This window comes from Canis lupus, chromosome 5 (assembly GCF_011100685.1).
Source record: "Canis lupus familiaris isolate Mischka breed German Shepherd chromosome 5, alternate assembly UU_Cfam_GSD_1.0, whole genome shotgun sequence".
Classification (NCBI taxonomy): Eukaryota; Metazoa; Chordata; class Mammalia; order Carnivora; family Canidae; genus Canis; species Canis lupus.
In genome coordinates, this window is record NC_049226.1 from 50,173,317 (window position 1) to 50,297,193 (window position 123,877).

The following is a 123,877-nucleotide window of genomic DNA, read 5'->3' on the forward strand; positions in this document are numbered from 1 at the left end:
GGCTGAAAAATAAAAGACAGATTCAGGTCAGTTAGTATACTGGGTTGGATGGAGTATAGCAAGCCTGGGAGAAGTAGTGGGAGATCCACCTAGAGATCTAGCCTGAGGATAGGGCACAGAAGACTTTGAAACCACAGACAACCTCTATGGCTGATCAGAATCCTTTGAGACATTGGACTAGACGGGGCTTATCTAGTGTAGCTTAAGAGGACTGATCTAGTGACAATGTGAAGCTGGGCTGGAAGAATAAATAGGGAGCTGTCCCCTTTCCTCTACACCAAGGTACTTTGCATATCACAGAATGTGCCAGTGTGTCTTGCCCACGGGAGAGCAAGCCCTAGAGGGGAGCTGAGTGTATCACATCACATATGCAAGTAGGTGATATAGTAAACCACAAAACACAGTGCAGCCAGAGGGCAGGAGGCAGGCCGTATGGATGCTGGGGTTGCTGCTGCTGGAAATAGTTAACACCATTTTGGAGTCAATTTGAAGTCTTTACCCATGCTTGCTGAAGTCTTCTAACATAATAAAATTGCTGTTAATTCGGGAGGTGTAGGAGTATATTCAAATCGGGGATCTGTCAATTGCCTTGGTGGGGCCTTGGGTAATTACTCAACACCCCCAAGCCTTACTTTTTAAATCTTTATTAAATAAGTAAAATTATGCTATTGGTCATTTTTAACTTACAGTAATAGTTGTCTGGCTCAAATGAGTGATCTGGCATAAAATTATTTTTTTATACTCTCATTTCATTTCATCCCCGACTTATCTTTACGTCTGTGTTATTACTCTTCCTCATTGTACAGATAAGGAAATTGAACCTCAGGGAAAAGAAGAGATTTATCCAAACCCATACAGTGGAAGGGGCTGGATTTAAACCTACAGGGGCAAGATTCCAACCACGTGCCAATCTCACCAAGGGAAATGAAGCTTAAGGGAAAGAGCAGGACATGCGTGGCAACACAGGTGAGCGAGATGAGCTAAAAAATAAAAAATAAATTAAAAATAAATTTAAAAAAGCTCAGAGATCTTGGAGAACCTCCAAAACACAGATTTGAGCACACTGCTACTCTTCTCCCGGCGCCCGCGGAGGAGGCCCCAGCCACCTGGACAGGGATGGAAACTTGGTCCCCCGCCCAGCAACAGCCTCTGCGTCCTTAGCAACCCGGGGGAACAGCCCCGCCCACGAGCCGGGCCCTGTGATTGGCCCGACTCCTGGGCTCCAATCGCCCGCCCTGCTCCCCGCAGGCCGCCGCGGGGCTCGATCCAGGGGAGAGCACTGACCGAGTACTCCTGAGCTGCCCGGGTGGGAAACGCTGCCTCGGCGGTAAGGCCAACCCTTCTGTTCTATCCCAAGAAAGGGCTCAGTACAGACACGCACCTGCTGGGAAGAGAAGGGACCCCACCATCACGAACTGTGGCCCTTGAAGTTTCCAGACTGCTTCCAAGAGGTTGCAGGTCCCGCTGGGTAGGGCTATCCTCTCCTAGCAGGTCTTTCTTTAGTGCGGACCACACGCTAAGTGAAGCTGGGGTACTGGGAAGAGCTGGTCTACTTCAGACCAGAATACTAGAAAAGGGGCTGGTTCCACTCGCTGTGTGAGCTTGGTCAAATGATACACCCTTTCTGGGCCTCGGTGTACCAATCTGTAAAGCCAGCATTTGGATTAGAATGATCTCTGAAGAGCTTTCAATCTGTGAGAGGCTCTGAAAGAAAGTGATCAGCCTGGGGCCAGGTTTATAGAACTTCTAAGTTGCCCTTGGCATCAAACCTGTGTAAACACCCAGTATTTATCTAGTACAGGATCTCAATTTCAGATTCGCTGGATTATTACAGAAACACGCATCAGCAAAAACAACAAAATTCCCTCTTTCCTATGTACAGCACTCTTTCAGATGCATTATCTTACTGGATTCCCTAAATCCCAGGAAGTAGAACTGGAATTATCCCGGTTTTGTAAAAAGGGAAACTGAGCATGAGAGCTGAATATAAGATCTTCATATACTAAAGCCCTGGTTTCCTCTCTGACCTCCAAAGAATCCAATCTGGTATCAGGAAGGTAGAGTTTCCAAATGGCTCAGTAGACCTGTTTTGCAAACCTCTTGAGTGGGATTCCCAGTTCTGCTAAATACTGATTCTATGCTACTGAGTAAATTACAGAACTACATATTGCCTGTTCTCTCAAAGTTAAAACAAGAATGATAATAGTAATTAAAAATATCTTACTCATGTCTTTATTAAGAATGTCAAGTGAGGTAAGACCAAATAGCATTTGGTCCTGCTATTGTTTTTGTTAATATAGACGAGGATGCTAAATTGACTAATGGGAAATCAAGAGGAAAAAAGAGTTACTTATTTTCCAACCCAAGTATTTTAAAGGACTTTGAGAAAAAGCATGTCTTCTGTTGGGAAGACTCCCCGTGGATCAGAAGCAATGTCTGAGACAGTGGTGAAAATCATTGGAAGCAAACACTTCCGGTACCTCTCGGAGAAGCCAAAGATGTAAGTTTACTGTTTGAAAAATATCTGCTTTGCTGGGAAGATAATGAAGTCTGGGGCTTTTTTTTTTTTTTAATCTAGAAATTAACATTTTTAAACTGTTGTCCATGGAAAATAAAGTCATTAAAAAGTAATAGTAGAAGTAAAATAGTGTTGATAACTTCCATGCGCACTGTTTTCCTGATATTTTTCATCTTTTTAATTCCTCTTACTCTTTAATTACTTAGGCAGATTTTCCAAATAGATGAGGAATATAAGCATTGAGACATTTATAACTATTAATGGGGTATTGCTGCTGCTTCTCATCACGTTTGTAATCTACTACATGTAGTGATTTTGGGGAGGGAGGAGGAATAGTGTTAGTCAATTTGTTATGAATTAGAGGAGTGGGATTAATAATAAATCATAAATTATAAGATTTTTACTTACTCTTGTTTATAGTCTATACTCCTCCAAACAAAGACTTCTCAGAGAATAGCTAAGAGGTCTTTCTTTCTTCAAGCTCATCACAGTCACATTTGAGGGAGGACACTCAAGTATCTCTAAAATTCACCAGATACTTGGCACAGAAGGGTATGACTAGGTCTTCTTTCCAGTGTTCAGAAAAGAAAAAAGAGGCACTAGACCCGCCTTTCTTTTTTTTTTCTTGAAAGATTTTATTTATGTATTCATGAGAGACACAGACAGAGAAAGGCAGAGACATAAGCAGAGGTAGAAGTAGGTTCCCTGCAAGGAGCCCAATGAGAGATTCGATCCCAGGACCCCAGGATCATGACCTGAGCCAAAGGCAGACGCTTAATCACTGAGCCACCCAGGTGTCCCTAGACCCACTTTTATTTATTTTTTATTTTTTTAAAATATTTTATTTATTCATGAGAGACACCCACACAGAGAGAGAGAGAGAGAGACGGGCAGAAGGAGAAGCAGGCTCCATGCAGGGAGCCTGACATGGAACTCGATCCTGGGACTCCAGGATCACTCCCTGGGCTGAAGGCAGGCGCTAAACCGCTGAGCCACCCGGGGATCCCAACCCACTTTTCATCTAGTAGTCATTCCATAAACAGCAGCAGTCAATAGTTGCCTTCCCCTCCTAAGAGCTTTTGCTTTTATTTCAGAAACCCACAGATCAAACAAATAGACAAACAGAAAAGACCTGGCCTCACAGAACATAGGTGCAGAAAGTAGTGGTTATAAAACCTGTCATCAGAAACAACTGGAAAATCCTTAAGAATAAAGATTTGGGGTCCAACCCAAGACCTACTGAATTAGAATCTCTGAAGATGAGGTTATCAGGATTAGGGAGCACAGGCCTTAGGAGGGCAAATTGGTTAAACTTCCCACCATCAGTACTGTCAGCCCAGAGAAATACCAAAGTGAGTGCTGTAATCAAGTAGTAATGTCTGTTCTGGCACAGGGGTCCTGCATCTGGGATCCCTACAGAGCTGAGAGATGTGAATTTGAATCCTGCCTCTGTGCCTTCCTGGCCTTTTGACATTAAGAAAGTTAATATCTCTGGCCTCAGATTCTCCTATCTCTCAAGTAAGGCTAAAACACATGGACCTAGGAGGGTTGTTGTGAAAACCAGATGAGAAAAAGTAGGCAAAACACCTTTCCAGTGCCTAGTAGTATATTCAACATGTTCAATCAGTGGTTCTGCTATTAGGACTAAACCATATCTTTCCAGGGATACAAGACATTTAATAAAAAAATCAAATCCCATTCTATGCAATGCTTGCAATCCCTTTTATATTCTATGTCTGAGAGGCAGTTTGCCTCTGTTTTGTAGATGAGAAAACTAAGATACTGTGATATAATCTTATAATAATCATAATTATAAGATCTCCTACCAAATGCTCATGGTTGGCAAGGAAAGTACTAGGATCAGTTTGGATGCCCTGCTCAGTTCTCCTCCCACCCAGAAGACGGTATTACTACTCTACTAATTCCATTCCCCTCTGGGGTTCTTTGTTTAGCCCCTTTCATTCCAAATCCCTTCTTTTTTCCAGGGGAATCATTGTCTAACATGTTCCTAAAGGGGATGCTAGGGGCGTGTCCTTGTCCTTTTATATAGGGAAAAATTCCTTTGTCTTATAAAAAGGTGCCTTTTATTTTTTCTCTTTATTCTTTTAACTTCACAGTCCAGGAAATACAAAAATACATTAGATTAGGTACATAAACTGTGAAATAAAAGACACAGTTGTTACTTCTATGACAACTGTGGGGAAAAAATGTTTAAAAAAATTAAGGTAGGTTGTTTTATTTCTGTTTTCTATGGGTTTGATATTACTGTTGCTGGAATGACATAGGACTACTAACATGCTTTGCTAAAATATTGCTATATTGTTCAAAAATAAGTGATTCTCAGAAGGATCACCATTATCAAGTCATATATGTCCCATAATCTGCCTCTGAAGCATTGTAGTTGGACTACATCTATAGCTTTCAGCCTGGGTCTCAAGAGGGCTTTTTCTTGGGGTGGAATCTGTTGAGTCCATTAGTAAAATATCTATGTAAGAAACGAGTTGAACGCCAAAAAGGGGAAGAAATCTCTAAAAAGAAAAATCACAAACTAATAATGGATGGAAAACAGAAATCTTCCTGTGTAAGCACATTTAGTTCAGATTTACTGTAGGATATGTGGAGAGGATGGAATGGTATGTCAGACCTGAATGTGATCTTCAAGGTGTAAAATCAGTGTATTAATTTTCTAGGGCTGCTGTATCAAAGTTCCACAAACTGAGTACCCTAGACAATACAGAAATGTATTGTCTCACAGTTCTGGAGGCTAGAAGTCTGAAATCAAGGTGTTGGTACAACTGTGCTCTGTCTGAGTCTGAAGCTACCCAGGAAGGAGAGCTTCTAGGTCTATCTCCCTGATTCTGGTAGTTCTGTGGCTCATGGTGCATAACCCATAAGATTCACATGGCAGTTTTCCTGTATATACGTCTGTGTACAAATTTCCCCTTTCTATAAGAACACCAGTCAATTGGATTAGGGGCCCTCCTATTCTAATATGACTTCAGTTTAACTAATTACATCTACAATCACCCTATTTCCAAATAGCTCTGAAGTCCTGGAGGTTAGGACTTTACCCTGTGGGCTCCTGTAACACCATTAAGGGACTGTTACGCTCTATGACCATTTCCTGTGCATTTTTGTCTCCTCCATTTAGCTGTAAATCCTGTGTGTACCACTGTACCCTCACCACTGAGTACAAAGTCTTATACACATTGAAAGCCTAATAAATGGCCTAGAGCACAATAGATGCCAAGAAAAATAAAGATCTAGAAAGACAATACTTGGTTGCTTTAAATCCATGTCTAAAGCCTATGTTGCTAAAGTAGCATTATATGTTACCATGGAACCCTGAGGGGTACTGTTTGATAGCTCATGGAGAGGAAGACAAGGCCAATGGACAGGAGACAAGTATTCCCATTTTTCTATAAGGAGATAAAAGTGTGTAATAAAACCACAAAACCTGAGGCCTGTGGGCAATCCCTGGTAAAACTGTAGGCCAAAGAATTAAATATATTAGTTGTGAAAACAAAACACGAAAGTGATGGTCACTAGGAGTTGGTTCATGTTGACTAAAACCAGATGATGCTAACATGGTGGTGACTGAACAATTAATGTCAACATGGCATATTGGAGGTGGGGAGGTTGAGAGGATCTATGTGACCCTGTTTTTAGTCAACAATATTTTTAAAGATTTTATTTACTTATTCATGAGAGACACAGAGAGAGAGAGAGGCAGGGACACAGAGGGAAGAGCAGGCTCCCTCCATAGAGCCCGATGTGGGACTCAATCCCAGGACCCTGGGATCATGATCTGAGTCAAAGGCAGTTGCTCAACCACTGAGCCACCCAAGTGCCCCAGTCAGCATTTTTTAATCCATAACTGAAGGAAGACAGATCACTTCAGGAAACATGTAGGTAGAAGAATGCTGGAATGCCTTGGCAGGGACGGTTTGAGCTAAAACTGACAAAATTAATCCAATGGAGATGGATGCAAAGTCTGTCTTTAGAGAGTACATGTAAATGCTTATATGGAATAAATGTTTGTGTTTTACTTGTGAAATAATAGAAAATATATCTATTGGTTTCTGCTCCCAATTCCTGGCACAGAATCCCTAAAACCCTTGCAGTTTCCTAACAGGTAAGAGCACCAGGTACATCTCTTGACCTAATATTTGGTCTTTGATCCTGGTTCCTGATACAAAGCTCCTAAATCCCTTGGGATTTCCTGGGTGATGAGATGTCTCTGTTCCCATGAGTATATTCTCAATGGGCTCTGGGCTGCTTCAGGATGGAGGCTGGTCACCAGAAGGACCAAGCCATGATTAAAAACTTTGAACTTAAAAAACAAAACAAAACAAACAAACAAAAAAACCTTTGAACTTTCAACCCTACCCTCCATCCTCTGAAAAAGGGGGAGGGGCTGGAGATTGAGTTTATGATTGAGCATAACTATATGATGAAGCCTCCCTAAAAATCTCAAAAGTATGGGGTTCAGATAATTTCCGGGTTGCTGCACATGTCTATGTGCTGGGAGGGTGGTGTGCCTGGAGAGGGCACAGATGTTCCACGCCCTTTCCCACCTACCTAGTCCTATGCATCCTTTCTATTTGGCCACTCCTAACATATTTTTTTATAATAAATTAGCAATCTGGTAAGTAAACTGTTTTCCTGAGTTCTATGAGCTGCTCTAGCAAATCAAACCTGAGAAGGGGGTTGTGAGAATCCAGATTTATACTGGGTCTATCAGAAATACAGGTTATAATAACCTGGACTTGGGATTGATGTCTGAAGGGGAGGGGACAGTCTTGTGGGACTGAGCCCTTAACCTGTAGGGTCTGTGCTCTAGGTAGGTAGCTTCAGAATTGAACTGAATTATAGGGATACCCAGCTGGTGTTGAAGAATTGCTTGGTATGGGGAAACCCACACACATTTGGTGTGGTAGTAGTAGAGAGTAGAGGATAAAATGGAGTGTTTTCCTCTTTACATTTCTGTTTGTGCTCAGCATGAGCTGAAAGTATCCACAGAGAGGGATGTGGGAGGCCCAATGTATTCAGAACTAACTGTGTATGCCACCTATGCAGTACTGTACTTTCTTCTGCACGCCACATTTTAGGAGGGACCCTGGCACACTAAAAGTGTGGGTGCTAAAGGTGTAGTATAATGGAAGATCTGGGGTGTGAAATGTGGCATAGGGGAACATTTCTAGAATCTGAAGATTGAGTTTTAAATAAAAGAGGACTTGAGTCCATTTCAAGAAATGCCTGTGAGTAGAGATGCTTCCAGTGAATAAAGTTGGCCTCTATAGTTCCTTCCAATGCCAAGAATCAATGACCCAAAGCAATTCATTCTACTGTTGGTAGAGTATTGTTAAGTACAGGGGAAGCTGGCTGCAAACTTTTATGGGAAAGGGTAGCGAATATCTGTAATAATGTGTGTTGATATTTATAGCTTAGAAGTACAAAGTTTTGGTATTTTCCCACATGATTATCTTGGAGTGCATCTTCTGTCATTTTTGATACCCCAAACCCCTTCTTCTTAATACATTATTTTTTTCCTTTCTTGAACTTTTAAAAAGTGCTAATTTTAACAGTTTTAGAAATTAATGCATATATGAAATTCCATCGACATCCTTTCCACAACATTAATTGAGTACTTAGTGAGTGTCAAGCCTTGAGAATACAGCAGTATACCTAAATTTCTAACGATGGGAGACACATGGCAAGCATCTGAGTAATGACTGTTCAAGTGAGCATAATGCCATGAGGAAAAATAGAGGAAGTCCTGAGGGTGTAATGGGTCACAGAGGGTGTTCCCAGAAGGCCTGTTTGAGCAAGCGGCATTTGAACTGAGACATGAGCCAGAATTCTCCAGTGAGAATTATCCATGGTTAGTTAGCAGTGAGCTGGCTGGGGTTGGCCCAACTTCATCCTGGTGGCCGTGGCTCGCCAGACTCCAACTTTCCATAAAACTAGTAGTTCTAGTTTCTTCTTCCTGCTCCTGTCTCAAAAGAAGAGGCTGCAACTTCCCACAGCTCTCCAAATATTAGACATCTGGCTCTCCCGGCAACTGCTAGACACAGCACCTGCTACAAACAGCACCTAAATTGACCACCTGGAGCCCAAGCAGATTTTTTGTGTTAGGCTGCCTTATGCACACTTCATAAGGAGTGACAGAACATGGCTTTCCAGTATAGTACCCAGAGATCAGGGCACCCACGTCACTACTGCTATCCTGCCCAGGAGGTTCAGGGTGTACCAATGACACTACAGGTGTTCACCATGATCCTGGCGCTTCCGCAGATGCCCAGAGCATAAACCATGCAAATCCCTGAGGAAAGAGCATTATGGGCAGAGGGAACAGCAAATAGAAAGCCTCCTGGCATATTTAGGGTGGAGCAAGGAAGCCAATGATGGTGTAGTAGAGTGAACAAGGGGAAGAGGGATAGGAAATGAGGTCAGAGAGGCCACCAGAGGCCATCACTGGCCCTGTGGGCCATGGTAGGAATTTAGGATTTGTTCTACGTAAAATGGAAAGGGATTGGAAAGTTGCAAGCACCAGAAGTCACAATCAAAAATTCTTTCTAAAGAATGGTTCTGACTACTCTGTGGAGAATAAATTGGGAGAGACATGGGTAAAAAAAGAGAACACCATTTAGGGAGTCATTATGGTAATCCATGCAGGAGATTGTAGCAATGACCAGTTATAGTCTCTATGTAAAACCTGGATAAAACTTTGTGATTTAAGAATTCAAGTACCTACTTACTCTTCATAAAAAAGAAATAACTGATCAGAATACCTCATCTTTGTCTTTTGCTTTGCTTGCTATGTAATCTACATACCTTAATATCCATGAACTCAGTCTTTCCTTAAAGCAGAGCAACATCAGAGCACACACTATTATGTCTACTTTCACAAGTTCAAAGCGATGGCGTATTATGTTAAAATCATACTTCTCTCATGTCTTTTTTACTACAGGAAGCTGTTTATTAATCTCCTACAATGGGTTGTTTATTATTTGGGTTGTTAATAATATTTGTTATTATTATTATTATTATTATTATTATTGGCACTGTGAGGAGTATAAAGAAGCATGAGATACTACTTTAGACCTATGCCTCTAGCACAAAGCATAAGCATAAAACTTTCAGTAAGAGTATATGGCATTATGTGAAAGCAGTGTTATAAAAAAGAATAGGTGCCTATCAATTCTAAATATTGTGGCTATTAGTTAAAAGTTGTTACTTTACCATTTGAAATTCTATATTAAAAAATAGAATAAAAAGTAAACGGGAAAAGCAAAACACTATTTACAACATACATAACAGGAGAAAAATTAATCCTCTTACTGTATAAAGAGCTCCTGCAAATCGATAAGAAAAGGACGAACAGCCCACTTTCATAAAACAGTAGAAGATGTAGATGGGAAAGTCAAAAAAGAAGAAATAAAAATAAACACTAAATATGTGTCTGATGAGGGTGGGGGAGATTCAGTCTGAATGGTACTAAAAAAATTAATCAGCAACGAAGCATTATTTTTACCAATAAAAATTAGAAATATTTTTTATAATGGAAATATCCAGGGTTGACAAGGATTTAGAAAAAAGAGTACTCATATGGTATTGGTTTTTAAGTATACTTATCATAAGCCTTAAAAGTGCACGTACTTTATGGTGATATAACTGGGTGTTATATGTAAGTGATGAATCCCTAAATTCTACTCCTGAAGCCAATATGTTAACTAGCTAGAATTTAAATAAAACCTTTAAAAAAGTGTATGTACTTTGCATAAGCTCTGTATCTATGAATCAATTCTGTAGAAACAACTGAAATCAATATTTTAATTAACTAAAATTTAAATAAAAACTTTTAAAAAGTGTGTATACTCTTGGCATAAGATCTCTATCTATGAATCAATCAATTCTGTAGAAACAATTATAGATGGATATATGGTTTGATTTCAGAAATTTACATAATAATGTACAAGCCCGGGTCCAGTAGAAAACAGCTTACATAATTCAGATTAGGATGATTCGAGAAGGGTTTGTTTAGAAGAGTAAGAGAAATCCAAGGTGTGGTGCACGAACCACTAGCAGAGGCAAAGTGTGACCAGCCCTCAGTCTGCGGAAATGGGAAGAGGGGAATGTCACTGAGGAGGGAAAACTCTGCCGCTCAGGGCACCTTGGGACATGTAGTGACCTCTGAGCAAGAAACTCAAGGAGCTTAGGGCAATGTTGTAGGGACAGAGCCATCTCCTGCCAGGGCTATGCTTTGGCCCAAACCAGCCACAATCAGAAGGCTTGAGAGCAGATCATTACTCCACACAGAGCAGCTTCCTGGGGTGAGGAAGAAGGCAAGGAGCTAGCAGCAAAGGAACACATCCAGTAGGGCAGCAATATTTAATTTAGTAGAAATTGTGGAACAGTAAATGTTCCACAATATAGGACTAGTTAAATAAACCCTTATAGGGATCCCTGGGTGGCGCAGCGGTTTAGCGCCTGCCTTTGGCCCAGGGCGCGATCCTGGAGACCAGGGATCGAATCCCACATCCGGCTCCCGGTGCATGGAGCCTGCTTCTCCCTCTGCCTGTGTCTCTGCCTCTCCCTCTGCCTGTGTCTCTGCCTCTCTCTCTCTCTGTGTGACTATCATAAATAAATAAAAATTAAAAAAATAAAAATAAATAAACTTTTGTACATGCATGCAGTGAAATACTCTTTAGACATTTCAGATGTCCTCACGGAGATAGAAGTATCGATGTGTAACAATATCTGCATTATACCGTGGACTGGAAATTCTTTTAAGAGATTATAAAATAATATAATCCTAGTTTGGTTTAAAAGCAAAACAAAACAAGTTCTGGTGTGCCTATCTGGAAATTTTCTATAAAGAGGTCATGTAATACCTTGCCACTTTGAGTTTAACCACTTATAATTTTGAGAAAGCACGGATTTATATTTGTATAGTACACTTTTTTTTAGAACTTAAATTTTTTAGAGTAGTTTGAGATTCACAGCAAAATCGAGAGGAAGGTACAGAGGTGCCACATCCACCCCTGCCCCGCACTTATTCAGGGTCTCCCCCGTTATCTACATCCTCCACCAGAACAATACATTTATTACAGTTGATGAACTCACATTGACACAGCATAATCATCTCAAGTCTATAGTTTACATTAGGGTTCACCCTTGGTGTCTTATAGTCTAAGAGTTTGGACAAATGTATAATGATATGTATCTGTTATCATAATATCATACAGAGTATTTTCTGTATGATATTGCCCTAAAAATCCCGTGCTCCATCTATTCATCCCTCTCTTCCTTCCCTATGGTACACTTTTTAAATCTACGACCTCCTGATACCCTGATTTAGTTCAACCTAATTAAACAAAATAACATAGCAAGAATTATTACTCCTCATTCCTATAGACCATGTGGATGTACCCAGAGGATGGTCCAGAGAGAGAACTGTTTGTGATGCATCCTCTCACAATATGGACAGAAGTCCTGGCTCAGAAACTGTGCCTTAAAGTGCTGAGATAATTGGGGGAAAGGTGAGCCAGTTGCACAATCACTTTGCTTAGACTTGCAAAAGCAAAACAGGCTAGAAGGCAGTGCAAAGGACATTAAATTTCAAGCTGATAAAGGCTGGCTCAAAGATTTAAAAGCAGCATAGTCTGCAAAACTCCTGGGTAAAATCCACTTGAGGACATCATGATGAGACAATGCTTTGGGTTTTTTTTTTTTCTGTAAAATTTTAAAAAGTAATTCTGAAGAATTCTGCTTAATCAGAGCAGATTTTGATACTAATTAATCTGCTTTATTTTTTTAAGTGGGTGATTTCTAGAACTTGTATTCACTGCTACTAGTAAATTGCAAGGTAGTCAGTTAGATTACATGATTTCTCTTTTTACCTATTTAAAGAAATTTTTCTCAGTTCTTGTGTACTACAAAACTGTGATCTTTTGAACTTTAGTTTTGCCTATAAAGAAAGTTCTGAGGTTCCAAATGAATGCATCCCTTCTGTACTCGGGTGATGAGGGAGGTGTTTAAAAAGGATGATAGTACTCTACTTTATGGCTAACACAAAATTACCATTTGTCAAGGGTTGACTGAAAACCAGGTTCAGTGGTAAATATTTTATACATCTTATTTTGATAAGGATTATTTTTCTAACCCCACAGATAAGAAACTGAAAATTAGAGATGTGAAATAACGTGCCAAAGTCAAATCACATCTGCAGCTAGGGTTCAAAATCAGGTCCATGGAACAGATAGCTCATGTCCTCAACCACTATACTATACTGCTTATAACTATGCACAGATTTGGCACAATTATGAAAAAGACTTTCTTTTTCACTCTCTATGCTGCTGTTTCTCAAACTTTAGTGTACCTAGGAATCATCTGACGTTTGCTAAGGATACAAATTTTCTCGTCCTGTTTTCAGAAATTCCAATTCAATGAGCTCAGTGTTCTCCAAGTTTGTGTTTTATTATCCAGCACCCTGCATGATTATCACCCACCTTAGGTGGTCTGAAGTTCAAAGGTTAGAAATCACTGTCATTTTCTCCCAACACAAGCACTTCATCCAATCTGGAGTATTCTTCATTTTATAGGTAGTTCCTTTGTGAAAGAACATTCCAAAATGAAGTAAGCATTTCTAAGAGAATCACTCAAAACAGGAAGGAGAGGATATTGAGGAAGCAAGGCCTGTACACTGTCTCCTGTTTCAATATTTGAAACACCATGGACTTCTGACTTTTGTCAGTTGCAACTAAACAGTGCACCTCCGCCACCTCCTGGGACACATCCTCCTGCTTTGGACTGAAACAGATAACATATATTATCTACCAACTAAAGAGCCACTGTGTCTTACTTTAACTCTCTCAGCACCAGTCATAATTCCTTCACAACAAGTTATGTAATCTTGTGGGTTTTGCCTCTGGAAACCTGCACTCTCTGCTTATAATTTGGAGCACAGTTTCCATTTTGGTCAACTCTGAGGCACCTGCGTGGTTTAGTGGTTGAGCGTCTGCCTTTGGCCCAGGTCATGATCCCAGGGTTCTAGGATTGAGTCCTGCATGTCCCCCCACAGGGAGCATTGCTTCTCACTCTGCCTGTGTCTCTGCCTCTCTCTGTGTCTCTCATGAATAAATAAAATCTTAAAAAAAAAAAAAATTTTTTTGTCAACTTTGTGTCTCCAAGATTGCAATCCCTCAAGACCTCAAACAAATGCTTTTGGTTGCTTTCTAGCCTCTTTCTCTCAGCCAACACCTTCATGGAATCATTTCCACCTTTTCCTTAAGCAAATTTGGTTTGAAATTCCTCTATGATATTCTTTACGCATACTCTATTTTTTCAGTTATCACACTATTTTTCATAAATTTAAAGACAAAACAGTCCATTGGATGCCCAATATAACACTGACCAATGAGGTAGTAATGCATAGCTGAAAGACAAGTCAGATAGAAGAAAACATCCACCATGGTATAAATATGTTTCTCATGCTGTAGAAATGCATATAAGTGGAGAAAGAAGGATGCAGAAGAGTAGGTGTGTTGGGATATCATTTTCTAAAAGCTAAAAGTACATCATACAAAGAACAATTGTTGATTGGGTGGGTTACTAATTTTGTATATTAAATAACCCAGACAAGATGCCTTTATATATGTTCTTTTTTATTAACACTTTAAAAGAGAATAAAAATACTATTGTTTTAAACATTTTGTACATATGGGCATAAAAGTGAGGAGTAATGTGGAAAATGGGGTATATGCTTTAGAGCCACGTAGATCTGGCCATGAGTCTAAGATCTCTGTTTGCAAGATGGCCTGAGTAATGTACTTAACCTTCCTGATCATCATTTTTTCATCTGCACAATAGTGATAATCATACCTATTTTTCAGGATTATTAGGATAACATGAAAGAATTTATGTAAATGTGTATGTGGTGTCTGAGACATATAAGCATTTAAAATGTTAGCTCATAATTCCAATGACAAAGATATGATTCGGGCATAGGTTTGGGAGTTCAGCACTTTAAAAATCTTTCTGAAGACTAACTTTCTATGATAATAATACGAGGCACGGCTCTCTGGCATTTAAAAAAAAAAAAAGAGAGAGAAAGAAAAAGGAAAAAAAAAAAAACCCCTCACACTTCGTCACAATAACATTTGCTACATTAGCACAGACTTCACATTTCAGCTTCCCCATGGAGTTTAGTGAGAGTTTCAGCTGCACCATCCTCCCCAGTCCCATTTTATATTTTTATTTTGTTGTTGTCTTTTTAAAAAAGGAAAGTCTGGTTGTGTTGATGATTATCTGCTATGACTTCCAAATAAGAACATGCTTTCATTTACTGAAATTAGATCCCCATTCACTGAGTTGGCACACTCAGGACTGTCTTCTCCAGAGGGTTGGAGCCCTGTTAGATGGCGCACAGTTGGAAATTGGTGGCACTGAGTCTCTGCCAAGGCTGGCAGACCTTTAAGATGGCATCTGGTGACCTTTCTGCTGAGCCCCCCTGGGTCCTCCATTTGAGATTTGATGTTCTCGGCAGGGGTGTAATCCAAATCAAATGTGAGATCTGGTGAGCTGGAGTTACATGGGAGGTGGGCCGATGGGAGGTCTCCGCACTGCTTTAGGCAGAGGATGCTATCAGACGCCCTTGCAATGTTTCCCTCTAACCCCGAGACTCAGCTCTAGTAGAGGGTGGCACTGTCGGGCTGGTTTGCAGGAAGAGCCCAGTGTGACAGTGAACAACTGAACAGTTTTCACCTCATTTATTTATCATCCAGCAATACCGTAATCCTCCCTAATTGCTGTAGTTCCAGGATGACACTAAACTCCTCACAGCGTCCCTGAGAGCAGCAGCTGAGGTTGGAAGTACGTATGAAGAAGCTGGTTGTGCCTTGCTTCCAAGACAGTGTTGGTGGCATCTTTCTTTCTTCTTTCGAAATGGCAAACTTCTATTTTCAGTGCTTCAGGTAGATAGTACACAAGTCTAGAAGAAAGAGCTGTGAGTTTGTGAACAGCATAACAACCAGTGTGTGTTGACAAATTGTTTGCGCTAACAGGCACATGCCGTTTCTCAGCTGGGGAGTCATTTTCATGGTAATTTTAAAGTGCTATGTATGTTTTTTTTTTTTTTTTTTAAACAGCTTTCACTTTGAACAGATTTAACAGGTTATTTTTGGTTTTACATCTACTTGTGACTGTTTTAACAGGCAGGCAGATACATTCCACGTTTCTCAGGCAATTCTGTCCTGAGACTGCCCACAAAAGGATTTTGAAGGTGATTAAAGCAAAGCTGATTGTGTTCAGCCAGAGGAGTTAACTCTCTGTCCCGAACCCATTTTTGCCTTTAAATCTGCACTTCCTCCTCCTCTTTCTGCTCCTCACCTAGTGTAAACGTCCATGGATTCTCTCCTGACCCTGCTGGAAGTAAGTAGGCTTCTAAGTGCAAGCAGGCCTACTTATGTTGAAATTCCGGTTCTACTACTGGAAAACCATGTACAAGTGGACATATCACATAAACTCTTTGAATCTTAATTCCTTCGTCCTAATGAAAATAATACAAGCACTGACCTATAGGGTTGATCTGAAGATTGATGTATGTGAATGGCTATAATATGACTGTCATGTAGTTAAATGCTCAGTAATGTTATTTTTGCAACCATCACAAATCATAGTTCTTTTCTCTTATGAACTTCAACAGCACTGATTCTTTGTAACATTCACGTGACATTGATTTATATACTAATTGCGTATGTTTCATAAATTAAACCCATTTCTTTGAACATGTTATAGAAACATAATGTATCTATCTATCATACATACACACATAAAAGCCCACATGATATATATATGGTCTCACTCAATTTTCACAAACGTGATACACCCTTGTAACAAACTCCAAGATAAAACAAAACAAAACAAAACAATAGTATGGATACCATGGAAGGCCCTAGTGTTCCCTTCTGGGCTCTACACCTCTCTAAAAAGGTAACCACTACGTAGAAGCTATCAATCTGACTCCTAGAAGCAAGTTTATACCAGTTGTTAACTTTATTATTTGTGTTATTTTTGGACAGCCAAATTAAGTTAAATTTCTTTAGGTCGGGGATCGTATGTCCTATGTCTCCTCTCATTGGAAGAATTATTTGTTAAATATACACTATTGTTCTCACATTCCCATTCTGTTGTGTTATCATTCAACCGTACTATCTGGAAAATCCCAGCCCTGAATGAGCCCCACTCTCTCCTCTCCATCTCCACAAGGACTCCTAGGAAATCTCAGAAAAGAATATACATCCTCTCAGATTGAAGCCATAAAACTGTTGTCTCCAATCTTCATGGCTACCTGGTTGTACCCAGCCCATCCTTCTTGTTCTGATCAGCTCTTTTCCACTCTTCATAGCGGTTATCTCAAGCCATCTGCCCTTAGCTCAGACTTCCTTCCCTAGCCCTTCCCGCTTGAGAGCCAACAGGTAAGCATACCTTATATATCAAAGAGAAAAGTCAAACCATCACCAAATGTACAAATAAATGTGCCTACATCCTCACTATCTCCCTACTGTACTACCCTGAGGTTTCATTTCTATCTCTGTTCTCCCAATGATACCCCATCTCACTTTGTCAGGGTTCATCATATTTCATCAATAATATCCTCTTTTTCCCCCTGGCTCAATGGGCTCTTCACCACTGGCATTTAATGCGTTAAAGTCCCCACATGATAATCATAAAGCCCCATCTGAAACCTACATTGCACTCCAGTCACCAACTCCTCTCTCTCCTATCTTGCAGCCAAACCTCTTCACAGAGGTCTTTATACTTCTGTATTCGGTTTCTTGGCCGCCTCTTTCCCCAACCCACTTCAGTCTGGCATCCACTGGAACACCTACATGTACAGAGGGAAGAAGAGCCCTAAAAGGAGATTTAGAAGAACTTCTCATAAGGTAGAAGGGAAACCAGGAGTGTAGGGTCTTGGAAGCAAAGTGAAGTGTCTCCCAGAGACGCTGCTTATTTCTAGCATATTTCTTTTTAGATAAACTCTGTACTTTCCCATACAAGCACATATATTATGCACATGCATTTCACATATGTAAGATAATTATTTTTCACTTATTTGTATAACTGGATATGTTCTTGTATCATTAAAATCATTCCTATTTTCATGGCTTTATAAATCCTATCATATGAACATAGAATGAAATACTCAGCATATTCACCTATTACTCAATACTGAGAGTTTAACATTTTTCTTCTTCTCCATTTTTCCCCATAATACACAATCTTAAATATTGACTTAGTAGGTTAAACCATTGCAACTTCCTGACTGACTCTTCATATGTTTTATCAGTTCACCCTATATGAATTATATCTATTTATACGGCCATTAGCATTTGACTTTCTTACTTTTAAAGGAGTTTCCTAAATTTAAAGTGATGTCTTATATAATTGTTTTGATTTGTGAGTCTTTAGTTTTTAAACAAGGTTGAGTCTTTTTAAATTTTTATTATTTCCATTTTCTGAATCATTCCTACAGTTTCTTTTTTTCTTTTCTTTTCTCTGTTTAAGATTAAACTTAAATGGAGAACTACCAAGATTAAAAAGAAGCCACAAGAGGAAGCAGCTAAGGAGAGACACAGAGCAGGACTGCAGCTAGCAAACCCCCTGGACTGGAATTCTTCTTCTTCTAGTTGCAAACACTGAAAATACCCATTAGATTTGTCAGTAAGATATGTGATAAACTGTGGGGTTCATTTTTGACACTCCCATTTTTTACATTAAGGGTATAGGAGCAGATGGATAGATTCTCTTTATGAACATGAGGAAGAGGGTAGGAGAAGTTAAACTCTGAGAAGATAGTAACACAGTCTCTCTATGGTAAATGATCCACACACAGTTAATGTTTACTCCTTCATTCCACCATGCTGAGTTACCACTGTTCACACCACCAGACTAACACCTTCTGCTTCTTATACCAGCCTCGTGTATGCAGAGTCTGCCCTATGAGTAACAAAGTGCAAAACTGTTTCTTCACAGCAAGGAAAATGAGAATTTGAAGGCAGAAACTCAAACAGTACTCCAGAAATCCATGATTGGTGGTGCAAGGCAGATAAGCAGAGACTCCCCAACTCCTACTAATCCTACTGATCATCAAATCAATCATGACCTGGATGATAAGGAAGAAAGCAAGCACCCAGAGAACAACCAGAAACCAGAGAACAACCAAAAATTTCTAGCAGGAGCACGCAGTAACAGATTTCTGGATGGCAAAGTGAGTGACAAATATCCAAGCTTTTCTTGGTAATTGACTAAGAAAAATCAGAATTAGTTTGAAACAGATTCACACCCACACACACTTGTACTAATGGTAATTAATATATTTTGCATAAGGTAGGCTTGGAATTCATTTTTTTAATTTGAAACTACATTTTTAGGTCATTTTGTATATTGCATCCTGGTTGATCACCAGTTGAGTTGGCCAACTGACTCTATTGGTGGCTAACTCAGTGATACTCATATAGTGATACATGCAAATTTGGGTTATGGTGCAAGAGAAAGGTCTGTCTGCTGTAACATTACAGGAATCATTTATTTTCAAAATCTGGTGCAACCGTGTCTACATATCAAAAAATTATCAGCCAAAAATCTTGGTAGAAATATACATCAATGTACTCTTAAGAATCAACCAAACAATTCACAACAAACTAACTTGATAATGATGAATCTATGTGATTAGTAATTTGTAATTAAAACACAAGAATAGCAGTAATTGAAAACTGGATCCAAATCAAGACAAAACTAAGGATTCATTGATAACAAAGTATCATTTCCAAAAATTGCTGAAATTGCAATTAGATGGATACATAGAGTAGGAGTTTTGCAGTGCTGCCAAGCATTAAGTGACAGCCAAATATTTTAGTAGAATACTGAATTAGAGTCTGCAATAAACTCTAACATAACTATTTTTAGTTTATAATTTTAATAGCCCTTACTAAATCACTCAGATACCAGCTAGTCTTTAGTCATCTGAGAAAATAAAAGCCTATGGGTTTGTGATCTTTTGCTCATAAGAACCCTGCAAAGCTTATAATTTAAAGTGGCTAATGGTTTACCAGGGGACTTCAGACCATACTCTGCAAGGTCTAATTGAACATGGGTCCAGAAACAAAAGTGACTTGCCCAAAATGTCAATGACACAGCCTACACTGCAACTTGAGCCTTCTAATCCTCAGTTAATGTGTTCTTTTGACTTTTTGTTGTTGTTAAGATTTTACTTATTTATTTGAGAGGGAGAGAGAGTGCCCAAGTGGGGGAAGGGATAGAGGTAGAGGAAGAAGCTGACTTCCCTCTTGAGCAGGGAGCCTGACACTGGGCTTCATCCCAGGATCCTGGAATCATGACCTGAACCAAAGAGAGATGCTTAACTGACTGAGCCACCCAGGTGCCCCTCTTTTGACTGTCGTATAAGTAGTTCTTGAATTTAAGTTTGGGGCAGGACATAGCACATCTGAAGAGGTGAAATGATTCATTTTGAACTTCTAAAGACCTCTGAGATTTTATGTAATTTTGACTCTGTCATTGATGTATTTGTTATTACTTTGCAAGATGACTTTGGTAATAATATTATAGTTATAAGACCCTTTATTATTGACTGATTACTTTCTGGTAATTTTTATCATTTGCTCCTTGGAATTAACACTCTACGGTAGGTATCAGTGTTTTTTTGATCACTATGGTATGGATGATAAAGCTGAGGCTCAGAAAATTGAAGTCACTCTTAAGTGTAGAGATAAGATGTTTATCCAGTTTTTCTCCTCTAGTCTTTTCTTCCTTTTTTTTTTTCTTAAAATCCTCTTTTTCATTATAAGGTATTGCATACTCATGTACAATTTTGGCAGATGGAGAATATAAGAAAATCACACTCAGGACAAACTCTTAAATAGCATTTACTATGTGCTGGGCACTGTTCTAAGTTCTTTATATATATTAACTAGCTTACTACTCCCAAGCACCCGATGAGGTAGGAACTCTTGTTGTCTCAGTTCATAGATGAAGGAACTAAATAGCAAGATCAAGTGCTTTGCCCTTGTCATAAGGCTGAGCAGTGGCAGAGCCATCATTAAAGCCCAAGTCCTAGGTCTTCCATCACCAATACTATTCATTCCTTTGGATGGATATAACATGGCTCATTTAACTAATCCCTGACTGATGGGCATTGAAGTCATTTCTAGTTTTTCTCTTATAAATGGACATTTGTTTCTTGATACTTCCTCTACCACATCAAGCTGTCCATTTCTGGTATAGATTTTGCATTTCCATTATCATAGGCAGAATGTTCCTTGAGTAAGCTGTTCTTGGACCTCCAAGATCTGGATTCTTTGCTAGCCCTATAGTGCCAGAAGGAGATGATTTGCCCTACCCCTCCCAGAACTCAATGAGGTTTCTTGTAGGAGACTCAGCAGACCTGACACCCAGCCACCAAATACAGCAAGGCCTCCTGGGAGGTGTGGGGCCTGACTAATTGGTTCTGTCTGCCGAGTGTATGGTGCTGGCCTGCCAGATGGCAGCCACAGTTGCCTGATACAGAGACCCTCATTACCACCTTGACTAAGTGGTAAATGGAATTTTGCTGCAGTGAAAGAAGCAAACCAATCAGAACTCCTTCTAGATCCTTCTTCCTCACACATAGATGAAAATAAGCTTTCCTGCCTGGGATGTAACAGGCAATCTGGGCTGCCTGAATTTGCTCCAAAAGAAAAGTTGCTGATAAAGACTGAGCTAACGTGGGTGAGGACAGGCAAGTGTGAAATTCTTTTCTAAATTACAAATCAAATTTGAAGAGTATCATTAGTTAGTAGGAGGTAAGTAGAGCTGAAAATGCTATGAAAACCTATGGTTTCATATATCTGAGAATAGCAAGATATCTTAAAAATCAACAAGTACAAAACTTCACTTCAGAAACGAAGAATGGGAGGCCCAGAGAACTTAAGTGATTAGTTTGAGGTCTCACAAGTCAAGAGTCTGACTCTTCTCAACAGTAACCCAAGAATCTTTTTTCTCCAAATTCTGTTCCTTATGTGTCTTTGAAAATACAAATATCATTTGTATTATTTCTCAGAGGCATCAGCTCTGCCTTCTCTCAGAAAATAAAAAAGAATGTGTGACTAGCTACAAACTCAGTAGCACGGTTTCAAAAATAAAATTAGAGCGAGTTTTTTGCATCTGGCAGCATGAAAATGAAAGTGTTAGTGCTTTAATTTTAATAATTATCATAGTTGATTGGTAATGTGTTCTTTTCAAAGTGCTTTTGTGTGTTTTATCTTAGGTGTTCCACACAGTAGTCTTGTGAGGTAAGTAGAAGCACATGATGTCGTCCTCATTTTGTAGGTGAATAGATAGACGTCAAGGACATTTCCACTTGGCTGTGCATTGGTAGATTCACCAGGTTCAAAACAGAACCTTTTATCCTGTTCTTTTTCTGTGGTCTGTGTCTCACTGAACAATCCCACAATTCTCACAATTATACCAGCAAGAAACCTGGGCACGCTTTCCCCCTTTCTCTCTCTAAGTCTAATATCACTGAGCCCTTTAAACTCTACCCTCTATATTTCTCAAAAATGCCTTCTGCTTCCTCTGCCATCATCCTAGTTAGACCACCATGTACTTCAGCACAGTGATTTTTAATTATCCTCAAACTGGCTATCCTTTTCTATGTCTCCCTCTCTGTATTGGTCAGCTATTATTATAATACTGCTGTGCAACAAATCACCCCAGCACTCAGCAGATTATAACAATAATCATTTATGCTCACATCTGTGGATATGAGTTAAGATATCTTTTGCTTTTTTTTTTTTTTAAATTAAACTTTTCTAGGCTTGGCTCCAGTTGGTAGATTTGGTTCAGGTCTGCTCTGTGTTTTTCTTATTGTTCTGAATCCAGCGGGATCCTCAAAGCAAGTTCTTCTTATGGCAATGAAACATTTCAAGAGGACAGACTCAACCATAAGTACATTTTAAGTCTTTGCATGTGTCATATTCACTAACATCCATCCCATTGGCCAAGGCAAGCCACAAGCCAAAGCACAATACCACTGGGGCAAGGATATATATTCTGCCTCTTTTAGGAAGAACTTCAAAAGTACTCAAGTGTAGCCACTGCTTAAAATACTTAAAACCATTGTTTAATCCCCCCTTACCCCAGTATAAAAGGCAAACTCCTTGATTGCCATTCTAACTCACTACTATCCACTCTCTACTTCTTTCCCATGCCCACCTTTCCCTAAACAACTTACACTTCCCAAATAGAATTCTGTTTCATTGTATCTTCTATGCTTTGCCCATGCTATTCCCTTAGTATGAAAATTTCCCTCTATCTTCATTTAACTCCTAATTACACTAGGGTCTCAACTTAGATAGGTCAAGTCTACTAAGAAGCATCATTGTCTGATTACCAAAATTGAGGTAAGTGTAAATCAATCTGTACATATCCCTATAGCAGATGTTGTTACACTATTAAAAACAGTTGTTTCCTCTACTTTAACATTGTGTGTCAATTACACTCAAATAAAAAAATTAATTAAAAAATTAAGAAGCAATGGTGTGAAGTAGGTGCTAATATCTCCATTTTATAGGTGAGAAAACTGAGACACAGTGACATGAAGTAAGTTGCCAAAGCTCATAGAACCAGTCGAGTATTGGTGGGTCTAGAATGTGAACCTAAGTAGTCTGGATCCACCATACCAGTGTTTCTCAATCTCTTTTTCATTATTGGACTCCATCCTTAGGAGAAAAATTAAAACTTTCCCTAAAGAGAGAGGAATTAAACACCAAGAAACACTGTTTTGTTGAGTAGAGTTGAGCTTTGGAGTGCTGGCAATCACTGAAATATTTTAGAAATTTTTGCTTCCTTAAGGGCAACATTCAGAAAAATGCATACATTATGGTGCCTGGGTGGCTCAGTCATTTAAGCAATAGATTCTTGGTTTCAGCTCAGGTCTTGATCTCAGGGTCCTGGGATCTAGCCCTGCATCAGGCTCTGCACTCAGCAGGAAGTCTCTGTGAAGATTCTCTCTCTTTCTCCCTCTTGCTTTTCACCCCCCCCGCTCACATTCTCTCTCTCTGTCTCAAATAAGTAAATAAATCTTTTTTAAAAAGCATGCACTATATAATGCCTCTCATAAACATAATTTATAGTGAAATTTCTTGCAAATAAATCTTATAAATAAGTGAATATATCTTCTATAAATAAAAAATAGACTTCCTTTTCTCCTTACACAAGTCTGTAAATTTTCCTGAGAATAAGAATTTCCTTGTTCACTTTTTTTTTCCAAAATGCTTCTCTCTATATATTAACCCAAAGCCAACATCCTATTTAATGGATAAACACTAGAGACTTTCACACTAGAGTCTGGAAGAATTCAAGGATATCTATCATTTCCACTGGTTTTTAATATTATGTCGGAGGCATTGGCCAATGTAATTAAACAAAAGAAAGCAATTATAGGCATAATAATTAGAAATGAAGAGGAAAAATTATTTTCAGATGGAAGATTATACATATAAAATTTCAAAACAGCTTATGAAGAAACTACTAAACCACTAGGAGAATTTGGCCAAACATGGTTATATCAATATACATAAATCAGTGGCCTTCACATCTATAAACAAAGACTAGTAAAATGGAAGGCAGCATTTATAATACCAAATAAAATCATAACTAAATTAGCTAAATAAGTAAATAAATCAAATGCAGTCCAATTTAACTAGAAATGTTCAAATCTTTATGAGGAAAAAATATTACAAACTCTCCTAAAAGACACAAGAGTAGATTTGAACAATGGAGGTATAGTACGTTCCTATACATAAAAAAAAGTTAATGTCATCAATCTCTATCAAAATCCCAATAATATTTTTTTGCAGAAATATAAAAATCCATCCCAAAATTCATATGGAATCTCAAGGAATCCTGAAATCCAAAGTAAATCTGAAAAAGAAGGTAGTACAAAGGTAAAATAATAAAAAGAATAGGGTACTGGCCTAATGACATAGAGACCAATAGGATAGAATAGGGATCCACAGTAAATCCTCACATATATGGTCAAATGATTTTTTTTAAACAAGGGTACCAAGATGATTCAATGGGGAAAAGGTGGTCTTTTCAAGAAATGGCACTGGAAAAATTGGATATCCACATGCCAAAGTATGCAGTTGGACCCTTACCTAATACCATATACAAAAATTAACTGAAAATGGATCCATGACTTAAATATAAGATCTAAAACTATAAAACTAAAACAACAACAACAACAACAACAACAACAAAAAACTAAAACTAAAAAAATAAGGCAAAGTCTTCAGATTGGATCTGACAATGACTTCTTGGATATGACCCCAAAAGCATAGGCACCAAAATAAATAATTGACTAATTGGGCTTAATGCAACTTTAAAAAAAATGTTGTGTGCCACAATACACAACTGATTATAAAAAGGTAATCTATGTAATGGGACAAAATATTGAAAAATCACATATCTGATAAGAGATTAATATCCAGAATACATAAAGAACTCAAAAACTCAACAACAAAAAAACAAGCAATCTCATTCAAAAATGGGCAAGGACCTGAATAGACATTTCTTTAAAGAAGATTTTTAGATGGACGATAAGCACCTGAAAAGATATTTAACATCACTAGGACAATGCAAATAAAAGCTATAATGAGATACCACTTCACATCCATGAGGATAGCTACAAACAAAGACAAAAAACAGAAAGCAACAACTATTAGAAAGGATATGGAATAATTGGAAACTCTATGCACTGTTGGTATGTAAAGTGGTACAGCCACTGTGGAAAACAGTGTGGCGGTTTCTCAAAAATATTTAAAAATTAGAAACAGAATAACCATATTCTCCACCTATTCCATTTGTGGATATATGCTCAAAAGAATTGAAAGGAGGGACTCAAGGAGACATTTGTACACCCATGCTCATAGCAGCATGATTCACAGTTGCCCAAATGGGGAAGCAACCTAAATGTCCAACAAAAGGTAAGTGGACAAGCAAAATCTGGGGCATATGCATATGATAGAATATTATTCCAGACTTAAAAAGGAAGGTAATTCTGACATATGATATAAAATGGATGAACCTTGAGGACATTTACTAAGTAAAACAGGGCTGCCATGAAAAGACAAATAGTGTATGATCATAACAACAGAAAGAGGGATAGTGGCCCCAAGGACTTGGGGGAAGAGGGAATAGATGGATAACATTTAGTTATAGAGTTTAGTTTGGTGTGATGAAAAGAGCCATGGGGATGAATGAGCAAATGGCTGCATAAAATATGAATGTACTTAGTATCACTGAACTATGCTCTCAGAAATGGTTACGATAATAAATTTTGTAATATGTGTTTTACCACAATAAAAAACGTCATGAAAGAAAGTTAACATCATGATATCAATCCTCCCTGAGCATAACATGATTCCAACAAGAATGGTATTAGATTTTTGGAACTAGTCAAATTGATGTGTTAATTTAAAATAACAAACTAGAAAGAATAGTCATGGATAGAAGAGCAGTGGGTGTAGCATTAGCAAATATAGAATCTCTATATCTAAAATAATGTGATTTTGGCACATTGATAGGAGACTAATGGAATTGAAAAGAAATATCAAGAAACAGACCTAATGGCATATTGCAGTTTTGTATTTAATAAAGATGACATTGCAGATTAGTAGGAAAAAGATGGACTTTTTAATTAGTAATGCTGAGATTATTGGATAGCCACAGAGAACATTTTAAATTGGGCCTCTCGTATATTGTACACACATACAATGTACACTGAAATACATTCCAAATGGATATCAGAGGTTGAAATGTAAAAAAATAAACCTACACAATAGTGCAAGAAAATGGTGCAAGAAAATCTTCTGTAATCTGAGATGAGGAAATTTTCTCAACTGTGACTCAAAATCCAGATACCATAAGAAAAAAAGTGATGATTTTGACTATATATATGTAGCCAGAACCATTGTGTGCAAAGTGTACATATATACCCAACAAATTGAGGGGAAAAAATCTGCAATTTATATCATAGATAAATATATCCCTAACATATAGAATCTTCTATCAGAAAGAAGAAAGAAAAAAAGGCATTAAACTATTAGAAAAAATGGGCAAATCATAGGGATGGTTCATAGAAAGACAAATGTAAATGGTCCTTAAGCATACCAAAAAATATAGCATTGCTCTTAATAAAAGGAATATAAATTAATACCACCCTGAGATATAATTTCTCACAATTACATTGGCAAAAGTCCAGAAAATTGACAACATACTCTGTTGGAAGGTAGAGGACATTTAAAGTAGAACTGTTTTGGCAGGAAATTGACAATAATTAGCAAAACTACATATGCACTTATTTGTTGACATGAAAAAAAAATCTCACTTTCAGAAAACTATCACAAAGGTACACTGGAAAAAAATGTTAGATTTATGCAGGAAGTGCTCATTGCAGCATTACTTGTTATTAAAAAAATAAAACAAAACTATAAACAACCTAAATTCCCATCCATAAGGGACAGGTTGAATAAATTACAGTACATCCATACAGAATATTATAAAAGCTTTGTTTTTTTAAAAATATTTTATTTATTTATTCATGAGAGACACAGAGAGAGAGAGACAGAGACAGAGACAGACACAGGCAGAGGGAGAAGCAACCTCCATGCAGGGAGCCCGACTTGGGACTCCATCCCGGGTCTCCAGGATCACACCCTTGACTGAAGGTGGCGCTAAACCGCTTAGCCACCTGGGGCTGCCCTATAAAAACTTTAAAACTGTAAAAGGGTACGAAGACTATCACAATATATACAGAATGTTAATTTCACTATCATTGTATGAAGTAATCTAACTAAATCTAACATTAATTAAATGAAAGAAAGTGAAGAAAATATATAGGTTCTGCTTTGAGGTATCTATCTACCTATCATCTCTCTATTGCTTATGTTTTTTAAAATGAAGGAATTAATAAAAAAGATTTTAAAACATGGTTATCTATTGGGATAAAGGGAAAATGTTGGAAGGATCAAGAATGGAAACAACTCATCTCCAAATAAATCTTTTTTGTAGATTTGGCCTTGGAACTGCATAACTATTTTACAGAAATATAAAACAAATTTAAAAATCAAAAAAAATCAATTCCTAAACTCAAAAACAAAATAAGTCTGCTTTAGTTATCTATTGCTGAATAACAATATTTGAAATATTTGATGATGTTAAGGAATCACATTTTTAAAAGTATTAAAATGTTATCATAGTTATATTTTCAAAGAGTTGTTATCCTTAAGGTAGTTATCAAATTTTAGCATGCACTACGAGTACTGGAGGGCTTACTAAAACAGATTTCTGGGGGCACCTGGGTGGCTCAGTGGTTGAGTGTCTGCCTTTGGCTCAGGGCGTGATCCCGGGGGTAGAGTCCCATATCAGGCTCCTGCCAGGGAGCCTGCTTCTCCCTCTGCCTGTGTCTCTGCCTGTGTCTCTGCCTCTCTGTGTGTCTCTCAATAAATAAAACCTTTAAAAAATAATAAAACAAAACAGATTTCTGGACCCCACACACAGAAATTCTCATTCAGTGGGTTTAGGCTGGGTCTCAAGAATTCACATTCCTAATATATTTCTAGGTGATGCTGAGGCTTCTGGTCCAAGGACCACACTTTGAAAACCACTGCTTTATAGATGCATACTGAAAAAATATGGATGAAATAATACACCATCTGTGGTTCACTTCATTTCTGGTGGCGGGTGGTGTGGATATAAATAAAACAAGAATGTCAGTTGAGTTGATAATTACAGCTTGGTGATGAGTATATGGAGTTCCATTATACTATCCTGGGTACATGTGCCTATGCTTTAAGTTTTCCATAATCACAAGTGAAAATGTAAAGAAAATATAGATTTTTACAAATATAACTAAAATACTCAAATGATTAATTCTAATACTTTACTCTTTTATTTAAAGTATATATTAACATCACATGTTAAATCTATTAATTTGGAAATACTGTTTTTTCTCAATTCTACATTTCTTGAGAAATCCTATCAAGCTTTTTATATGCATCTTTCTCATCGTATTTATTATCACTAGCATCCCTTTTTGAGCCATTTAACAGCTTTCTAGAACACATCAACACCTTGGTCTAAAATGTTGAAGAAACAGAACTTTTCAAATTTGCATTTGATGCCATCTCTGCAGATTTTCTCCCAAGCCCCAGCTATGCATTGCACAATATTAAGACAATTTGTTGTGTTCACTTGTCTTGGAGGGAAGTGTTCATGGATTCCACAATATCACCACTTTAAAATAATTTATAAGCTATCTTTTAAAAAAAGACTTGTTTATACTCCCAACACTTGCAAGTTTCCAACACCTCAAGGATTACTAAATCTGTGTTACATTTCTGTGCATCATTTGTAACAATTCCTCTAGGTAAATATCACAAAACTAGTCTTCTGCCCCAAACTCATTTCAGCCTATTGTGTCATCCACAAGCACTATTTTGTGATTCAAAGTAAAGCAAATGACAGGAACTTTTATAGATACTCTGGCAACTCCTGAAGTCAGAAACATGATGATTCCATTTTATCTTCTTTGACACTTTGTGGATATACTGTTTTGAAAAACAACAGCCCAGGGTGATTGATGTCAGTGAAGAGAGAAATCCGGAAGCCCCGCATAGGCTGGGCCTGCACAAGCCATCATCACCATTCTGACATTGTGTTTCTCTATTTGTTCTTCCAATCTGGCACCCTTCTTAGGTGCTGGGAGTAAGCAGGATACAAAACAATTCTGGCCCACACAGAGTTCACACTCTATTGGAGATATACAGCAAGGAACAAACTTTTGGAATTTACAAAATGTTTAAATACATTATAATAGTCATTGCTCCAGCAGTCCTGGGAGTAAAGGCTATAAAATTTATTCTGTGATGCTTAGGCTGAAAGATCTATGAGGGCAAGAATCATACCTGCCTTGTTCACCTGTATCTGTAGTGCTAAAAATAAAGGTGCTCAATAAACTTTGGTATTTAAATGAGGAAAGGGACACCCCTCCTTGACTCCATTGGGATGATGAAGTATTGATAAATGCAGCTTCAGAAAACTATAATATAGACATGTAGCAATTCTCAGAGGCAGAAAAATATGTATGTGTGGCTGCCAATGGAAATGTTTAAATTGTAAGTAATTTCCAAAGAAATATATTGTTCTAAGAAAATGTTCTAGGAAACACCTGAAATGCCTAGCCAAATATTTCATAGGATGAATCTGCTCTGTGGACTGAATGAATGTGGAATCTGTCTCCTCCTGGGGTAGTGGTAAAAAGCAGGGTTCAAGTCTTACCTGCACAATTTACTTGGGGGTAAATTTTGGACACTTCTGACCTAGTCCTGGCTCTGCTGAAAACATTTCCCCATGGCCCTCAGGAGAAAGCACAGAGGCTAATACGACTTGAGGGTTCACCCCCTTTCTCCTATCTCTCTCTACTGCCTTATCTTTTGCTTTTCTCAAAACTTAAACTATGCTCTGGAAGCATCCATCTCTCTCTTCAGAGCCTGTGTGTACCTTTGAGGTTTTCAATACCCAGCTTTCTTTCCTGGGCCCTTCCTTCTTCTCTTCTCCCTCTACTCATTAGCCTCTCCATATCCAAATCGAACTCATCTTTCAAGCCTAGACTTCAAGGTCATTGCTTCTGTATCTGGCCCACCAAGTCCAGGTTGAGTGGACCTATGGACAGTTCTGACAGTGACCCTCACTACTCCATATCGTTCTGTCACAAGTGCTTGCTGTGACCCTCACCATCTGCAAACCCTATGAGAGCAGGAGCCAAATCTGTTTTGTTCACTGTAGGGCCCATCACCCTGCCTGGCCCAGGTTAAGCAAGCCATAAGTATTTCTTAATTTATATTACTTCTAGGTAATATAAGCTTACTAAGCTTCTGAAAGCCTTGGCTTTCAAAATATAGAAGGGTGCTAACACTACCTGCTTTATAGGGTCATTGTAAAGATTAAACCGAATGTTATAAACAAAGCATCCATATGGTGCCTTGTACAGAGTATGTGCCCAATAAACATCTTGCTGTCTTTATGCTTATTCTAGAACTCTCTCCTGCTCACTCTTCCCACTCTAGAGAGCCTCTTGATTTTTCTTTGAAATACTTCATAACTATAAAGCACCTGTAGGTTGCTATTCACACTGACAGGTTATTTCACAGAACCATCAATTGAGGGCAGACATTCCATTTTCAATTAATCATTTTGTTAATTGTCTCCTTTCCATGATCTGATATTAAAAATACCCATGTATCTCGATTTGTACCCCAAATGTTATTTTTATCTGGTATGACAAGGAAACAGAGTGACAACTGCTTTTGAAAGAATAGTTTCTTAAAATATCCATGAAAAGGGGTTAAAATTTCCATGAAAAGGGGGCAAGCCACACCACATAGGAACACATGGGGATGTTCTATGCTCAGTCAGGAGGTAGAAGTGAGCAGAAAGCACAGTCTACAAGCATTACTGGGGTCTCCACAGGAAAGGCAAGGCAGAGTAGGGTAAACAGTTTAGGACTGGCAATTTTGAATAAATGGCTCAGGGGCTGTCCCTAGTTGTCCAGTATCTGGACTGTGTTGATTTTGGGCAGGGGATATATTTGCTTTGAGAGAAATTAGTTAACCCTGGGAAGGGCAGTCTCTTTCAGCCAGCAATGCTATCCAAGATGTCAAAACATCATAAAATATGGAAAATTAAAAAAAAAAACATCAGTAATATACCATACTCCATTGCAAGAGGCAATGGTACTTCATCATTGACCTTTGTTCCATCATTTAGTCTATGGTAACCTTTAATAACATTGCTCTTAGGATATAACATCCTGGGCTTTTTAATCTATTTTACTCCGTTCTTGACAAAACTCAGTTACCTTTGTTGCCCTTCCTCAATTGGCTAATTAAAACAGCCTAAGGGGGTGCCTGGCTGGCTCAGTCAGTACAACATGTAACTCTTAATCTCAAGGTTGTAAATTCAAGCCCCATATTGGGCATGGAGCCTACTTAAAAAAATAAAAATAAAACAGCCTAAAGATACCCTTATCTCTAATAGGTTTCCACATTTGCCTATAAATACCTTATGTTATACCTATTCTTCCTTTGTCTGTCACAGACACCTTCTTTCTCACATAAATGACGCAGCATTGTTTTATTGTTAATATATTTGTCAGACATGTTAATTGAATAATGCTGAGATTGATGTTGAGGCAGGCTTTCTTCTTTGGGGACTGAATGATTCAATGACTATATGGGCTGAAGTCACTTGGAACTGGGAATGTGTTTTAAGAGATTGGTTCCTTATTCATATTCCCTCTTCTTTCCTCATTCGTTTCCCTCTCCTCTTCTGATCCTTACTACCATTTGTCTTTGTTTCTTTAAGATTCCCAGCCAGGCAAATGTCTATTGCAGCTCGGTACCAACTGGAGACCAGTCTCTGTCCTATATCCATGGTCTCCCCAGGAGAAACATAAGAGACTGGTCCTTGGAACGGATGGCAAGGGGCAGCTCTGACCAACCTGAGGTACCTGTACTAAGACTGGACTTATTTTCTATTGTGGATGATGGGTATTATTTGATGCCTGTAGATTTTAATGTGGAGCAGATAATGAGACAGTTCGAGGATGGATTGGAGGACATCAGAAGCCATACATCCAATCAGCCTCCAAGAAGCTCCCTGGTAACTCACAGGCATACTGCTAATGTCTCAACCGAACTTCTCATCTTCCTCCTACCTTCTTCCAGCTCCAATGGGTCTCTAAGAGATCCAATGAGTCTCTAAGAGTTGGCATTCTAAATTCCTTTATAATTAAAAAAATATTTACAGAAGACCTATGATATAACTTATATAACCCAGGGAGCCTCCTCACAGAGTATACGCTCTGAAATGATTTGCTTCTTTTCTTCTCCTGAAGGCAATGGTTCCAAGCCATTGCAAACTAATAAATACACCCAGATTGAACACTTGCCCTGGGTGTTATCAACTTATCCTGCTCTAGGGTAGACCTGAAAGTGGATACCACTAGGCTTCTGTTTTCTTGCATTGGCCTTCAGCCTTTTTATTTTAGAACCATGTTAATTTATTGTTGCTATTGCTCTTTTGTCAGGATTTTGGCCAGAAGCCAAGTGGAACAAGAGAAGATGCTTTTCTTCTTGCCCTGGTCAGAAGAGAACTCAGATCATGCCCCTTGAATGCTGGCTTACTAGAAAAACTTCAGAAAGAGCTGATGACCCTGGATCCTATCTCTTCAGGATTTCTTCTCCAATCTCAACTTAACTGCCTTTTCTTGAGGCATGAAGTCCCTCTACAGTTACCAACAGTCAAGATCCTTTGCCAGAGATTTTCTAGGCGGGACACTCCAGAAATGGTACAGCCATGTTGCTATTTTAAGTGTGGGTTCCTTTTATTTATTTAACTTGAATCTACCAGAGTCATGTAATTAATATCTTTCTTAAAAATAATGTTTACTAAAATAATAATAATAATAATGATAATAATAATAATGTTTACTATTGAACCCTACGATATAAAGCTTATTTTTATCTATATATGTAAATTTCTAGTCAGAATACATGAAAATAGAAAATAGATGTTGGTCTATTAGCCCTATTTGATTTCTTTTTAAAAGACTTTCCTGTCCTGACTTTCCTAGTCTGCTCTTAGCACTTTGGGGTAGTTACAGATTTAGAATAATGGGCTCACTTGAGTCTCATTTATAAGTTGATCAGTCTGTAGGCTCTGAGGTAAGACTGGAGAATTTGGCTAGGATATATCAGCACAGTTCCTAGAGAGTTAAGGTGGGAGGTATTTTTGGAATATGACTCACCACCATTTTACTAATTAGAAAACTGAGACCCAGAGTGGAGTAAGGAAATTGCTCAGTGTACCCAGAGAATTAATGCCAAACCCAGGGCAGATATAAAGGCTCCCCAGTGATAAGTCCAGGGTTCTGCACTTTCCAAGCTTACATTTGTGGGTGGATACAAAGCACAGTCCAAATGTAACCAAATTCGAAAGCTAGAGAAGAATATATCCTACAACAAGGAGAGGTAATAGCAATGGGTAAATCAGGAGTGGGCATGAGTTGATAGAAAACCAGGCCAAACTCAACCTTATAGAGGTAATCTGAGAATTTAATAATATAATAAATGTAATTGGGCAGCCCCGGTGGCGCAGTGGTTTAGCCCCACCTTCAGTCCAGGGTGTGATCCTGGAGACTCGGGATCGAGTCCCATGTTGGGCTCCCTGCATGGAGCCTGCTTCTCCCTCTGTCTGTGTCTCTGCCTCTCTCTCTGTGTGTCTATGAATAAATAAATAAAATATTTAAAAAAATAATAATAATAAATGCAATTTACCTGGTCATGTGCTTAGCATTTAGTAGGTTCTCAAATAAATGTTAGTTCTCTCCCCTGCCCATCTCTAACTATAAGTAGTTATATGTTGATGATAATATTTAACAATACAATATCAACTTAGTACAACCACTATGAATCTTCAGTTTGATCAAATTCTCTGGTCTGAGGCCAAGTTTATATCAGAACTTTATATAGCTTCCTTCCCCACCTGTTGCCCCCTCCACTACCCTGGAGTTGTCTACCCACCAGAATCCCTAGGATGTCACCCAGACCAAGAGTGCAAATGGACAACATTCCTTCAGTCCTTTCCCTTGTAAGAAAAAGGCGAGGGGTCCTTGGGAGTTTTCACTTAGCTTAATAAGGCCTTGCCCTCAAATAATCTGAATATATCTGCTAGATATATCTAAATAAAAGCCTATTCTATATATTATAAATATATAAGAGATGTGAGAGAGAGAGAGAGAGAAGCTAGAGACAAGATTAGGCTGCAGTAACAAATAGCCCTAAAGTTCCAGTGGCCCAAAACAACAAAAGTTTGTTTCTCACTTATATTTCCATAAGAAATCAGCCATAGTATTGTCATTATCTTAGCTCCAAAACCAGACTGATGAAGTAGTAACTCTGGTATATTTTTGGACTTGCTGGCAGAGGGGGAAAAAAAGAAATCTCTGGAGGGTCTTGTGTGAACAGTTTAATCCTCAACCAGAAGGAGCACATGTCACTTCTGCTCATAATTCATTGGCCAGAACTGTTCTCATGGCCCTACCCAACCCCAAGGCAAACAGGAAGAGAGAATAACAGGAATATTTGGTAAAAAGCACTGATAATCATTATACTCTATTTTTAAGGCCAGTTCAAAAACTTTTAATAAGTTTTTTTTTTTAAACTTGATGTATTTATTCAAGAGAGAGGGAGCACAAGTGGGAGGGGCAGAAGGAGAGGGAAAGAAAATCTGAAGCTGACTCCACGCTGAGCTTAGAGCCCATAGTTGTGAGATCATGATCTGACCTGAAACCAAGAGTCAGATGCTTAACTGACTGAGACCCCCAAGTGCCCCTTAATAAAATTTTTTTAATTAAAATATTCCCAAATACTCTACCTCAACAGGTATCTCCCTATGGGCATTTCTTTCTCTTGCATGTACACTAAATGAGGACGTTCTGTTTCATATCGGATTTTCAGGTGAATTATGGAAAGGTCCTCCGGTTTTTAAAAGCTGCCACTTCAGATGATCCGAAGCAAAGCACAAGAGCTGTGGGCAGCAACCCAATGAAAACTCAAAGTTGTCATCATCATAGCCAAAGGTACTTTCTTTCTTTTCTTGGGTATAGCCTTCCTAAACTTCTAGAACTACCAGTGATTTTGGAGACCCTTCACCCAAAAAGCTCACCCAATGTAGAATCACTTTGTAGAATCACTTCACCAACACTTGGCTTATGCTTATCATTTCCTTTCCTCTCTCTTGTATGCAGACCAGCACAGAAAGTTATTTGCAACAATTGCATGGGTTTCTTGAGATTAAGCATGTGTCTTTTTTTGTGAGGTTGCCATGTGAAAGTGTAAACCTTCGTTATGGAATAAAAAATGACTGTATACTGGTGCAGAGCTCCAGTCTATACAGTGTGATTCTGGAAATACATTCCGTCAATGAATTCCTGGCTTACATGTACTAGCAAAGAAAGGTTTCAGGTACAAGAATCAATAATCCTTTCATGTAATCTCGAGGGAAAGAAATGACACAAAGTAAAAATAGAACATGAGGAATATCTTAAAAGATGAGGCACAATAAAGCATGATAGTGTCTGTGTTCTCCAAGAAAGTTGACAAAGTGCAGTGGCTAGGAGCATAGCCTCCATTACCAGCAGCCTAGGCTCAATTCCTGTTTCTGCCATTAAGGGCTCTGTAACCTTGGGCGTCACTTACGCTCTCTGTGCTTCCGTTATAAAATGGAATCCATAAGAGATTTCCCTTCACTTCGTAGATGTTAAGAGTAACTTAATCAATTCATAGTTCTTAAAAACAGTATCGGATACATAGTAAATGCCATATAAGAATTTTTTTTGTACTATTTTAAACTATTCCTACCAGAAGACACTCTTTTCAGTTAGAAACAATGGGACATAGTGGTTAAGAGCCACGGTATTGTAATTTATCACTTCACTCTCGGAAAGAAGTTTCCTGTAAAAATGTCCCCGGGCCAAGCATTAGACTTGATTCCTTTCTACAGTGTGCCCTTTATGTGCCTTTTTATATTCATTGAATACCAGCTGCTTGCCAGACACACCTTGCTGGGCACAGTGAATCCAGAGGTTGGCAAGGCCCAGTCTTTCCCTCAAGGCTCAAAGTGCAAAGAAAGATATGTGTACACCAGTCAAATATCTGGGAACAACTGTCCTACAGAGGGCCATAAAACCCCAGAAATTTTAATAATCAGCAACCACACTTCATAAAACACTAACCATGAGATTTGGGCCCTGAAAGGTAGACTATACACTAACATACATGGCTACCCATTGACAGATAGGGGTCTTATGAGTCCTGGGCAGCCCTATACTAAGTTGTATCTCTCTGTGGTATGGCCCACAGTCCTTTCCTTGCCTGAAAGCCATTGTACTGGTAACTAGCCACTTGACATCTGAGGTCAGTAATAGTGTCTGCCCTGGCCAACTCGGTGTCCAGCATGGTTCCTGGCACATGGGAAATGCTTGATGAATACTTTTACTTTTTTAATGTAATTGGCACCTCCAATTATCCACTTGCAGGGACATCTGGATGCCTACTCTATAAAAAAAGGTGCACAGAGAGATCACTTTGAACTCATCAGAGAAGGTGCAGCTTTATACAAACCAAACAGTATGTTTGTGGAAGTGCAGAACTGATGGCCTGTAATGACCCCAGGCTCTTTGTTAATTAATGTGCTGCTCAGGAAAAGGCCCTCCCATGTTCTGCAGGTAGAGCCGTTAATAGGGCAGCTCTGTGATGTTTAAAAAGCCTCCAGCGTCACCAGTGGCAACAAGCGTGGCAACAGCTCTCATTACCTAAGTTGGACCAGATGAAACAAACTCCTAAAGCAGGTTTCCTGAGAAACCCTACCAGCTGAAGCAAATGGGTTCCATACAACCCCTGCCCATTTAGGACTTGCTGTTCAGAGACAGGGGCCAAAGCCTCACGAATTCCTACCCCCAGGAACTGGCATTGCAAGAAAAGGAAAGAGGAAGGAAAACTTGTGTGATTCAGATCTGGGACAGATCCATCTATCTGATTGGCAAGGCCTGGGTCATGTGCTCTCTCAGCAAAGAGAGACCAGTAAAGCACAGGGCTTGCATTTTCCTCTGCAAGGGTGAGAGGCAGACTCCTAAGCTGGAGAACTGTCTGGACCAGGAAGGAGGATGTAGAAACTATGTGACCGAAACAAAGACAAACAGCCACTCCTTTCCTGGACCAAGCTTTCAGAAAATATGAGCTGTTAGGCCAAAACTTGAGTTAAGAATCATGAGTAAAAGGAAGGTAACAGGGGCACCTGGGTAGTTTGGTGGGTTAAGCAGCCACCTCTTGATTTCGGCTCAGGTTGTTATCTCAGGGTCCTGCGATGGAACCCCTTGTCAGACTCTGTGCTCAGCAGGGAGTCTGCTTGAGATTCTCTCCCATTCCCTCTGCCTCCCCCTAGGCTCTACCCCACCTCAGATACTCCCTCCCCACCCCCTCAAATAAAATCTTTAAGAAAAAAAGAAGATACAAAAAAAAAAGAAAGAAAAAAGAAGATACAAATGGCCTTTAGTAAAAGTTAAATACATATAAAAATAGTCAATTCCAAGTACTGTACTAGATCCCCAGAATATAGTAAGAAACAAAACAAACCAGACCCACATCTGATGGAGCAGTCTAGTAAGGAAGTCAGACATGAAGCAATAGCTAAAGAAATAAACATATGATTGCAACCTGAGACTTATTAAGAAAAAGACAAGGAACAATGAAAGAGGTGATCAAGCAGCCGGTGCTGAAGCATCGTTGAGGGCCAATTAGGAGCACCCTTCCCAGGTTCTCATTCAGTGACATCCTATTGGTAGCTTGAAGTCAGCCATGGTGGGAGTTCTTACACCGTGAAAATTAGTGATGTTACAAATTAGGACGTTATCTTGGAGAGCAGATTGTTAAAGTTTACTGATTTAATGTTTCCTGAAAGGAAGCTGATTTACAGAAGTGAAGGTTGGGGGATGTCACAGAATGTCCCTGTAGGAAAGTGGCGCTTTATATTGAGACAGTGGAAATTAGGGGAAATGTCACTGCCAAGAAGATCGCACATCATTTGGATGCTAAATGAGTAAACATCTCAAACTAGTTTCATAAAATAAATGACTATAACACTTTGTCACCCTGTGGGTTTTCACCTATTTTTTAAAGTAACAAGAGTCCGTAAGATAAACCATTTTAATAGTTCCAAACATTTGAAAAATCATTATTCCCAAAACTTTTCTGGGTTTTCCAGATACAAATTGCTGAGTCAAGGATAACATGGGATGTTCACTTGATCCAAGATTTCCTTCTATAGATGTTCCATGGTTATAGGAATCTGGCAGGATCTGCTCTGCTTTGCCTGTGCCAATGAACAGTTTGGAGATGTGATTTGCTGTTCATAATTATCTGGGCTCAGATCAAGCAGTGAAAGTAAACTATTGTGGCCACTTGTAATTTTTTCTCTCAAGCTGTAAAAAGGGGTGAGAGAGTAGATGACAGATTTGGCGTTATATTCTACTTGAATTGGTTGGAGCCTCCTGGAGCAGAGACTCTGGTGTCAGTAGAATGGAATAGATTGGAAACAATCTATGAAATCTCCATGCACAGACCCCATGACCAGGTTCCTGAGATTTAGAAGACCTTACTAGGTGGGTTCTCTGGTTTCACAATATATGTCAGTGGTGAGAGATGTGGTATGAAAACGCATAGCAGCTTTGGGCGGGTCATGCTTTCACAGTCTATCTTTCCCCTGCCCTTCCAAGCAGGACCACTCTTCACGATGCCAGCCCTCAGTCAGAAGTGAGCCAGAACCTGTTGGAGATCTTGAGGGCACTAAGGACAACCAGTGGCAAACTCGACATAGAGGGCCTCCGCCTGAGTTTCCGGAAAGAAGACCGCTCTTTCTCTGGCTCCCTGCCCCCACCCAAGGTAACCAAAACTAGAGTTCAGGTGTGTTTGTCTTCAAAGGCTACCTCAGGGTCTATCAGGAAGCACAGTTATGATCTGTGTTCTGCCTGTGGATCACATTATATTTGTTTTCTATGCCTGAGAGGAGAAAAACAAAAGGAATTGTAAAATGTGTGGAATTAGTGGAATTAGTCCAAGAATTACTTACACTAGGATATATTCTATGTTAATAATAGCGAAGATGACAACACCCAAATAATATTTCACAATGGACAACAAATATTTTTTTCCAAGGCCAGATGTTCATTTCTTATACCCTCTACCAGCTTCCAGTGACATGAACATGGGGTATCCCATTCCTTAGGAGCATCCAATTTTAGGAACTAATGTGATTTATTGCTGATAGAGATTAGCATGCTGTTTTGGAGCGTTAACAGTGCAGATGTGTTTTATGGAACAGGATCCAGAACCATACTAATTCAATTGTTGTCTTTAGCTAAACAAGCCCTAGTCATGAGGCTACCTCAGACAAAGAAGAAATAATAATTATGTCTATTACTACAATTCCGTTAATGACAACTTGTCACCACCACGCTTTATTGAGTTCCTACTAAATGCCAACCCCTGCACTAAATGCTTTATTTACATTATCTTATTTAACATTTGCAGAGAACTGCAAAATCCAGATAGATGTTATAATACCCATTTAATGAAAAATACTGCGTGTCAGGTCAATTGAATCACCCAAGGGCCACAGCTAGCTAGCAAGCACCAGAGTCAAGGTTTAAAGTATAGAAGAATACTGGAGATTGAGAGCCAGAATTGGAACTCTATGAGGCCAAAAATATCTGAAAGCATCCATTGAGTCAGGATATAAGACTTAAGATTCCAGAGGAGTAGAAGGGATTTAAAATTACAGGGGGGAGGGGGCGGAGAAAGTGCTATAGAAAAGATTAGAAAATCTTTCACTTAGGTAAGTGGGTTAGATTGAGAGAGAATTAAAAGGAACATATGATGTTTACTAAGGAAGCAAGGACATAATATGCTGAAAGTAGATTCTCATTCCAGGACAGAAGCAGCTTTCTCTATGCTTTCATTACACAGTCAGCTAACTATTCAAAGGCAAAGGTCATGACAGTGTGTACGTGTGTATGTGTATGTGAATATTACACGTGCAAGCATGTTTCACTAGAGAGACAGAGAGAGTATGCTACAGGAGATTCCACACAACATAAATGGCTTTTATTAAGTTCATAAGATCAGGGGAAATTGAATAAAAAGCAACAATTCTTTGTTAGATTGGAAATTACAAACACCATCAATGAAATTTGAAAGTTCTCAGGTGATACTTGTAGAATAAAACATAAATAACTTGTGAATCAAAATAAATTTGCTTTAATTCTTTGAGTCTTCAGATTTTTCCAAATGAAAAAATACTTGGTTTCAAATACCTATCTCCTGCATCTATTGTGAGGATTAAACAAGATAAGTATGTAAAGGCATGCTAATATGTGAGGCACTCAGTAAATGTTAGTTTCTCTTTCTTCTAATAAAAATAAATAAATAAATAAATAAATAAATAAATAAATAAATAAACAAACAAACAAACGGATTTGGTTGAATTATTACAACAGCCCAAGGAAGGAGGATATTTCCAGGGTCAAGTGATGGCCACATTGAGCACTGGCTATCAGAGCTGGCCCTGAAAGCTTAAATTTGTGATTCATATCTAAGGAAATGGGGCACATTTTCCTTGAAGCTGGTCTCTCTTGAGCCATCTGGCATCTCTTAAGACATCTGGAACTCGCTCAAAGTATATTGCAGTCTGGGAGGCATGTAAAATAGAATTCTGTTTCCCCAGAACGTGAGACAAATTGAGGCCCAAGGGACATTGGATACAAAAGCAGCAGCAGCTGCACCCCACCATTCATGTTCCTGGACACAGGACTTCAGGGTAGGCTGGGAAAGGCTATGAGTTGGGAGGGCTTCTCTTTTTGAACAGCAATTCTTAATCTCTTTGGAATGTAAGGGAAAGAATCACAGACCTCCTTAAGTTTCTCATGAAATCTATGCACCCTGTGCCCCTTTGTGTGGGGCTTGGGGAAAGGGGCCGTCCTTACAGCCATTTCAGAGGGCTCACAGATCATCTGTAGTTTCTCAGATAAATAAATGCAGTCTTGAAGGATACTCTGTGGATCTTGCCACTCAAATGAATAAAATTTTGCCATTCTCATAGTCAAAAACACATCAAATACCTACCATCCTCATTCTGTAACTCACTCCTCCTGTTCCTCTAGCACATCTTTGATGCAACAATGGCTTCTGGATATAGCAATGTAGATCCATATCCAGTGTTCCGAGCACTATGATAAGACACTAAGGACAAGAGGCTCTTATGATTTCAGTTCCTGAGTTCTCCAGGAACTCAGGGGAAAGATGGCATTCTAAACATGTCACAGTTCTGTATGACAGATGCAGTACCTTGGAGCACAGAGACAGAATAACTACCTAGCCTGGCTCAAAACCCCTCCAGGGTAGATGGTGCAGATACTAAATCCTAGAGGACAAGTGAATTGGACAAAGAATTAAGAGGAGGGGCAGGAGAAGGGATGGGAAAGGTATTCTAGGTAAAAAGAACAAGAGCAGGACTCATTCAGGGACACATTAAGTCATTCATATAGACAGAACATAGTGGGTGTGTGGCAGCTGGGGATGGTGGGAGATGCTGCCCACGTTGATGTTAGAATGGAAGGTAGGAGCCAGTTCATGAAGGGTCTTTCTAAGGGGCTGAACTTTATCTTGAAGGCCCAAAGGGATCATCAAAGTATATTAAACAGTGAATGATATGATTAAACTTGAAATTTAAAAAAATACTCTAGTGGAATATGAAGAATTAGAGGCAAAGAGACCCTTTAGAAGGCTAGCCAGCAATTCAAGCAAGAAATTAGGAGGTTTTAAGCCAGAGCAGTAAAAGGAGAGACATAGATGTTAAGGAGGTAGGAAAGGAGGTCTTGACAACTAACTTAGAAGTGGGCCCTGATTTAGGAGGAATAAAAAAATGACTCCCAAGGTTCTGGCTTTGTCAGCTTGGTAGGTAGTGATACCATTCTCTGTGATAGGAAACAGACAAGGAGTAGCTTTGGAGGGGTGGAGGATGAGAAGTTCAGTTTTAAACACATTGTACTCGCTCAGTTGAGAGATAAAAATCTAAATAATGATTTAAAGTTCTTCAATATACAGTTGAAGCCGCAGGAATAGTTAGGGTTACCCAAGGACATAATGGAAAGTGAGAAGGGAAGGTAGAGGAGGACACTTATTGTCAAGAAGTAGGTAGAAGAAGAGAAGCTGGCAAAGGAGACTAAAATCCTCAAAAGAGGCATGGGAGGTAGTCAAGAAAGCCAAAAAAGAGATTTATAGAAGGATGGCATGATCAGTCATGTTACATGCTATGAAGAGACCATCTAATTAGGACTGTAAAGTACTCATGCAATTTCAAACCATGGAAGTTACCAGTGACTTGGCAAATACAGCTGAAGTACAGTGATGGGGTAAAATGCAAATAGAGCCTTAAGTGGGAAGAGAGGAAGTTGATAGAGCATCTGTGTGCCATTCTTTCAAGGAGCATTTTGGGAAAATGAATATTTATTTCACATGTCATTTTCTAAATAACATAGACATTTTATTTACATTTGATTAAAAAACATTTCCTTACCAAACAGAAGAAACTACACTTAATGAAATGTTTTCTTATTGAACAAGGGTCACCATTATGAATATTCATGCTTTAAACAATTTTAGTAATAATCCTGAATAACACTAAGTTGCCAGGATTTTCTGCTTGATGTTTTTTTGCTCCTTTGTAACTGTCAGCTCTTAGCAGCCATCAATCAATCTGCTTCTAGGAACCCTGATGTACTATTTCTAATCTGCTGTTCATTTTAGCCTACAGCAAAACTCAATGTTGCCAGAAGTAAATTAACTGTTTTTAGAATAACCTCTTACTTACACTGATGTTTAAAAATACATTAATATGCTATAATCATGAGGACAATCCAGTTCTTATTTAAGGAGTAAAATGGCACAATGTGACTAATTTCTACCTCTCTAAATTTATTTTTGCCAATCTCTGCCCATACACACTCTACTCCTTACTGCTTTCAACTCATTCATTCACTTCCTTGCTTATCTACATATTTGTTTGTTCAATAGTTATTGATACTTATTTTTCAACATGGTGCTAGACAAATGGTGATTGAAGAATGAATGAAACACAGCTGTAGCCCTCAGTAAGCCAGTGTTTAGTAGAGAAGCTCTCATGACCAGATCATTACTGCCCAGCCTAGAAAAGGGTATAAAACTATAGTAGAGTGGATAATGGCAAAATATATGCAGCTTCTAAGAAGCATGATTTTTTTCGGCCTAAAATGTTCCCTGACCCCTTACTTACTTCTGGTAAACTTTTATTCAGTTTTTTATGTTTTAAATTGATCTTTTTTCCCTCTGTTATGCATTCCTGATGTGACTCCTATATACCTAGTAAGTAACATGTGTGAGTTTTGAACCTAGATTTGTTTGTTTCCTTCCATAAAGATTAGCTTTTTCTCACCATTTTAAAATATAGGTTTTATTATTATTCAGCTATGTTCAGACCAATAGATCAGGAGATGACTGCCACTGAAGAGATAGTTACAGTTTCCAAGGGAAGGGAGCATGGCACACCCACACAGGCTCCACCAGAAGTGGCAGGGTTGGTCAGGAGGCAAAGGGGATGAGGGGATAATGTGGGCAAGAGCCCTAATTGTGGAATGGGCAAGGCAAGATAAGGTTTAGGATTGGCTAGTTTGAATAATTTCAGTGAGCTCTGGGGCCTAGGGGCTGTCCCTACTTGCCTAGTACTTGACCGTGGGGTGATAAGGGTAGCAAAACAGGCCCCACGGTGAGAACCGCACCCCCACTCCCTACCGCCTGTAAAGGAAGAGGTTGGTTTGCACATGAGAGAAAAGCACACTTCCAAGCCAGTCCTTCACCATCTTTAGGAATAGCTAGCCCTGGAAGGGGCAATCACTACAGGGTCAGCACAGCCCAAGATGTCAAATCATAAGAGTACAAAAACATACATAATACAGTCACTATACTGAACTTCCTCAAAGTAATAATAGTAGCTACTGTTTAGTCCAAACACTAAATAAGGCATCTCTTTTTCTTTGCCCTTTCCTTCCTCCCTGCCTCCCTCCCTCCCTTCCTTCCTCCTTCCTTCCTTCTTTCCTTCCTTCCATTCTTTCTTCCCTTCCCTCACCTTTCTTTGTTTTCTCTCTCCTTTCCTATGCTCTCCTCTCACCTCTCTTTCCTCTTTCTTCTCTTCATTTCAACAAATATTAATCAAGTGCGTAGTAAAAGTGAGACACTATTCTAACTGCTAATTTCTGATGTAATCCTCACAGAACCCTAGGGAAAATAAATATTAGCCTTTGAAAAAGATTTTGTTTATTTGTCAAAGAGAGAGAGCACGTGCACGCACAAGTAGGGGGAGTGGCAGGCAGGGTGAAAGGGAGAAGCAGACTCCCTGCTGAGCAGGGAGCCCAATGCAGGGCTTGATCCCAGGATGACCTGAGCTGATGGCAGATGCTTAACTGACTGAGCCTCCCAGGTGCCTCTAAAATATTAGTCTTATTTAGTAGATGGAATATTGAGCACAGAAAGGTTGCACAAATCATAGGCAGCAGATCTGGTGTCCCAAGTAAGTCCTGTTTTATTCTAAAATTTATGTTTGAACATTATGCTAGGGGTACCTAGGTGGCTCAGTTAGTTAAGTGTCCAACCCTTGATTTTGGCTCAGGTCATGATCTCAGGGTCTTAAGAATAAGCCCTATATTGGGCTCAATGCTGAGCATAGAGCCTGCTTAAGATTCTCCTTCTCCCTCACCCTGCCTCTCTTCCTTTCTCCCTCTGCTTCTCCAACCCCTTGTGCCATGCTGTCTCTTACTCTGTCTCAAAACAGGACAAAACAAAACAAAACAAAACAAAAACAAAATGCTGAACACATAATACATGCTATCATACCTGTAAAAGTCTGACAACTTTGAATCTAAATGTTAGCTACCCACCAACCTGAGAACTGAACTGATTTGTCAGCTAGACTCAGAATATATTAAGAACCTAGGACTGGAGTGCCTGGATGGCTCAGTCAGTTGAGTATCTGCCTTTGGCATGGGTCATGATCCCAGAGTCCTGGGATCCAGCCCTGTGTCAGGCTCTCTGCTCAGCAGGGAGTCTGCTTCTCCCTTTCCCTCTGCTCCTCCCCCTGCTCATGCTTGCTCTCTCAAATACATAAATAAAATCTTAAAAAAGAAAAAAATAGTACTTGGGAAATTACAATGACACTTTACTTATTAATCCAACAAAAATTTATTGGGCATCTGGTTTTTAGACTAAGTTTCATCATTTATGAACTGTGTAACATCAAGGAAGTGACTTAATCTCTCTAAGTCTTGGTTTTGTCACATATGAAATGCAGATAGCAATATTGACCATGCTAATGCATCAAGCTTGTTTTATAAATCAAAGGAGATACACAAAAATATTTTGCAATTTACCTGTATAAGCGTATGTAACTTCTAGTCCTTGTCCACCCATCCCATTGCTGACAAAAATTTAAGATCAACATTTCAAAGTGCAACAGCTTCTGAGTAATGAACAATACCTCTGCATCAATCAAATAAAAATTTGCTATTTTTATTTTAATTGTTTATATTCTAATTCCAATATAGTTAACATACAGTGTTTATTAGCTTCAGGTGATCAATATTCAGCAATTCTATACATCACCCAGTGCTCATTCAGTTGGACATTCTTGTCCTGAATGATATTATGATGAGATAATGCACTCCTGGGTATTAATTCTTTGTCAAAATCATGTGGGTTCTAATTATGGGAGAGTAATTCAAATCTTAATCTTATTCTAATGAAACTCCAAATCCTTTCTTATTTTGCAGGTTAGGGCTATATGTGGAAAGCATGGATTATATCTAACTTTGAGTTTCCTGGAAACATTGCTAAATCATCAAGATTTGGGTTACCATGGTGAAATAAAGTAAGTTGATATTTTCTTCACAGAGTTATCTACTAAGATAGCAAATACTGAGGTCTGTCTTTAGAAGTTTTAGGTGTGAAGCAATCAATTTCTTTTTTTTTAAAGATTTATTTATTTTAGAGAGAGAATGTACACGTGAGTGGGGGAAGGGCAGAGGGAGAGGAAGAGAGAGAATCTCAAGCAGACTCCCCAGGAAGCATGGAGCCCAATGCAGTGTTTGATCTCACAATCATGAGATCAAGACCTGAACTGAAATCAAGAGTCAGACACTCAACCAACTAAGCCACCCAGACATCTGTGAAACAATGTTTCATCACTTGAAGATAGTTAAAGAATGTTTGCTTATATTAAGAACAGAATCCTCTTAGTCATAGACAAAGGAGGAAGCTTCAAACTCCCACCATTATAGACTAGCAAGAATCAGATTTACCATTCCACCTTAAACAACTTAAAAATGACACTAGGCAGCACAAAACAGTGATTCCTAAAGGAGAAAAAATAAATGAGGTAAGCTAAGCTTACTAAACATGAAGAGGAAATCCAGAGCCCAGAATTCCTCTTCAGTTAAAGAGATGGAGTTTGGAGTTCAAGGAGACCAAAGAAGCTAGAATGCACAGTACAGAGTGGTAGAAAAGAGATATCCCCAGAGAGTTCTCTCCGGAGATTTCTAAATAGTTGCTCTTGGGTACTGGCTAATATATTCACTTGAGGAAAATACCCAAGGCCACAGTGGGGGGAATATAAATATAAAGTTAAATATGTATTTATTAAATATTTTAATATTTATTAAATATATTTAATATAATTTAAATATTTACATATAAAACTTAAAAATATAAATATAAATTGTTATATGTAAGCCCCATGGTAACCATAAAGCAAAAACCTATAGCAGGTACACAAAAGATAATGAGAAAGGACTCTAAACATATCACTAAAGTCATTAAACGACAAAGGAAGAGAACAGGAGATAAAGAAAGGAATAGAGGATCTACAAAACAACCAAAAGGCAATGAACAAAATGGCAATAAGTACATACCTATCCATAATTACTTTAAATGTAAATGGACCAAATTCTCCAATCAAAAGATAGAGAGTGACTGAATAAATAGCAAGTTGCATCTATATACTGCCTGTAAGAGACTCACTTCAGATGTAAGAATAACAAGCAGACTGAAAGTGAAAGAATAGAAAAAGATATTCTATGCAAATGGAAACCAAAAGAAACCTGGAGGAACTATAATTACATCAGGCAAAATAGACTTTAAAACAAAGATAAGATGGAGATGAGAGAATTCAAAACCATCAGAGTAATACTCCAAATATTAAAAGAAGTCCTCTGGCAGAGAAAAATGACCATTTTGGATCTACACACACACAACAAAAAGAAAAGTACTGGAAATAATGAATGTATGGATAAATTAAAAAATACATTTTTATTAAAAATAGCTCTTTAAAAGAAAATTTACTGTTTAAAACAAAAATAAAAACAATGCACTATGCAGTTCATAATATGAGTGCCACATTTTGCAATAGCATACATGGCTGCAAGGGGGAAATGGAAATGTACTTGATAAGGTTCTTATACTATAAATTAAGTATTATATTTTGTTTGAAGGAAGAGTGTAATAAGTTAAAATGTTAATTAAAAAGATAAAAGGGAAGCATAAGCATATTTAAATAATAACAGATTCAAAAGAAGAAAAGGAAACAAGAAACAAATAAGATAAATAGAAAATATATATCAATGTCTTAGATTTAAACCCAACCATATCAAGATTACATTAAATATTAATGATCCAAATGCACCAATTCAAAGGCAGTGATTTTCTGATTTCATTAAAAAAGCAAGACTCGGGATGCCTGGGTGGCTCAGCAGTTAAGTGCCTGCCTTTGGTCCAGGGCGTGATCCTGCTATCCCAGGATTGAGTCCCATATCAGGCTCCCTGCATGGAGCCTGCTTCTCTCTCTGCTTGTGTCTCTGCCTCTCTTTCTGTGTCTTTCATGAATAAATAAATAAAATCTTAAAAAAAAAAAAGCAAGACTCAACTAAATGCTATCTACAATGAACCCTTTTAAAATATAAAGACATAAGACATACTAAAAGTAAAAGGATGGAAATGATAAATCATGCTAGCTCTAATTAAATGAAAGCTGGCTTAGTTACATTAATGTCAGAGAAAGTGGATTCCAAAGCAGGGGATGCCAAAAACTTAATTCATCAAGAGGACATAACAAACCTAAATGTTCATGTCCTTAAAAATGTAGCTCTAATTTACATGAAACAAAAACACAAAACTTAAAGGAGAAATAGACAAATTCACAATTACAGTTGGAGAATATAATACCTCTTTGTAATTAATAGAACAAGCAGATAGAAAAGCATTATAAATATAAAAAATTGGACTAAATGATCAGACAACTTGATATAATTAGCAATTACAGAACACTCCATACAATAACAGAATACAGATCCTTTTTAAGCATACATTAAATATTTAAAAGATGAACCATATTTTGAGACATAAAACAAGTCTCAATAAGTTTAAAATGATGAAATCATGCAAAATAGTTCTCTGATCACAACAGAGTTAAATTAGAAATTAAAAACAAACAAATGAAAATCCTGGAAATCTCCAAACATCATAAAGCTAAACAGCACACTTTTAAATAACCTATGGTAAGAGGGAAAAGGGAAATTAGAAAATATTATGAACTGAATTAAAATGAAAACAAAACATACCTGTAATTCTTAGCTGTTCTCTTTTTCTCACATTTCCTATCCAATCCAACAAAAATTCATTAGTGAATCAATTCTATCTTCAGAGTATGCCCAGAATCTGGCCACTTTTTGCTACCTCTATTGTTACTTAATTACACCTCATTCAAGCTACCACTGTCTTTCTCCTGGAATACTAAAATAGCTTCCTAATTGAAGTAGGCTTATCTCTTGTCCCTAGTTTTTCCTCCATTCAGCAGCTACAGTGTCTATCAAAACCTTAAACAGTTTATGTCATTATTTTGCTCATGAAACTGCAAGAGAATCTTATTTCACAGGAGGGGGGGTGCGAGAAAAAAACATTAAAATACTTATAAAGAGTCCTAAATGCTCTGCTCCCCCATTACTTCTCTGGCTCCATCTACAACTTCCTTTGTTCATTCTGTTTCAGTTACACTGTGTTCCTTGTCTTTCTTACACCAGGTACATATTCACCTCAGCAACTAACTTCTGAATGTTTCCTCTACTTAAAATGTTCTTTCCCCAGATATCTTCATGTTAACTCTCTCATCTTATTTTTTGCTCCAATGTCACCTTGTCCATGAGGCCTACACTAGCCATCTAGTTAAAGTTGTAGTCTCTCAGCCCTTCTTCCTTTTAACTTGCTCCCTTCTGCTCTCTTCTACATACTTGTCAACTTCTAATGTATCAGGTGATTTGCTGATGAATGATGTTTATTGTTGTCATCTGTGGGTTTCTGACAGATGGTAAACTATAGTGCCAGGGATAGGCAGAATTTTTGTTATACTCATTGATGTATCCTAAGTGTCTAGAGCACTGCCTGGTACATATTAGAATTCAACAAATATCTATGAAATTGAATTGAACTAAGGAAAGGATAGACTCTCAGAATACTCTCAGGGATGCGTGCAGATACACAGATTCTGAAAAGTCCCTCTGACGGTCAAATTGAAGAAGGCCATTCCTAAAGACCTCATCAACATCAGGTTTCTTTCTGATGACTGAGTAATATTCCATTGTATACATGGACCACATCTTTATCCATTCATCTGTCGATGGACATCTTGGCTCTTCCCACAGTTTGGCTATTGGGGATATTGCTGCTATAAATATTGGGGTGCAGGTGCCCCTTCAGATCACAACACTTATATCTTTAGGGTAAATCCCCAGTAGTGCAATTGCTGGGTCATAGGGTAGCTCTATTTTTAACTTCTTGAGGAACCTCCACACTGTTTCTGGAGTGACTATGCCATTTGCATTCCCACCAACACTGCAAGAGGGTTCCCCTTTCTCCACATCCTCACCAATATTTGTTGTTTTCCATCTTGTTAATTTTAGCCATTCTGACTGGTGTGAGGTGGTATCTCATTGTGGTTTTGATTTGTATTTCCCTGATGGCAAGTGATGCAGAGCATTTTTTAATGTGTCTGTTGGCCGTTTGTATGTCTTCTTTGGAGAAGTTTCTGTTCATGTCTTTTGCCCATTTCATGATTGGATTGTTTGTTTCTTTGCTGTTGAGTTTAATAAGTTCTTTATAGATCTTGGATACTAGCCCTTTATCTGATATGTCATTTGTGAATATTTTCTCCCGTTCCTGTAGGTTGTCCGTTAGTTTTGTTGACTGTTTCTTTTGCCGTGCAGAAGTTTTTTATCTTGATGAAGTCCCAATAAATAGTTCATTTTCGCTTTTGTTTCCCTTGCCTTGGGAGATACGTCTAGCAAGAAGTTGCTGTTGCCAAGGTTGAAGAGGTTGCTGCCTGTTTTCTACTTTACGATTTTGATGGATTCCTGTCTCACATTTAGGGTCTTTCATCCATTTTGAGCTTATCTTTGGTATGGTGTAAGAAAATGGTCCCATTTCATTCTTCTACATGTGGCTGTCCAGTTTTCCCAGCACCATTTATTGAGGAGACTGTCTTTTTTCCATTGAATATTCTTTCCTGCTTTGTCAAAGATTATGTGACCATAGAATTGAGGGCCCATTTCTGGGTTCTCTATCCTGTTCTATTGATCTGTGTCTCTGTTTTTGTACCACACTGTCTGGATGATCACAGCTTTGTAGTACAGCTTGAAGTCTGACATTGTGATGCCACCAGCTTTGGTTTTCTTTTTCAACATTCCTTTGGCTATTTGGGGTCTTTTCTGGTTCCATACAAATTTTAGGATTATTTATTCCAGCTCTGTGAAAAATGACGAATACTTACCATTTACATGGATATGGATAGAACTGGAGGGTGTTATGCTGAGCGAAATAAGTCAATCAGAGAAAGGCAATTATACAGCTTCATTCATATGTGGAATATAAAAAACAGGACAGAGGATCATAGGAGAAGGGAGGAAAAACTGAATGGGAAGTCATCAGAGAGAGAGAAAAACCATGAAAGATTCTTAACTATAGGAAACAAACTGAGGGATACTGGAGGGGAGTTGGGTGGGGGATGGGGTAACTGGGTGATGGGCATTAAGGAGGACTCATAATGTGATAAGCACTGGGTGTTATACACAACTGATAAATTATTGAACACTTCATCTGAAACAAAGTATATACTATATGTTAGCTAATCTAAATTTTAAAAAATCAGGTTCCTTGTGCTATAGTCTCTCTTAGCACTCAATTATTTTCTCTCCTAAAACTTATCATTATGTGTAATTATGCATGTATTTGTGTGGCTTGTTACTTTAATGTCTAGATAGTAATCTCCATGCTGATAGGGAACATGACTATTTCCCTCACATTATATCCCCAACATCTTGTAGGCCAATACTTTGGCACATGATAGGCACACAATAAATATTTTATTAATTCAGGGCAGCCTGGGTAGCTCAGCAGTTTAGCGCCACCTGCAGCCCAGGGTATGATCCTGGAGACCTGGGATCAAGTCCCACGTCAGGCTCCCTGCATGGAGCCTACTTCTCCCTCTGCCTGTCTCTACCTCTCTCTCTCTCTCTGTATCTCTTGTAAATAAATAAAATCTTTAAATATATATATTTTTATTAATTCATTTATTAATTTATTTAACAAATATTTATTGAGTTCCTACTGTATACCAAGCACTACTCTAATCATTGGGGATTTAAATATGAGTGGAACAATCTCCTCCCTTGTGAAGCTTATATTCTAATGGGGAAGAGAAACAATAAATAAGCTGGAATGTGTGACATATATCACATGATGATAAGAGCAATACAGAAAAACAAAGAAGGGTAAAGGTTATGGGGAACATCAATTGATAAATGAATGATGGAAGGAGGTTGAGTCTAACCAATGAATTTCCAGTAGACCAGCTTTGGCATGTGGGGGTTTCCCTTCTCTAAAACCTTGGGGATGGTTGAGTAAGTGGGGGAGGTGGTTAAGCAGCAGAAGCAGAAAAGTGGGCTAAGAGCCAAGTAGAAAACCAATAAGCTAAAATTGGGAGCTCCAAAAAGGCTCCAATATACATGGAGAAAATGCAAGTATCAAAGCTCACAGTATACGTGGTACATAATATACTTGATTAAAAGGGGGGGATCCAGAACTAAGATTCCAGGAAACAGAGATTTGAGAACAAGAGTGATTGTCCCTAATGAGGACAAGAGCAAATGAGGTTAGGCTGTGTATAGCAATATTTTCAATTTCCCACTGTTTTATGTGCATATCAGAGAAGCACACCAGTTTCTTTATTCCCCTGTGTTTGACCTTTGAATGTTCAAGGACATTGAACCACAAGAACCAGTGAAGAATTGCATTTATAAGTGATAAACCTGTTTCATCCTTAAACAGTCATTGGCTAAAGCTTCTTCTGTTGAATTAAATCCATTCTGCTAAAGGCTTTGTATGCAAACCTATATCCTTAAGAGATTAAAGATGCAATTTAGACACACATTTTAGGAGCTGAATGCACGAATCATTATTTTAGTGCATATTGTCCATTAATCTGCTGTTCAATTGGGAACCCATTTGGAATGTGGCTGCTTGCTAATTAGCAGGATTCTAGTGCTGAGCTGCTTCCTGATTAAATGTCCTTTAGAATCAATAAAACATCAGGAGGGATTATGGTGATGTGGGATTAGCCCCATCTAACCAAATAAAATGAGTTGTGTTCCCTTCTTAAACTGTCACGTTGCAAGAGCTGATGAGAGGAGTAATTTCATGAATGCTGTTACAAAGTTGTTGTTTTTTGCTTTTTTTTTTTTTTTTTAACACTGAGATTTTGTTTTTTGCCATTTGCCTACCAATTAGCAGACACATTAGTGAATGTCTGCTAGGGTAAGGCGATTTTGAGAAAGACTTGATTATGATTTCAAATCTCGAATCTGAATCACCCTTATGTAAAATGAGTTCAGGTTGTGTTGGATGGAAATTATTATCCTCGTTGTTGGCCAGGAACATGTAAGTCAGAATTAGCATTTGATGTTTCTATGTGACTTTGCAATAAATGGTAATTAAGGAGGGCACAGAGAGAACAGGAGGCAAACTAATACCCTAAAATTGTATTGGCAAAATTAAATGCTTCAAACCCAGTTTAAAACACAGGCACACAAGCCAAATTGTGTTGGGGGAGGGGATAAATAATGAAGCTGCTCTGGAAGCTGCGTAAATAGAATGGAGCAATTGACACAGCCACAAGTAGGACTTATCATACACATCTGGCCCATTATGAAGAGTGCAATTAGGTTGAAAAGGACTGGTTTGATAATCCCAGGAACAACCAGAGGATTTTAGGAGATAAAGCAAACATGAGGTGTTTGATTCAGCAATTACTTTGTAAATGGGAATAGGAAAATTGGTAGACAGTGAGCAATTAGAGACATGTTATAGATCTGCTCATCGGCTGGGTGTTGGAAACTGGACCTGGCTTTTAAGAGTTCGTGAATTTCATCTTCTCTTGCAGAAGTCCATATCCATATTGGGGTGAGAATAATAATAATAATAATAATAATAATAATAATAATATTAAGAGACAACATTTCTATAGTAATTACTATATTACAGGCAATGTTCTAAGTGTTTTTAAAATATTTTATAAATATTAATTCTTTTAATCCTTGTAAGTGCCCATGAAGTAGATACTATTATTTTTCAAAAGAGGAAACTAAGGCACAGAGAGGGCAAAACCAATAGGTAACTGATAAATGAATTATCAGGCTGAGTCAAAATCAGGCTTTCTAGCTTCAGAGTCTGTAATCTCAATGTACTATACTGACTCTCCTACAAGTCCTAGGAAACTCAGAAGTTTCTAGGATAGTGACTAAGCACAGGTGCTTTAGGCAAACTGACTGATTTCCATGGCTGGCTCCACCCTTGGGCTTGGTGCTGAGCAGTCTGAATTTGAGGAGCTCAGTATCTTCTGTCCTAAGACCAAGGAGAGGTGTGAGAAACATACACAAAAGCAAAAGGGCTCTTAAGTTCCAGGGGAAGGCATGACCCAAAGAAGCCCAGGGCCCAACCCAGGAGGTAACATCTTCTCACTGGTATAGCATCCCCCTTTACCCCTTCATCCCTTGTCCTTGGAGAAAGGCAGCATGAGCTCTAGAATCACATGGGCCTAGATAGAAATCCTTGCTCTGAAATGTACTAGCTTGGGGAAGTTCGGCAAGTAACCAGTTTCTCTTAACCTCAATTTCTTCATCTGCCAAATGGACAAAGAATTTTTTTTGGTATGGATTTGAGAATTTATTGCCTATAAATCAGGGAAGGACTGTGCTTCTCACAATTAACTGGAAGGCAAGAAGAATACAATGTAGGGCCCATGATTCAGAAGGTAAACACAAAGGAAGATGGTGGAGTGAAATGAGCATCCCAGTGGCTGAGTTAAATAACATAACCAAAATAACCTCCTGACTTGAGGCTGTAAGAGGTCGATGTTTGTGCCACCTAATACGCCCCAGGCATGGGACTAGATGCCTTGTATGGCTTATTTCATACTCCCAACAGCCCAATGAGTTATGTATTTATATCCACTTCACAGATGAGTAAACTGGAATTCAGAGACCTTAAGTAAATTGTCTCCAAAGCTGGACTTCTTTGAGTCTTGTTTCTGTTATAGGCTGAATTACATCGCCCCAGATTCATATGTTGAAGCCCTAACCTCCAGTACCTTATATTATGATTGTGTTTGGAGATAAAGCCTGTTTAACAGTTGAGTTAAATAAAATGAGGCCGTTAGGGTGGGCCTAATCCAATCTGATCTGAGAAGAGAAAATTTGAAAACAGAAACACCAAGGATGGGCCAACATAGAGAAAAGACCACATGAGGACATGGCAAGAAAGTGGCCGTTTAGAAGCTAATGACAGAAGCCTCAGAAGCCAAACCTGCTGACACCTTGATCTTGACTTCTAGCTTTCCTTTAAGAAACATGTCACCTGGAATTAACTTCATCAAGATTACCAGGGTGTTTCTGTGAAATAGCCCAAATTTTGTATGTTTGTTATATGTAGACGTTTGTTTCATTTTGTTTTGATATATAAGACTTATAAAATGACTTATTATATAAAATGTCATCCACTTAATAAGCTGTGATTAAAATTCCAATGAGTAAATAAAGAGGCGAGAATCGTAACCATACCAGTAGCAAAAACTAATAGGCACTCTAGTGTCAAAATTGAGAAAGAATCTCCACTAACTGTAAGTAAATGGAATCTAGGAAAATCAGTGAGTTGATGCCCATGCTTTGCCCTGTCTACCTGTGAGAAGTACAGCAGACAAAAGAGCTCCTGTCCCTTCACCAAACTTCTCCTTGATTTGGAGGCCACAAGTCTTTTTTTTTTTTTTTTTTTAAGATTTTATTTATTCACGAGAGACACACAGGAAGAGGCAGAGACGTAGGCAGAGGGAGAAGCAGGCTCCCCAAAGGGAGCCCGATGCAGGACTCAATCCCAGGACCCCAGGATCATGACCTGAGCTGAAGGCAGATACTCAATCACTGAGCCACCCAGGTGCCCCTGGAGGCCCCACATCTTAACATGCCATAAAAATGACACAGGTGCTACTCTCTGTAGCTATCTGAGTACTGTTAGCCTGTGTCCATCCTCACCCAAGGATACACACACATACCCTTACCCACACGCTGCTTTTCTGTACCTATGCCAAAAACACAACTTCAAAGAATGACAGAACAGAAGTTGGGGTGAGGAAGGAGGGAAGGGGCAAACCTGGCTGCAATGTCTGCATATGCTGTGGCGTAATTCCTGGCAATAAGGTCACGTGGGTTGGAGCAGAGAGAGGGAGCTCCTGAGTAGTTGTATACACTTGAATGTATCAGTTATGACATACACACTAATTTCATGTCTGACATGCAACCCATCTCTGTGGTGGTCCCAGCTAAGGGCCACCAGGCATCGGTGAGGGTCATCGCTCACTTCTTGACTGCAGAGCTAAGTAAGCAATGAACAGGACCAAGGAAAATCTATGCAAACCATCTCTTGGATTATGCAGAATGTGAGCAGTTCTTCATTTGGCAGTGGATAGAGAAACCCCCAAATATGAGGCCTAATTTTAAAAAATACTGCTGACCATGGAGAGGCAATGACAATCCTGCAGACTCCAAACTTTTGAAAATGATCTATTCTAAAAACTAGATAACATTTAGAAAACCACTGGTGTTCTCTCTAGGCTGTATGGAACCATGTCCTCTATTGAAATCAACTGGAAAGTAATAAGCATAATGAGATTAAAAGCTATTAAAATGAGATTTAGAAAGCACTAAAGTGAAAAGAAGAAATTAGGAAGAACTTGGTAAAACATGGACAATTTCAAGGAAACTGAAGCTTCTACAAGTCACATTAAAAGGTAATCAGGATTGTAACTATGTGTGTTGATGTACATTAACTAGACTAATTGGGATCATGTCTCTACATATACATATATTGAATCATTATGTTGTACACCTGAAACTAGTATAATGTTACATACCAATTATATCTCAATAAAAAAAATTACGAGGCAAAGAAATCTGAATATTGCTAGATATTTGATGATATTGAGATATTTGTATTACATTTTTAGGTCAACAAACTTTTTCTATAAAGGGCCTGATAGTAAATGTTTTAGGCTTTGTAGGTCTACAGTCTGTTTCCACTACTCAACTATGTCACTGTAGCCCGAGAGCAGCCACAAACAACACATAATAGATGGCTGTGGCTGTGTTCCAGTCAAATATTAATTAATTAATATTCACTCAGTGAATGAGTGTTGGTGATGGGCATAGGAAGAGGGAGAGAGAATCTTAACCGGAACTCCATGCTAAGCGCAGAGCCCAACATGGGGCTTGATCCCACAACCCAGAGATTGTGACCTGAGCTGAAACCAAGAGTTGAACGCTTAACCAATTGAGCCACCCAGGTACCTCCCAATAAAATATTGTTTAAAAAAATAAAAGAGGGAACCAGGAATCAATAAAAAGTAAAAGTAATACTAGAGAAAATCTAATACATAATGTCAAACTTGAGAGGTTTCCACAAAATCTAGAAAAGAAAAAACAGAAAAAAATGAGACAGATCATAGATATAGAAGGGTAAGAATAGAAATTGAACCTAAGAGGCCTTGACATTGTGGAAGAAGAAACTAGAAAAATGGAATAAGAACAAACAACAAAAGCCACAACTGAAAAAACTTTGCAGAGATGGAAAAAAAGAAAAAACCCTCGGTGTACAGATCGAGAGGATTCAGTATGACTAAGCTAATTTAAGAAAAAAACGTATCCATGTCTATCCTGATGAAAGTTTTATGTTTACAGAGACAAAGAGAATTACTTAAGGATGCATGCCAAAACCAAAATAAAACTAAACCAAAGCAAAGGAAGGAAAAATTTAATTTTAAGTGAACCTAAATCAGACTGACCTCAAACTTCTGCAATAATAAATATCAGAAGACACTGGAGCTGTGTTCATGAGAAAAAATGTAGCTGAAACCAAATAATATTACATTCACATGTAAGGCCATATAGTACAATAGTTAAATGTACAGGATTTGGAGTCAAACAGCTAGAGTTTAAATTCAGGCAACCCCATTGATCAGTGTGTCCTTAGGCAACTCATTTGTGCAGTTCATAGGATGATTATCTAAATGAAATGAGATAATGATACACATGAAGTACTCAGAACACTTACTAAAGGCCATTTTAACTTAATAATCTGTGCAAGTTAGAATTTGAACTCAGATCTGCCTGAATCTTAAATCAGGCCCACAGAGCTTGTCCTCCTGAACTCTCTAACTCTACATTGGGAATTTGGCACTTGCTACTGTGAATAGAATTACAGTACCTGTTACGGTAACTGGAACTCATTCTCACATTTAAATTGTCAATGGCTCTTTGCAGGTCCTAGGGTAATGTAAAGAATATGGAAGAAAGAAAAATTAATTAGAAGGATCTCAAGGATTTCATTGGCTGCATAAGTTCTATACACCATTTAAAACAGGCAGTGTCCAGGCTCAATACTTAACAAGATTTTCCCACAGTCTCCCCCTCCTCCTATTGGCACCATGCAAGAAGGGGAAGAAGGGCTTCTGCTACCGCTTGTCCAGATGCCTTACCTCATATCTGATAACTTCTAACAGCTCTGAAAAATAAGTGTTATGTAATATGGAAACATCAAAGGATCTAGATTTTTGTTGTCGTGTTGTTGGGGCTGTTTTTCTCAGGGTCAGAAGATGGCAGGAGTTAAGGCTGGTCCTCCTAAGAGGACAGATTGCAGCAAGCATAGATGACAGGAGATGCTTCCACTCTAGTTCACTTTCAGATCTGTGCTAATATCGAACCTTTGCATGATTATTGGTATTTCTCGACATTGCTGTTTTTCCAACTTTCTTTTGTGTAGCCCTTCAGCAGGTGACATTGTCATCAGCTCACCTGGCATGTGATTCTGCATACCCACATTTTATCTTTTCTTGTACCCAAACTGACATGAAGCTCCAGAGGCCATATTTCCATACCAACCAAAGATCTTTTCTGACTTGTGATGTCATGTATAGGAAAAGTTTTATGCAGTATAAGCAAAACAATGAATCATTTTTATTTAAAGAGAGTAAGGTCACATGACATTAGACTCTTTCAGAAAATTCAGGGCTTCTGTAGCTCACAATTTGGCCTTCATATTTGCTTGACTTCTGATGGGCAAGAAGGAGATAAAAATTCTTATCAGTTGCAGTCCAGTTGCTAGCAACCGAAACTGCCTTTTGTTAACATAAGCAGAAAGAAATATTTTGAAAAGATATGAAGTAAGACACCAAACTGGGGGAAAAAAGAAAACCTGAACCAAAAACTAATGAGAGACACAGGGAATGGGAGAGAAGGAGGAAAAGAAGGATGGATGAGTTATGTAATAAATGTAATAGAGATTATTTAGGCAAGGTGAGTCAAAACATTGGCCAGGGTAGGTTATGGGACATTGATTGTAGTCCATCATCCCAGAGAAGAACATATTTGTATATAAATGGAGGATAGATGCTAGGCAAGCAAATACAGGTGATTTTCACTGCCAAAATGTTCCTAAACTACTTGTAAGCCTTCAATGATTCCCTGATTGTCCCATGCACATAATTGCTTAATGTGGTTGCTGCTTGGGGATTTCGCTAAATATTGTCTGTTGGCACTCAGAACCCATTTCTATCCTCTCCTGTTTTTTCCTGTATTGCAATACTTCCCATTCTTGGGAAGGCTACAAAAGAACATTTCTAACTCCCTTGACACCAAGGTTCTGGAATTGATTTAAGCTCCATCAGTGAGATGCAATTGCGTGAGATTTGAAAGGCAGAAGGGGTAGAGGTGGGGACAGGGATATTTTAAGTATTTATTTTCCTGAAGTAGTAGCCACTCCAGACCCTGGCAGGCATCAGTTCTTGCAGTGGCCAAAATGCAATTTGTATGGCCTGGTCACCAACCTCATAGTCAAGGGCAACTGAGACATCAGTCAGAATTTCCTGCAGTTCACTGGTCTCCAGAACTGGTGAAGCCTGATCCTGAACGAGTGTCAGATGCCAACCTCCATTCTACTAACCCCTGCAATAATTTTTTAGGCACCTAATTTCCTATATTAAAGCTCTTTCTAGTAAAGACACCTATAGTAATTTCTGTTTCCTGAGTTAATACCCTGAATGATACAGGTATCAAAAAGCTCCTTCAGGGATGCCCGGGTGGCTCAGCGGTTGGGCGCCTGCCCTTGGCTCAGGTCGTGACCCTGGGATCCGGGATCCAGTCATGCATTGGGCTCCCTGCATGGAACCTGCTTCTCCCTCTGCCTGTGTGTGTGTCTCTCTCTCTTTCTCTCTCTCATGAATAAATAAAGTCTTAAAAAAAAATCGCCTTCAATATCACTATCAATATATCAATATAAACTGACCTCTACTGCACATTCTTCCAGGGCTTTCTACGTTGATAACCAGTACTTGTTTCCTTTTCTTGCACAGATGGCAGAACTTCGTTGAGTTGTTGAGCAAAGCTTTCTCTGATTTGTCACATGATTTGCCTGCAGGTAAGTTTGGCGATTTTGTTCCTTGAGAGGCCTCCCATTTCTCAGAGCTACTGTTGATTCTGTTGCTTTGCTCCAGTGGTTTGCTTGTTGGGTTTCTTTCTTTCTCCTTTCTTCTTTCTTTCTTTCTTTCTTTCTTTCTTTCTTTCTTTCTTTCTTTCTTTCTTTCTTTCTTTCTTTCTTTCTTTCTCTTTCTTCTTTCTTTTCTTTCTTTCTCTTTCTTCTTTCTTTTCTTTCTTTCTTTCTTTCTTTCTTTCTTTCTTTCTTTCTTTCTTTCTTTCTTTCTCTTTCAAGATTTTATTTATTTATTTATTCATGAGAGACACAAATTGAAAGAGAAGCAGAGACACAGGCAGAGGGAGAAGCAGGCTCCCTGCCCAATGTGGGACCCGATCCCAGGTCTCCAGGATTATGCCCTGGGCTGAAGGCAGATGCTTAACCACTGAACCACCCAGGTGTCCCTGCTTGTTGGGTTTCATCTCATTGCTCTCAGAAATGTAAATGGCTCAGCAGTGCAGAAAAATAAGAAGAATCAGAATTGCCTTACTGGCTATTGTTTTAGGCCAGTTAAATCATAAAAGGCATGATTCTCCAAGTTGTGTTATATCATGAAGCATTCTCCAGTGAGAGCCCTTTCAGATGAATGCAGCGCTTATAGAAGAAGTGCACATTACTAGAATTTCAGTTGCATAGTTCCTTAAATCTAGGAATCCCACAGCTAGGTACTTATCCTACTGGCGTCTCACAAAATACATACATACATACATACATACATACATACATATAGATACTAATTAATTTTTAAATTTTTAAAATTAAAAAAATTAGAAATAAAATACAGTTTAGTGAAGCATTTTTTGGTAAATGATTATAAAATGGAAATTAAAATGTTTTAAAAATTAAAAATAAGAATAAAAACAATGAGGGATTCCTGGGTGGCTCAGTGGTTGTGTGCCTGCCTTCGTCTCAGAGTGTGATCCTGAAGTTCCGGAATCAAGTCCTGCATTGGGTTCCCTGCATGGAGCCTCCTTCTCCCTCTGCCTGTGTCTCTACCTCTCTCTCTGTGTGTGTCTCTCATGAATAAATAAATAAAATCTTAAAAAGAAAAAAAAGGAATAGAAACAATGAGAAATCCTTTAGGGGTAATTTAATTAAATTATGGTATATCCAATTGATAAAATTATGCAGCTGTAAAGTAACATGGCTGGCCTTGATACAGGAAAATTTCCAAAACATATTAAGTGAAATTGTAAAGATAAATTTGGGCAAAATATTTAGCAATTAGCAAGTTTTAAATATGACAGGTGAAAAAATATGCATTGATATTAATCTGCTGTTGCAATTTCTCTATTTACTACATCCATCAACTATTTGCTGATTACCTTTTGGATCAAAATACAAGGTACCAAAAGTTTGAGGGGAGGGATGGTATCTCAGCTTGCATTCCAGCAGAAGAACAGAAACCCTGCTGGATATTTCAAACAGGGAATTTATAACAGAGGATTGGAGGACTGGTTGCACAAACATTAGTTTGAAAGAGCAAAAAAGAGGATGGTGTGTGGATTCATTTCCTTAGGGCTGCCATTACAAAGTACCACAGACTATGTGGCTTAAAATAACAGAAATCTATTCTCTCACAGTTCTGGAGACTAGAAGTCTGAAACCCAGGTGTCAGAAGAGCCATGCTCCCTTTGAAGGCTTTAAGAAAGAGCTCTTCTTTATCTTTTCCAGCTTCTGATGGCTCCCAGGCATTCCTTGGCTTGTGGTTGCTTAAATCAACTGTCCGCCCCTGTCTTCACATGGTCTTCTTCCCTCTCTGTTTCTTCTGTGTCTTCTCTGTATCTTCTTTTTCATATAAAGACACCACTATTCATTGGATTTAGGACTCTCCCTAATCCAGAATGATATCATGGTAACTTGATTACATATGAAAAGATCCTGTTTCCAAATAAGGTCACATTAACAGGTACCAGTGGTAGCTGTGTCAGAAGGCGCAATTCAACCCATGAGAGTTGAGGCAACCCAGAGATTAGTAGTTTGTAGAAAGCAGCTCTCATTCTTGGGGTTAAAGAAACATTGGGAAAAGTGTACTATTAGCAGAATCTTGGCCAGTGCTACTGCATAGCTGATTCTAGGACCTCCAAGAATATGGCAAGCAGCTAGAGAAAGAATTTTGAAGGAGGTGCCATGCAGCTGATCCTTGGAACACCACATAGTTTGAAACTCCGACCTTTACAAATGGGGCTGGTGCTTGGATTTCTAACAAAGCACCATGTGGTCAATGATGGGCCTACTGAATGGGATGTCCTGTGTCTAAATTTTGGATTTTCACATATGACCAATGCTAAAAATGTTGAAAAACACTTAAGGAGTCTCATTCAGACCTAAGAGTGAGGTCCAGGATGCTTCTCTTGACAGCTCAAAGTTTACCAAAGGCTGTAGCAACAGCAATAGCTCTCCCATGATGCTGAACAAATACTAACAAACTCCAAAAATAAGAAGAGAGTACTTTTACTCTCCTCACAGTCTAATCCCCCTCCAACTGTCTCCCATTGTTGGAATCTAGCCTGAAGCCAGTGAGCCAGGGTATCTGGGAAATATAGTAGTAGATCCCCAGCCCAACGTTACAGAAAAGAGATAGAAGAGATGTGCTAGAAGATCAAGAGTCACATCGACTGAGGGTTCATCTTTCATGCTGTCATCTGTAACTTCAGAGAACTCAGTTTTGTTGAAAAGACAAGTATATCAAAAGGTGGTAAGAACAAATGTATGAATCAAATACTTTCTCCTTCTCTCTCTAATATAAGCCAAGTCATTCAATGCATTAGTTTGTTAGAAAGGCATAAACAACAGATGTTTATTTTCTCACAGTTCTGGAGACTGCAAGTTCAAAGTCCTAGTGTAAGCACATTTGGTTTCTTCTGAGGCTTCTCTCCTTGGCTTGCAGATGGCTTCTTTCTCACTGTGTCCTCACATGGTCTTTTCTCAATGCATTGTACATCTCTGGTGTCTCTTTGTGTGTCCAAATTTTTGGTTTTATAAAAACACCAGTCAGATTGGTATCTTCATTTTAATGAGCTCAACTGAACTGAATCACCTCTTTAAATGGACTGTCTCCAAATACAGTCACATTCTGAGGTACTAGGGGTTAAAGTCTGAAATATGAATTTGAGGGGGACAGAATGCAATCCATAATGGTTTACATGGAAAAGTGTATAAAAAGAAGGGTCAAAGTCTCACTTTTGCAACCAAATAGCCACCTTATATTGGAACATTTATTTTTCTTCTATTGGACTCATTTTTTTCATCTCTAAAATGAACTGAAAATATGAAATAAAAAATATCTTCCCTATTGCTCTGATAAGGTGATTAGAAGTCTGACAGACAAATTTTTTAAGGCTATTTGGCACCCTACAGAGCAACAGGACTTTAGCGATACCATTGTTGATTGTTGTTGTGATGACCTACTGCTTACTGAGAAAGTTAATGCCTTAATCTCTTCCCATTTCTGTATTGCTGGAGCTATGATAATTAAGTGCTCTTTGGCACTAAGGGAGGCATTTTATTTGCCTGTTTTTTAGCTCCACAGGTGAGTGTTATGAAAGGAAAGAAGGTATATTATAAGATACTAAGGCAGCTACTCATTTTTGGGTGTGAAGAATTGTGAATTTTCTCATTCTTGGGGCTTGTTTTCACTCAAAGATTCTATAGTAGCCTATCAAAGTGACTCATTTTTATATATCACAAATTTTATTTCACTTGGACTCACAAGAATCCTGTGAACTTGTTTTTTAATGTACATGATAATCACATAAATAATATCTGTGATTTAGGCTAAGCCCTAGATGGACTAGTTTACAGCAATCAGACCTCTTGGCAAGATCAACTAGAAGAGTAGTTAAAATACAAAACAGTATCTCTTTGAAAGCTATTGTTTGGAATTTGAATACCAGAAAGAAAGGAGAAAAAAACCCTCTGGAAGAAGTTATCATATAAAAATCTCTAGAATTATTCATATAAAATGTCCAGCATTCTATTACAAATAATCAGGAATGATACAAAACAGGACATGGATTTTGAAATAACTGTAACTAATACATTTAAGAAAATGGATAAGATGGAGAATTTCGGCAAGTAATTTGAATATATATAGAGTATCTAGAACTGAAAAATATAAAAACTAAATTTTAAAAACTCACCAAGTGAGTTGAATAGGAAAGAGGTTGAGTATAGTTGAAGAGAGAATTGGAACTGGAATATAGTTCAGCAGGAAACATCCAGACTGAAGCATGAAGGAGCAATGAGGATAGAACATACCAAAAAAGTGTATGAGACATATAGGAAGTGGCAAGAATATCCAGTATACATATAATGAAGTCATAGAAAGATAGGAGGAAGAGAATAGAGCTGAAGCAATATCTGAAGCAATTATGACCGAGAAATTTCCAAAAGTGATAGAAGACCTCAAGCCACAGATCCAGGAAGTCCTGTGAATCCCCCTGAAGCCAAATACAAAAGAGCTTACACCCCTCCAAACATGCTATGGTCTGAGGTCTAAAATAGTATTTCGCAAAAATGAAGTAAGGCTCCAACTTTGAATCTCTTCACTATGGAGCCTGTGAGTGAGGAATAGGAGGAAAAAGCAGGAAGCACAGAGCAGGGCTATAGCAAGGCTGTTAATGGGGGGAGATTGGAGAGAATGATGGTAGCCTCGGAGGCTCATTGATCCCCGCAAACACTCTTGAAGATCTATCACTCAAGATAACACAGAAAAATGACTAAGAGTTCAACCTCTCTTTTATTAAGAAAAAAAAAATCCATAGTAATTCCTACTTAGAACTATTTGTATTGGAGGAACAGAAAAGCCAACGCAGTTGGTTTAGACTCTTTATAGGCTTATGTAAGTGAAAACTCTGGCAGCAGCAAGAACTATAGGCTGATTTGCTGTAGTCATTAAAATATCAAAATCCAGGACCTGGTTTCTTTCTGGCTCTCTGCTCTACTGTATATCGTGCTGGCATGATCTTCAGGCTCTACTTGGTGGTACCTCAACTACTCCAGACACTTCTTCAATAACAAAATAGCTATGGCAGCCAAGGTCATCATATCTTCACAGCTCTCTCTCTTTTGGCCAGTTCTTCCCAGAAGGAGAGAATTTTACAAGTTGAGAAACTGTAGCAGATGTCTCCTCTAGTCTCAGAGACTTAGATTAGATTGAGTTTTATGTCTACCTTTGAACCAAGACTGTGATTAGGATACCATGACTATCTTCAACTAATCAGAGACCAAGGGATCCCTGGGTGGCACAGCGGTTTAGCACCTGCCTTTGGCCCAGGGCGGGATCCTGGAGACCCGGGATCGAGTCCCACGTTGGACTCCCGGTGACTGGAGCCTGCTTCTCCCTCTGCCTGTGTCTCTGCCTCTCTCTCTCTCTCTCTGTGTGACTATCATAAATGAATTAAAAAAAAAAAAATCAGAGACCAAGCTTGGAATTGGAACTGGAGGATCATTCTTCCCAAACCACAGCACTAGGATGGAGGAGGAGTGGTCCCCACAAAGCAAAATATAGTTGCTATCGTTAGAGGGAGCTAATGAAGAGAACAATCACCATAGAAGAAATGAATGATGGAAGCAAACAAAACAAAACACAATTCCACTCACATGAATGGCCCATGAGGCTCTTCAGTTCTGTGAATACTTAACCCACTTTTCTTCCCTTTTCATCTGGCTTCAGCTGGTCTTTTCTCTCAGCTATTTCCTGAATGCCCCAAACACTCCTCCCTCCCTTATGACCTTTGCGTTTATGATAACTTTTTCCTGAGATGCTCCTTCTGCAGACATTTGCGTGTCTTTCTCCCTTGTTTCTCAGGTCTTTGATTTAATGTCACTTGGAGAGGCTTTTGGTGAATCCCTTTCCTAAAATAGCAACTGCCAAGACTTCCAACCGCCCCCCCCCCCCAATAATTGGCCTTAGCTGCGTTTCTAGCACTTATGGCTACTTGATGTCATTTTACAGATCTGTTTGCCCTCACCACTGGAATGTGCACTCCCTGGGATGATTCTGTCTTGTTCGTCATGGTATCACAGTTAGCATTTAATGGATGTTTGTTGAACGAGTGAATGGATTAGAATCCCAGCCCTAACCCTACCTCGGTTGTCTTAAGCAAGAAACTGAACCTGGTATTGCCTCCGTCCCCTCATTTGTAAAATGGAGATAATTTCTACCTCACAGGGTTATTCTTCAGAGTAAATAAGAAAACCTGTGAGAGATGTCTGGCATATGTAGATATTTAAAGTATATTTATTTGTGTTTCCTTCTCGTAAAAGTTTCATTCACTAGGTCCAATGAAGCCAGAAGTCTTTATTTAAATCTGTTGTTTTCTCCTGTGGCTTCACTTTAGAATTACCTAGGGAATTCCTTAGCCTGTCCCGAGCTGGGTTCTCACCCCCGGAGATTCTAATTTAATTGGTCTGGTGTGCCGCCCAAGCACTGGTAATTTTTAAAGCTCCCCAGGTGGGAGCATGTTAGCTGGCAGCCCTGAAGACCACTGATTTCAAGTCATTAGTGCGGGGGGGATGGGAGCACTGGCTGCGTGACTATCAGAATTCACTGGAAGTCCTGTAAAACCTGGCCCTTCCAACACCTGGAAACCTCTAGAAGCCAGCTTGGCTTATTTCCTCCCGTACAAATCATCAACTGGCAGACTAGACAGATGGTTATTATTTATCTTTCCTGCTGTGTTAGAAAGAAAAAAAATCCACCCAGCCTCGGGTTTCTCAAACCATTTTTACACGTGCAAACCATTACCTTTTTATATGCTGATAGGTATTAGGAGAAAGGGGAGCTTAAGAGAGACCGGGGAGACTAGTATGTATTTTCTCCTAATGGAACTTTGAGAGGTGCAGACACCAGAGAGAAACTGGCCTGGGGCAAAGACTAGGTTCTAGATCTTATGCTAAAAGGGACAATGTACATGAGCAGTGCTCAGAAAAATACCTGGCACATAATAATTAATGTTGAAGATCCTATAATAATCTTTGTTGAAGATCATATAATAAGGTTAACACAATAACAGCTGATCATCCCTTGCACTGAGCATCTTCCCTGTATTAAGTATTTTCTGTGAGTAACTTTTTTTTAATCTCCACAATCTTCCTGCAAACTGCTGGTATCATTCCCTTTTCACAACTGATGAAATTAGGATCTAAAAGCTTGCAGCTGGTAAAGGGAAGAATCAGGATTAGCATTCAGGTCTGAATAAACCAAAGATTATTTTATATGCTAAATACTGTTTCTAGAATCCTTTTAAATCTCAAACTTGATAATTCAGAGTAACTGGAATCTTTTTTCACCTACAGTAACCAGAAAGCTTTTCTTTCACATACTGGGTGAAATAAACAGGTGCCAGGGGTGATGATGGGTTCCCGTGACAAATTTTCAGCAATTAAAACAGATCTGCCCTGAAGGGGCTGCCTCAACTGGCTATCATGATTCTAATTAAGCATCTATTAAGTTTTGCTCTATACAGCATCTGGGTTAAGGATCAGATGATAAAGAAATGTGAAGAAAAATTTCTCCTGTAGGGCCTGAAAAGGAATTGGGATAAATAGAACTATATATGCAGCGGCTTTAATTTCTAAACCCCAAATCACCCATTCACATGGTCATTCACTTAATCTATAAAGTATGTACTGAGTACTTATTCTAATGCTGGGTGCTGGGGCTTCAGATATTTTTTTTTAATTTTTTATTTATTTATGATAGTCACATAGAGAGAGAGAGAGAGAGAGAGGCAGAGACACAGGCAGAGGGAGAAGCAGGCTCCATGCACCGGGAGCCCGACGTGGGATTCGATCCCGGGTCTCCAGGATTGCGCCCTGGGCCAAAGGCAGGCGCCAAACCGCTGCGCCACCCAGGGATCCCGGCTTCAGATATTTTTAAGTCACATTGTCTTCACCAAGAAACTGAGGGAGAGGATTCATAACAATTCATAGGTGTAATATTCAAAGTGCAACAAAAGGCTTTTTAATCCGATATATAAGTTGACTTACATGAACCTCCTTACATAGATGGCACTCTTAGTTAACAGTTATTGAGCATTTGCTATGTTCTAGGTATTTGCTTTATTTTCTAGCCCCTTTAATCCTCACGATTATCTATGGGCGGCATTAGCCACCTTTTACAGAAGTGGACACTGAGTGAGACACAGAGAAGACCAGTAACCTGCCCAAGGTGATGCAGCTCATAGAGAAAGGAGCTAGGACTCAAACCCAGGGCATCTGGCTGCAGAGCCTCCACTCTCCACCATTAGGTTACACTGCCACTCTCCACCCTTTTAAAAAAACGTATTGATTGAACCATCATTGCTGAAAGTAGTGAGTCACAACTCAGAAACAGTGTGCATTTGTTTTGGCAGACTTGAATTACGCGCTAAATATGGGAGCTGAAGCTTCCAGAAATCTGTACTGGATGGCCATTGCATGGATTTGTAAAATAAATGAGTAAGGCACCAGAGGTGCTAATGATGAATGAATGATACCCATAATAAGCCTAAGAGGACCTGAGCAGAAAGTCTGCGTGTCTTTTTCCTGGATCCTAAGGAAATGTCTTCTATGCATGAAGGCAGCAGCCTGAGCAAGTAGCACCCAGACAGTAGACTCCCCTGGGTTCAGGATAACCTGTGAACACGGAAAGAACCAAGGAAGGAGGAAGACAAAGCTTTTACCTGATCCTTCAGGCACACACCTGGATGGAGAGAGAGGCAAATGTTCCCACTTCTCTGTAAAGAGGCAAAGCTATGGAAAGAGGCTCCTTGCCACACTCCACACTGTGAAAGCCCTCCGGATTCAAGGCGGTTCTATAGGCTGTTGTCTCTGCTTATCTGGAACAGTCTGGTGCAGGAGGCACCACCAGTATCACTTCTACCTGGAAACTCCTATTCATCACTCAGGCCCCCAGTTTAAGTGTCACTTCCTCCAGGAAGCCTTCTCTGATCGTCCAGCACTCCCACCCCCATCTCAAAATAAGTGTAAAGATTTTCACATTTCCCTTGGCTGTGCTTATGGTAGTTTGTAACCAAATAATCAATTTGAGGAGTGATTTAGCATCTACTTCCCCTTTGTGAGCTCCATCAAGGCAGTACCAGGACTGTTTTTCTCTACCAGTGTGTCCCTATCACCGAACACAGGGCCAACCATGTTAACAGAGCCTCAACATTCTCGTTGCCTGAGTGTATACGAGTATGTGCTAAAATAAAGAGACCAAATTAAACCCTTCCATTTTTTCTTTCCCGCCCAGGGAAGCATGTAAAGAAAACCTCTGGCACCGCAGTGCCGGCTGAAGTTCCTGAGATGTCTCCAGGCAAAACAGAACATATGGTATGCACCTGGCTATATGGGGCTGGAGGAAGGGCTTCACCCATCCTTCGCCTTCTATTCTCTCATGCTGGGTGAGGGCCTCCCTTCCGGGTTTTTGATTTCCACCCAACACCTTGATGTCAGGCTAGTCTGACTTTGAGACTCTGCTCCAACAGAGAAGGGAGGCAGAACTCTTGGGAGTGCGTAGGTTGGTTCCTGTCCCCGCTGATACAGAAGCAGAAATCTCTCAACACGCAGTGATGGACCTGCTGTCTGCCCCAAGACACTGGACTTGTAGCATGTATACAGGTGTCCTTCCAAAGTCTGTGACCAATCCACCAACTGCTGTCAAAATAAAAGATGGTTATAAGACCTATTTTAACATCTTAAGTCCAGCTTCCAGAAACTGAGGGTGACCTTTTCCCCAGACATCACATTTTAAAATGTAATGGGCTCTTTGATTTAAAAAAAAAAAAAAATCTGGCAAGCAGTTAAAATCCGTTTTAATATTCCCAGCACTTAGCCAAAAGAAGATGCAGATAGAATTGAAAAACAGCCTGAGTTTTTCTGTTGTTGTTGTTTTTTAAATGCCCGGATTAGAACAAAATTCATCTTAAAATGACGGGAGGCCTCTTCATGCACTTCACACTTCGAAATATTTTAGAAAATAGTATCCATTTTGGCAAGCCTCTTGCCATGCAAGAAACAACAGCAAATGCTTTTCTCCTTGAGTGTTAAGTCTGTTGTGAACAAGATTATAAAAAATATACTTTGCTCTTTTATTTTGCCTCTTGTTTGAGGATTTTACTGCATCTCTACAATAATTGATTCTTCTCACATTTCTCTATAAGCAGCATTCATTGCCCCACTTTAGAGAGAGAAATTGAAGCAGAAGTTTGGTAAGACACATTTCCTCTTTTCCCAGAGAAAATCATTTATTCATTCCCATATTCATTCAGTAAACATGTCTTCAAAACCACCCTGTGCCGGTCACTAACCAGACCTTGAAGGTTTACAAATGACCACCTCATAGGCCCAGTCTCTAGACCCCTGGTAGAGAAGAGAGATGCTGTAACAGTTACAATATCCTCTAATAAGTGCTGCGATGGATAAAAGGGCTGCAAAGAATCACCCGTCACCCACCCTGGGGCTTTGGGGAAGGCTGCCCACAAGAAGTGAAATATGAATTGGGTCTTGAAGCATGAGTAGAAGCCCAACCAATCAAGGCATGAGTGATAAGAAGGGCTCTCACAACAGAGGGAATAGCATGTATAAAGCATAAAGGCATTATACAGCTTCATTTTATGAGGCTGGAAAAAATGAGAGAAAAAGGGTGCATACATAGAATTTGAAAGAAGAAAAAGAACAAAAACTTGAATGATCTTATGTGCCAGGTAAGGAATTTGGACTTTACCCTGTTACATCTACAGCGGGACTAAAACAATATAGGGTGTGTCACCTACTTACTTAGTTGAGCCTAATTCAGGTCTATACAAATCCTCCCTTTCCCTGCCTTTAGTGATCAAAGAGAATGTTAAACTATCTGAAGGAATACAAAGTTATTTAAAATCAGCTTCTCAGATCCAAGGACCTCTTTTAAATTCTCTAAAGTCATCCACCAAACTCTATGCAAGTGTGCATTTAGCTGGGTAGATTATCTAAAGTATTCATCAGATTTCTAAAGGGGTCCAAATCTCTAAAAAGTATAATAATCCTATTTATTTACTTTATGAAAACTTTATCTGTTTCTCAAGATTGATTTTATCAATGTGGAATTCTTTTATATTAATCTCTTGCAATTTACCGGTTGCTGGTCACCCATATGGTTGCAATTTCATATCGCATTCTATTCTTTGAAACAAAACAGTTCTTTACAATTCCCAGAAGCAGCTCAATCCGTGTTTGTTAACAAACTCAAAACTTGGTGTCTTATTGCAATTTCCATTCTTTAGAGCTATGGGATTTTTCACAACTCATGTGAGAAGTTTGAGACAAAGGTACAAAACTGGAGAAATTCAGGTATTTGAAAATTGGAGGAACCACAGAGATACAGAAGTTAGAGGCATAATTCTAAGGCAAATTAGTTAAGATTATTTGCATTGTGGTGAACAGAGCCAACTCTACCAATTTAATATAATGGAAGGATAGACAAGCATATTACACTAAGGTCAGAACCATAACAACACACTAAAGTCAGGGACTTGAACAACATCATGACTTCCTGTGTCTTTTCTCTCTGCTGTCAGCTTCACATCCTCTATCTATGTATCTTCCTGTGTATGTGTCTATCTTTCTTGGAAGACCATCTTTTTCTCATTTTCAATACACAGAGTGGAAAACCTGCTAGAATTCCTACATCTCACACAGAATGGCCTCTATTTTTCTTTCTTTGTCTGTCTCTATTTCTCACAAATAGTTCCAAAACCACTGGACAGTGTGTTTATTGGCCCATTTTGCATTAGGTGGCCAGTCCTGCATCATGTCCTTAGATACATGGTGGTTTTCTCCACAGTCATGTAGATAGGGAGGATGGGCAATGTCTGGAAAAGTGGGGCTGGGCAGATCAAACAGCTGATGCCCACTCTCTCTCTTAATGGTAGGTGATAGAATGTCTTACATGGCACAGTAAGGACTCATTTGTCCACTTGTTCTAAAACCACCTCTATTCTGTACTGGACATGGAGTTAGAATACCAAAAGGGACTAGACATAAGCTCTACACTTACCTTCTAGTTTTGTGTCTACCATTGACTGTATGAGCTTAGTAAGTCACTTCCACTCCCTGGGTCGCAGCTTCCTCTGTTAAATGTGTAGAATGGACAGACCACAGAGGTGCTTTATGGTTTAGTAGAATGGGCCCAGGAGCCTAAGATAATATCAGTATTGTTTCAATCACTTTCTGTCAAGAATCTCACACTCATGATGCAGAGGTTTCCCACAAAGAAATTATAAGCATTGCCTGAAGCCTATCTCTTGTGTATCCCACTAGTATAAAACAGAGTAGAATATCATAAAAATTCTCAGTTACAAAAACCTTTGTTTTGTGTAAGTCAGAAATGTAAACTGAATAAAGGCATGATTCCACCCTTCTCTTAACAACAACAACCAAAAAAAAAACCAACTCAACATAGTTTATATCCAGCAAGAATTGGCAGATATGGTCCTATGGCACAGAGGATTTGAAACACATCCTCTAGCTTTACAAAGCCAGACCTTGCAATAAACCTTGCTAGCTGTGTGGCCTCATCTTTGGCCAAGAGACTGGAAGAGTTCTTTGTGGTGAATGTATTGCCAGTGCAATGCTTGTGTTGTTTTGGTAGAAAACTCCAGAAGAGAAGCTGCCATCAGAACACCGTCCTGCTGAGATTTCAGCCCCAGATGATCCCCTACAAGCCCTGAAGGTCAGGCCAGTCTCACAGCCTTTTGTGAGTCCAATGATGATGAAGAAAGAGTCTGAAGAACAGGAGATGTGGATCAACAGGTTCAGGAAGCTGGAGAATGCCCTCTACCTGTGTGATCTGAGTAATACAGGTGAAGTGAGCCGCTGAGAGCTGATATGCTTTCTATTTTTGTTCGAGTCTGGAAGTAGACACCTCTTCTTTCACTTCTTATCAAAGACAATTTGTATATAATCCATGTGCACTGATACTGGGAACGCAACTGGAAAATACAAAGATAAATCAGACTGAGACATGAATCCCCCACCAGATTACTCACAGTCCTTCGTGTCTGATCCTCCTCCATTCAACTCCTGGAGTCTAACACACAGTCCAATCTTGCAACTCCCAGCTGAAATCTTCAGTGCACCCCCTGACAGGCTGAATTCCAAACTCCTTAGCAAGGCAAAAGCTGGTTCTGTCCACCTTACAAGTCCTTTCTCCTTCAACTGGTATTCTCTCAGTGTATCCTATCCTGTCATAATGAATAACTTGCCCTCCTCAAACATGCCATGCTTTCTCCAGTGGCTGCTCCTTTACTCAACCTATGCCCTCCATCTAAGCTGTCTGCCTCTCCTCTTCCTACCCCACCCACCCCCCTGGGCCAACTCTCCATCTAGTCCACCTGGCTATCTCATGCCTAAACATATTTTGTGTTAGAACTCAGGCTCTACTCCCCTGAGACACCCAAGATTTCCCCAGACAGATCTAGGCTAACTTTTATCTGGCCTCTTGGAGTTCTTTAACAACCATTATCATAGTTGATATAAATATTTTTTATTTGGGGACTTAAACAATCTCACCAGTAGACTCTATTCTGTTTTTTGCCCTTGCACCTTGCACAATTCTGTTCAAATTTTTTTTGAAGGAACAAAGAAAGGAATGAATGTAAATACATAAATAAATCCAAGATGGAAGGTAATAAGTACCATTACAGTGTGCTATGTGGGCATTCAGAGAAAGGAGTATTCCTTCCTAGTGAGATCAGGAACGGTGATATCAGTGTGAAATTAACCATTAAGGATAAAGTGTGCTTTACATGCAAAGGAATAAAATAGACCTTTCTGGCAAAGGTACACATTAGCCAAGTAAAGTGTTATGTGTGAAGTTCAGGGCAAGAAGTTTGGACTGGAAAGAATATAAGGGCTATTAAGAAGAATGTGAAATGATAAAGGTAGAAATATAAGATTCCAGATCTTAGATGCCAGACCGAGGAATTTGGATTTAGTTCAAAAAGAGTGAGTAGCACTGAGAGTTTCTAGGCAGGGTGGCGGTATGATGAAGTTGTATTTCAGAAAGATCATAGATGGCTGTCTACAGATTGAAGGAGAAACTGAAAGTAAGGAAAGGAGAAAGGACTTGCAATGTCCAAGTGAAAACAAAGTCCAGGACAAGGTCAGAAACCTGGGGAAGAGGGAGCAGATACAAATGCACATGGACTGAAATGGTGGTATTTAATGACATTCTGTAGTTATAGTGAGTTAGTGTATTATACGTGAAGCCTAAAAGCATGGAACCCATGGAAATGGAAAGTAGAATGGTAATTGCTGGGAAAAAATGGGAGACATTGGTCAAAGAGCAAAATTTTCAGTTAGAAGATGCATGAGTTCCAAGAATTTAACGTACAGCATGATGACTTCAGTTAACAATACTGTATTGTATACTTGAAAGTTGCTAGGACAGTAGAGTTTTAAATGCTCTCACCACCAAAACTATAACCACAACAAAATGGTAACTATGTGTGATAAAGAATATGTTAACTAACCTTATTGTGTTAAACATTTCCCAATATATACATGTATCAAATCATCACAGTATACACCTTAAACTTATATAATGGTATATGTCAATTATATCTCAACAACAACAAAAAAAATAGTGGATATATAGCACACTCTAGAAGTAATCATGTAACAGTAGCAATGCCTGTGTTTTCATTCTCTGTGTGTTTTTGTTTTTTTGTTTTAAATTTCCAAAGCACTTAAGTGTAGACAATATAAAGAACTCACAATACCCAAGGAATACCCTTGGGTACTACTACACAATACCCAAGGAATTCCAATAATCATACCAAAGAGAGGGGGAGGTGAAAATTTTAAATGAAAAATTCATATAGCTGAATTAGAAAATAACTTATTAAACATGTGTTATAAACCCAGCACTGTGTCAGAGGCTGGACCAGAGGGAAACCCAGAAAGAATGAGACATGATCTTTGGACTAAAGGACCTTTAGGTAAGACACCAAGACAGATAGTAATGCCAAAAACCAAACATTTTCAAGGACAACATAAAGTATAATAATTGAATACATAAAGAAGAGTTAAGGAGTCCAAAAGAAAGAGAAGAAAAATGAACAGCAGCTTATCTAATGTGACCTAAGTGTTCAGAGAGGGCTCCATGGAAGAGAGAGTTTAAGTGAGGCTTCAGGAGAGGTTGGGGTTTACTTTGGATAGTTGGGGAGTGCGTTCTGAGTTGAAACCATCTTCTGCAAAGCTTAGAAGGTTCATGTTGGATTAGATAGTGAAGGTGAGATCCTACTGCAAATCCTGAGTGCTAGGATGAGGCTTAATCCTCTACCCAGTGTTCACCGAAGGTTTGATCAGAGGAGAACACAATAAAAGTGGAGACAGATAATTTAGGGAAGATACTGGAGAAAAAGTGATCAAAAAGTTACTGAAATAGTAATAATGAGGACAGGGTAAATGGGTGTTGGGCATTAAGGAGGGCATGTGATGTGATGGGCATTGGGTGTTATATGCAACTGATGAATCACTGAACTCTACATCTGACATTAATGATGTTGTATATGTATAAGTCTAGGTATTCTTACCTAAGAGTGGTGATGGGGTTACAAACAAAAACAAAAAACATCAGGTGAAGAAGGAAGACATTTCTAAAGAAACAAATGCTGAGTTGCAGTGATGGATGATGGATCATAAACTTAGTTGCTAAGAGACTCCCCAAAGACCAGGACCTTTCTCATACTTTTGAACTGTTCTGAGGAAAAACAGAGTTTTGTTGACTTTGGAGACAGATTCCGGCAGATTTGAAATGCCTCTCTCATGGCCTCTTCACTATTTATGCCTGTTTTCTCTGTTTCTATGAAATTCATTAGTTCCTCATCAGCCAGGGAATGTGTCAGCCTGATCTGGGAACATCTATAACTATCTTTAATGAGGGAAGAGGATTAACTGAGGTCATTTAGTTGGTTTATTACCCACAGTATTTAGCTGACCACCACAGCCTCATTTGAGACACTGAGCAGATGATACCTACTTTGCCTATTGATGAATCAGTGTTCTTTATTATGTGCAAGGAAATATGTAGGCCAGGGTGTTCTTCATTCAGGGTGAAGACAGACCATCCATCATCAAATTAGTGTTTCTGGGAACCTACTCTGTGCTTATGTTCTAACAGGGGTTGTCAAGAAAATATCCTTGAGGAGAAAGAATAAGAAATGACTGTGAATAACTGGTTGTGTTTTCTAAAGAAAGAAGGGCGGTTGGGATAAATGTTTGGGTGAATGGTAGATTTGGAATCTTCCCAATGAACTGAAGGCTAGATAGAAAATGTTTTCCAGTTCAAGGAGGCAGAATGCAATGACAGCCCTCAAGGACATTCTTTGCATGGGTCTGGACTTTGCACACAGTGAATCACTAACTCCTCACATCAACCACATGCTGAAGGGATTAGTGTCCTTATTTACGGAGGAAAAAGCCAAGCTCAAAGTGGTAAAAGACGGGCCAGTGGGAAGTAGAGCCATAATTCAAACCGAGTTGTACTGGACTTCCCACTACACTAAACTCCCATGACATACTAGAAAGAACATGAGGTTTTGCTTCTTGTTTTGTCAGTTGTTTATTTGTTTGGTTTTACCAGAAGACTTAGATTCGAGTCCAGACTTTACTAATTGCTAAGCCCTGAAAGTCAGTTGTTTATATTCTCTGAGCCTATTTCCTCATCATAAACTAAGACTGATAATAATAAAACATACCTCCCTGCTTTGAGAAAGTATCACATGAGATTTGAGAGTTCTTTGCAAACTGTAGAGTGAAGTGGATGTTAAAGAGGCTCTTCTTATTCCTTTCATTTTGGTTGTGATGGGACAAGAATAGCCTCCCAACACTAAGATGGATTGTAAAGGTTATTTTATGCAGCTGTCCTGGGCAGCCCCTAATGACAGTAAATTAGATAGATACAAATTTCAGTCAATGGACTTTTGTTTGACACAAGGAATCCTCTAACAGTGGCATAGCTTAGAAGATAGTAGAAAATGTCCCTTATGCCCACCAGTGGTGATTCCTGCATATATTTTCTACTACTACTTTTAATTTTTAATTAAAATACAAACTAAATTTTATATATTAAAAAAATATTCTTATTAAGACATATTCTTATTTATTTGGAATAATACTGGTGCTATACCTATTCTCATCCTATAATAATGCTTGCTTTAATGAGTGCTTAATAGTTCTGGGCACTGTGCTAAGCTTTCATTATTTTAATGATTTTGATACAGTTTAATTATCCCTATTTTAAAGTTGAGGAAACTGAGTCTCATAAAGTTAAAGTACTTACCCCAGTCAGACACTTAATCCAAAGCCTATGACTTCTATTTCCAGAGGCAGACTATGAGGCAATGTCTTGAGAGATCCAACCTAGACCAGATCAAGAGAATCCACCCGATGTAGAGAACTGCAAAGATGCAATTGGCCAACCCAAAGAAAGATATTTCTGCAGAAGAAAGGATCAACACTCTAATAGAAGAGAGAGACAATAAACAAGCCTACATAGAACAGAAAAGAAACAAATGGGGATGGAATGGGGTGGGATGGGATAGAACTAAATAGAACTTAATATAATAAATCACATCAGGACCCAAAATGTTTGTAGCCCACTGTTAAGAACACCCATCACAGAGAGGTCCAGAGGGGAGCATCATACTCAACAGTACTTGCTCATTGAAATATAAATACTTGGCAGCTTAAACAGAGATAACAAGTGTCTAGTAGACCCAACCTCAAATGGACTGGTTGTGGTGTTTACAAAATGACTAGAGGACTGCATCTGACCTCTTTGAAAAAGAATTTCACAATCATTATTATAGCCTCCATGAGTACAGGAAAGTAGAAGAACAACATGCAAGGGATGTATCTTTAATCCCTACAAAAGATATTGAAAAGCTTTTCTGGACACCTGGGGTTGTAGATCTCCACAATTCAAGGAACATCTTTAGGAAACAATCTGAGCCTTCCTTGCAACAATCTCTTCCCCCTTACTCTATGATGTAGTGTCATGGTTAAATGCATGGATTCAAGCAATCTTGGGCAAGTGGCTTACCATTTCTGTGCCTCAGTTTATCCCTCTGTAAAATGGGTGGTTGTGAGCATTCAGTGAATTACTATTGGTAAAATGTTCGTGGGAATGCCTGAAACGTAGTAAATGTTACTTACATAAGTCTCAGTTACTATTGCTGTACTCTAGCTAATTTTCTGCATATCTTACTGTCCCAACTGGTTGGGGATCTTCCTGAGGTAAAATGTTCCTTCCCTAAATCCTCTATATTCCTAAGTATATAGTATCTGACATATACCAGCTCACAATTAGGGGCTTATGAATGAGTTGTTCCTCTTTGCTGATGTCATGCTCTACACTTAAGCAAGCAGGAGGGAGTCACAGTAAATACATTTTCAGAGATGCATAAAAATGAGCTGTTTGAATCCTGCATGTTTGGAACATGTTTGGCTACTTCAGTAAGATAAAAATAAACCAGAAAAGTAAGAAATTGAGTTTAGCAGACACCCTACCTGTTTTAAAAATTGGCCGGTAAAGTTTTATGGCCACAAAGAACAAGCTTAAATTGCTTTAAGAAGCTGAAAGTGTCAAAAAATTAGCATTTTGTTTTTTACTCAGAAGTCATTCAAGCTAATATAGATTTCTTTTCTCTTTTTTGCTTTCTCCATCCTGTTTTCAAAACTTCCCACCCACCTGACCAAATTGCAGGGGTCCTGGAGAAAGAACGGGCCAGACGTCTCATTCACAACTACAATCTCATTTACAACCTGTCCCTGAGCCCTCAGAAAATCGACCAAGCCTTGCGGAGATTCCGTGTGGGAGAAAATATGCTCTTGGAACCAGCACTTCAGTACTTAAAGGAGCTATGATAACAAGCCCATATTGTGAGAACAGATGTTTCCTTTATCTTCCTTTTTACCCAGACATGTGTTCCTCCCTGTCCTGAGTGTAGTGGTAGAGGCACTGTCAGAGTTGAGGCCGATACAGCACTGGAGATGCTTTGGACTTGGACTTCTTTTCTGGCTATGATGCTCCCCCATAAGCAGCTCAGACTGACCCTGGAAAACCAGGTTTCCCCTCCTGAGGTGGCAAGAACTCAATTTCTTAAAGTCCTCTTCTATTCTCATAAAGCTCCTTATTGTCATTACATGATTTTCCCCCTATATTGCTGATAAAACTTTATTTTTTGCAAACCCTGGAATTCCAAATAGTAAAAAAAAAAAAAAAAAAAAAAAAAAGCTAGATATTCTTATCAACTCCCAAAAATGCCTGTCACATAGGAGACCTAGATACATCATTTTTATTTCTTTTTATTTTTTTTCAATTTTTATTTATTTATGATAGTCATCAGAGAGAGAGAGAGAGAGGCAGAGACACAGGCCAAAGGAGAAGCAGGCTCCATGCACCGGGAGCCCGATGTGGGATTCGATCCCGGGTCTCCAGGATCGCGCCCTGGGCCAAAGGCAGGCGCCAAACCGCTGCGCCACCCAGGGATCCCTAGATACATCATTTTTAGATAAGTAAACTAGCCTTTCCTCTAGTCACTATTCTAGGTAGGATTTTCGCATTATAAAAGATAAAATTATTGGCAATATATTAATACTAAGGTAAGGGTAAGAGCAGAATTCCAAGCAAGTTTTCTGAACAAGTGAGATATTTTCTCTAGTACAAAGCAAGATGATGTTACACTATCCCCAGGGATTATCTTCTTCCCAAAGTATCAGAAGTTTTTAAATAAGTGACACCTGGGACAAAGGATTCTGGAAATAGGCAACATCTTCTTTGCTCTCTCTGGCAGAAAAATCAAGCAAAACTTTCCACAAGTTCCCACAGTTCTCCTATCCAACTTTGCACCTCCCACAGAACACGCACATCACACCACACAGGTAGCATGAGCTCACTGAAGGAATACTGACCCAGGACTTCAGAGACAAATGTGTTCCCAGAACCATCATTAATGTTGAGTGACCTGGATTCTGGTTTTCAGACAGAACAAAGGAGTTAGGTCAAGGGGAAAAGTAAAAAGATCTCTGAGCATCTCTTTTTATCTATTTTATGTAGAGGGGTGTCTCATAAAATCTCATAAACAAAGCCCTAAGAACAAAATAATTTTGATTCACTAACATCAATGATCTCTAAAGGCTTCAAGTGTGACCTGCTTTAGTTTTCACAATCCTGGAGTAACCCAGAAAAAAATGCCTCTTGAGGCCCACTGACCATCTCTCTAACATTCTAGAACCCTTGGTCCTGCGAGCTGCTTTTGAGGTCAGAGAAGTAAGCAAATAAACATGGCTTTCTCAAGCTACCAAAATGTCAAATGAGGGAAATTAGAATATTAGATCAGACAAATCAGTATACGTTGGGCAACTAACTTGTGCTGGGAACTGGACATATTTTGCTTCATCCAATTCTGATGACTCACTGTGGTGGGTTTTACCATATTGAGTAAATACTGTACTCAACAGTACTCAATACTGTTGAGGAAAGAGACTCAAAGAAGTAAAGGGTAGAAAAGCAAAGGGCTGTGCCTGTTGATAACTGGCCAGAGGGTTAGAGCCTTCTGAAGAACACTGGTCACATACCTAAGAATACCCTGTCCACCCTACATCTCTGTGGGGAAGTGGACTGGAAAGAGGATTGGATGATGAGAGGTTCTAAACATGAAGCCAGGGTTATCAGACTCATTTGTGTGGTCCTGGAGGGTGTAACCCTACCTTACCCAATTCTTTGTGTGCAATATCTAGATTAGCTCCTGATGGATAGCCTCAGCACCTACCAACTCACACAGCTGGAGGTGACTCCACTGACCCAGAATGCAGCATGAAAGGTGTCCCAGAGCTATGTGACCACAAGTCATACACACCCTGAACTTAGGGCTGGCTGGCTAAATGCTTCTGGAAGTGGGGTAGCCATGGCCATATGTGGATCCACAGTCATCCCACCACCACTACCCGTTCTTAAACAGAAAGCAGAAAAAGAAAAGGCTTTAAAACCCACCCAAATCCAGCTCTGGCACTTAGTAGGTAATAGCCTTGGCAAGTGTTCAATCTCTCTGAGCTTCAGTAACATAAACACTGTTTCACAGGAGTGTTATAAACACCAAGAGTCATGCCATTTGGACGGTTCTTACACATGGTAGAGATGGACCTTTCTTATGCCCCCTTCTCTTAGCTGCTGAGCATCAGGATGCTTGAACAATGGTCTGCATGAAATGACACAGGGACATAAGGCTACCCTTATAGCAAAAACAAATTTTGAGATATATCTGTCTTCTAGGACCAAAGAACAATTGTTCTTGAATCATCTCCTGTCTGGAATTGTCCACTACTTTACCCCCAAGGGGTTTGTGTATGTATGTGTGTGTGTGTGCATTTGCAAGACTTCCACCTTGCAAAAGTAAATACTCGTTCAATTTTCTCTGAGTAAACATTAAAAGAAACAAAATTCAACTTAAGTCATATCATAGAGAAAAGCGAAGATATCAAGGTGACAGTGTGACAGCAGATGTTAAATGAGGCCTTGAGGCAAACAAACCATTGGACATAAACAGGAAAATGCTATGAGGTCATTATGCTCTAGAATACTGGTTTGACCTCTATCCTAGGACTTCTCCATGATTTGTTTTTATGGAAAATCTATTACCTTTCTCTCTTTCTCTCTTTCCCCCCTCAGATGTTAGTGTTATTTTGTATACTCTCAGTGACTGTCACTGTGAGCTTCTAACACTTGGGTAGAGAAGTCTGGTGTCTGCGGTCTTGACCAGTTTTCTCTAGCAGAACCTTTCTATACTGGTGTCTGTGTGCGGTGGACTGTTCAAACTCCAGAATGCCCTGGACTGACTCAGGGTCAACTGTGTCTGCCCCAACTGTCTGAAAGCCTCAGCCTCTAAAGATGGATCACTGAAGACATGACAGAGGCTGAATCTCACCAGCTGGGCAGCCTCCTTCCCAGATGTATGACCCTGGGCAGTTCACTCCCTATCTCCCGGAGTCATTCATATTAAAGGAGATAATGGTACAAATTGCCCAGCACTATACCTGTCACATAGACATGCTCCAGAGGGGACACTGGCCTCCTATTTTACTCTTATACAGTATCTCCATTTACTCCATTCAGTAACCCAAATCATCAAATCCCTTTTCCAAGTACAGACCCCTTCCAAGCCAACAGGTGGCTCAAGGATCATGTAGTCCTCGAGGGCAGGGACCATGCCCTCCACATTCTCATTCTTCATTCTCTCACCTGCTCTGACTCCTCCCAGTAACCCAATTAGGCTAGTTTCACTACGAAGCCCATTGTACAGATGAGAAACTGAGGCCCAGGGTGGTAAAAGTACTCGCCTAAGGGCTAACAGCTAGGGAATGACTGAGTCAGGATTAGAACCCAGTGCACAACTTTAAGTCCAACAGTGGCTTGCAGGTCAGAGCAAATAACCTGCAAAATTCTCTGTAGCATGAGTGGTCTGTTACCCCAGCAAGTCTGGAGGTCATTCCCAAAAAGGCCTGAGGTCTTGCCCAGCTTTGTCCCCAGCTCACAGCCCAAATTCACTCCCAAGTGAGCACCTGGAAAATATCTGTAGAATGGAGCCCCTACATGAAACTTGTGAAGGCCGGTGGCCTTCTGCCCTCTTGCAACTCTCAGGGCTACATCCCTGCCTTGCGGGGACTGAAATGAAAGGTGTTTTCAGGACTCTTGGCATTGTGTGTTTGCACAAGCAGAGAAACAACTGTATAGATCAGGCAATCCAAAGAGTTTGCTAAGTGCTCCCTGACTCTTCAGAGGAATTTCCCAAGATCATTAAGAGAAACAATACAGGGTTTGATATTCTAATTGGGATCAGCAACTGGACAGCTTTGGAGCTGGCCAGAGAACTGTGGAGTTCTGCAAACAAATGCTGGCCTTTCTTCTCTTTCTCTCCTTGCCCCTCCTCATTAGAGCCTTTCAGCTACAGTTCCAAGGCTCCTTAGCAACAAAGGCGGGGTTTCCCAGGGCTGGGGTGCCTCAGGAATGCCAGCCATTCCTCTCATTAGCATTCAGGGCTCTTCATCTGCCTGCACAGTTAGCTTCAGGACCACGCAAAAGGCAGTGGCTTGGGGGAGGCCCAGCATTTAACATGGCTTCTTGGGAAATGGGAAGCCTCCAAAAAAAAGTTTCCAAACAAAAGGCATCAATATTATTTGTGGAGCCATCAGACTGCCTGGAGCACAATATGGCTCTGGCTCAGCCACATGCTCTCTCCCCAGGTTCTGTGTGAAGGCCTGATAGGGACTTCCCAGACACATCATGGGCTTGGATGCCAACACACTGGAAGGTGTCCCTCCTTCTCCCCTCTCTGCTGTCCAGTCTCAGACTCAGTTTATCCAGACTGGACAATGGGTAGAACTCTAACTGGCAGTGGGAGTGCCCAGAGGAGGGGAGTTGACAGAGGGTAAATGGTCAGATGATAGGACAATCACAAACAGATGGTGCCACTAGGAATGGATTCCAGACAAATTCACAAGCAGATTGAGCTCTGACAAAGACTTAGCTGGTGGAGAGCAGTCAGTGACTTGCACCAAGCCTTTGCTCAAAACACATATCCTGCTCTCCCATACAGACTTCAACAATTCCATTAGGGGGCCCTTACCAGGGTTCTGTTTCACTGGAATTCCAAAATACTGATCAATAGGCCAATCTCTGGGAGATTCCAATCAGCAAAACCATTTTTCAACATACTTGTGTTGTCTCTAAGCAGTTTCCTTCGGACTCACTATGTTTGAACACCTCCAGGGATGTGGACCTCACTACTTAACATCTCTAAGACAGTTCCTTCTCCGGACAGCTCCAATTTGTTCTTCTAAAATTGGTCTCTGTTTTAACCTCCTTTCTACCCTCCCTTGAGGCCAAAGAGGATGTAAAGTTTGATCAATCATGACAACAACAACCGCCCTTCTAGAGTTAAGAACAACAGCAACAACAAAAACCAACAACAACAACAAAAAAAAAAAGGAAAGAAAACTTTGTTTTCTTCCACCACTGACTCCCATTGGGGAGATAGATAGCTTGGGAAGGGTCCTTTACTGTATAAAAGTTTCCATAATCCATATGCTGACCTACACTCTCTATTTTTACTTTCCTATGTATGTACCTCTGAATAAACAACCCATCCCAAATAAGCCATCTCAACCTCAGAATACCCCCACCCACTGGCCTTGGTTAGCAACACTTCTGACTCCTTACTCAACCATGTATTCAGCAGGTGACAAAGAGAGCAAAGAAACAAAAAGGCAGGTAGGAAAGGCAGTCTATCTCCCATTGGGTCCATGGAGGGAGTGAGGAATGGGGAAAATGATAGGTAGATGGATTTTGATTCAGCCAGAGAAAAGACATGCTAGTGATCAGAACTGATAAATAATAAAGTGGGCTGCTCCCTAAGAGCAGTAGCTTTCTGTCCTCAGAAGCCCTTGAGATGGATGGAAATCTGTCAGTGTTGGGAAAGATGGTTCCTTCCAAGTATAGGATAACATGAATGACAGAAGCCTCAGGTTATGAAGCCTCTGAAAGGTTGCCAGGTCTTGGCCACCTTTTACAATGGCAGAGAAGGAGAGAGAAGGTACCACTATCCCCAGATTGGCTTAGTCTCCTCTGGTCTTTTTTTTACGATCATTACACTTGTAATTAAATCAATATTTTCCCTAGTTGACCTGCATGCAGTCCAGGAGGCCTAGTCTAATTGGACCCCTGCTATTTCTCAGGAAGACCCCAAACAAAGACCTATGCACAATGGGAGCTTCCAGAGCCTGAGTTCCAATCTACACTCTGCCTTTGGAAGACACATTTGGGGCTCATTATTTCCCCACTTCCTGAAGGAATTGATTTCAGCTGTAATATCCTATGCAGTATCTAGGGCATATTTTCAGGAAAACCCTCTATCCTGGGGGAGGGGGAAATACAGGAGTGAGCCAGGAGTGGAGTAAAATGCAAGAACAACGGTGAGCATTTTGCAGATGAGCATCCTGAGACTGAGAAATTCTGTGGCTTTGCTAAAGGTGCAGGAGGTGCTAGAGACAGAGATGAGAACTTGCCTTCCCTCACACAGCTCTTAGGGGCCATTCCTCACCAGTCCTGCCAGTCCCCCTCCATCCTGGCTTATTTTCCAGCTGCCCGCAGTAGGTTGGCAGAGTGCAAGAACTGTGTTCCCCCACACTGCTACGCCTTGGGATTTGTGTCCTGCTGCCTCATGCCAAGGTTCCTTGAACCCAAGAGAAGGGTAAAGGAGCTCTCAGTATTGAACCCATGCTGTGGGCCAGGTACTATAATTTCTCCTAATACCCATGATGGCCTTTAGAGATGGGAATTATTTTTACTTTATGAATGAAGAGCTGAACCTCAGAGGCTCAGCAAAAGAGCAGTAGAGACATGATTTAACACAGACCTTCCCAGCTCCAAATCCTGTGATAACTCCCACCCTGGGCTGCCTAGGAGGGCAGAAATGGCCTGGGTGCTACTTCCTTCTGGGGCTTCTAATAATCCTGGGTTTTTTGTGTCTTGGGAGGGAAACGAGGAATTCAGGCCTGTACAGTTGTCTCTTTTTTATTTAACAAGTATTTGCTGAGCACCTACTATGGTCAGGTCTCAATAAACAGTTTGAATGGATTTCCCAAAATATTTCTAGACTTCCCAGAAAATTCCCTTGCCCAAATAACACTGGCTTACTTGGACTACCTTCTTTCTAACTGACCCCTGTCTAGATTGATCTGTTGGTAGTTTCTCCCCCTGGCTCTTAATGGGTCAGAAAATGTATGTCTAGATGTTCCTGGGTGGCTCAGTCGGATAAGTGTCTGCCTTCAGCTCAGGTCATGATTCCAGCATGGTGCTGGGATCAAGCCCCACATCAGGCTCCCTGCTCAGTAGGGAGCATGCTTGTCCCTCTCTGTCTGCCCTTCACCCCCTGCTCATGCTCTCTCTCAAATAAATAAATAAAATATTTAAAAAAAAAAAAAGGAAATGCATGTCTACTCCCATTTATTTCCCCCCCCCCCCGCCCCCCACTTAATCCTTCTCACTCTGAGAACATCACTCAGCCAACACCATGGTTTCCCTCAGCCCTCTCTGGGATCCTGATGAGGCATTAATGACTTATTCCTATATGGATAACTTTGTTATTTGTTGGTCTGAGGCCATTATGAAAACACAGATATACCACATAGATACTTTAGCAGGAAGCATCTGTCATTCTATCCATCTATCCACTTACTCATTCATCGGTTCAACAAAAACCAACACCCTGCTTAGAGTGCTTAGAGCTGTGCAGGGTACTAGGCATATGGAGATGAATGAGATAGAACTCATAGTCTGTTAGCAAAAGCAGACACTAAAGCTACTGAATACAACAGAGTAGAAGTGCTATGTGAGAGAAAAGCCAGGAGTACTGAGGCACAGCGGAGGGGCACATGGCTCAGTCCAGTGATAGCAGCATGGCTGTTGTCAAGTAAGCTTTCTAGAGCATTTATGACTGAGCCAAGTCCTGGCAAAGGAGAAGCAACTGGCCAAATAGGGATGGGTGGGGAGTGTTTGGGTTATAGGACTGAGCATTCCAAGTAGGCAAAAGACGGTGAACAAAACCCTGAGACATGAATCTGCCCTCTGTTCTGGGAACTGGGAACTATGGTTACATACACTGCAAGCATGATGCTCCAGGTGAGAGTGGAGGAGGCAAAGCTGAAGAAAGCAGAATCAGGTCTTGGAGGCCCTTGATGCCCAACCAAGACTCTGTACGAAGCACAGAGGGCTGTGGTATGGTCAGGTGAATATTTCAATTGCTCAGGGGCCATTTGGGGGGAAAGTTCTAAGATGCAAGAATAGAGACAGGAACACCTCTTATACACAATTGTATGACTTGGGTAAGTCACTTAATATCACTGAATTTAAGGTTCTTCATCTATAAAACAGTAGACTTTAGACTTAAAGTACTTATTTTGCAGGATCATTATAGAGGCTAGATATAATGCATGGAAAACATACAGTGTCTAACACCAAACAGGTCTCATAAAATGATAGCTATGTATTTTATAATATTCACATTCTATAATAACCTGATCACAGAGACAAAGGACCTTGCAATAAGAACAGCCTTTCTTAGGAAGGGCATGAAGGATAATGCCATCAGCAGAACAGCTTCAAGGGAGTCATTGACACTGACGCACACACAAGTAAATAATTTATGTGTTCGAACCATTTTTTGAAGGCCCCATTATTATTCCTACTCCCTGCCTCACAGTGACGCTGGTAGTCACAGTGCATTAGTTAATTTCATGGCCCTGTTGTGAATCTTACAATATTTCATCCTCCTAATTCAAAATATTCATTCCAAGTGGTTCCAACTTCACAAATAAATAATTCCTGTTGGAAAATGGACTTTTTCCATCTGCCCAGACCATTTTCCATCTGTTCCTACAAGCTCATGGTAGGACGGAGCTGGGTCTTGAAGCCCCGTTGATTAGTCCTGATTTAAGAAGGAATGGTTTTCTCCCAGATGGATTGTGCATTAGTGATAAAGATTAGTTTCTACTGTTATTTGTTACTGTTAGGAGACAGTTTTAGAGATATGGAAGTGGATCAAAAAATACATGCTAGATAAAAGGAAGGAGAGAAAAGTCACATTGACTTCACTCCCACCATGCACCTGATCTTGTAGGCACCACGTGTAATTTGACCATCGCAACAATTCAACAGGTAAATGTGATTATGTCCATCTGACACATGAGGGAACTAAGGGTCAAAGGGGCTTTAAAAGGTGCCTGAAACCACATAATTTGTAAATAAGGGAGTGAGGACTGAGTCTAAAACTCAGGCTCTTTCCATAATACCAGATTCAGGAGAGCATTGTGCTTTTTGAATGGAAAGTATATTGACCAAAGAACTATGCTGTTGTTTCTTTTGGTACCATGTTATATTATAATAGGAGAGTATCCAATGAAGGAAAGGTAATCCATTTTTAGGTCCTTGCAATGACATGGAGCTGGACAGAGGAAGAGAGTCATTTACGGATATGGTCAGAATACAGTCCTATCGTAGCACCTGGAACAGTGAACTATGAATTTGAAAACTTGGACTCGTATTTTGGACTCCCAGCTTACTTAATAGCAAGGAAAAACCACTTAGTTTCCTGAGCCTTAGTCTCCTCAGCTGGAAAGTGAATCTACTCTATGTTGCCTCTTCATTGACCCTCACAGGGTAGGGAAAGGCGCATCAATAAGGAGTATGTAAGATTATATAGAAGGGAGTACAATTTGCCAATGATAAAGTTCTATGCACATATTAGATGACATTTTCATTTCTGTGCTTGCTTGCCACAAAATGTTTGCCTGCAAGAAGACAAGGAGCTTGTGTCAGTGTATAAATCTATGCGATCCTTCCTTCATTTAGAAAGTCTGGCTACCAAAAAATACTAGTTGAACTAAATGGTGTGCTTAGTGATGCAGATGATTTACTTCAACACAGATTGAAGCAAACAGTCTATTGGCTGACACCAGACTGTGGCCCACACATTGAGTCTTGCCTTCTAGACTACCTCCAGGAAAGCAGATGGTGTAAGCACTGGAGTAGATAGTCTCAACTCACTACTAATGAGTTTTATATGACCTTGATCAAGTTATTTAATCTCTCTGTACCTCAGTTTCCTCTTCTACAGAAGAGGGTTAACAGTACCAAATGCATAGGGAGGCTGTGAAGATGAAAAGAGATCATGACTACATGTGTGACTGTGTTGTAAAACAAGGCGTGGGTCATAGTAGCCAATGAAAAAGTGTTATTCATCATCATCATCATCATCATCATCATCATTATCATCAACAACCCAAAGCATCTGTCCTCCTGGTCTACCATGATGTGTACATTCCCACCATTAGGGGTTATATCTTGGTTATGGGACAACCAACTCGACTCAAGTAGGTTATAGTGCTACAGACAGAGGCCAGGGATGCTGCTACAAGACACACGACACCCCCCACAACGAGGTATAATCCAACTCAGAACATCAAAATAGTGCCAAGGTGAAGAATCTTGCATTAGAGTCATTCCTTTGGGTTGAGGTCTCCTGCCACCATATGAAGATTTAATAATACACTCAAGGCTTTACAGAAACTTGTGGTTTCATAGACTGTCAGCCCCAAAAGAGACTTTTGACCCTAGAGTCACCATTGTGTGATCCAAATACCTGTTTTACTGAAAGTAAACCTTGGAGGTACAAGGACTTCCCTTATCCCTCTCTCACATAGTGATGGAAACGATATTTTTGTTTCTTCTTTCAGTCTTGTCTCCTGCAAACACACTGCTCCAGACTGATTAGAGAAACCCAAGGTCAAAGTCACCAGGCTACCAACTGAGAGAGCTAAAATTACACCCCATATTTCTAGATCCAGTGGCTGAGAAACTCAAGTAGGGGAGAAGTCAACGTAGTCCAGGGTACCTGCAGCTCAGAGACTAGGCTTCTGCATCTCTTGACCTCTTACCCACAGAGCCCAGCACAGAGGAGGGAGGTAGTAGGAAACAGGGTAGCAGTAAGAAGCAGGGAACTTAGAATTAAGCTCGGAACAGAGTCCTGCTCTCCAAGTCTTCTGTTATTGGCCAATTATAGAGAGTCTAGAATATTAGCACTAAAAGTATCTGTTGAACACTCCAAGCCCAAAGTCCGTAAAGTTCATTCTACCCTATTCTCTCTGACTGTCTCTCTCTTGGCCTGAGATTCTCCACTAATAAAATAACGGTAATAAAATAGTAATACCTTATAGAGCTGTTCGTAAAATCAAATAAAATCAAAAGCGTAAATACGACTTGTTCTTAATGGCTAAGAGTATAGACAATTATTAGCTGTGTAACCTTGGAAAAGTCACTTAACTTCCTTCTGCCTCAGTTGCCTCATCCCCAAATGGGCTTAGTAACATTATTACTTACCTCATACTGCTGTTGTGAGAATTTAATGAGATAATATACATGAAGTACTTAGAACAGTGCCTGCCTCGTAGCCAATTTTATGCAGTGTTGGCTAATATTGTCACTAACCATCCTTTGCTCTCTGGTTCTTCCTAAGAGCCATCCAAATGCAATTTTCGTAAGTAAATTGTGGAACTCTACGACAGCCAACAAGGAGAGGTCAAGATTCTCCCAGACTCCATGATGGTCGCCTTCTTGCCAAATACGTGTTTCGGGATTAGGAAGCAAAGCTCCCTCTGCTGCTCAGAACCGACACAGCACTATCGTCCCTCCTGACAGCTTCATTAATATTCTTTCCTTTCTGCCCTGCCAATCTTACCTCTTGAAAATGCGCTTCCCTGACTGATGAAATTGCTTCTATGTACTAATATCATCAGTGAGGCATTTTCCTAAGCAGCTGACTCATGACTTTTTTTTTTTTTTTTCTCTTTCAATCAAAAGGAACCATCCTTCTAGGCTCTAGTTAGAATTTGAATAGCTGTCTGTTCTCCAGTTCCCATTAGGAAGCAACGCTCTGGAGCCTCAGTAACTGAAGAGGGCATTCTCCCCACTGGGAAAGAAGCAGTGGAATTGGAGCATTATAACAAATTGTTCCCATCCAGCCATCACTTTGTAATGTGACTATTTTCAAGGTAAACTCATTCGTCTTGTTGAACAGATGGCAAAAAAAAAAAAAAAATTAAAGTCTTTCTTTGCATTTCTGACTCTCCTCAAAAAAACAAAAACAAAACAAAAAAAAAATAGAAAACAAAAAAACCCAAACCTCTCTCTCACATTCAGAGGTGACTAAACAGGCTTTTTATCCAGATGGGTCCTGTGGCCTGAATAAAATGGGACAAGGTGTTCCGATTTCCTCAGGAAGGAGGCTAACACTCACTGAAAATCTACTATGCCAGACATTTTCAAGTATTATCTCCTTCAATCTTCACAATAGCCTGGTCAGCTAAAATTTGCTGTGCCCAGTTACAGACGCAGGAACTGAGGCTCTGAGAGGTTCAGGAATGTGGGCCTGACATCATGTGACTGGTACATGCTAGAGCCAAGGATCTGAGCTTTTTCCACCACACCATACTGTCTCCCAAAGACTCAAAATAATTCTGGGAAGATTGTGGCCTACAAGTTGGTGAGATAGCACCAGAAGTGATTGGAGAAGAGGAGCCTTCTATGCATGGTTTGGAGAAAAGTGGTTTCCTTATTCTTCTATTCATAGGTATCTTCTAAAGGACCTGAGGTGGGCCACCCTTCCAAACCTCCCCCAGCAAGCACCCTCACTTATCCTGTAGCTGTTTAGAATAGGAAAAAGCTTCAAAGTGATGGAGTCTACTGAAAAATTCTGCCAAACATTTAAGGAAGAAATAATACCACTTCTATACAAACTCATCCAGAATATAGAAGAGGAGGGAACACTATCCAATTCATTATTTTAGATTACTCGGATACCCAAACCTAAGACATTACAAGCAAAGAAATCTAAGACACCAGTATCCTTCATGAACATAGACTCAAATCCTGAACAAATTATTAGCAAATGAAGTCCAAGAACACATGAAAAGTGTGATGCCAAATGAGGTCTCCCTTGGGAATGCAAGGCTGGTCTGATAATCAAACACCAATCAATGCAATTCATCGTATCAACAGACTAATGAAGAAAAACCAGATGACTGCCTGGTGTTCTGCAGATGAGAAGCTAAGGCTCAGGATGGAGGAAATACATTCTTATGTAACAAATCTGGTGCACCACATCTGACAAACTCGGATTCAGAATCCAGCTCTCCAGACCTCAGAATTGTGTGGGCCTATCATCCCATGGTGGGAGCCAGAGAAGTCCTTAAAGTACAGAGAGGCAATAATCCAGAGACTTCATCCGCAGCTCTCACATGGTGCACTGACGTGAGGCAGTCAGAACAAGCTAACTCTAGCCCTACTGTGCTCGGAAGCATCTGAGGTTCGTGCATATACGCACAGAACCAAGAGAGCTCTGGGTTAGCCGGGGAAGGATTAGGTATCCCTCGTAACTTTCCAAAACAGGTGGAAATGCCAACTGTTGAAAACATGACATAAAAAATGCACTTCATAATTTGAGAAATATGAGTCATGGCTGTATTTCTTTTAAAGCAGTTTTTTTAAAAATCACAGAATTTTTATTAAAATGGGAGGGGGAAGGCTATGAACACTTTGGTATAGCAAAAATGATACAATCCTACCACCCAGCCAGGGGTCAGCTCAGTGACCTTCACAAATGTTCACTTTTGTCAGTACCCCACATCAAACCACTTGGAAAGGCTTTCTTGGTCTTCTTTAGTAATTTGATATATGAGTCACTATCATAAAGCTGGTAGTCTCTTTACTCTTGGTTGTGGTTATTGGAAAATCATGTAAAAACTGAAGTGCCTCTTTTTTTCCTCCAGGCAAATTCTCAGTGGTTCTGTCCCCAGAAAACCTCTCTATCTTCCATGTCCTTCTTCAAAACACATGAATACACACATATGAATATACACATAAATACAAACACACACACCTCTTTCTCTGCCTCTTCCTTACCTGGTTCAGAACTGGTTGGGCGAGGTGAATGCAAACTACTTGCATCACCAGGGCAGTAATCAACTACAAACTAGCCACAGCCCTAGCATCTTCAAAGTGAAGCAGAAATTCAATATGCCTTTGCTCCATGCATTTCCACTCATGCAAGCTCTTTAAAGTTGACTCAAATTGCTTTTGATCCTCTCAGTTTAAAAGGGACTCAGATATCTAATGCTCTTAACAATCTCATAACCCCAATTTACAGACAAGGAAAGTAGAGCTCAGCGGGGTGGGCAAGTTTCTTCCATTTACCCAGCCATGACTTGGCTCATGCTGCAGGGTGTACCGAGGTATTATGGTACCTGACCTCAAGAAGGGCACTCCCCTTGGTGGAATTAGGCAAATATGTAAATAGTGAGTTTACAATAGCAACCATTTAATGAGTTATTTTTTTGAGAAAGATAAAGAGAGCATGCACACAAGCAGCAGCAGGGAGGGGCAGAAGGCAAGAGAGAGAATCTTAAGCAGGCTCCATGCTGAGCATGGAGCCCAATACAGGGATCCATCTTACTACCCTGAGATCATGACCTGAGCTGAAATCAAGAATCAGACGCTTAACCAACCAGGCCACTCAGATGCACCCCCCCTCCCATTTAATGAGTTCTTATGGTGTTCCATTAACTGAGTTACATATTTTCTCTTCAGTAACTCCTTTTTTTTTAGAAGATTTTATTTATTTATTCATAAGAGACCCACAGAGAAAGGCAGAGACATAGGGAGAGGCAGAGGGAGAAGCAGGCTCCCTAGAGGGAGCCTGATACGAGACTCAACCCAGGACCCCAGGACAACAAGCTGAGCCAAAGGCAGACGCTCAACCACTGAACCACCCAGGTGCCCCTCTTCAGCAACTCATTTAATCCACATGACTATCCAGGTAGTGAAACAGGTGTGATTATATCCATTTTAACAAAGGGGGAAATGAAGCTGGGAGGTCACTCAACATGTCCAAAGTTATACATAACAAGTAAATGGCAGGCTCCACCATTTCCTTTCAAGCACCAGGTGGCCCTGAGCGCACAGGGACAAGAAAAAAAAAGTGCACTCAACCCACAGGGACACTCTTTGGCTTGGAGAAACTGGGGATGTGAAGCCAGAGCGGGCTCTCCATTGCCTTTGGCTGAATCCTGGAAAGCTGAGGACACTGAAAGAGATGTACCCAGTATGTTGTGGGGTTAGTGTGGTAGAAGTGGAGGTGTTAGGGAAGGGTTCTATGGTGGAGAAATGATCACATTTGCTGGGGGGAGGGCATATCAGAGAATATTAAAGAGTTGACAACTATCTTGATTGAGGGACAGGATGTGACTAAGGTACAGGTGAAGGTGAAAAGGACCCCGGGTTTTTGGATGGAGCCAATGCTGCCAGCAGAGGCTCAGAGGTGGGAAAGTGTACTTGGTGTGCAGATAATAATAACCCTGTTTGGAGGGAAGCCCTGGGCACCTGCTGTCATGGCCAGTTGCGATGTGTTTTGCAAGAAATGTGATACTGAGTGCTAAAGGATGGAAGTTTTTATCTCATGTAATTTTTATATGAATTACAGTCAAAATCAATCCTGTAAATATGGTTTCTGCACTCCAGAAACTCGCCTTCTATTGGGAAGGTAAACAAATGAGCAGTTACAGCACAGCAGGAAGCCCTAGGAGAGGAGAGGAACAGGGCCATCCTGCGCCTGGGACTTCACGGAGGCATGCTAGGAAGTGATGTCTAGGCTGAGGACTGGGGGGGGGGCCGTGGGCATTGCCTGCATGAAGAAGGATGGGGTCCTGGATAGAGGCAACAGTTTGTTTGAAGACCCAGGCAGGAGACAGGCCAGAGCTCATTCGTGGGGCTGCAGGTGTTGCACAGGGCAGACAAGAGCAGGTGGGAAGGGAGACCACGAGAGGCCAGAGGGGCGGGCGAGGGGTCAGCTCCTGATGAGGCCATGTGCCATGTGACAGTATATGGCGCCCTAGGCCGGCGCGGCCACGGCCTGGCTTCGCGCTGCAGCCAGCAAATCAATTACGCCCTCCACCGACTCTCGCCTTGTGTGTTTAGCATGCGTGCAGCCAGCCTGCCAAACATCTGCTCTCACTATTAAGCATGCCATGGTAACCATTGCACTCCCGGGCGTCAGCGCCACCAGGATTGGTAATAATCACAAGTGTCAGAAAACGAGAAAGAATGGAGAAGGAAAGCTGGGCAAGACGCAGCGGCAAGATGATTGGGCTGGCGGCTCCACTCCGGGGCCCGCCAGCTGCACCTTCTGCTGCCCCTGTTGGGGGCAGGGGAATTGATGCGGTTCTGGCCTCCTCTTGCCCCTTCTGCTGATCCCACTCCGTGTATTATTCATCCACTGCTTCGACCGACATTGGAAAATGCGCCTCGCCCTTGCCAGAACAACATATGTGCCCCTGCGTCATTGTGTGTGATAGATAAGCCCGCCAACAGCTCGCCAGGCCCAGGGGCCCTCTGGGTGAAGACCCCACATTGACACAGGCAGGCAGCATGGTGTCCTGGCAGGAGAGCGGCTCCGGAGACAGACCTGGCTTAGCATTCCAGCCTCGCAGCTTCACGGGCTGGAGACCGTGGGCCAATCTCTTATCCTCTCCAGACCCCGCTTGTCTCTTCTGTAAAATAAGGGTAGGGGCGCTTGCCTCATCGAGTTGCTTGAGGGCTCAGAGATCATGAGTGGGAGATGGCTCAGTGTCTTCCACAGAATAAGCATTCAAGGTTAGCTGCTATGATCTTTTTTCCCTAAAAAAAATGAGTTTTAAAAAAAGAAGAAAGACAGACAGATAGATAGATGGATGCTAGGCACTATGCTGAGGTCTTTCCTCAAAATCTTCACTCTCCACAAGCCTACAAGGTAGACATCATTATCCCCATTTTATAGAGGAGAGGACTGAGGCTGAGTAGTTTGTCCGAGTCACAGAGCTAGTAACGGCAGGCCGGGTGAGCTCAGGGCTTCCTCCACAGCCCACGCGTACTGCCTGGACCATGCTGCCCCCGACACCCACAAAGTTCTTCCTGTGTTCAACTGAAATCTCCTTCTTGATCTATATCCATCATAGGTCCCAGTTCTGCTGCCGGAGCCTCATGAAATAAGCCTAGTCTCTCTTCTAGGCAAAGCCCTTCAAAAATGCAGGGCCTGGTCCCATCACCCTAATCTCTTTTTCTCCGGACAAACAGGCCCTGAGTCTCTCCTTGGGTTCTCACAGAGCCACTTCCCACAGGGAGCCCCCTGCTCCACACCCTGCAAGCTAGCTGGCCAGTGGCTCCATCCCAGGTGAGCCCAGGATCCCACGCTCCTGGACACCAGCTGCGGTTTATATGCTCCCTTCGAGTCTCTGCATCAGGGGTACACGCTGAGTACCTGAAACCTTGAGCTGGCAAGGCTGGTGCCATTACCTGGAACACACCCAAGCCGCTTTTCTGCCTTTTCTTGGATCCTAGTCTCCCAGCCGAGTGCGCAGTACCATGGGCTCCAGCGCCCTCTTGTGTAAAGGGAGAGAAAGCTGCAGGAAATAAACCCAAGATAGAGGGGGAAGAGGAAGAAGCTGATTGTCTTTGGTTAAAAAACAAAAACAAAACAAAAAGGCAGCTCACCCAACCCACCCCAAACAGCTCCTGTAAATCTGTTCCCAGCTTGAATTTGTCCCACCAGGTTATCACGAGGTGGGGATTACCCTGCAGGGACCTGTAGGTAAACCTGACTCCTGATGATGTGGATCAACCAGGAAAGAGGCAAGCCTGTCCCCCATCCCTCCTATTCCGTCCCTTTAGTAAAATCTCATTTAAACCCCCATCCCCAGCGTTCTTCAGCCATGCTAAGGACAAAGGAGAAGAACGTGTAGCCATGTCTGGGCCCAAGCATCTGAAGTAGAGAGACCTTCTTATCTCTCCCCATAAGACCAGGGAGATGACTGTTTAGGAACATCCTCAAAAAAATGTGACCACCGTCTGACCCATGAGCTGGCCTGGTGCATTTGGAGGCTCCTTCCCACCTCCCCTGTCCTTGGAATACAGGTTCAGCTTCCCTTTCCTGCTCCCAGAAACTGGTGCAAGGACATGGCCTTGAGACAGTAATGTGGTGCTGAGAACACCTGCCTGACATACATGACTGGATCCAGTTAAGACCTCTTTATAAACGTTGAAGATTTGGTGGGTGGGCAGGTGCAGGGATTGGTTCGTCTTGCTCCTGCCAAAGGCAAACCTCACATGTAAGTTCCCTTTGCTTATTAATACTGCCACCCACCAACCTGGAGTGATGTGCCTCTTGGTTCTATATCGCCCTGCCTTCCTCCCAGGGGGGCCTGGTTTCAGATTATGCCTGGGAAGCTCCTAAGAGGGTTTCCAACCAACAGCGACAACAGTAAGGGAAGAGGGTTGAGGAAGGATACATCTGAAGCAGTAATGGGGAGTAATTAAGAGCAAGCTGGGGTCAGAGAGCTCCTTGAACTAGCTCTCAGGGTTGTGGCAATACCCAAGACTCGTCATACTCTTTTGCTTTATGCAAATGTTATATGGGAAGCTTTGCCCAATAAATCAAGCAATCGTTCCTTCCTCTACCAAAAACTCTCTAGAGGTCGTTGGCAAGTATTTCTCCTCCTCTGTGCAAGGTGGTGTCACGGGTCCCTTCAGTTCTGATACTTAATGAGCTCTAATATAGAATCATCACCAGATAAATTTCAAGTACCTCACACACTCCTGAGACTGGGCCATGGGATTACTAGGATTTATAGCAAAATTTAAAAATATAGATAGAACACATTTCCATGGAAAATGAGCGATCATCCAATATTTATTGAATATCTATACAGATATGGTGTTGACATCATGGTTTTCTTCCTTCATGGAAACAGGTCAGTTTTCCACAAGCTGAGAATGAACAACACCACGAAGGGTTTTTATTGCCTTCACTGGGCATCCTTACAACCAAGGGAGCTTACGTGTAGGAATGGAACTTGAAATGGCAGGTGTCCTATCCCTCATATAGAGGGCTCTAGAACATCAACTTTTCCTGATTAAAACTTTTCAGTGGTTTCAAAACTTTTCAGTGGTTTCAAAACTTTCAGTGGTTTAAAAATTTACAAGTGCAGCAGGAGCCACTGAGTTCCACCTTGGATAGAGCCACTGGGAAAGGTACATGCCCGTCACAAAAATGACACAGAATGGCCCTTTTAGCAATATGTGTGCTCTGTCCCCCTACTTGTGCCCTCATGACTCCCCACCACTCCCACAAATCCATCTGACTGGTGACAACCAGTCCATGGAACCAGAGACGCTGTCCCTGTCCATGCACCCAGTGCTGATGACCAGAACTGGGGTGCCCCAGGGCTCTGCTGGGATCCTCATGGAGAAGCCCTCTGGAGTGAAAGCCAGCAACCAGCTGCCCTGTCCCCCTTCCCCGTCTCTCCTCCCTGGTCCTCCACCAACCCCTCCAGCTGTCCTCTGCTAGGAGGGTCTAGTTACTTTCTTCTGGGGGACAACTAGGACCCAGAAGGGAAAAGGATGAAGTGAGGATGCAAGACAGAAAAGAGGGCAGAAGGAGGGTAACAAGAGAGAGGAAGAAGAGAATAATGAAAAGATGGGGTTATAAAATAATTTCAAATATGTTCATGTGATGCCACTCAAGTAACCCCATCTCTTGTTTGATAACTTCGGAGATCTTTTTTAAACATTTAGCGGAGGGGGCAACGAGGTTTTTGCTGAGAGTATAGTAATGGTTTCAAATAAGAAAGTAGAGAGTAAAGTAATGGTTTCAAATAAGCCATTTTGGGTTCACCTCTGTTTCCTTTTAACGTTACCATCTACAGATGGTGATCCCGGTGAGCAGGGGGCTGCTCGCATCACTTTCTGTTCACATTCCATCCATTTGGGAAAGCACAGAAAAATCATTCCTGCAATAGAAGCGTTGTGATACACGACCTGGGGGCTTCCTGGGGATGAGAGCCATGCAGACCTGGCCAGGCTGGAAGACTGTCTGGCAATGTGTCTTTCCACATGCCTTGAAAAAGTTGAGCCTTTGATCTTGATTTCAAGGCACAAAGGATTCATATTCAGATTTGTAAAAATATTAATAAACGGGGGCAGCCCCGGTGGCCCGGTGGTTCAGCGCCTGCCTTTGGCCCAGGGCATGATCCTGGAGACCCGGGATGGAGTTCCATGTCAGGCTCCCTGCATGGAGCCTGCTTCTCCTTCTGCCTGTGTCTCTGCCTCTCTCTCTCCCTCTCTCTCTCTCTCTCTCTCGTGTGCCTTTCATGAATAAATAAATAAAATCTTTAAAAGAATTAATAAACTAGTATGATACTACTCCAAAAGGCCATATTTCAGTACTGAAAAATGGTACGTTATAGCACAATCCCTTCATGTCTATGCCCAGTACAGTCCACTCTTCCTTGTGAGCTAGGAACATGAGTGTGAACTTTGCCCCGCGACATAGGCACAGGAGGCGGAGGCTGTGCTGAGTGTGTTTTCCATCTCATTCAAAATTAAAGCCCAGAAAGCCAAGCCTTGCTCACAGATACACACTCAGAGACTGGCAAACACAAAGGCAAGTCTCGTCTGCAGGAGGCAGATAACAAGGCAGGTGCAGGCAAGCAGAGGCTGCCGCAGCCTGGAAAGGAAACGCCAGCCCAGAGGACACCTTGATAACAGAATCCCCATCCCAGCTGCTTGTGGTAGGCCATGTTAATGCAGCTTAAGGGTTATTTTCTCCTTTAAAGAATAGGTCAAGTTTTAAAACCTCATCTTCTTCCAGCTGACAGGCTCATGCTTTGCCAAGCTCTGTTAAATACTGACTTGTTGGAAAGGAACAACCCTTTCTACAGAAGAAATTGGATGTGTATTTGTGTAAACCTCCTTTAAGAGGTTTGCATAAACCCCTTGTGATTACATGGCCTGGAGATTTGTTGCTGGCTTTGTGGCTCCTCCAGCAAGAGCTTTCTTTAGTAGTTATCACAGCTCATTGGTAAAACTTGTGTAAGCTTTTGTATCTGGAGTTCTCAACCAAAGCCGTAAAACTGCATCTGCTCAGAGGCTGGCTGGGTTCAGAGACGGAGGCCAAGGTCACACTTCAACAGGAGAAAAAGGAGGAAGATGAGATAGACATTGTAAATGCAAGATGATTGGCTTGGGCAGTAGTTTTGCCTGAAGACCTTAGGTTTCCATTGATCCAAATGCCTTGCCCCCTTCAACCACCCACTACCAACACTGCTTGAGACATGAACACTGTGACTTCACAGTGCATTAACAATCACCCAGAAAATTAAAAATTCAATCACAAGTGTTTGAATTGGTGACAGGGATGACAATATATACTATTTACCTCTTTCCTCCGACATGAATGCAGCCAACTTGGTTGGTGTGTAAAGACAATCACAACTGGAGCTTTCATCTGTCTTCATTCCCACTCACTGTTTTTGCAAAGATGTTCCTACTAAAGAAATCCAACTGGGTTGTCTGGGTGGCTCAGCCGGTTAAGCATCTGACTCTTGGTTTTCTTTCAGGTCATGATCTCATGGGTTGTGGGAAGGAGGCCCATGTCAGGCTCCTCACTCAGTGGGGAGTCTGCATAAAAGATTTTCTCTCTCTGCCCCTCCCCCTGTTCATACTCACTGTCTCTCTAAAAATAAATAAGTAAATAAATTTTTTTTGAAAAAAGGGAGATCCAGCAATTGTTTTGTTTGTCTTATCAGCCCCACCTGCATTTTTCCTAGGAAAACCTACTTACTCCTCACCAGCAAGCACTAACAGTTTTGTTACATGTCTGCACTTAATACAGTAGGTATGTCATTAGTGCAATAAAGCAAGATGAGCATGGACTTTGGAGTCAAACAGGTCTGTACCTGGTTCTCCATTCTGCCATTTACCTGCTGCATGATCTGAGTCTCAGTTTTCTCATCTGTAAACTGGGGATAGTAAGAACTAAAGAAAATGCATATCATAGGATTGCTATAATAATTCCCCATTAAATGAAACAATAAATATTCTTAAGGTACCCAGGATGTAGTAAGTCTTTTATAAACATCTTCGTGAAGGACCCCAAGTAAAGACTGCACAGGAGGGCCTGTGGACACAGGAAAAGATGAGGAAGGAAAAGAGCACTGCCAAGAAATTTGAGGCACTATCATAAGAAGACTAGGATTAGCCTACATTACTCCCAGGCTAAGGGTCAAGCTTAACCTGTGCTACTTCTGTCTCCCAGCCTCCTGCTTCTGGGCCAACCAATGACAGGACAAAGATCTTGCACAGCACAGTTCTTCCAAAATAAATAAAACCCTGCCATATGCCAAAACATGGAAGTTTACCAACTAACACAACTAACTAGTTACCCAACTAATGAAATCATAACACCTGCGATGATCAGAGTTAACACTGTAACACCCAGCTCACCGCCATTGTTCCACTAAGATGCTAATGCTGGGACCACCACACAGCAAGCACAGGAAAGAGGATCTAGAGAGTTCATGCTTCCAAATAGACAAGCTGGACCACTCTGAGAGTGGTTGACCTCTCACAGTGTCTCTTATGCTCTGTTTTTTTCTCGCAAGCATGATGACTCTCTTCCTGGGTTAGTGACAGAGTTGGAGGAACCTAGGTGTCTGCTCTCTGAGCACTGCTCTTCTCTCTCCACACGTACTCTCCGGTTGATTCCATCTAGCCCATGGATTTGTAGACTAACTACATCTAGTGTTTCTCATTTGTCTTTCCAGCCTGATCCTTAAAAGGAGATCACTTTTAAAATCTTTATAATCACTCAAATTTTGCTCAATTAATCAAACTACATTTTTTCAAGTAAATTTATAATACGGAATATCCATCCCATTTTCCAGATGAAAGGAATCAGGAATCCACAAACTTTGGATATATTTCTTATATTTGAGGAACTCCCCATATTACACATGTCTTCTCCTCAAAGTAGAAGCCAGGACTCCATTTTTCTAGATCTCCCTTGCCCCTAGGATATAGGAGTGTGACCTCGGCCCACCCATTAATGGCCACCTTGGCAAGACTTTCATTCACAATATAAAATGTGAGGAAGCCGATACCGTTTGAATCCATTCCTGGAGGGGGTAGATGGCAAAAAGTGTTGATGTGAGTTTCCACAGTCCTCAAAATAGTACTTAACCTTCACACTGCCAGAGCCTGTGAGAGGTAAGATGGCAATTAAAGGCATTCCAGAAGGCAGTTGGGTAATGTTCCACCTGTGCAACATTTAGGCCCCGATCCCCATCCAACCTGGAGTTTCTTTGACCTGCCTAATACTTTCTATACATTTTGCTTAAAACAGTTCAGATGGCTTTTCCTTATTGCCCTGATTAATCAGAGACCAAATCTCTTATCACCTTGAAAAAATTAGGTGGATTGGGGAAAAAAAAAAAGTATTCAAAAGCCGAAGAGTTACAAAGAGCTGGAATGGGCTTTTCTCAGAGATTGATGGGATAAACACCCCAGAAGAGATGGTTCAAACATCCTAGAGTGAAGCCAAATTCACTTTTAAACCTGTGAGATAGAGTGTCAGCCTGGTGCTCTGGAAGACATCGACCTCAGACAACACCCAATTCAATCCCAACCTGACCGTTTGCTCATTGTACTGCATTGTCTATTGTCTGCTGGGCAAGGCCAATTATATCAATATTCAATTATTCGTTTGGATAATGAATACAAGCTGCCAGCCTTTGAAACAGCAGGTAAAATGAAGTTGGAATAAATTAGCACTTAGAAAACCTGTACGGTGTATCACACCAATGTTTTTCCTTGTAAATTATTTCACTTATTAAAATCAGTTTGGATAAAAAGACAAAAGCATAACCAGAATTTGGACATTCCAAAAACAGTGCTGTGCTCTTTCCAAAATGCTCCACTCGGTGCATTTAAATTCAATGTGGGCAGCCTGGGTGGCTCAGCGGTTTAGTGCCTGCCTTCAGCCCAGGGTGTGATCCTGGAGACCCTGGGCCTGCTTCTTCCTCTGCCTATGTCTGTGCCTCTCTCTGTGTGTGTCTCTCATGAATAAATAAATAAAGATCTTTAAAAAGTAAATAAATAAAAATAAATAAATAAATTCAAAAGTAACAGAGGTTACAAAAATCATGCCTGCCTTTCTTCAGGAATACACAGAACTATTGACACCTGCTATATTCCTTATGCAAAACCCTCCAACCTCTTCCCATCACTCCTAGAATAAAAGCTATACTCCTTACTCTGGCCTACAAATCTCTGCAAGATATAACCTTGACCATGACTCCAAGCTCATCTTCTGTTCTCTTCCTTGGATTATATACTCTGGCCACACTGGTCTCCTTGCTAAGGGTTCAAACTTATGTAATCTTCACTACACCGGGAACATTTTGCACGTGCTTTCCCCCACCTGGGGTGCTTTCCCCACGACCTTCACATGGCTTCCTGCCTCAGTCCAGTCAGGTCCCCATTCAAATGTTACTTTCTCAACGAGGCCATCTCTGACCCAAGTACCCCTTCTGTGCTTACTGATGTCTATCTCTAGCCACTTACTCCATTTTCTTTCACAGCAATGATCACTACCAGAAATAATACCATATATTCATTTGTTGCTATTTTCCTTCGTTTGGTTTTTTTTTTTCCCCTCTAGAATGAGGGCAGTCTGTTTTTTTATCGTATCTATGTAACTCATCCATGGGAGCCCCAGGACCTAGAGCAGTGAGCACAGGAAATATGCTCAATTAACATTTGCTGGACACATAAATGAATGTCTCCCCTGCTCATCACTAGAACGTAAGCCTCAGTAAGACATGTTACAGGGGCTTAATGGACATAACCAGCGGAGAGCAGGCCTGAACTCAAAGGGCAGCCTCCCACTGTTGCAAGGGCTTTGACTTGTTCACATGTGTCCTCTGTACCCTGCCTCTAGCAAGAGTGACTAGGACCAACCCAAGGAGAGCTTTTCCTGGACTTTCCCAGGATTTCTCCAGCTCTATGATCTTGCTCATTTCCCTCATTCTGCTGAAAATGCAAACTTTGAGTCTCTTCTGGTTGCTGAATATCCTTTCCATGCCACATATGCTGTCTACCTGAACCTCTTTCTCTAAAGCTAAGTGACCCATTTGTCTGCTTATGGTACTGCATGAATGTACTGAATTACATTCATGCAAATCAGTTGCAGATACAAGAGGGACCATGTTTTGTTCACGGCTGTCTCTCGAGTACCTGGTCGCACTGGATGGGGCCTAGTGCCCAGTTAGGACCTCAACACGTATCTGTTGAATGAAAGAATGTGTGAATAAATAGCAGGTGCCAGTTTATAGTCCCTGGGTAAGGTGTAAATATATATATATATATATATATATTCCACTGGGCTAAGCTAATTGTATCAATATTCAGTTATTCCTTTGGATAATGAATACAAGCTTCCAGCCTCTGTAAATATACATTGAGTGCATTGCGCACCTGTATGTGTAACACATAGTGCTGGACAGTGAGCCCTCAGAAAAGAACTAGTCTCTCCTCTGGAGTTGCTCCTGATTTGCACTGCCATTGCCTTCTCTGGTTCTGCCTGGCTCCCTGATTAGGGTTCTTTCTAATACCCCTTTCAGCTGTCCTCACTGCCTCCAACACCAATTAGACAATGCCTGATAACTTCACCTGGCATTCTGCATGTTGGCATCTGGATTCCCCCACCCCTAACAAGTCCCATGCCTCCCCTTGAATCTGCCATTGCTAAGCACCAGCTGATGATTGCCCAGACAGAAGCCATCTGCTGGTTATTAAGGAAAGTTAAATAAGCAAAGGAGCTCCAGGGAAGTTTAGCAAAAAAGAGCACCATATGCATAGAGAATTGGCAACCGGTTGGCCCCTCTGACACAAGGTTCATTATGGCTATGTTAAGCATGCTTCACTTGAAATTATTCAGCTTCTTGGCTCATGGGAGGCCCTTCTGATAAATCTGCCCTCGTGCTCCTCCCTCGTGCAAAAGCAGCCCCACAGCACTTCATTATATACTTCTGTCATTTACTCTATCTCAAGCACAGTCTCATCAGGGACCAGGGTGGGCCTGGTTCAGAGCTCCAGTTAGTTCAACCTACATAATACTTTTTGAACTTTGTGTTGTATAGTGAGTCAATGGTGAGCAATAGACACTGTCCCTGTTCTCATGAAGATTATAATGGAGTTATCGAAACCATGGCCTCAATGACAGACATGAGAAGCAAGGTAGGAGATCCAATCCAAAGTGATTTTCAGAGGTCATTAAAGGTCAAGACCAAGAATGTCAAGACCATCATTTAAAAACTGAGCCAAAGCTATGATACTAAGCCAAGGGCCAGAAGTTAGCTGGATATGGAACGTGAGAAGAGCAAGATCAGAGGAGAAGCCAAAAGTGTCCTCAGTGAGTAAGAAGAGTAGGACTCAGGCTCTTAGAGCTTACTTTTAATGACCAAACATTTTCCTATGCATAGAGGTCAGAATGGCGTTTAAGAAGCAGGGTGGGCTCATTTGCATGTTTCTTCATTCAGTATTTGTTAATTAACTATGATGCACTAGACCTCATGCTATATGATCCAAAAGATAGGGAGGTAAATAAGAACCAAACCCAGGCACAGGGTTCTTTCAGGCTTAAGTAAAAAAATAAAGGCACTAAAATATTGCGACATTCAGAAGTTTATGATTGAGTTATCTGAACTAGAGACAGGTTTTTTTCCTTAATTTTATTTTTTTTAATATGAAAGACCTGAAAAGAAATGCTGTGGAAGGTTGAACTGAAAGACTATTTATTTCAAGAGTAGGATAACAGATAAGGTAGCTTTTGGGGGCGGAGGGGTCTTGAAAACCATATGGAAATTGGACACCCAAACTCCCAGTCAGGAAAAGCCTTAGAGATAAATAAAAGGGAAATTACAAGTCAGTATCGTGGTGTAGTAGTAAAGAACATGAAACATGGGAGTCATATTGATCAGGGCCAAATCTTGGCCTGGCCACTTCCAGTTGAGTGACCTTGGGAAAGGTATTTAACCTCTCTATGTCTCAGTTTTCTCAGCTCTTGTGGAAATTGTTCTCAAATGTGGCTGTAACATTCCCTCTCATCCTCCCTATAAAGTGACTTTGCCACTCTTTCCTTCTGAAGGAGCCAAGAGAATGTGGCAAAAGTGATGCTGTGGCAATCAAGGCTTAGGTTTTAAGAGGTCTCATGGCTTCTGCTCTCCCCTCTTGGAATCCAATCAACATGGAAAGAAACTCAGTTGGGACTACTGAGTGGTGACAGACCACGTGGAGGGAGAGGCCGTGTGGAGGAGAATCAAAGCGGCCCAGCAGAGAGCCAGCATCCAGGCCTCAGGTGTTAAATGGTACCATTTTGGATCTTCCAAGTATCAATCGAGCCACTGCAGGAAGCACTGCATGGAATCAAGAGGAACATCCTCGCTGAGCTCAGAAAGTGCAAAGTCCTGACCCACAGAACTGGGAATGATGAAATGGCTTGTTCTCAACCCCTATGTTTTGAGATGATATAGATGCCTGCTATAGCTGGTCAACTGCCCACCTATCTAACTCATTCTATATACCTCTCTACCACAAGAGGTGACAGTTTGGTCATTAAACCAAATAACTGTGTATTTCAGCTATGAGTAATTCAATTTGGGAGTAAGGACCTATACATCCTTTGGAATAGCTGGAGGAGCAAATGTCAGGGACAGCAAATGTCACTGGAGACTCAGCCTTGGAAATTGTAGGGGGTGGTTCCAAAAAGCTTGCCATAAATTTGATGAAGATCTCTGGGAAGTTCCCACCAACTGTGTCAGCCTGTAGAAACAAAGCAAATAGTGCCAGGAGCCTGTAGGAAAACCTCTAAGAATCACTATCTGCCCTTGCTTATGGCTGCAGCTGACTCTTGCTTCTCCCCTTGCTTCTCCTTCCCTTACATCTTCCAAATCTCTTGCTAGAGCCGCTCATTAGCCAGTTCTCACCCAAAACCCCTTAGGAAGGGCATTCCAGCAAGCGGAGTCCCTACCTTCTTAGAGTCCTTGGTTGGAGTGCTAGTGATATGGGGTTGACAACAAAACAAGCAGCCCAAGGTGTAGTTAGTTGTTAGGAAGTCTTAATTCTCCTGTTTGGTTTCTTGAATTGGACCATGTCCCTCCCCTCCCCCCTCAAATAATCTCAGGTTAAATGGATGATAGAGAACAAGGTGAAAGAAAGAAAGAAAAAAGAGAGAGAGGGAGAAAGAAAGGAGAGGAGGGAGGAAGAGAGAATAGGGAAGGAATACAGCACAGAATAGCAGCAGTCCTAGGGCAGAACACAGGCAATAGAGCAGAATAATCCTGGGTGCCTAGGGCCATTATGAAAAGTCCCTGGCAAGAAGTCTCTTCAAATGAAGAGTAATGAAGGCTTTTAATCATGGGAGATCAAGGTGTCCCACTAGAAGAGATTAGGACCTTCCTGTCTTGTGATCAGAGGTGAACAAGGTTTATTCATGATGGAATAATTTGGGAGACATATGCAGTCTGCAGACTTAATGGTAGTTATTGGCATTCACTCATTCACTCTAAAATCATTTTCTGAACTCCTCCCATGAACTAGGAAGGTTGTCAAACAGTTTCTCCCTTGTCTTGCAGAAAATTGGGCAAATAAATCAAACATCTATAATATACAATAAAAAATACATATATTTATATATGTAAATATATATAGAACTATTATATTATATATATGTAATTTTATATATTTATATATATATATAATGTAAAGCTGTTACCTAAGCACCAAATGAGGAAGCAATGGATTCCAGGGTTTAGTGGTGGAATTTGGAAAAGCTCAAAGACAACTGACTTTTACATGCATACTTTTGAAAGATGTCTAGAAATTCACCACAGACAAAGGAGGTCAAGAGCGTTTCATGCATATGCAAAAGCACAGAAATGTGCAAATGCACGGTGCTGCCAAGGACCCATAAGTTGTCCAGAAGGTCTGAGATCAACTATTTCAGAGGAGACAATGCTCAGAGCCAGGGTAGAAGAGTGGGTTATGTCAAGTTTTAAAGACTCCTGAAAGCCTTTTTGGAGAGTTCGGATCCCATTCTTTAGGTCAGTAGTTTCCAAACAGATTTTCCTTTGTACCAAGGGTTGCACAAGACTCTCCACTGGGATATTGAAAAAAATGTTTGAACTTCTGTTATTATTGCTAACAATAGCCATGAAATTAAGCACCCAAGTAAACCAGAACAGGATAGTAGTGTTGAATAAAAAGTTTCAAAAATAGGGATCCCTGGGTGACGCAGCGGTTTAGCGCCTGCCTTTGGCCCAGGGCGCGATCCTGGAGACCCGGGATCGAATCCCATGTCGGGCTCCCGGTGCATGGAGCCTGCTTCTCCTTCTGCCTCCCTCTGCCTGTGTCTCTGCCTCTCTCTCTCTCTCTCTCTCTCTCTCTGTGACTATCATTAAAAAAAAAAAGTTTCAAAAATAATCAAGTGCCTCCAATCATAATGCTCTCACCATAAAATGTGATTATTAATACAGTAAGATGCCTTATACCGCTAATTAAAACATTGTAAGATTGTTATTTTAAACTTTTTTATTCTTATGTATTTTATAACATACATGATTTATGACTATAGTTGTACCTAATATGATTTATAAATACCTAAATAAATCTATGTCATGAGTACATGCTGAGAAGCATTTTACTAATAAATATGCATAATGAAAACATTTGAAGGGCACTCCAGCAAGCAATGGAAAGCTAGCAGAGAGTTTCATGTAACTTAATAGCCTATTAATGTCTTTTTTGGGGCATTTCACTCTGGCAACTATTTGGAGAATGAAGGAGAAAAAGAGTGGAAGCAAGGAAACTATTTAAGAGGATATTTCAATAGTTGAGGTGGGAAGTAAGGGTGCCTGAATTAGTTCTCTTCCATTGCTTAAAATTTTTAGGATAAAATGCAGTTAAGAATATATATATATTTTTTATTTATGATAGTCACAAAGAGAGAGAGAGAGAGAGAGAGAGAGGCAGAGACATAGGCAGAGGGAGAAGCAGGCTCCATGCACCGGGAGCCCGATGTGGGATTCGATCCCGGGTCTCCAGGATCACGCCCTGGGCCAAAGGCAGGCGCTAAACCGCTGCACCACCCAGGGATCCCCAGTTAAGAATATCTGAAAGTGGGATTCCTGGGTGGCTCAGCGGTTAAGCGCCCGCCTTCAGCCCACAGGGCGTGATCCTGGAGTCCCGGGATCAAGTCCCACATCGGGCTCCCTGCATGGAGACTGACTGTCCCTCTGCCTGTGTCTCTGCCTCTCTCTCTGTGTGTGTCTCTCATGAACAAATAAATAAAATATTTTTAAAAAAGAATATTTGAAAGTAAAGTCACCAATTTGCCTGGTGCATTACATAATGCTAGGGTCTAGGGTATGCAAAGTCAAAGAAGCAAGCCTGCATGCCTCCAAAAATAATTTGAGCTCTTGGTAGCAGGGACACAGGGGCCCCTCAGAATTTTTTAGCTGCATTTTTAAAGGTTATGGAGATTCCCTCTGGAATAAAAGGAGGCAAAGGGCATTCCAGGTCATGGGATCATACATTCAAAAGCCCAGAGTGAGGAGCATACCTGGCATGTGCAGAGAACAGAGAAATACCCTCAGATGGAACCAAGGATAGAAATGTGGGCTGGCCTCAGGTCACAAAAGGCTAGGAATGCTATGCTCCCAAAGAAAGTTTTATCCTGTGATCAGTTCAAACAAGGGATGTTCTCTGAAAAAGTAGTGGCATGGCTAGAGTCTCACGATTAGCCTTAGATCAGGGGACATCCGGTTGGAAGGAAAACAAGGACAGGGCAAGAGTTCTCCGAGCGACTGAGCTTCTGTCATTTCACCATATGACCACCTGGGGGCAGACTGAACCCACCGCATCCCGGAAGTGCTCTGGCTCAGCTCTGAAGATCACCAGATAACCCCAAGCTTCTTTTAATTAATTAATTAATCAATTAATTAATTGATTGATTAATTTAAATTTTTTTAAATTTTTTTTCACCCGAGCTTCTCAATAATCACACACCGTGGTGCTGTTGTGTGTTGCCTGTCTTTGGGAGAATGCGCTTTTCAGAAATTACAGGTGTTTTAGGATTTTCTTAAACAGCCCTTGGGATTCCCTAGGCCAAATTCTTATCTGTTATTTTAGTTGTCAGAATGCACAGATGAGAGGCGTCTGGTGGCTTCCTGCCTGTCACTCAGGTCATGACCCCAGGGTACTGGGATGGGGTTCCATGGGGCTCTCTGCTCAGCAAGAAGTCTGCTGCTCCCTCTCCCTCTGCCCTTACCCCTGTTCTCTCTCTCTCTCTCTCTCAAATAAATAAAACCATTTAAAAAATGGTTTTTAGAAAAATGCACAGATGATGTCCCATAAGACCTGGCAGTGTAGCCAAGACAAACCTGGTAAACACCACTTGCATTACAAAATTCAGGACATGGAGTAACCTGACTCTATTCCCTCCATCTTGTAGATAAAAAAGATTAAGTCCCAAGCAAGGCGATGGCCAGAGAAAACAGTACAATTAGGAAAAGAAAGCAGGTAAAGAGGCAGAACAATAAGAAAGATTAGGGGCACAGGTCATCTGGATCCAATTCTGTTTTCACCATACCACTTAGAAATAACTTCAGGTAAACTCCTTCTCTCTGTGCCTCGGCTTCCCTCTCATCTTCCTCAGATTAAATTAGTTTCTAAAACTCTTTTAAAGGAATCCCTGGGTGGCTCAGCAGTTTAGGGCCTGCCTTTGGCCCAGGGCATGATCCTGGAGTCCTGGGATCGAGTCCCAGGTCAAGCTTCTGCATGGAGCCTGCTTCTCCCTCTGCCTGTGTCTCTGCCTCTGTGTGTGTGTGTGTGTGTGTCTTTCATGAGTAAATAAATAAAATCTTAAAAAAAATAAAACTTTTTAAAATGCTTCCAATGATGCCAGAACTTACCAAGTATGGCATGCACTAGGTATTATTATGATGTCAAAGATTATATTTTCAAATTTAGAAAATCTATGGGTGCTAATGTAAAAATCTTATCCTTTTTTATTTTATTATTAAAAACAAACCAACCCATAATTTATTGAAAACAGGTACCTTTCAGTAGTCCTAATTACAACAGTTTAATAAGAGATGCTTGGTAACACAATAAGCACAGAAGTATCAGGAAAGGGAGAATAAAACAAGTTGAAAGGAATACAGCTGCAATGGGACTAGACTGCCAGGAGGGTCACACAGCCAAGTGACACCGAGTGTAACGCAGAGCCACATAGGACACTCTTGGTAGCACCCCGGTGCCCCAAGGCCCACAGTTTTGGACTACATCGCATGATTCATTGGGGCGGGGGGCGGGCTCCGAGTAAGGAGCCGATGCCCAGAGCACAGGCAGATATGTGGAGTGAGGCCACCAGGCAATTCACACCTGCCCCCGATGAACCCGGTGACAGGAAGTGCTCTCTGCAAAGTCTGTGGATCTGGCAGGGGCCGCTGGACCAGAAGAGCTCAGAGCTATTTTGTTATGTGTGAGAAATCCCATTGATACCCGTGAGAGCTAATCTTTGCATTATCTTCTCGAATATTTGACCCACGTACCTTAAAGTCTCCTTCAGATTGCTTTATTTTCAGTACTTCCAAGAATGTGAGTTCCTATTCTTCTTCCTCCTCCCTTACCTCCTCCTCCTCTTTCTCCACCTCTTCTTCTTCTTCCTCATCTCCTGACACAGCCAGTCGACAAATACTTATTGAGCATCTACTATGTGCTAGTCACTGGTGATACCGCAGTGACAGCAACAGAGGAGCATCTCAGTGGGGAGCAGAGGGAGAGAGAATAAACACAAATCGAAGCATGTAGCCATTCAGAATGAGAATCTGTGCTTTAAAGAAAAGTGAAACAGGAAGAGGAGAAGTTGTCATTGTACATAGAGCAGGTCAGAAAAATCCTTTTTGGAATGATAGTTTCTGAGCAAAGACCAGAAGGAGGCTGGGGACCGAGCCTTGCAGGTATCTTGGGGAAGCGCTCTGCGGGCACAGAAAAGAACAGGTGCAAAGGGCCTGAGTCAGGAGTGAGCCTGGCACATCCACAGATTTAGCGTAACTGCGGCAGACTGAAAGGAGGGGAGTAGAGAAGGTCAGGGAGAGGACAAGAACCGGATGACACTGGGCCTTTCAGGACATCATGGGGCTTGAAGCCAGTCGGCAGCCATCTGAGCAGCTGAAGGACATGATCTGATTTTGTTTTATAAAGAACTGCAGGGGGCAGATAGTCTCTCCCCTGCTATGCAGCCCACTGGTCCCTGGCAGTGTAAGGGATAAACTTCCATCTCCTTTGCTCTGCCTGGAGTGGATTCTTCTACCACCTGCAGCCTGAACCCCATCGGGTCCCCCCCACACGCGGTGGCGCTGGCCAGAAACTTCTGCTGGCCCAGGACTCTCACGGATCCTCCAGGGATTTCTCAGGACTCTCCTTTGGTGGACCAGTTCTAGTCCGCCTTAGGGAACTGACTGCCTCCCCGAGCTTACTCCCCTCCCTCTGTGGATCTGAAGCCCCCGGGGGGACCCTTGGGACCACCCTTGCCTGAAAGGGTGAGGGATTTCCACTCTTGCCCTTCAGGGGCACCCTTCCCTCCCTCTGCTTTTCAGAGGCCTAACCTACTGCTCCTCCGACAACTGGCCAGGGCCACTCCTTGGTGTGGTCTGAAGGTCCGAGGGAGACCAGGCCAGGATGCCCATGCCTCTGTGGGCAAAGGAGCCCTTTCCTCTCCTCTCTCGCTCTGTCCCAGTGGAGGCCTCCATTGCCAACATGCAGCTCAATTGGCAGGGAAAGCTCATCCAGGGAGAACCTGCACACTTTATGGACTCGATTAGGACTTTTTCCTTCTGCCAGCTGACTTCAGTGGCCTTGCTTCCTTCACATCCCTCCCTTTTCACTTTAGTCTCAAGGACCCAGCTGCCATCTTGATCTACAGCCAAAATGTGTTCCTACCCATCTGAGTGGCTTCCTTCTCTGGGACCATGCAGTACAATAATGATTTCCCTGGGAAAAAAACTGGTCATGGCTCTCCTGGTTTCTTTCCTTCTTAGGACCCCTGGCCTCAATACTCATACTCCTAGTTATTAGTCCTCCTCTCTCCAATCTCTTTGTTAAATGTGTCTCTTCTAGAATCCAACAACTGCATGTAGGAGTGATGGTTCAACAAGGATCCCAGCCCATACCATTGGAGGGTCCCCTCCTCCAGATCCCTCAGACTGGGCCACCAGGGAATGTCACTCAAATCGCCTACTAGCATGTTAATACAATACCATACTCTCATCTGTAACTGCACAGAACCTCTAATGGACCAACAAGTCTAGGCAGGGATGGCACACTGCACCCTGTCCAGCATGAAGTGGCTACTAAAGATGAGTCCTCCACCAAAATGCCAAAGATCTGTCATTACCAGTCTATCGGGGCGGTGGGGGGGGGGGGGGCACATAGAGGCTGCTCTTAGGCAACAGGTTTGAGCCATGGAAATCTGAGTGAGGCAGAAGGACCCACATGACCACCCGGCTGAATGCAAACAGGCTCCTTAGGTGAACCCACCTCAAAATAGCCATAAGCCCCAGCTGACTGATAGGCTGCTTAACATGGCACAAGTACCAAAAAAGAAAAATTCCTTCTATCCCCATGCCTCCTCATCCTCCCGAGACTTTAACTACAACCCCCACTCCACCCCTGCCACTGCCTCCTGGCAGACAGTCTCTCCTTTACTGTCCTGCCTGCTACTCCCTTGCAGTGTATTCAATAAAGTTCTGGCTCCTTAAAACAAACAGACAAACAAAACAAAATAAAATAAAACAAAACAAAACAACCCCTGAATGTGTATGAATGCTCAAAAGGCAACCACAGAAGCAGGAAGGCCAGGCTTTCCCAATGATCCAGATGAGGGACAATGGTGACTTCTGAAAGGATGTTCTCAGTGGAGGCGGTGAGAAATGGTTGCATTCTGGATGTATTGTGAAGATCAGCTCAACTAGATTTCCTGATTTACATTAGAAAATGAACATTATTCATAAGCTCTCTGTCTGAGAACCTAGAAGGATGGACTTCTCATTTCTGAGAGTCTGAAAGACTCTTGAGAGCTGTGCCTTAATGCAGTGGAATCAAGTTACCACCAAGATGTCCTTTGTCATTGGCTAGGTCAGCTGACTCCCAAGTCCATAATGAAAATCAAAATGAAAAGAATAGCCAGAAAAATACGAAATAAAGGAAAGTTGTGGAGTAGGGGAAATAAGACTAAAATTTTATTGAATCAAATAATTAAGCTTCTGTCATTTCAAAAAAAAAAAAAAAAAAAAGGCTTGGGCAGCCCTGGTGGCCCAGCAGTTCAGCGCCACCTTCAGCCCAGGGCCTGATCCCGGAGACCGGGGATCGAATCCCACGTCAGGCTCCCTGCATGGAGCCTGCTTCTCCCTCTGCCTGTGTCTCTGCCTCTTTCTCTCTCTCTCTCTGTGTCTCTCATGAATAAATAAATAACATCTTTAAAAGAAAAAAAGGCTTATATTAGTACATGAATAGATAGAATGATCAACAGATGGGGGGACCCTAAAAATCTTAGGTAGATCAATGCATATATGCATAGGTAGACACAGAGATAAAAAAAAAAAGAGGAAGGGAGATAGAGTATTTTATTTTCTAAAAAAAGATTTAGTATTTCAAATTAGTAGGAAGAAGATAAATTAATTAGTAAATTGTATAGCTATTAGGGGTAACATGAAGTTAGAGCATACCTCCTTCTTATAGCAAAGTAAGTGTCAAATAAGTCAAAATATTAAAGTAAAAATCAAACCATAGCAGAATTCAAAGAAAATATGGTGACATTATTTTTATTATTGCAGTTAAGATGGTTTTTCTAAGCATGACACAAAGCTGTGAAGCCCTGAAAAAATGATTGGTAATGCTGACTGTGTACATTAAAAAACAAACATTTCTATATGGTGAAAAATACTATAATCAAAGTCAAAGACCTGGAAAATGTGAGAAAAATATTAACAATGTAAAAAATAGATGAAAGCGCACTGCCCTTAATAGATTATGGTATATACAAGTTAGTAAGAAGAGAACCAACTAACCTTTAGAAAAAAAAAAAAATCGAACTGGGTGAATGTCATGATTTCAGAGAAAAATAAATGTAAATCTTTTACAAAGATAAGCACAACATCATTTTCAAGTTTAAAAATAATGCAATTAAAAATAATTAATAATAGGCACCCCTGGGTGTCTCAGTTGAGCATCTGACTCTTGATTTCAGCTCAGATCATGATCTCATGGTCATAGGTGGAGCCCTGCATCAGTGTGGAGTCGGCTTAAGGATTCTCTCTTCCTCTCCCTCTGCCCCTCCCCTCATGTGCTCTCATGCTCCCTCTCTGTCTCAAGTAAAAGAAATAAATAAAATCTTTAAAAAATAATAATAAAATTGAAGTCAAGTGCAATCATTCCTCATTAATCCAATTAGCAAATAAGTTGGCAAGTGAGTGTGTATAAACACACACCCTTGTATATAGGTGGTGGAGACTGTGGAAAAACCTGTCATACGAGAATTTAAAAGAACATACTCTGATCCAATTGGTTTACTTTTATGAATTTACCCTATAGACACAAGAATCTGTAAAGTGCAACTACAAGCATCTTCCCTGAAGCATTGTTTATAATCAAACTGCTAGAAACATCAATGTTCATTGCAGCAATTTTTAAAAGCTACCTAGATCTACACATACTTATATTAAATGATTGCTGAGACATAATATTACCAGCAAATTACAGACTTAGAGATGATATCTATGGTAAGCAACAATGGGTACATTAAAAGGATACAAGTATGCACTGGGAATACAGATTCATAGACACATGCAACTACATTCCGAACCCTGAACACCGCCTCTTCCTCAGCTCCCAGGCCTTCAGCACACCACTATCACGCTTTCTTGCCACAGGGATGCTCTGAGATGAGTAGTGATTTCCACAATGACGACTCCAAGTATCACTTCTCTGTATTTATCTTACTTTACCTTCACAGATTCAGTACACTGACTATTCCTTCCTTATGGAAAATCTTTCCCCCGTCCTCTGTGATTCCAGCTCCTCTTTCTCCTCCCACCTCTTGTGTAGGTTTGCAATCTCTGCTGCCACATCTTGGCAGGATTCTGCAAACTTGCTAAACCTGAAATCATGGAATGAACTCATCCAGACTGCCTGACGTTGTCTCACTTACTAAATTTCAGCTTCTGAATGTATTTTCCCAGATTTGTTTACTCTACTTCTAAAAACTACTAGCTCACATCTCTTTTGCCCCAACCTCACATCCTCCCTCCTCCATGCCTATTTTCTCCTGACCAACCTATGTGCTGATAAAATACCCTTTGCACTTTCAGACCTTCCCTAGTGCTAGTGATTATGAAAGCCTTTCTGTTTCTTTCTCTACTTGGCTGGTCTTTACTTCAGGATGCTTGTTTGCTCCTACTTTCTTCCACCTCTAAATGTTGGCATCCCTGAGACTCTCTCCTGGTACCTTATTTTTAAAAATATAGATTTAATTTATTTATCTGTCAGAGAAAGAGAGAGAGCGCAAGCAGGAGGAACAGCAGGCAGAGGGAGAAGCAGGCTCCCTGCGGAGCAAGGAGCCCAATACAGGACTCGATCCCACGACCCTGGGATCATGACCAGAGCCAAAGGCGGATGCTTAAGGCACTGAGCCACCCAGCACCCATCCTAGGACCGCTTTATTCCTCGAGACATATTCTTCTTCAGTGATATCTCCAATCACACAATATAAACACACTTCTTCCCAGAACACCAGACCTGAACATTCAACTGTCTACTTGACATGTCCACTTGGATAGTCAATAAATACATCAAACTTAACATGGTCAAAAGGAAATTTTTTATAAAACTATTTTCCTTCAGTTTTCCCCATCTTAACAAGTAACACCACTACCTACAATCAAAATGTTAACCTAGTTTTAGTTAATTATTAAAGATTAGATACTTAAGCTTTATGTGCCTCCATTTCTTCATTTGTAAAACGGGGTTCATAACAGCATTATCTTCAGAGTGCGGTCATGTGGATTGAGTAAAATAACAAAAGATATTGCCATCATTATTTTTGATTACTCTTTTTCCATTGCCAAGCTCATCTTATCAACTCTACTTCCAAAAAACATCCCCTGAATCCCATATGCTTCTCTTCATCCCCTCTACAACTCAATGTTAAGCCATTATCCACCAGTTTGCTTATTACGATGATTTCCTAACCAGTCTCTCTTTTTCTTCTCTTACAATTACAACCCATTTTCTTCAAGGAAAATAGGGTCATTTAACAGGAAAAATAAAATCAGATCATGTCACTTTTTGATTAAAAAACTCCGATGGCTTCTATTCAAAGCTAGCATAAATTCCAAACTCTCTATCTTGGCTTACACATTCCTTGCCTGACATGATGTCTCTCCTCCTCTCAATCACTTCCTTCTCCACTCTTACTTTTTCAGCCTTTTCATTCTGCTCCAGACACACAAATATACCAAGCTTCTTCCCATCATAGTTATTAGTCCTTCAACATGGGTTCTGCCACTGTCCTTAACAACACTACCATTGTTGGCTCCTTGGCACTCACTATATGTGAGGGAGATCTTCCTAGACCCCCAAACCTTGGTGAGCCGCTAGTCCTGTTCTTTGGCATCTATGTATTTTATTTTTCTAAAAAGTGCTTAGGGCTATCTGATTTTTTTTTATTGGCTTATTATCTGCCTTCAACCAGAATATAATGTCCATAAAAGCTGAAAACTTGTCTATCTCCTCCCCTACTTTGTCTCCTGTGCCCAGAATAGAAACTGACTCATGTTAAGTGTTCAATAAATGACTGTTTAGTAATAAATGAATAAAATTCCTCAGCAGCTGAAGTATGTGCACACATCACTTTACCACTCTCAAAGGTCTAGGGCAGGATTAATGGTCCTAAGTACCTGGTTTATAACAAGTTTCATCAGCAGCCATTTCATCAGACTCCACTTTGTTAAAGGTCCAGAAACAGTACAAATCAAGTCAGATCAGCAAAGTTCTATTAAGGGCGTTTAATAACAGTTTGTAGATAGGAAGTTTTCCAACCCCAAACTGATGTGAAGCTTAGAGACATGACTTTTGAGAATGGCTTATAAAATCAAAATGAGGAAGCTGTTTAACCCTTTCAAATGATTGGGTACTGCAATGGGGTTTCCAGACAGCAGGGGATTGGTAAAAGAGATTATTTTATAGCATTTCAGGAAGATGATTTAAGTTTCTTTTATGAGTATCAGAAGGATTTATGGAAAATAATCCAATTTAAGTTTGCTTATGTTCATGAAGTGAGTTAGATTTCGTTTTGCTTACATGGTTTAAATGGTGTTGTCTGCTCAGGAAATTTTCAAGTTTGGGCTCTATTTTGTATTTTACTCTAACAATCTTTGAATGTTCTAACTCTTAACCTTTTCTGGACCAACATTAGGGTAACACACCCACCTGTGTCCTTGTTTTTCTATTTTGTCCATCCTATTTTGCCATCTCTTATTGATACTTATATATATGTTTAAACATTTGTCATATGTTGTCATATGTTATATGATGCAATGTGTGTATAATAATATATATGTATAGATACGTGTATATAATGTGAATGTGAAGATGTGTGTATTTATATACCTTTTATATGTACTACACATATAATAATGTGTGTATATGTGTGCGTGTGTATATATAAATCCAATTATATATATGTATATATGTATATCTGATATAACACATATGTGTGTGTATATATATACACACACACTATATATATATATATATATATAAACACACACACCTTTGGACCATTTGGCATCCATTATCACTTACATCTTAATTGCACCTGATTTTCTTTTAGGAAATTACAGCTTCCTCATTATGCAGTGTCATTGTTGGATTATGAATCTAGGCCCCTGAATCTCCTAGCAGAGGAGTAAGCTCATGATCTAAGCCAGGCCAGCAGGAATCTCAAATTTTGGAGCACCAAAAGATTAAGGAAAAATAAGGTAGAGTTCATTCTTTCCAGCAGCAGCAGCACTAGATGAGGTAGTGTAATGATTCTTGCATCCTAGATGCCTGGAGATGTCTTAGTGCGGCTTAGGGTGGTCTGCCCTAAAATATGCAACTTTGGCATATTGATTATTTTTAGTTAAAATTACTTAAGAAGCAGCCAATGAAAGAAGGACACTGACTCTCCTTTGACCTCCTGAAAGGGTGAAGTAAATTCGCCGTGTGAAGGGTACCCTCCTTGCACTTGGAGGGTAGAAGACATTCTTAGCGCCAGCTATAGGAAATTCAGGGCCAAGAAGCCTGTATAGACAAATTTTGTAACCTCTTCATTAATTTGCTACCTCAAACACATACCCCTTTGTTTTGTCAATTCTGCACAAAGTATTGTTTCTTTGTCTAAAAGGTATAAAAGCTGCTTGGTCACTTTTTGAGCTCCCTATCTTTGGGGCTCCCCTATGTACAAAATTAAATTTGCTTTTCTCTCATTAATCTGTCTTCTGTAAATTTAATTATTAGGCCAGCTAAAGAAACTGGAAGGGAAGAAGGGAAATATTTTCTTGCCCTACAGGCTTTAATCTAGCACCAGATATCCTGTTTTGAAGCCTCTTTTCTGAATCTTCAATTAGTTCTCCAATCCTGTCCCTTTGTAAGTTTCCTAGAGTTGTTTTATTTTTCATACATGATTGTTTCTTGATTCTTAAGAATCAAATATTTTTTTCTATTTGCATATGCAATACATATCATTTTATCACTTCAATTTTCATCTCCAATAGCCACTGAAATAACACCTTTATCATATTAGCACTTCCATCCTTCCCCCTAATTTTTCTGTATTTATAAGATACAGTAGATTAATAATATTTGTAAGTCATCTCAAAACTAAATAGAACAAAACGAAGAACCTTAAAATAATAAAAATAAAGGTAGGCAATAACTTAGACATGTATGCAATCAGTAAATACCATTTGCATGTGTACACCCGTGTGCTTATGTGACGGAATGAATTGGTACAGTTCCATAGCATAGCACCATTGGAATTTATGAAAGTTTCAAATTGCATAATTTTAGTATATAGAGAATGTCAACTAAGTGCTGCAGAAAGTAAATGCTAAAGAGACTTTTTAAAGAATGTAGGAATGTAAGTTAAAATAAGAAAGGTACTTCACAGATCATTTTCACCCTCTTTATCTCACTGGAGCCCTACAATTTCAAGGAAAAGAATTAAGAATTGCTGGTCTCCATTTTAGTGCTAAAGAAAGTGCAGTTCAGAAAGGTTAAAGGATTTCTTGAAAGCCTTACAGCTATTAAGAAACAAAATCAGGAAAGACCCTGAGTCCTTAACCTATCACCTAATTCTCTTTTCTTTACATTATAGTTCCCTTTATCTTTTTTTTCCCGAAAATTTCAATCTTACAGAAGAATTGTTCAAAATATTCCCTTAGAATCTTCCCCTAGATTTGCTAGTTTTTCACTTTTTTACTGCATTTGTGTTCCTGTTTTCTCCCCTGATCCACCCCTCCCTCTTTCTCCTCTACATCTCCTCCCCTCTCTCCTCCCATTTCTAGTCATTAGAAACTTTTGAGAGTTAATTACAGGCATCATAATACCTAAACACTAAACACTTTGGCAAGTATATACTAGAAATAAAGATGTTCCTACATAATCATAATAAATTACTACATTTAGAAAATTTAGCATTGGCACCATGAAAGTTCTGTAATATGTATTCTTAGAGCAGTTTTTAAGTTTACAGAAAACTGAGCAGATACTACAGAGTTCCCATATTTTCCTTCTCTCTCTCGCTCAGTGTCCCCTATTACTGGCATCTTAACATCCTGAATTAGTGTAGTTCATTTGTTATCATTGATGAACCAGTACTGATATATTATTATTAACTGAAGTCCAAAATTTACATTAGGATTTACTCTTTGTGCTGTGCAGTTCTAGAAGTTTTGACAAATACACAATGTCATGTATCTACCATTACAGTATCATACAGAATCATTTCATCACCTTAAAAATCCTCTGTGCTCCACCTGTTCATTTGCTACTTCCATCCCCCCAAACTCCTGGGAACCATTGATCTTGTTGCTGTCCCCATACTTTTGCCTTTTCCAGAATGTCATGCAGTATGAAGCCTTTCTTTCAGGTGGCTTCTTTCACCAAGCAATATACACTTAAGTTTCTTCCATGTCTTCTTTGGCTTGGTAGCTAATTTCTTTTTATTGCTGTATAATATTTCATTGTACCCATGAATCACAATTTGCTTATCCATTCACCTTTTGAAAGACATTTTAGTTGCTTTCTGTGTTTGTCAATTGTGGCAAAGCTGCTATAAACATTTATGGTCAGTCTTTTATATGGACATAAGTCTTCAACTCATTTGGATGGATACCTAGGAGTATGACTGCTAGATCATATGGTAAGATTATCTTTAGCTTTGTAAGAAACTGCCAAACTCTCTTCCACAGTGGCTGTACTGTTTTGTACTACCACCAGCAGTGAATGGGGAGTTCTTCTTGCTTCACATCCTTACCACCATTTGGTATTACAGTTTTTTGTTTTGGTTTGTCAGACTTCTTGGTTCCAAGAGTCAGATACCTAACTGACTGAGCCACCCAGGTGCCCCAATATCTTATTGTTTTAAGTGTACAATTCCCTAGTGATATATAATGTTAAGGATCTTTTCATGAGCTTATTTGCTATATGTATATCTTCTTCTTGTTGTCTAGTCAGATCTTTTGCCCATTTTGTAATTGGGTTGTATTGTTGAGTGCTACCAATTCTTTGTATATTTTGGATACATTTAGATGTATTTTATTGGGTATGGTTTAGGCAAATATTTTCTTCAAGTCTGTGGATTGACTTTCCATGCTCTTAAGAAGCTCTACCACAGAGCAGTTTTTAAATATTAATGAAGTACAACTTAATTTTTTTCTTTCATGGATTGTGTTTTTGCGGTTGTATGTGAAACAGAATTGTCTTTAGTGGCCAGAAGATGGTTAAGTTTCCATACCCACCTGCTAAATCTTAAAAGTATATACAGAGGCCTTCAGTTATGTAGACCATCCAGATGATTTCAACACCACATTTCTTTTAAGATTGTATTCTTGGGGCAACTTCTGTGAGCAAGAGAGGCAAGCAGAGAATACATTCCAAGGACAGGGGAGGAGATGCGGAACCTCTAGTTGCCTGGATCCAGCTCTACGGTCACTGGCACTCACATATTCTTGATGACCTCCCCCAAAATCCATGAGGGAAGATTTAATCCCATGTCCTGAAACATTTGCCCTTTGACCTGGTGGGCAGAGTTTCAATTTTTGCTAGTCTCTCTGGCAAAAAACAAAAGTAAATGGTAGGATAGAGCTTGGTACAAAAATACAGAAAGTCATGGAGCAAGCAGGATTTAAATTGAGCCTTGAAAGATGAATATGGTTTGTGAGCAAAGTGTGAAGTCAGGCTTGCCTGGAGCCAAAGCACATTTTTTTTTTTTCAATCAATTGGACACTAAATAGGATGGATTAGGCTGGGGAGGAAAGAGACTGGCAAGAAGTTTGGAGGTTTTGGAAGCTGAGAAGGAATGTTTACAGGTGACACAGGGAGGGGGAACTCCCTCCTGACTTACGGTTCAGGAAAATAGCACTAGTTCTGCTTTCAAGCAGAGCTGAGTTTGATTTTTTGCTTTGCCACTCACTGGCATTTTGAACTTGAACAAGTGATTTCAAATCTATAAACTTTAGTGCCCTAATCTGAAAAGTTAAGACAATAGCATCTACATCTCAAATCCATTAGAAGGATTCAATGAAATAATAATATACAATGACCTAGTAAAGTGCTTTGCAGTATAGGAAACCAGAGGATTAAAATTCTCATCTCAGGTGTAAGAAGAGCTAAGTGTCCATGGTATGGGGTGCTCCTTTACTCCAATCACAAGATTAGAGTCACCATGTTTTTTTTTGTTGTTGTTGTTTTTTTTTTTTTTTTTTTGCGTGAAGGTGTTTAATATTACTTCATACCCTGCCAGTGAGGAGGGAAGGAGCCAGGCTGAACAACCAGAGTCTGAAGGGAATATGTGAAAACTGACAAGAAGTCAGACACTGAAGCTGATATAGTTAGTGAGATGATCAAAAGCAAGAACAAAACTATATCTAAAAACAGGCAGCTAGCTAAATCTTTCCAAGCAGAGTGCAGCTTGGTTCAATAGGCATTAGAAAATCCTGAGTTTTATAAACCAGAGTAAAATTTACCCATGGATAAGGGATCATGTCTGGAAAGTGGCAGAGGACAGACTACTGGTAATATTTTATTTCTTATTTTATGTGCTAATTATACTGGATATGTTAATTTTATGCATACTAATTGAACTGTGCACTTATGATTTGTGCACTTTTCTGCTGTAAGATAGACTTCAAAAAAGTAGTATAAAAGCTTCATACACTATAATCTGAGGGCAAATGGTTCTACTCACCATACATTTACATAAACAAGACAGACATTTAACTGTGACTCACTATAGAAAAATGATTGGTTTTTCTGGAATTAAAAAATTGAATTGTGGTTCCATATGAATTGTAATATTATATTTTCTATTTCTGTAAAAAATACCATTGGGATTTTGATAGGGCTTGCATTGCATCACTTTAGGTAGTATGGACATTTTAACAATATTGTCTTCCCATCCGTGAACGTGGGATGACTTTCATTTATTTGTGTTTTCTTCAATTTCTTTCAAGAGTGTTTTATAGTCTTCAGTGTGTAAGTCTTTTGCCTCCTTGCTTTATTCCTGAGTGTTTTATTCTTTTTTAAGCTAAACTA

The 123,877-nt window shown here is 40.3% G+C and overlaps 1 protein-coding gene and 1 long non-coding RNA gene across 13 annotated transcripts; one reads left to right on the top strand and one right to left on the bottom strand.

The window, feature by feature from the left end:
* Positions 1-1,190: 1,190 nt before the first annotated feature.
* Positions 1,191-79,695, top strand: C5H1orf87 (chromosome 5 C1orf87 homolog). 11 transcript variants are annotated; one of them, XM_038537361.1, is made up of 13 exons: positions 1,213-1,327; positions 2,301-2,500; positions 18,557-18,791; positions 32,006-32,146; positions 32,730-32,990; positions 35,161-35,282; positions 38,976-39,141; positions 46,113-46,210; positions 60,335-60,399; positions 69,695-69,774; positions 73,073-73,283; positions 75,349-75,422; positions 79,193-79,280. In XM_038537361.1, the coding sequence occupies exons 2-12, from the start codon at positions 2,394-2,396 to the stop codon at positions 75,390-75,392; spliced, it is 1,530 nt and encodes a 509-aa protein (XP_038393289.1). In that variant the 5' UTR covers positions 1,213-1,327; positions 2,301-2,393; the 3' UTR covers positions 75,393-75,422; positions 79,193-79,280. The 11 variants fall into 11 exon arrangements, with proteins under 11 accessions (XP_038393285.1, XP_038393289.1, XP_038393288.1 ...); XM_038537360.1 differs by lacking the exon at positions 79,193-79,280 and adding an exon at positions 77,812-78,069; XM_038537357.1 differs by lacking the exon at positions 75,349-75,422 and having other exon boundaries at positions 1,191-1,306; positions 79,193-79,695.
* On the bottom strand, positions 70,623-90,034 carry LOC111095939. Of its 2 annotated transcripts, none has more exons than XR_005359695.1 (3): positions 89,934-90,034; positions 77,768-77,923; positions 70,623-73,412 (listed from the first exon to the last, which is right to left on the bottom strand). It is a non-coding gene; the product is annotated as an uncharacterized LOC111095939 (long non-coding RNA). The 2 variants fall into 2 exon arrangements; XR_005359696.1 differs by having other exon boundaries at positions 77,768-77,847; positions 89,934-90,032.
* Between the last annotated feature and the right edge of the window lie 33,843 nt (positions 90,035-123,877).

Bases quoted from the DNA above. Each gene is read 5' to 3' on its own strand.
- C5H1orf87 (XM_038537357.1), top strand. From the start codon at position 2,394: ATGTCTTCTGTTGGGAAGACTCCCCGTGGATCAGAAGCAATGTCTGAG. The intron at 32,147-32,729 runs GTACCTGTACTA...CTCTTTTGTCAG, and splicing joins GCAGCTCTGACCAACCTGAG to GATTTTGGCCAGAAGCCAAG. The intron at 39,142-46,112 runs GTAACCAAAACT...CTTATTTTGCAG, and splicing joins GCTCCCTGCCCCCACCCAAG to GTTAGGGCTATATGTGGAAA.